At 38.0% G+C, this 144179-nt stretch overlaps 5 non-coding genes across 5 annotated transcripts; 1 reads left to right on the top strand and 4 right to left on the bottom strand.

Annotated features, from left to right (window-relative positions):
* Positions 1–38681: 38681 nt before the first annotated feature.
* Positions 38682–38755, bottom strand: TRNAW-CCA (transfer RNA tryptophan (anticodon CCA)). Its single transcript has one exon. It is a non-coding gene; the product is annotated as a tRNA-Trp (tRNA).
* Positions 38756–38913: 158 nt separating this feature from the next.
* TRNAP-UGG (transfer RNA proline (anticodon UGG)) lies at positions 38914–38987 on the bottom strand. Its single transcript has one exon. It is a non-coding gene; the product is annotated as a tRNA-Pro (tRNA).
* Positions 38988–47180: 8193 nt separating this feature from the next.
* TRNAS-GGA (transfer RNA serine (anticodon GGA)) lies at positions 47181–47267 on the top strand. Its single transcript has one exon. It is a non-coding gene; the product is annotated as a tRNA-Ser (tRNA).
* A 1195-nt stretch (positions 47268–48462) lies between these two features.
* Positions 48463–48535, bottom strand: TRNAT-UGU (transfer RNA threonine (anticodon UGU)). The gene has a single exon. It is a non-coding gene; the product is annotated as a tRNA-Thr (tRNA).
* A 32862-nt stretch (positions 48536–81397) lies between these two features.
* TRNAQ-CUG (transfer RNA glutamine (anticodon CUG)) lies at positions 81398–81471 on the bottom strand. Its single transcript has one exon. It is a non-coding gene; the product is annotated as a tRNA-Gln (tRNA).
* Between the last annotated feature and the right edge of the window lie 62708 nt (positions 81472–144179).

Here is a 144179-nt window from a genome sequence, read left to right as displayed (position 1 = left end):
ACAACCACTCTAGGTACCCAAACCCTGAGCTAAATTTCCTTTTTAGTGATATAGGCCTCGAGTCGCATGCATGTCAAGGCCTCCATGCAACTGTAGGCCTCCATTCACATGCATAAGCCCAGAAGGTAGCGATTGTAGCGCAAAATTGCCAATTCTGAGCATGCGACCTTGGAATCAATGCCACATTTTCATGGCCTGACTCCCAACCACTACCCAGATCTTAATGAGACTTTATAGAATTATATACAACATCAATACAAATCCATTCATACAAAACGTATTCAAGAACTTGACCTAACCAATCCTAACCATGATAGTCATTTCGTCAAACATATGGTGAACATGAAATCTACAGGTCATGAATGCATATATCAACATAGGGGCCTAAAAGTTATCTGAGATTCACCAAGAAGTTATAACTCCCTCTCTTAATAGTTGCAATAACATTTTTTATCTCATGTATTCATCAAACAACCAAATACATATCAATTCATGAACAAGCCATAGTTAAAATATATAACATATACATGCTTATAACCAACAAATAATCATCATATTAACCATGACATAACAACCATTAAATCATCATATTAATCAGTATAAATTCTTCATATATGGAAATATCTCGCATTAAATGATGCAAAAGCCAACTCAGGGACTTCCATATTCCAAGCATGAATGTGGGATCTCATGGGATAAACCAAGAAATAAACAACCAAGGGAATCCAAAGGTTAAATCACCTCCACCCTTATGTTATCGTGATCTCACCTAGACTAACCCTGAGATCACACCTATTGAGGGCTCCACCCCCATCCTTTGGGATTTTCTTGAGACCACCTCACCTGGATCCAAAACCTTTTGGCAATCCAAATCTCAACCAAGAATGAATCCCATCACACCATGGTTATCTAAGAAATGGAAAGGAAAATTTGAAACCATTGTCAAACCAGGAAAAACCCATGTCAGTGATAGTAAACTAACCAAATACACAAATGCATGCACCATGCATTCACACTTAAACTAGGAAATCACACATGCAACATGTTACCTACACGTCCTCCTGCTGAAGTTGATTGATCCAATCCTTCCTTGCTTGTCCTTTTCTTTCCTTGTCCTTCATTTGATTGTCCTTTCTTTCCTTTGCCTTCCTTTGATTTATTACTTTCTCTCTCCTATTGGTGCTCTTCTCCTCTCTCCAACTAACTCCAAAGCCAAACTGAAAAAAAAAAAAAAAAAAAAAAAAAAAAAAAAAAGGCCCCAAACTGATACTCAGATGCCTTTTTATTACTGATGCCTCTAATTTCTTCATTTCCCTCTATTTTCCTTCAATTTCCTCCTCATGTAAACCAATGAACTTTCAGCTCCCTTTTCTCCTATTTTCCTTTATTTTCATAAATAAATGCCAAAAATTGCCACTTTGCCTTTCCAAATCCTTTGCCAATTTTCTTAGCCATAATAAACAACAAGTGATGCTCACTAGGATGTTTCTTCCCAACATTCAGCCCTTAATACATGTCCCATGACCTTGGCCTTATTTTTTATTTCTTAACCTTTATTACATGAACTTTTAACCCAGGGTTATTACATCGAGATATCTCAATTACATTTGATTATAGCTAGAGAACTAGTATTTCCTTGTATATAAGTAATTGAATGGATAATAAATCACATAAGTCCTAAAAATTGTGTGGTTAATGCTAAATAAATACTTTGTGTGGGAGTTTTTCCACCCTACTATGTTAATCATTATTATAAGTTTCCATCATCATAAGTGCTCCTGAACAACATTCTAGTGACAAGATTTTATGAGAGGCATGATTTAGGAAAGATATTGACCAGTTCATAAAAGGAGGATAAAAACTTATTCCATGGAACTTTTGAGCGGCATAACATTATAGGCTTAGAAACAATACATGTATATCATGGTATTGTTATATCAGTTCTATGGTGAGAAGTATTATTTTTAGTTTACCAATGCATCGCTTCTACTAGCTTATATAGTGGTTACAATAGGGAAAATGTCCAATTGGGAAACTATCAAGTTAGCTCAATTCCATGATTAAAAGAGTTCACAAGGTAGAAAATAAGTGATGTGTTATTCCTTCATTTTACATGGTTTCAAATTTATTAGATTTGATTTATTCCAAATATTTTTTTGTGGGATTAAATCACAGTTAACATGTTTCAAAAGCTTCAATGCATGTATATTTCACAATGCTTTAGGAGAATAAGTATAACAAATCTTATTACTTATTTGTGATTTCTTCTTGGCTCGGTTATTTTTCATTATTTTCTATAAAGAATATCCAAGATTGATTGTTCAAGCCAAGGAGCTTATCTAATGCATGTGGAACTGGTATTTAAAATATTATTATACACATATCTATTTCTATAATGTCACTACTTCACCTTGTTTACTACCCAAAAATGTTCTAAACAAACTAATTAGGGGAAATATCTTATCAAACTATTCTTCAAAGGTTTAATACATATTTAGTTAAGGAAGAAAAGAAAAGGATTTGTATTCTTAATGGTTCCATATTAAGCTATCATTTAATAAAAGAAACAAAGAATGTGAGGCAATAAGTAGCTAGTCATTTTGAATATAAGATTGAAACTAGCTATTTAGAAGGCATGATCCTAAAGGGCTGATGTTGAAAATTTATGAGTAAGTAACTTATAATACTATGTAAAATTCCCATAATTGGGATGGGTTTTTGGTGCAGGAAAGAATTCCTCATTTGATTGTGTTTAAAACTCTTCCAGGAGATGAACAAATGTTGGAAATACATCATGGTTTAGTTGTTGAGAGGGAGTGGATGAAAGGGAAGTTTAGGAAGTCAAAATACATGAGGAAATTAGATTGAAGGAAGAAGTCGAATTCATGGCCATCCTATAAGAACAAGCCAAATTAATTCAAAAGCGGGAACTTCTGCAAGATTTACTAAAGAAATATGAAGAAGATGCTACACATAAAGAATTGGGGAAACAAAGAAAGGTTTAAAAGGTTAAACAAGAAAAAAGAAATTTAAATGAACAATGAAATAAAGAGATAGAGGGAATAAGGTTATGGGACGAAGAAAAAAATAGAATTGTTGAGGAGTTGAGGAAGAAGAGAAAAGGAAAAGAGTAACATAGTAAGATATGGAAGTTAAGTAATCACTAGATCAACAGTGGAAATTCCAAACTACATTTCCTCCTATAGAATTCACAAATATAACTAAAGCAGAGGAATATTTTTCTAGGACATGTACTCAAATAGAAGATGAATCTACTCCTAAATTAAATGATCAAACATTTGAGGGGAGACAGGAACCTAGAGAAACTCATGTAGTTGATCAAGGTAAAGGATCTGAAAAGGTTGAAGCAACAAACAAGGGTAAGGAAACTATAATGGAATGTTTTCACACTTTCGGCAATCGAGAAAACATTTTGTCATGGGGTGATCAACCTATCCCTAAGCCCTTAGATGAATTTTTTAATTGAGAATCCAATTTCTGTGACCACCCCAAACAATTTATTTTTAAAATAATGCTAGGGAAATGGAAAAAAAAGTGTGGATGATGTTGTAATATGTACTTATAAGGAACCTCTACTCGATAATAAGAAGACAAAGTTAAGTGAGTTATTATCTATTTGAGTATCGATAAGACAGAAAACAACAATAAGATTGCTTGTTTCGTTGGTTGCTACTATGGGATGGAAAATCCATCAAATGGATGTTAAGAGAGGTTTCCTGAATGAGAACATAGATGAGGAGGTTTACAATGAGAAGACTCGAGGATTTGAAATAAATCAAAGGGAGGCTCATGTCTATAGGCTAAAGAAAGCTCTATATGGCTTAAATCAAGCACCTAGAGCTTGGTATACAAGAATGTATGCATACCTATTGAGACTTGGGTTTTAAAGAGTTCTACAAATCCTAACCTATACATCAGGGTGATCGAGGGTGAACTAGTTATCATACTTTTGTATTTGGATGATCTACTTGGCATAGGAGTAAAGCAGTGAATTCAATAACGCAAGAAGAAGTTAGTAGTCGAGTTTCATATGAAGGATCTTGGGATTATGCATTATTACTTGAGACTAGAAGTTTGGAAAAAGTCAGGTGAGATATATCTTGGTCAAGGTAAATATGTGATCAAGATTCTTCAGAAGTCTGGCATGGTGGATGGCAAGCCTATGATGAATCTTATGATTACCAATTTAAATAAGTTTAGGAGTTTAGAGTCTAGTCCATTAGGTCCTACTTGCTATAGGCAATTGATTAGGTCCTTGATGTACCTAGTAAATACAAGATTGAACATTTGTTTTGTAGTGAATGTCCTAAGTCATTTTCAGATGGAGCCAAAACATGATCATTTGATTACAACCAAGCATATCCTAAGATATTTGCATGGAACCATACATCACTACCTATGGTATACTAGCAATGAAATCCAACTCATGGGATGTATAAATTCAGATTGGGTTAGCAGTGATATACATGGAAGAAGCACAATTGGTGGGTGCTTCAGCTTAGGGTCTTCCATGCTCTCATGGATTAACAGAAAGTAGGATACAGTTGCTTTGAGTAGTGTCGAAGCAAAGTATGTAGCTGAGAGTAAAGTCTATCAAGAAGTTGTTTGGCTGAGGAAGTTATTATCAAATTTGTTTGAAGGACCAATTAGCCCTACACATATACACTATGGCAATGAAAGTTGTATAAGATTGACAGAAGACTTAGTGTTTCATTCTAGGACAAAGAAATGTATAAACAACGAGTACCACTACATCAAATCCTAGTATGAGATGGATTCATAGAGCTACATTATAACCTACCGATGAAAAGGTAGTAGATATACTAACTAAATCATTACCAAATAAGAAGCTTGAGTATTTAAGATACAAGCTTAGTGATCCAGGTGGATATTGGTGGCCACCTGCCAAGTCCACCTGGACCCCCACCATTGTCTTTCTCAGCATTTTCAGTTTCCTTAATTGTAGCACAACTTACTATTTTTAGCAGTTTTTCGGGTCCTGAACTTCCGGAGCCGTTTTGAGGCCCTAAACGATGTTTTTTGGGGAATCCAGGGGCAACATGGGTCCATGGAATGGACCGATGTTGCCCGTTCCAACAATGATAGTGCTCGGATAGATCTTTCTAATGAGCTATTGTACGCGTCAAACGGAGATCATATGCCAAAGTTACGACCCCGGGAAGTTGATGTACCAATTTACCCCCAAACGGGGCCCACAGTTTGGCGTTTCATCTCCTAGGGTTAGGTTTTGGAATGTTAAGGGTTTTCCATTGTTTCTCAACAATAAATAGGCCTTCGAGCCTCATTGTAACACAGTTCAGAGGCATGTAGCCATCACATCTCTTCTCAGAGATAAGCTACCATCGCCCTAGCTGGTTTATTTCCATTTCTTGTTGTAAGCATATTTCAGTATTTTCCATTAATGAAATGAAGTATTATTTCCGCTGCATCTTTGTGTATATGGTTATCTCTGTAATTTGTTGCGTTCCTGTTTAAATCCGGATCAGTGGTATCAGAGCGGTCTGCTTTTTCTCTGTTTTTCTTTGCATGTCCCCAACAAGGTCGGGATATAAGGAGTTAGGGCTTGAACTGGTTGAACCTTTGCAAGACCAGCCTCGCAAATCCCGACGGCCTCCCATGGCGGACGAGAAGAAAGACGAGGGGGCAGGAGATCCCATCAAAATCTTGCTCGAAGAAGCCCTCGAGCGACAACGGAACGCGATGATGGACAGCTTTGCCCAGATCCTTCAGCGGCTACCCAGAAGCAACGCATCGGCTTCCAGCAGCTACTCTGGAAACGCCACACCCTTTAAGGTACAAGTTAATTTTGAAATCCCCATATTCGAGGGTCAGATAGACGCAGATGCCGTAGATAAATGGTTAAATCTGCTAGAGGGTTATTTTTCTGTTCATGAATTTTCGAGTCGGGAAAAGATTGTTTTTGCTCTTCTCAAAGCAGCCCCCCACGTCAAGGACTGGTGGGAAACCTACTGCGAGCAGAAGGATGAAAGTACTGGCTCACTATTTTCAGCCGCACCCACCTGGGATTCGTTCCGGGATGCCATCAAGGAGCAGTACTACCCTGTCGGAAGCTATGAGGATGAATACATAAAGTGGACCACGCTGCGGCAGGGAAGGGACCAAGACGTGCCGGAGTTCACCAATCTTTTCCATACCCTTCGCAAAAAGTTGGGTATCAAGGATTCGGAGCAACATTTGATACTCAAATACTGTGGCTGCCTGCACAAGTACATCCAGGAAGAAATACAATTTCTAAACATCCCCTCGCTCGGCGCAGCATACCGATATGCCGTCAAGGTCGAGCAGAAGTTTAAACAAAAGAAGCGAGACTTTGGATCTGCGAATCCAAAGCAGGGGAAAGGTGCCCCTAAACCACAGAACAAAGGACAAAGCCAAGGCGGGACAGCCCAAGACAACCAGCCGAAGCCGCAAGCAAAGAACAGCGCCGCGAAGCCGAGAAAGGACACTGGAAAATGGTGCGAGTTCCATAAGAGCTCCACTCACAACACAAGTGAGTGTCGGGCCAAGCAGTCACTGGTGGCTGAGCTAAAGGTTTCAGAATCAGATGCATGTTCCGACTCTGAGTCAGAACCCGATAAGGGGTATGAAAAAGGGAAGCAGATCATTGATGCGGATCCCAGCGCCACTGTTGCTACCGCAAAGATCCAGAAAAATGAACCCGAAGATCCAGAGGAGGAGGAGCGTCTCTTCCACTCCCAGATGTGGGTAAAGGGCTCCCCGATACAGTTCATTGTTGATAGCGGGAGTCAAAAGAACCTCATTTCGGCAGAGGTCGTGAAGCGGTTGGGCTTACCGACCACAGCACATCCACAACCATACACCATTGGGTGGCTTCACCAAGGACGAGATCTTCGCGTGAGCCAGCAGTGTCGCCTTCCATACAACATCAAGCCCTTCACGGATGAGGTATTGTGTGACATTGCTCCCCTTGAAGTTTGTGATGTATTACTAGGACAACCATACTTGTGGAAGCGACATGCTGTGTATGAATCAAGGCCCCGTGCTGTTATTATTACATTGGGAAATAAGTTGTTCAGGATACCAGAGGTAGCACCACCTGCCGCCATCTCTTTGATTACTGCAAAACAATGCAGTAAGATCATTTCCAAAACCAGGAAATTTGTTTTCCTGATGATACGCCCTCAAGGAAAGAAGAAGACAGTGGCCGCGGCCTCCAAACGGGGTCCCTCTGCACGACAACTACAGATGGACAAGGTTGTGGAGGAGTACGAGGACATCTTCACCTCCCCGGCAGGGGTTCCTCTGCACTGTCAAGTCAAGCACTCCATCGATCTGACCCCAGGTGCGCCGCTACCCAATGGACCAATTTATCGGCGCTCCGTTCTGGAGAACAATGAAATCAAGAGGCAGATTCAGGAGCTCCTGCAGAAAGGTCACATCCGTCCGAGTTCATCGCCCTGTGGGAGCCCGATCGTGTTGGTACAGAAGAAGGATGGGACGTGGAGACTCTGTATTGACTATCGGGCGCTGAACAAGATCACTGTCCGTAATAGGTACCCGATCCCGCGGATTGATGACCTCCTAGACCAACTAAAGGGGGCGAAATATTTCAGCAAGATCGATCTGAAGTCAGGATATCACCAGGTACCAATCGAACCCTCCGATGTGTGGAAGACTGCCTTCAAATCCAAGGAGGGCCTCTTCGAATGGTTGGTCATGCCTTTCGGATTGACGAATGCTCCTGCAACCTTTATGAGGCTAATGGATGACATCTTGCGGCCATTCACCAACTCCTTTGTAGTAGTATACTTGGATGACATTCTGATCTTCAGCCAGAGTTGGGAAGAGCACCTCCACCACATCCGACAGGTTCTCCAAACACTGCGGCAACACAAGCTATGTGCCAATTTGGAGAAATGCACTTTTGGCATGACCAGGTTCAGTATCTGGGATACATCATTGATGAACAGGGGGTGCATGTCGATCCAGCCAAGATCCAAGTCATTCGGGATTGGCCCTCTCCAACCACTCTAACAGAGCTCCGCAGCTTTCTAGGTCTTGCCAACTTCTACCGCAGGTTTGTGTTGGGGTTTTCTCATATTTCTTGGCCCTTGAGTCAAGTCACCAAGGGCGGGGCGAAAGCAAAATTCTTTTGGTCTGAATCTCAACAGAAGGCATTCAGGGAGTTGAAGGATCGCCTCTGCACGGCACCAGTGCTCGCGTTACCAGATTTACAACAACCATTTGAGGTCGAGACAGATGCCTCTGACTATGCTATTGGGGCAGTCCTTACTCAACATGGACATCCAGTGGCATATCACAGTGAAACACTTTCAGACACAGTCCGGAAGTACCCCACTTATGATAAAGAGATGTATTCCATTGTACAGGCCTGCCGACAATGGAAGCATTACATTTTGGGGAAGGAAACGGTCATCCACACAGACCACCGACCTCTGCAGTTCATACAGACCCAAGGAAAATTGCAGAATGATCGCCATCAGAAGTGGTCTACATACCTGCAACAGTTTCACTTGAATATCAAGTATAAAAAGGGCAGCACCAATAATGTTGCAGATTGCCTCAGTCGACCACCGATCATGGCGCTAACCACCGTGCTCAACTCTTGTGGGCACGAGACTTCTGATTGGCCACTTCTCTACAAAAGCGACCCAGAATTCGGCCACACATACCAGACACTCTTGGAGGGTCGGCATGTTGCAGATTTTCACCTCCAGGATGCCCTATTATGCCACCTCGGTCACCTTTGTGTTCCTTCAAGCGAGCGTGCCAAGATGATTTGGGAAGCACACTACAGTCGGGCTGCTGGGCATTTCGGGGTCGAGAAAACAGTGGCAGTACTGCAAAATTATTTCTATTGGCCGAATCTTCGACAGGATGTTGGGAAGTACATCCGATCATGTACTGCCTGTGCCATTGCCAAACCGACCATTAAGAAGCACGGCCTCTATACCCCGTTGCCTACCCCTAGTCGACCTTGGGAATCCATCTCCATGGATTACATGTCAGGCCTTCCTTCCACTAAGCATGGAAATGACTGTGTTTTTGTGGTCGTCGACAGGTTCTCAAAGATGGCCATTATGATGGCCTGCAAGAAGAATATCACAGCAGAAGCCACTGCTAAACTCTTCTTTGAACGAGTGTGGGTGCACTTTGGGATCCCACAGTCTATCATCTCAGATCGGGACAGTCGGTTTCTCAGCACATTTTGGTCCAGTCTCTGGTCAATGCTGGACACCAAACTCACGAAGTCCACAGCCTTCCATCCTCAAACTGATGGCCAGACAGAGGTTGTCAACAGGATGATTGTGCACATTCTGCGCATGTATAACTCAAAGCATCCACGCACATGGGACGAGAGCCTCCCCTATGTTCAGCACAGCTACAACCGAGCTCTTCACAGCTCCACTGGCCATAGCCCTTTTCAGGTGGGTTTGGGATTCCAGCCACTATGCCCCATTGATGTGGCCATGCCACTTGCAGCTACTCACATGAATTCAGCTCATGTCCAGTCCGAAACAGATAAGGCCACCAGCTTCATTGAGCGCATCCAACATATTCGCCAGCAGGTCCATGACATTCTTGAGAAATCAAATGCCAAGTACAAGCAGCGACATGATCAACACCGGGTGCCACACAAGTTTCAGGTGGGCGACAAAGTCTGGTTGCATTTGCAAAAGGAACGCCTTACTGGAGCCTATCGGAAATTGAGACCACTCCGATATGGTCCTTACACCATTACTAAGGCTATGGGAGACAATGCATTTGAGCTCAGCATTCCCCCATTCCTTGGCCTGCACCCAGTGTTCAATGTGGACCGCCTTCGGCCATACTTTCCACCATTGCTAGACACATCCGACATTGCAGAACAGCTCAAACCCACAGAATTAAATCCAGATTGCATGGAACAAGCTGCAACTGATCGGATCATGGACACACAGATCAAGAACACTCGCCAACAGAATATCCAACTGTATCGAGTTGTCAAAGCAGGCCAACTCCTTCAGCAGGGCAAGTGGCTCACCAGGGAACAAGTTCAGCAGAAGTTTCCTCATCTCATGGAGGAGCTCAACGCAATGGGGACCATTGCTTCCTAAGGGGGGAGGAATGATCCAGGTGGATATTGGTGGCCACCTGCCAAGTCCACCTGGACCCCCACCATTGTCTTTCTCAGCATTTTCAGTTTCCTTAATTGTAGCACAACTTACTATTTTTAGCAGTTTTTCGGGTCCTGAACTTCCGGAGCCGTTTTGAGGCCCTAAACGACGTTTTTTGGGGAATCCAGGGGCAACATGGGTCCATGGAATGGACCGATGTTGCCCGTTCCAACAATGATAGTGCTCGGATAGATCTTTCTAATGAGCTATTGTACGCGTCAAACGGAGATCATATGCCAAAGTTACGACCCCGGGAAGTTGATGTACCAATTTACCCCCAAACGGGGCCCACAGTTTGGCGTTTCATCTCCTAGGGTTAGGTTTTGGAATGTTAAGGGTTTTCCATTGTTTCTCAACAATAAATAGGCCTTCGAGCCTCATTGTAACACAGTTCAGAGGCATGTAGCCATCACATCTCTTCTCAGAGATAAGCTACCATCGCCCTAGCTGGTTTATTTCCATTTCTTGTTGTAAGCATATTTCAGTATTTTCCATTAATGAAATGAAGTATTATTTCCGCTGCATCTTTGTGTATATGGTTATCTCTGTAATTTGTTGCGTTCCTGTTTAAATCCGGATCAGTGGTATCAGAGCGGTCTGCTTTTTCTCTGTTTTTCTTTGCATGTCCCCAACAAGGTCGGGATATAAGGAGTTAGGGCTTGAACTGGTTGAACCTTTGCAAGACCAGCCTCGCAAATCCCGACGGCCTCCCATGGCGGACGAGAAGAAAGACGAGGGGGCAGGAGATCCCATCAAAATCTTGCTCGAAGAAGCCCTCGAGCGACAACGGAACGCGATGATGGACAGCTTTGCCCAGATCCTTCAGCGGCTACCCAGAAGCAACGCATCGGCTTCCAGCAGCTACTCTGGAAACGCCACACCCTTTAAGGTACAAGTTAATTTTGAAATCCCCATATTCGAGGGTCAGATAGACGCAGATGCCGTAGATAAATGGTTAAATCTGCTAGAGGGTTATTTTTCTGTTCATGAATTTTCGAGTCGGGAAAAGATTGTTTTTGCTCTTCTCAAAGCAGCCCCCCACGTCAAGGACTGGTGGGAAACCTACTGCGAGCAGAAGGATGAAAGTACTGGCTCACTATTTTCAGCCGCACCCACCTGGGATTCGTTCCGGGATGCCATCAAGGAGCAGTACTACCCTGTCGGAAGCTATGAGGATGAATACATAAAGTGGACCACGCTGCGGCAGGGAAGGGACCAAGACGTGCCGGAGTTCACCAATCTTTTCCATACCCTTCGCACAAAGTTGGGTATCAAGGATTCGGAGCAACATTTGATACTCAAATACCGTGGCTGCCTGCACAAGTACATCCAGGAAGAAATACAATTCCTAAACATCCCCTCGCTCGGCGCAGCATACCGATATGCCGTCAAGGTCGAGCAGAAGTTTAAACAAAAGAAGCGAGACTTTGGATCTGCGAATCCAAAGCAGGGGAAAGGTGCCCCTAAACCACAGAACAAAGGACAAAGCCAAGGCGGGACAGCCCAAGACAACCAGCCGAAGCTGCAAGCAAAGAACAGCGCCGCGAAGCCGAGAAAGGACACTGGAAAATGGTGCGAGTTCCATAAGAGCTCCACTCACAACACAAGTGAGTGTCGGGCCAAGCAGTCACTGGTGGCTGAGCTAAAGGTTTCAGAATCAGATGCATGTTCCGACTCTGAGTCAGAACCCGATAAGGGGTATGAAAAAGGGAAGCAGATCATTGATGCGGATCCCAGCGCCACTGTTGCTACCGCAAAGATCCAGAAAAATGAACCCGAAGATCCAGAGGAGGAGGAGCGTCTCTTCCACTCCCAGATGTGGGTAAAGGGCTCCCCGATACAGTTCATTGTTGATAGCGGGAGTCAAAAGAACCTCATTTCGGCAGAGGTCGTGAAGCGGTTGGGCTTACCGACCACAGCACATCCACAACCATACACCATTGGGTGGCTTCACCAAGGACGAGATCTTCGCGTGAGCCAGCAGTGTCGCCTTCCATACAACATCAAGCCCTTCACGGATGAGGTATTGTGTGACATTGCTCCCCTTGAAGTTTGTGATGTATTACTAGGACAACCATACTTGTGGAAGCGACATGCTGTGTATGAATCAAGGCCCCGTGCTGTTATTATTACATTGGGAAATAAGTTGTTCAGGATACCAGAGGTAGCACCACCAGGAAATTTGTTTTCCTGATGATACGCCCTCAAGGAAAGAAGAAGACAGTGGCCGCGGCCTCCAAACGGGGTCCCTCTGCACGACAACTACAGATGGACAAGATTGTGGAGGAGTACGAGACATCTTCACCTCCCCGGCAGGGGTTCCTCTGCACTGTCAAGTCAAGCACTCCATCGATCTGACCCCAGGTGCGCCGCTACCCAATGGACCAATTTATCGGCGCTCCGTTCTGGAGAACAATGAAATCAAGAGGCAGATTCAGGAGCTCCTGCAGAAAGGTCACATCCGTCCGAGTTCATCGCCCTGTGGGAGCCCGATCGTGTTGGTACAGAAGAAGGATGGGACGTGGAGACTCTGTATTGACTATCGGGCGCTGAACAAGATCACTGTCCGTAATAGGTACCCGATCCCGCGGATTGATGACCTCCTAGACCAACTAAAGGGGGCGAAATATTTCAGCAAGATCGATCTGAAGTCAGGATATCACCAGGTACCAATCGAACCCTCCGATGTGTGGAAGACTGCCTTCAAATCCAAGGAGGGCCTCTTCGAATGGTTGGTCATGCCTTTCGGATTGACGAATGCTCCTGCAACCTTTATGAGGCTAATGGATGACATCTTGCGGCCATTCACCAACTCCTTTGTAGTAGTATACTTGGATGACATTCTGATCTTCAGCCAGAGTTGGGAAGAGCACCTCCACCACATCCGACAGGTTCTCCAAACACTGCGGCAACACAAGCTATGTGCCAATTTGGAGAAATGCACTTTTGGCATGACCAGGTTCAGTATCTGGGATACATCATTGATGAACAGGGGGTGCATGTCGATCCAGCCAAGATCCAAGTCATTCGGGATTGGCCCTCTCCAACCACTCTAACAGAGCTCCGCAGCTTTCTAGGTCTTGCCAACTTCTACCGCAGGTTTGTGTTGGGGTTTTCTCATATTTCTTGGCCCTTGAGTCAAGTCACCAAGGGCGGGGCGAAAGCAAAATTCTTTTGGTCTGAATCTCAACAGAAGGCATTCAGGGAGTTGAAGGATCGCCTCTGCACGGCACCAGTGCTCGCGTTACCAGATTTACAACAACCATTTGAGGTCGAGACAGATGCCTCTGACTATGCTATTGGGGCAGTCCTTACTCAACATGGACATCCAGTGGCATATCACAGTGAAACACTTTCAGACACAGTCCGGAAGTACCCCACTTATGATAAAGAGATGTATTCCATTGTACAGGCCTGCCGACAATGGAAGCATTACATTTTGGGGAAGGAAACGGTCATCCACACAGACCACCGACCTCTGCAGTTCATACAGACCCAAGGGAAATTGCAGAATGATCGCCATCAGAAGTGGTCTACATACCTGCAACAGTTTCACTTGAATATCAAGTATAAAAAGGGCAGCACCAATAATGTTGCAGATTGCCTCAGTCGACCACCGATCATGGCGCTAACCACCGTGCTCAACTCTTGTGGGCACGAGACTTCTGATTGGCCACTTCTCTACAAAAGCGACCCAGAATTCGGCCACACATACCAGACACTCTTGGAGGGTCGGCATGTTGCAGATTTTCACCTCCAGGATGCCCTATTATGCCACCTCGGTCACCTTTGTGTTCCTTCAAGCGAGCGTGCCAAGATGATTTGGGAAGCACACTACAGTCGGGCTGCTGGGCATTTCGGGGTCGAGAAAACAGTGGCAGTACTGCAAAATTATTTCTATTGGCCGAATCTTCGACAGGATGTTGGGAAGTACATCCGATCATGTACTGCCTGTGCCATTGCCAAACCGACCATTAAGAAGCACGGCCTCTATACCCCGTTGCCTACCCCTAGTCGACCTTGGGAATCCATCTCCATGGATTACATGTCAGGCCTTCCTTCCACTAAGCATGGAAATGACTGTGTTTTTGTGGTCGTCGACAGGTTCTCAAAGATGGCCATTATGATGGCCTGCAAGAAGAATATCACAGCAGAAGCCACTGCTAAACTCTTCTTTGAACGAGTGTGGGTGCACTTTGGGATCCCACAGTCTATCATCTCAGATCGGGACAGTCGGTTTCTCAGCACATTTTGGTCCAGTCTCTGGTCAATGCTGGACACCAAACTCACGAAGTCCACAGCCTTCCATCCTCAAACTGATGGCCAGACAGAGGTTGTCAATAGGATGATTGTGCACATTCTGCGCATGTATAACTCAAAGCATCCACGCACATGGGACGAGAGCCTCCCCTATGTTCAGCACAGCTACAACCGAGCTCTTCACAGCTCCACTGGCCATAGCCCTTTTCAGGTGGGTTTGGGATTCCAGCCACTATGCCCCATTGATGTGGCCATGCCACTTGCAGCTACTCACATGAATTCAGCTCATGTCCAGTCCGAAACAGATAAGGCCACCAGCTTCATTGAGCGCATCCAACATATTCGCCAGCAGGTCCATGACATTCTTGAGAAATCAAATGCCAAGTACAAGCAGCGACATGATCAACACCGGGTGCCACACAAGTTTCAGGTGGGCGACAAAGTCTGGTTGCATTTGCAAAAGGAACGCCTTACTGGAGCCTATCGGAAATTGAGACCACTCCGATATGGTCCTTACACCATTACTAAGGCTATGGGAGACAATGCATTTGAGCTCAGCATTCCCCCATTCCTTGGCCTGCACCCAGTGTTCAATGTGGACCGCCTTCGGCCATACTTTCCACCATTGCTAGACACATCCGACATTGCAGAACAGCTCAAACCCACAGAATTAAATCCAGATTGCATGGAACAAGCTGCAACTGATCGGATCATGGACACACAGATCAAGAACACTCGCCAACAGAATATCCAACTGTATCGAGTTGTCAAAGCAGGCCAACTCCTTCAGCAGGGCAAGTGGCTCACCAGGGAACAAGTTCAGCAGAAGTTTCCTCATCTCATGGAGGAGCTCAACGCAATGGGGACCATTGCTTCCTAAGGGGGGAGGAATGATCCAGGTGGATATTGGTGGCCACCTGCCAAGTCCACCTGGACCCCCACCATTGTCTTTCTCAGCATTTTCAGTTTCCTTAATTGTAGCACAACTTACTATTTTTAGCAGTTTTTCGGGTCCTGAACTTCCGGAGCCGTTTTGAGGCCCTAAACGACGTTTTTTGGGGAATCCAGGGGCAACATGGGTCCAATGTTGCCCGTTCCAACAATGATAGTGCTCGGATAGATCTTTCTAATGAGCTATTGTATGCGTCAAACGGAGATCATATGCCAAAGTTACGACCCCGGGAAGTTGATGTACCAATTTACCCCCAAACGGGGCCCACAGTTTGGCGTTTCATCTCCTAGGGTTAGGTTTTGGAATGTTAAGGGTTTTCCATTGTTTCTCAACAATAAATAGGCCTTCGAGCCTCATTGTAACACAGTTCAGAGGCATGTAGCCATCACATCTCTTCTCAGAGATAAGCTACCATCGCCCTAGCTGGTTTATTTCCATTTCTTGTTGTAAGCATATTTCAGTATTTTTCCATTAATGAAATGAAGTATTATTTCCGCTGCATCTTTGTGTATATGGTTATCTCTGTAATTTGTTGCGTTCCTGTTTAAATCCGGATCACTTAGTTTGGTAGATATCTCGTCCCTAATTGAGAGGGAGTGATATTGGATAGTTCTTGTCTTTATAGGCCAGGAACTAGACTAGGACTAATAGTTGTAAGTCTTAATGACGACTATAAATAAAGAATGGAGTCTGGAGGATTGGATAAAAATCTAAGATTGGAACTTCTTATGGATTAGAGAATCTAGGAAAAATAAGTTGTTGATCAATACTCTTTGAGGATGAGGTAGGGAATCCAACATAAGAGTAGTCCAAGAGGACCGATATTATTTAAGGATTCAGGATTGGAAATGAAAGATAAGAATAGTCCTAAAAGGACATACTCAGTGAACATCTGGATGGGATATGTGCCTTAGAGGTAGTGTGGTAGCTCATGTAAAGCCTCCTAGCATAATGCTCTCAAATAAGGACGAGCTTGTCTAGTTAAGGCCTTCAAGGATGGTGTTGGTTATGATAAATATGTTTGAAATAGATGGATTATCAATCTGGATCTTCTTATATGAATGCTTCAAGATTGAGATTCCATGTACAATGTAATGGGATTATGAATACCTCCCTAGTTAAGAGAGAGTGTTGAAAATTGTAACTAGGTTTGGTCTCCATAATGACCTAATTGTAATCATGACATTGTATATTCTATATAAAGACAAAAAAATAAATTATATTTTATTTTGGAGTATGGATTCCATACTCAAGTTTCAGTCAAAATAATGTTTGTCGTACTTTTACGTTTTGTATGTCTTTTTAGGATAAAGAATAATATTGGTCATGTGTCATAGTCCCATTTGGACCCAGTGTAATAAAGAAATATATATATATTATTTTTTATCAAGAAAAATCCATTTTGTATCCCAAGCCAAGTTGTCCCAAGAGAAAATCAAGTAGGCATAAGGGAGGGTTATTTGACCCCTCAAGAAGGCTATAAATACAAGGATCTCGATCTCATTTGGATCACTCTCTCATCACAAGTTCAATATGCAGTTGCGAAGGAGAAGAAGAGCTAGAAGGACGAAGGAAGCAGGGAAGAATCAAATTTTCTTGGGTTAAATCTCTCTCTCTTTCTGTTCACATGTGTGAACTTAGGGTTTCTATGCAGCCACAGTTGGAGGAGGTTGAAATTGCAAGGCAGAAATTATGAGGAGTAGTTGCAGGGATGAAATTTTGGGATGCAGTTGCAGTAGGTTAAAGTTTGGAATCTTCCTTAGAGAATATCTTGTTGGGTTCTTGTTGCTTGGTAGGGTTGTTGGATTTTGCCTTTGGATCTTGGAAGTCTCTTTCTAAGCAGATTCTATATACGAAGAGAAGAATTTTTATAGATTTTCCCATTGGAGGGGTTTTTCCCTAGCTTGGAGCTTATATCTTGTGTACTTTGTCTTATTGTGGTCTTCATTGTTTTGGTAATTTCTTAATGAAAAATATCTAATAAAGTAATAAAATTCCCACACATATCACAAATAATTATCAAGTAAAGTGAAATCATATATAATACACAAGTCTCTTGATTTGCCAACTTGGTATCAGACCTAAGGTGTAAGGAGGATACTAAAGATCACATCCTAGTTGGCACTATGGCAAGGGTTTTGATGAAAGGTTTCAAGGTTCTTGCATCCATCAAGGATTTCATATTGAATATCATCTCCAATCTAGAAAAGAATGTAATAAATGGAAGTTTGTTCTTCACTTTATCTGGCACTTTCAAGGAAAAGAATGTATGGGTAATTGACAATTGTGCCTAGAGACATATGGCGGGAGAAAGAAATCGAATTCAAACCATATATAAAGTAAACTCCTCTCACTCGATAAAAATTGGAGATAAGAAGAGATATCCAGTTAAAGGAATTGGATCTACTTCGTTGGAGCTCTAGTTTTGTGGAAGCATTCACCTCAACAATATTTTATATGTTCCAAGTTTGAAGAAAAACTTACTTTCTATTTCTTGTCTAGAAGATAAGGGTGATAGAGTTGATTTTTTTTATGGCAAGGTTTTGGTTTTGGGTAAGGGCTCTAGTATTGATGATGCTAGGGTGATTGGGATTCATGAGGGGACATTATATATACTTCTTACACCTCTATCTCATGCCCTAGTCCACTTGGATATGAGTCATTTCTAATTATGGCATAGAAGGTATGGACACCTTCATTATAATATTTTCCCCTCTATAATTCAAATGGTCAATGCAATCCATGAATTCAAATGGTTAAGTCTCTTGGTGGGCATCGGCATTATGTAACCTTCATTGATGATTTCTCAAGGAAGACCTAGTTATACCTCCTTAAGGACAAGGATGAGGTATTAGAAAAGTTTCAGGAGTTCAAGAATGAAGTGAAGCACCTAACCAAGAGAAAGATCAAAACTTTGAGGTCAAAAAATGGTGTAGAATACACCTCCAAAGGATAGATGTCTTTCTACAAGGAAGCAGGGATCAAGAGGGAGCTTGTAGTTCCTTATAATCCTTAACAAAATGGCATGGTTGAAAGGAAGAACAAAACTATTGAATATTGTGTTAGGTACATCCTACATGATCAAGATATCGTACAATTCCTAAGGGGACATACATGCATGGCAGTTGTTTACTTGCAAAACCAAATTCCTCACAATATTCTAAGCAACGTGATGCTGGAAGAAGCATTTACAGGAAAGAATCCATGTGTGGATCATATTCGAATATTTGGGTGTCTTATGTATATGCATATACCAAAGGACAAGAGAAAGAAGTTAGATCCTACCAGTATAAAAGGCATATTTTTTAGGTATAATGCTTCATCTAAGGCATACAAAATATATATTAAGGAGGATCGTCAAATTGAAGTAAGCAGGGATGTCATCTTTGATGAAAGTATAGTTTACAAGAAATCAAAGTATGTTCCAGTTGAATTTGATGAAGAAGATATATCTATCTTTGAGGATATCTCAAGGGACAATGATGGTCAAGATCAAATATCTACTCAAGAAGATGTTGAAGGTATTAGTGAGCATGTACAACAAGTGATTGTTCTTGAAAATAGAAAGAGATTGCTTGGTTAAGAACTACTCTACAATATAGAAGGACATGCAACATCGGGTACTTTCAAGGAAAGTAAAAGACTGAAGAATTGTTTTGGGTATGTTGCATATATGACAAAGCTTATTGAAGTGAAACCTTCCTCCTATAAAGATTTAATTAAACATCAAGAGTGGAGGAATGTTATGTAGAAATAATACCAGTCCATAATGAAGAATGATGTCTAGGAGATTGTCCCTATGCCAAGTGACAGATATATAGTCACTTCAAAATGGATTTACAAGATAAAGCACGTTGTAGATGGGAGACTTGATAAATACAAAGAAAGATTTGTAGCAAGAGGCTTCTCACAGAAAGAAGGAATTGATTATGAGGAAACATTTTCTCCCATAGTTACTTGTTTTGTTGGTTGCTACTATGGGATGGAACGTCCATTAAATGGATATCAAGACATCTTTCCTGAATGGGACCATTGATGAGGTGGTTTACTTTGATAAACCTCAAGTATTTGAAATAAATAATTCGGAGACTCACGTCTATAGGTTGAAGAAAGCTCTATATGGCTTAAAAAAGCACCTAGATCCTAACCTATACATCAAGGTGGTCCAAGGTCCAGCTATCATAGTTTTATGTGGATGATCTACTTGACACAGAAGTAGAGCGTCGAATTCAAGAATGCAAGAAGTAGTTAGCAACCAAGTTTGATATGAAGAATCTTATGATTATGTATTATTACTTGGCACTAGAATTTTGGTAGAAGCCAAGTGAGATATATATTTTTCAAGGTGAATACGTAATCAAGATTCTTCAAGCCTATGATGACTCCTATGATTACCAATTTAAAAAAATTGCGGAGTTTGGATTCTAGTCTAGTGGATCCTACTTACTAAAGATAGTTGATTGGGTCCTCGATGTATCTAGTAAATACAATACCGACTTCTTTTTGCAGTGAATGTCCTCAATCAGTTTTAGATGGAACCAAAACATGATCATTGTATTTCAACCAAGCATATTCTTAGATATTTGCATGGAACCATACATCACTGCCTCTCGTATACTCGTAATGAAATCCAACTCATGAGATATATAGATTCAAATTGGGGTGGCAGTGAGATATATGGAAGAATCATAACAAGTGGATGCTTTAGCCTAGGGTATTTAATGGTCTCATGGATTAGCAGAAAGCAACATATATATGCTTTGCGTAGTTTTGAAGTAGAGTATGTTGTTGCAAGTGAATTTTGTCAGGAAGTTGTTTGGATTAGGAAGTTATTATCATATTTGTTTGAATACCAATTATCCCTACACATATACAATGTGACAATGAAAGTTGTATAAGATTGACAGAAGACCCAATGTTTCATGCAAGGACAAAGTATATAAACAACAACTACCACTAAGCCTAGTATGAGATGGGGTCGTAGAGATGCATTATATACCTACTTATTAACAGGTAGTAGATATACTGACTAAATCATTACCAAATAAGAAGCTTGATTATTTAAGAGGCAAGCTTGGTTTGATAGATATCTCTTACCTAATTGAGAGGGAGTGATATTGGATAGTTCTTGTCTTTATGGGCCAGGCACTAAACTAAGACTAACAAACATAAGTCTTATTGAAGGCCAAAAAGAAATAATGGGGTCTATAGGATTGGATAAGAATCTAATATGGGAACTTCTTATGGATTAGCAAATCCAAGAAAAATAATTTGTTGATCGATACTCTTTGAGGATGAGGTAGGGAATCCAAGATAAGAGTAGTCGAAGAGGATTGATATTATTTGAGGATCCAGGATTGGAAATCCAAGATAAGAATAGTCTTAAAAGGACATACCCGGTGAATATTCAGATGGGGTATGTGACTTAGAGGTAGTGTGGTAGCTCACGTAAAGCCTCCTAGCATGATGCTCTCGAATAAGGCTGAGCTATTATAGTTAAGGCCTTCAAGGACAATGTTGGTCATGATAAAGATGCTTGAAAAAGATGTCATATCAACTTGAATCTTCTTATGAGAATGCTTCAATATTGAGATTCCTTGTACCATGTAATGGGATTATGAATAGCTCTCTAGTTAAGAGGGAGTGTTGAAAATTATAACTAGGTTCGGTCTCCATAATGACCTAATTGTAATCATGACATTGTATATTCTTTATAAAGAAATAAAAAGGAATTATATTTTATTTCAGAGTATGGGTTTCATACTCAAGTTTAAGTAAAAAGCATGTTCTTCGTGATTTTAGGTTTTCTAGGTCTTTCTAGGATAAAGAATAATATTGGTCATGTGGCATAGTCCCATTTGGACAAACTATAATAAAGAAAGATATTTATTTTATCAAGAAGAAGCCATTTTGTATCCCAAGACCAAGTCATCCCGAGAGCAGATCAAGTTGGCCTAAGGGAGGATTATTAAACCCCTCAAAAATGCTATAAATACAAGCAGCTCAACCTCATTTGGATCAGTTACTCATCACAAATTTGATATGCAGTTGCAAAGAATAAGAAGAGCTAGAAGGACAAAGGAATCAAGTAAGAATAAAAGTTTCTTGGGCTAAATTTCTCTCTTTCTTATTCACACATGTGAAGTTAGCGTTTCTATGCATCTACAATTTTAGGAGGCCAAAATTGTAGGGCTAAAATTTTGAGGGGTCGTTGCAAGGCCGAAATTATGGGATGAAGTTGCAATAGGTCAAAGTTTGGAAGTTGCCTTAGAGAAGAGCTTGCTAGGGGCTGACTTGGTGCTTTGTAGGGTTGTTGTATTTGGTATTTGGGTCTTGGAAGTCTCTTTGAAAACATATTATATATAAGAAGAGAAACATTTTTATGGGCTTTCCCCTTGGAGGGGTTTTTTGCTTGGAGCTTATAACATTTGTACTCTGTCTTGTTGTGATCTTTATTGTTTTGGTAATTTCTTGATGAACAAGATCTAATAAAGTAATAAAATGCCAACATACAGAAAAATTAATTATAAAGTAAAGGAAAATAATCTATAATATACAAATCTCCTGATTTCCCAATAGAAAGAAGATATTCTAGAATTATTAAGAGTGATTGTACTTTGTAAATTATGGATTTTATTATATTTTATAAATGAAGGGTAACTTTGTCGATAAAATTGTGTATATGGTTTTTCTAAATGTTGTCTATAATTGTGAGTTTATATTAGTGTAAATTGAAACTGAGTTGTATTTGACCATCTCTATGAATGTAATCATATTCTAATCATGTATTTGACTCTATATGAATGTCATGTAGGATATATTAGTTTATAAATTAGTGGCATTTATCAAACCACTAAACCATATGTTGTTGAATAAATAAGTTTGTGAGTTTGAGAACATCATGCCTAGATTGCATAAAATTCCACAATACTCATTAGTTTTGTCTACATATTCCCAATAATATAATCCTGATCAATAGTGAATTATTAACTAATTTACATTTTTTCTCAATCTTATTGGTGTTCTTGTGAAGGGTATGGCACATTAAAATATAATATCAAATGCAAGAACAATATGAATGTCACTACTATTAACAACACCATAGAAGAATATTATGGAGATATTTCTTTGGTGTAGATTAGACTTTGTAGAGGTGTGGTAGAGATTGGTGTTTGTCTAGGATTTTAATATCATCTACTCTATCACTTCTTAATCATAACCATAAGGTTAAAACTTTTGACCAAAGGCAGCTAATGAGATAATTACTACATGAACTTTTAGGAGAGTAGAGAAGAGTTCAATGTAAATGGGTGTGGAAAGACAAAAAATATAACATCAAATTTTTTGAGTGGAAATGAAGATCCATTAAACATTTTATTTAATATTTTGTTGATTTGAATAATTTGGTTTGAGCAAATTTTGTTTATATGCAAGTTAATCATATTATTATCTACATGAAATTTTCTCATTCATTAACTTCATAAATCATGAATTTCATCCTTATCTATTTGGTTAGAGATTAGAACCTCAACTTTACTTTATCTTAGGACCAAAACCAAGAACAAGAGCTTAGTACATGTGCTTTTCATTAAGGCATTCCCTAATTTAGTTGAATTCAAGACCAATACCTAAGCTTAGGGTTAGGATCTAAGGTTAGGATTAGAATTTGACTTATGATTAGTATCAATCCTAACTAGGGCTTAGAACCAAGGAACTTTTTTTTATTAAATAACAATTTCACCCAATATTTCTTGGTGGATTTTCAACACTAATTTGAAACACAATAATAAAAATTATGCTACATTTTTTTACTAGTTTAACTGCCACATTTTCAACCTACATAGCCACCCATATTTCAACCTATTTTCCCACCTATTTAGTTTGGCCATATTAACCTCCTTTTACACCCAGTTTTACTCATATATTTGAACCTAAATTTCCTCATCTTTTATTACCTTGGTTTCCTCCTTGTTTACGGCCTAGCTTCCCTCCATATTTTTGGCCTAAATTATTAATTTACAACTATGAATTCAAGTTGAAAATATTAATATAAGTCCTTATTTGATCAATTGTTCAAGTGAAAAAAGTGACCTGTTTGGTCAAGTTTTAGGTTTAAAATGTGGCTTATTATTATAGTGAAAGTTTAAAAGTTATACATTTCATCATTAAGAGCTCATTGTTACCATTACAAATATGTCAAGGCCGTAGAGTTTTTAAGTACTCGTGGAAGAAGTTCATATTTTTTAGGGAAAATTAAAAAATGACTTATTTAGACAAAATTCCATGTCAAAATTCTGGTTTAGGGTTGTAGGGCAATTTTTAAAACTAGATATTTCATCATTGATGACTCATTGTTACCATTCCAAAGATGTCACGGCCACAAAATATTTAAGGGGTGGAAGAAGTTCAAAATTTTTCTTTCAAGTTGTATATACAAAATTTCAAATTCAACATAGTCATGGGTGGCATATTAAACAAAAGGGAGCCTCCATATATTGAATTACTCAAAAGAAACTTAGTACTTGTATACATATTTCAAAACATTAAGTGGTTGTCCTTCTTTGTTCAAGTTTAGATTAATACTATAGCCTTGGAATTTTTCCAAAACTTAAGGGGAAATATCTCTATGGTTAGAGGAACTGATGTGGAGGCCATTAAGGAGTTTGTCTCCTAAATTGCATGGTTGATGATAGGAGAACAATCGTTTCAAAATAGAATGTCAAGGGACCATGAAGCCAAGATGGAATTCTTGCACATTGGATAATTGGTGGAAGCTACATGTCAAGGAGTCAGTTGAACTATGTTTCCAACATGATAGGATGACGTAGAGTTACACATCATGAGGCATATCACATGCAATGGTAAGCACAACCTGTCACTTAGCTACCATTTCCAATTGTTAGTGAATTTGTGACATAATTAACTCATCACCATTCCCTCTTTCTTAATCCAAACTATAAAATGGATGTTTGGAAAAATCTAGAATAGTGAAATTTGTACTCCTCCTAGCCATGGATTGATCAAACTATTGGTGATGAAAATTGAAAATTTTAGGGCATAGATTTAGTAGATGAGCTGATTTTCCATATGTTTTTCCAAAAAAAAAATCCAATTTCAGTTTTTCCTAAAATGATTGACCTAAATTTTAAAGGATTAATTATTTTTCCTTAAAAATTATCAATATTTTATAGATACTAAAAAAAATCAATATAAATTTGAAAATTTTCACAAAAATATACCCAAAAATTTTATAGTATTCACATTAGGAACTAATAATATTTGTCACAAGGTTTCTACACTTTGTGATAAATTTGTATCCTTGTAATATTCCCTAGTGAACAATGCCCTACTATAAAAACACCATGGTTGGCATGGGAATAGATTGCAAATGGAATATGTTGAAATGTCACAAAGTGAGAAGGCTATAAAATATCCTATGGAAAAAATGCATCATACACATTTGTTGAGGAGTCCTCAAAGTCAAGAAGCCAAAATTAATGGAAAACTAGCAAATAAAAACACTAAAAAATGCAACATGTGGAGGCTCTTAGGGATGAAATGTTACATATTAATGAGGATGGACCCTTCTCTTTATCTATTTAATAATCCCATATCCAAATTAATGAGTTTCTAGAGTAGGTATATCCTAAGAAATCATCGAGTTTGATACACTTGTTCTTAATTGAAGTGGAAGAAGACTTAAGTTCCACTGCAAAGGTATCCACCCCTACTAGGTTATAATCATAGTTGTTGTGGAGGATGAAAAAGACCATTCCATAACATCAAGAGCCCATAAGGACTACAATTTCCACTATTGCAATCAAGAAAATGGAGGAATTGATTAGTCATGTCCATATAGCAACAACAAAGGCTACTAAGTGGACAACCATTGTGGAGTATAATGGAAAAGGAGTCATTACAATTGAGAAACATAATTAGGTGATCTCCTCATTAAAATAAAAATATGCAAATTCATTAGCCATGGAATTAGAACTATTAGGTAGCTTAGGGAAAATAAGCATAGTTTATATAAATTGTTACATAAACAGAAAGAAGAAATAAAAGAGAAGACTATAATGATTAGGTAATCAAAGGATTTGAATGAGAAATTTGTCGATTATTAGTTGATATATTGGCTTGTAAACCACGTACTAAGGTGTATTTCTTATACCTTATAAAGTAAAGGTATAATTAGTACTAAGGTGTATTTCTTATACCTTATAAAGTAAAGGTATAATTAGTTGCTCCATAGAATCATCTCCCACTTGCCTATTGATGTTGGGGTCCCAAAACAAAATTTGTAAAAATTACTTAACAACATCCCTAAGAGGTAGAATTTGTTTTGTTACTAAGTTCTACTTACATAATTATATAGTGTTACAATTCATACAGTGGTCCCCCAATAATTATGCAAGGGATGTGTAGTTGATGGATTTTAATCCATTTCTACATAATGAAGAGAGGAGATTTTAAGAGATGCAAATATATTGAGAAAAGAGTCTCAAAACTACATTAATAATAATGTCAAATCACAAGAGGCCAAGGGAGATATGGAAAAATCATTTTACTATAGTCAATGACCTATATGTACAACATGTGCTAGAAAAACATTGAAAGGAAGCATTGGAATACGGTCACACCAGCATCAAGACATTAAGAGATAAAGTGGTGTATTGCTCACAAATAGAGATGGTATGAAATTCTATTTATGCTAAAGAGATAAAAATCCACTCCATTCTCTTTTTACGTAACCTTAGGCTCCATGGGCTAGACACTATTAGGTAGCTTAGGGAAAATAAGCATGGTTTATAGAAATTGTTACGTATACAAAAAGAAGAAATAAAAGAGAAGGCTATAATAGTTAGGTAGTCAAAGGGTTTAAATGAGAAATTTGTAGATTACTAGTTGATATATTGGATTGAAAACTACCCACTAGGGTGTATCCTTTATACCTTAGAGAATAAAGGTATAATTAGTTACTCCATAGAATCATCTCCCACTTGACTATCGATGTTTGGGTCCCAAAAATTAATTTGTAAAACTTACTTAACAACACCTCTAAGAGGTAGAATTTGTTTTTTTACTAAGTTCTACTTACATAATTATATAGTGTTACAATTCATCAAGTGGTCCCCCAATAATTATGCAAGCGATGTGCAGTTGAAGGATTTTAATTCATTTCTACATAATGAAGAGAGTAGATTTGAGGAGATACAAATATATTGAGCTAAGAGTCTCAAAACTACACTCATAATAAGCTCAAATCACAAGAGGCCAAGGGAGATATGTACCAATCATTTTACTATAGTCAATGACCTAGATGTACAACTTGTGCTTAAAAAACATTGAAAGAAAGCATTAGAATAACGTCACACCAACATCAAGAGATCAAGAGATAAAGTGGTGTATAACTCACAAATAGAGATGGTATGAACTTCTAGTTATGATAAAGAGATCAAAATCCACTCCCTTTTGATTTTTCTCATAACCTTAGGATCCCTTCATAAAGTAATCCTTTCTAAAAACTATTTTAAAATATTAATATATTTTCCATGTAACATTTCCCCATAAACTCTAATTTGGATGTTGTTTATACCATTGGAAATATCTTCATGAGGAATATAACATTTTTTTTGTTGGCTAAGATATGTGAGTCATGAGATTAGTGTACTTTTAACCTTTGTCTTGAGAAACGACAAACAAAGGGCATCTAAGCTGTCAAAATCACCTGGGGATCGCACCTGACCTGGGCCACACCAACCCTTAACATGGTTGGATTTTTTCCCATGAAGTTTCAAATTGGTGACCTACACATTAAAGAGTGCCTTAACAGTACACCCCATCACTGTATATTCTATGCCCCATGGGCTATGAGAAATATAACTTTCACACAATACAATTTTTTTAATTCTCAACAAATTTGCATATATTTTGAATAGAATAGAAAATAGAAAATCTTTGAACATTAAAATGCATTTTTTTTCATATTTTTGGCATGATGTCTAATACAAACTTGGAATGCAGTGTTCATTATATCATTAAAAACCTCTTGATGAGGTGATCCAAATTTGAACAGGAACGCAACAAATTACATATATAACCATAAACACAGAGATGCAGTAGAAATAAAACTTCATTTCATTGATATCAAAGAACTGAAATATGCTTACATACAGAATGGAAATAAACTAGCTTGGGCGATGGTAGTTTATCTCTGAGAAGAGATGTGGCGGCTATATGCCTCTGAATTGTGTTACAATGAGGCTTAAAGGCCTATTTATTATTGAGAAATAATGGAAAATCCAAAACATCCAAAAACCTAACCCTAGGAGATGAAACACCAAACTATGGGCCCCGTTGGGGTAAATTGGTACATCAACTTCCCGGGGTTGTAACTTTGGCATACGATCTTCGTTTGATGCACACGATACCTCGTTAGAAAGATATATCTGAGTACTAAAACTACAAATAGTGAATATTGAATTACAAACTCATATATGCCACCAGTGATTTTCCAACAAAAAAAACATCGTTTAGGGCCTCAAAATGGCTCTGGAAGTTTAGGACCTAAAAACTGCCAAAAATAGTAAACTGTGCTACAATTAAGGAAACTGAAAAATGAAAGAAACAATGGTGGTGGTCCAAATGGAATAGGCGGGTGGCCACCAATATCCACCTGGATCATTTCTCCCCCCTTAGGAAACAATGGTCCCCATTGCATTGAGTTCCTCCATGAGATGAGGAAACTATTGTTGAACTTGGTCCCTGGTGAAGGAGTTGACCTACTTTGACAACTCGATATAGTTGGATCATTTGCTATCGGGAGTCCTTGATCTGTGTGTCCATTATCCAATCAGTTGTGGCTTGTTCCATGCAGTATGGGTTTAACTCTATTGGTGTGATTTGTTCTGTAATGTTGGATGTGTCCAACAATGGTGGAAAGTAGGGCCGAAGGCAGTCCACATTGAACACTGGGTGAAAACAAAGGAATGGTGGAATATTGAGCTCAAAGGTATTTTCCCCTACTACCTTGGTAATGGTATATGACCCATATCGGAGCAGGCGAAGCTTGTAGTGGGGCCCAGCGAGGCGCTCCTTCTACAAATGTAGCCAAACTTTGTTGCCCACCTAAAACTTGTGTGGCACCCGATGTCGATCATGTCGCTACTTGTACTTAGCATTGGCTCTGTCCAATATGTCATGGACCTATTGGAAAATGTGTTGAATGTGCTCAATGAAGTTGTTTGCCTTATCGGCGTCAGATTGGACATGAGCCAAATCTGCCTGAGTAGTTGCAAATGGTATGGACACATCAATGGGACATAGTGGTTGGAATCCCAAGCCCACCAAAAAGGGGATGTGGCCAGTCAAGTTGTGGAGAGCCCGGTTATAGTTGTGTTGGACATAGGGGAGGCTCCCATCCCATGTGCGTGGATGCTTTGAGTTGTACATGTGCAGAATGTGTATGATCATCATGTTGACGACCTTTGTCTGGCCATCAGTTTGGGGATGGAAAGTTGTGGACTTATTAAGCTTGGTGTCCATCATCAATTAGAGACTGGACCAAAATGTATTGAGGAACCTGTTGTCCTAATCTAAGATTATAGACTGTGGGATCCCAAAGTGTACCCACACTCATTCAAAGAAGAGTTTAGCAATGGCTTCTGTTGTGACATTCTTCTTACAGACCACCATAATGGCCATCTTCAAGAATTTTTCGATGACCACAAAAACACAGTCGTTTCCATACTTAATAGAACGAAGGCCCGACATGTAATCCATGGAGATGGATTCCCAAGGTCTACTACGGGTAGGCAGCAGAGTATAGAGGCCTTGCTTCTTGATGATCGGTTTGGCAAAGGTGTAGGCAGTGCAGGATCTAATGTACTTCTTGACATCCTATCGAAGATTTTGCCAACATAAATATTTCTATAGTACTTCCACTATTTTCTCGACCCCGAATTCCCACCAACCCGATTGTAGTGCACTTCCCAAATCATATTGGCACGCTCGCTTGAAGGAACACAAAGGTCTCCCAGGTGGCATAACAGTGCATCCCAGAGGTGAAAATCTAGAATTTGTTGACCCTCCAAGAGCGTCTAGTATGTGTTGCAGAATTCTTGGTCGCTTTTGTAGAGAAGTGGCCAATCAGAAGTCTTGTTCCCACAAGAGTTGAGAACGATGGTTAACACCATGATCTATGGTCAGTTGAGGTAGTCTACAACATTATTGGTGCTTCCCTTCTTATGCTTGATATTCAAATGGAACTGTTGTAGGTATGTGGACCATTTATGATGGTAATCATTTTGCAACTTCCCTTGTGTCTGTATGAACTACAAGGGTCGGTGGTCTATGTGGATGATTGTTTCCTTCCCCAAAATGTAATGCTTCCATTGTCGGCAGGCCTGCATAATGGAATACATCTCTTTGTCATAAGTGGGATACTTCCGAATTTTGTCTGAAAGTGTGTCATTGTGATATGCCACTGGATGCCCATGTTGAGTAAGGAATGCCCCAATAGCATAGTCAGAGGCATCTGTCTCGATCTCAAATGGTTGTTGCAATTTTGGTAATGTGAGAACTGGTACAGAGTAGAGGCAATGTTTAAACTCTGTGAACACCTTCTGTTAATATTCATACCAAAATAATTTTTCTTTTGCTCCTCCCTTGGTGATTTCACTCAAGGGCCAAGTGATATGAGAGAACCCCCACACGAACCTGTGGTAGAAACTGGAAAGACCCAGAAAGATGCGGAGCTTTGTCAAAGTGGTTTGGGTTGGCCAATCCTGAATGACTTTGATCTTGGTTGGATCCACATGCACCCCTCGTTCATCAATAATGTATCCCAGATATTGAACCTAGGTCATGCCAAAAGTGCATTTCTCCAAATTGGCACACAGCTTGTGTTGTCACAGTGTTTGGAGAACCTGTCGGATGTGGTAAATGTTCTCTTCCCAACTCTGGCTAAAGATTAGGATGTCATAAAAATATACCACTACAAATGAGTTGGTGAATGGCCGCAACATGTCATCCGTCAGCCTCATGAAGGTTGCAGGAGAATTCGTCAACCCGAAAGGCATAACTAGCCATTCAAAAAGGACCTATTGGCTTTGAAAGCAGTCTTCCACACATTTGAGGGTTTGATCAGTACTTGGTGATATTCGGACTTCAAGTCGATCTTGCTGAAATATTTCCCCCCCTTGAGTTGGTCCATAACTTCATCAATCCATGGGATTGGGTACCTATTCTAGACAGTGATCTTGTTCAGCACCCGATAGTCAATTCAGAGTCTCCAAGTCCCATCCTTCTTTTGTACCAACACAATCAGGCTCCCACGGGGTGATGAACTTGGTCGGATGTGACATTTCTGCAGCATTTCCTAAATCTGCCTCTTGATTTTGTCGTTCTCCATAACAAAGCATTGATAGATTGGTCCATTGGGCAACAATGCACCTGGGGTCAGATCAATTGAGCGTTTGACCTGATAGTGCAGAGGCACCCCTGCGGGGGAGGTGAAGGTGTCCTTCTATTCCTCCACGACATTGTCCATATGTTGTTGTCGTGTGGAGGGGCCCTGTCTAGAGGTCGTGGCCACCATCTTCTATTCCTCCACGACATTTTCCCTAAGGGTGTATCATCAGGAAAACAAATTTCCCGATTTTGGAAATGAGCTTACTACATTGTTTTGCAGTAACCAAAGAGATGGCAGTAGGTGGTGCTACCTCCAGCATCCTGTACAACTTATTTCCCAAGGTAACAATAATAGCGCGAGGCCTTGACTCATACACAACATGTCGCTTCCATAAGTATAGTTGGCCTAATAATACATCACAAACATAAAGAGGAGCAATGTCACATAATACCTCATCCTTGAAGAGCTTGCTGCTTTATGGAAGGCGACACTGTTGGCTGACGTGAAGATCTCGTCCTTGGTAAAGCCACCCGATGGTGTATGGTTGTGGGTGTGTTGTGGTCGGTACTCCCAGCCACTTCACAACCTCTGCTAAAATGAGGTTCTTTTGGCTTCCGTTGTCGACAATGAATTGTAGAGGGGAACCCTTTACCCACATCTGGGAGTGGAAGAGGTGCTCCTCCTCCTCTGGATCTTCGAGTTCCTCCTTCTGGGTCTTCGTGGTGGCAATGGTGGCATTAGGCTCCGCATCAATAAGCTACTTCCCTTTGTCATTCCCCTTGTCGGGTTCTGACTCAAAGTCAGAACATACATCTAATTCAGAAGCCTTCACCTCGGCCACTAGTGACTGCTTGGCCCGATACTCACTTTTGTTTTGAGTGGAGCTCTTATGGAACTCACACCACTTTCCCATGTCCTTCTTTGGCTTCACAATGTTTTTCTTTGCTTGCAGATTTGGTGAGTTGTCCTAGGCTGCCATGCCTTGTCTTTGTCCTTCATTTTGCGATTTGGGGGCACCTTTACCTTGCTTTAGATTCATAGATCCAAAGTCTCACTTTTCCTGTTTAAGCTTCTTCTTGATCTTAACAGTGTATCAGTACGTCATTCCGAGCAAGGAGATGTCTAGGAACTCCATCTCATCCTAGATGTACCTATGTAGGAAGTCATAGTACTTGAGTACCAAATGTTTCTCAGAATTCTTGATACCCAACTTCGTGCGAAGGGTATGAAAAACATTGGTAAAATTTGGCACGTCTTGGTCCCTTCCCTTCCGCAGCGTGGTCCACTTTATGTATTTATCCTCATAGCTACAGATAGGGTAGTACTACTCCTTAATGGCACCTGGGAACAAATTCCAAGTCGGTGAGGCTGAAAACAGTGAGGGTGTACTTTCATCCTTCTTCTCAAAATAGGTTTCCCACCAGTCCTTGATGTGAGGGGCGGCTTTGAGAAGAGAAAAAGTAACCTTTTCCCAACTGGAAAAATCATGAACAAAAACATATCCTTCTAGCATATTTAACCATTTATCTACGACGTCTGCATCTATGTGGCCCCCAAATATGGGAATGTCAAAGTTTACTTGTACCTTAAAAGGAGTGGTGCCTCCAGAGTGGTTGCTGGATGTGGATGCACTATCGGTGGGAAACCGTTGAAGGATCTGGGAAAAGTTATCCATCATCGCGTTCCTTTGTTTCTCGAGGGCCTCCTCGAGCAATATTTTGATAGGATCTCCTACTCCCTCATCTTTCTTTTCTTCCCCCATGGGCGGCCGTCGGGGTTTGCGAGGTTGATCTTGCAAAGGTTCAACCAGATCGAGCCCTAACTCCCTATACGTTGACCTTGTTGGGGACATGCAAAGAAGAATCAAGAAAGAGAAAACCCCTATGATACCACTGATCCAAATTTAAACAGGAACACAACAAATTACATATACAACCATAAACACGGAGATGCGATAGAAATAAAACTTCATTTCATTAATATCAAAGAATTGAAATATGCTTACATACATAATGGAAATAAACTAGCTTGGGCGATGGTATCTTATCTTTGAGAAGAGATGTGGTGGCTACATGCCTCTGAACTGTGTTACAATAAGGCTTGAAGGCCTATTTATTATTGAGAAACAATGGAAAACCCCAAACATCCAAAAACCTAACCCTAGGAGATGAAACACCAAACTATGGGCCTTGTTGGGGTAAATTGGTACATCAACTTCCCGGGGTCGTAACTTTGGCATACGATCTCTATTTAATGCACACGATACCTCATTAGAAATATCTATTCGAGGATTAAAATTGTTGTCAGTGAATATCGATTTGAAAAAGCACATGGGTTTCCTCGTGATTTTCCAAAAAAGATCGTTTCGGGCCTCAAAACAGCTCCGCAAGTTCAGGACCCGAAAAACTACCAAAAATAATAAACTATGCTACAATTAAGGAAACTGAAAAACTAAAAGAAACAATGGTGGGGGTCCAAGTGAAATAGGTGGGTGACCACCAATATCCACCTAGATCATGAGGCTTATGATGTTTCCATTATAAAAATTTATGATTCCTATTCAATACAGACTTTCAAAAAAAAAATGAATAACATTGTAAAAAGTTTTATTTTATTTTAAGTTTTCCTAAATACTTATTCAAACCTGTAGGGAATTTTAAAAAATGTATAACATAAAAGTTATATCCATTGTTAAGAACTTTTCAGTGATATAAGGAGAGTTTCCTTTCAAGGTTGAGTTGAAAAGTTATGCTAAAAATTATATGAAAATATTTGTTCACCCCAAAAAAAAAACTTGTGTTTTCTTTTGCAAATCATTTCTGATATAGGCATAAGCATAAAAAACTTTTAATAGAAAAGTTGTAGAGCTATGAAACATATTTATAATGGTTCGAAGAGTGTAAAATTCTAAGTTGAGTAAAATATTCTTAAATTTTTAATAAAACAAGTGTTGAAAATGAGTTTATTATGAAGGGGATCTAATGTTATGTAAGACACCCTTATAAAGGGTACAATTATTGTAGAAAGTGTTAAAAATCAATTACAATTGGATGGGGTTGAGATTCAAGTTCCCTTTATTAGTGCACTCAACTCATGACTAGAGAGGGCGAGAGGAAGTAGATGTAGCTATCAAATGGTAGAGATGGAGAGAGACTATGAAGTGCTCAAGCTATTACAATAAGGATGGAAAAAACCATTTTAAAGTGTATGCCTTTAGGAAAATTTGTTTGGAAGAGAAACCAACAATTGAACACTAAAAGGAAGACTATCAATGATCTATAAACTACTATGGGCATTCCACTTGAATAGTTTTTCATAACATATCTTACAATTTTATGCAAATTCTTTTTTATGTAGTGTTATACATAGATAAATTTTTAATATTACTAAATTAAAACATCAATATTAATAAAAGTTGAGATTTAAATAAAAGACATTAAAACAACTACCACATCATCTACACAATGAACACAAAATGTAGCTTAGGAAACCTAATATATGAAGACATGGATAGAAAGTGAGGACTTTATGTTGCTCTTTTATTCTCATAAATGAAATACAAAAAACAAAAAGGTGAACTCATTATGAAGTTGTTATTGACATCATCTCTTGTATGGTTATTACAAGGAATTCTACTTCCTCTCTATTGCTCTCATATCCCACTCCCTTGTCCTAATAAAAATTTAAGGTTATGGTTAGGAGTTCTCCAAGTCTCAACTCTACATTAGGTTTAAGGTTTTGGACCCTCTAGACTCTTTATGAAAATACACACATGACTAGCTCCACATAAAGAACGTAGGTCAACTTGTAGGAAGCCTAAATTCCTCATACAAACTCCAATTGAAGTGATATTTGTGTCGTTGGAAAATTTTAAAACTATGGAATAATTTTGAGAGGGTAGAGACCATGTCCACAAGGTTTTGACTCCAAAAATTGTTGTTTGGTGCTATAATGGGCTTTGAAAGTCTTAGAAATCAAAAGCAACAAAATATAATGTAGCCCTATAATCGACCATGCAAGCTAATAGCTCCAATTTTTTTAACCATGCAATATCAAGATTATTTTATTTTGTCACACAAAAAGCTGAAAATCTCCCTCTTTACTTATATTTTCCTCCCCATTTACCCACCATAGACCTTAAATATTCCAATTTTGCACTTTGCTCATTACCAATTTATCATAATTATAACATTCTAGTTTTTACTTGTAAATTTATGTTTTCTAGCAACAATATGAAAAACTTGTGATAAAATGTTTAGGTTGTATGTATTAATAGATTTGAATGTACTTGCAAAGTTATTTATATTTGTTGTTTCAATATGTTAATAGGAATTTATGCTATCTAGAAAGTCCCATTATTATTGGTATAGATTTATTATCAAAATAATTGCCAACATATCTTTAATCAACACATTGTCGTTTAGTCAACATATTACAAAGTTCTCAAACTCTACAACCAGAAAAAATAGTATTAAACATATAAAATTCATAACACTACATAATTAGCAACTGCTCAACAAATTTTGTATCTACTAAGAAACATTCATCTTCTCTTGAAGAAGAATTGATTCAAGGGAGTTTTGGAATTCCAAATCTTGTAACCACTAACAAACATTCATCCTCTCTGAAAGAATTAGTTAAAGGGAGTCTCAGAATTCCATGGCACTTGTTCTAAGTAATTCAAAAACTCAAGATGATATACAAGCATCTATGTAACCTTATAACTTGTTTTCATTGAGTCTAAAATAGCATTCAATCCATAAACAAAGTCTTTCAATTCCATAACACCTGCTTTGAGTTATCCAATAATTCCACATAATATCCAAATATTGATGTAACCTCATAACTTGTGTTCAGTTAATTAGTTAGTTAGTGTTCAATCCATAAACAAAAACATTATAAAATATTTTTAAAATTTTTAACCAATTTCATTTATATTAATGAAATAAATTATTATAATTTATTTAAATTATAAATAAATTATTATAATCTAAGATTAAAATTTATTAAAAAACATTTAATGTAATATAACGTTTTAATATAATAATTTATCATTTAATAATAAGATAGCTTTAAAAATTATCACACACTTTCGAAAATTTCTCCCAGAGTTGATGAATGCACTTTTATATGTTTATGTGATTGGCATTTCTAATATTATACTTCACTAAGTTAGGGTTTTTTAACCATATTAAAAATTTTAAATTATTTACAAAACATTGTTTAGTGCCCACTCAAACAAGTGACTTTAGAAATGCACTTTTGATATGTTTTTGCATTTACATAATGTGATTTGCATTTGGTTAAGGTCAATTATATCTCATTGCACTAGGATTAAATCTAAAACTATGAGTACTCAGCTTGTGTTTTATCAGCTGTGCATAATATGGATAACGAGCATTCAACAACAATTAGAATCATATACCAGAAACATTTTTTTTCCCAGTACGAATATATCAGAAACCTTATGATTACATATAACCAGATATCATGATAGATTAAGTATGAAAATAAATTTCTAGCTGTATTTATTGCATGGCACTCATAAGTTTCACTTCAACTTATAGAAATACATTTTTCATGGAGCAACCCCCAGTAGAGACTGGTACGATTCAATTCAACATTTTGGTCGTTCAAGTTCGGTCATGTCATATCTACATACTTCCTCTTCCTTTAGTATAGAGTTTATCGTTGGATGAACTGCATTGCTGATATTGATCCCAAGAAAAAAACTGTAGGGATAGCTAGCCCGTGAACGGCCAACCATCTAACTGTAAAAATTGGATAAGTTCTATCTATAGTCATTAGTGCCTCCTAAAAATATCTAGTAAATTCATCGAGTTTCTCTAACAGATCGAAACGGCCAGTTACTAATGGAACCTCTTGTCGACTTTCTGTGAAATACTCATTTGGCCGGGGGCTCCCGAACACATCATAAGCCAAACCCGTGCTTACAAATAACCAACCTGAAATGAATAGAGAAGGTATGGTAATGTTATGGATAACCCAATATCTAATACTAGTAATAATGTCAGCAAAGGAGCGTTCTCCCGTATTCCCAGACATGCTCAGCTCCATATATTATTGTAAAGTCAGTCAAGGGGGAATTGATCCCATGAAAGATAGAGATCAGGAAATGGAAAACTACTGATATCTTCTCCAATCCTTGTTCGATTGTCAATGTTATACCAAGGGTATCTTTAAAGTCTACTGGACCAGTATAGCTAGCTTTCTTCTGACACAACAATACAATTTTGATGAGTATCGAGAAGGAACGGGATAGAATGATTATGTTCCTGCCAGCAGTTATTCTATCTCTGTTTGGTCGACTAAATCCCAACAGAAAGAAGAGAATATTGCATGTTCTGAGGTCCGTCTGGGCGTAAGGAACCCCAACTCCCTCAATCGATGTTGTAACAATAGCATAGTGGAAATTTTCGATTGGAATTAGCTTCTGCATACGGGTGGCTTTAGAACCGAAAAAGAGGATGAGTGCCGCTTGCAAAGGATATCAATCACTATCAATAAAACTCATCCAGAATATTATTCTTTTATATTCTTCCTTTTTCATTCCGACATGACATTATGCCCGTGTAGATGAACCCAGTAATTCAAATTGCACGGGGATCATTGGTGCTACGCAGATGTATGTTGCTTTTCCAATAGTATCCGGCACAGATGGAGTTATGCCACAGACTTATTATATAGTACCTTGTATTAACGAGTAGGTGTTACTTATTAGATAAAACCAAGTGGATAGTGCAATAGAACCTAGTCAATTTTAGGTATGTGAAATTACAAGTTACTCTTTCCAATAGGTGGAATTTATGTAATATCGGGCTCTACTCGCTCTAATAATTAATATTGGAAAAACCTAATCCGTCTAGAGGGTCGAATGATTGGATCAATAAGATCGAGAAATGAAAGGACAAACTGGATATTCATATTATTTCTTACACCTAAACGTGAAATTCACAAAACTTTGGCTATGTCTGTGGAGAGTTTTCTTCCGGTCCAGTCTCTGGACCGATAGCTACTGGTAAAAAGATAATGCCAGGTGATCCAATCATACTGATTGAGAATTCATTCACCCTGTAAGAAGATTACATTCGACAATTTGTGAAGGGGTTTCTCGGTGCTATTCATTAGTTGCTCGATGAATTATTTCTAGGATAATGAAGAGATTTCTACTATAGATCTCCTCTCATCCATTTTCATTCATACATATCCTATAGTAGATATAGGAGAATTGGTACGAATTGGGACAATTGATCTTTTGTATTCTGATCTCGAGGTTACGAAAAGAAAAATTTAGGTAATTGTCTCATGAAGATATGTATAAACCATATTTCATTCAGTCCTTCCACGCCTACTATAACTATAATTAGTTATTTCGGTTTCTTATTGGCTTTTATCATTTTCACCCTAGTCTTATTCATTAGTTCGAGCAAGATACAACTTATTCAAAATGAAGGAAGGGGAAACCCTCTCAGTTCACTATTTCAATTTCAATAATTTTGTTTATTCCCTCTATATAAATTTCTGATCATTGAGATTCATAGAAAATTAAGGGTACTATCCAGTATAGCTATTATCCCTACTTATTCCGTTGAATAGAAATGATTGAGGCTTTGCCATCCGGAATTGTGTTAGGTCTAATTCCTATAAATTTGGCCGGATTATTCGTAACTGCATATTCACAATACCGACGTGGTGATCAATTGGATATTTGATCCTGGAATATCCTCCAATTTCATTGGCCTCCTACTTTTCCTGGGAGGTCAGATTCCATTGCTCGTTCCAGTTGGAATGAATTATCGATAATTTTGAGGGTTGGATTTGATAGGAATAGAATCACGCTCTGTAGGATTTGAACCTACGGCATCAGGTTTTGGAGACCTACGTTCTACCGAACTGAACTAAGAGCGCTTTCTTTAATATTCGGAGATGAAGGAAAAATACCTTTTGTTGATACTCTTAGAGCAAAACACTTTCGCATCTGATACGATTCAATTATTTGATGTTCCCGTCGAATCGATATCAAATGATCTTTCATTCCTTTCTTTCTATAGAAAAGAAGGGAAAGGTAGGGATGACAGGATTTGAACCTGCGACATTTTGTACCCAAAACAAACACGCTACCAAGCTGCGCTACATCCCTTCTAATCATTAGACAATGTTATTTTAATTTTATTTTATAGAATTCGAAATATGTTTCGCACATTTTTCCACCTTCATTTCTCTTCGGTCTCGTGAGTGAAAAGACTTTATACATGTAAGGTCTATTATCTAGAATATCACTATTAATTATGGTGATGAAACATATTTTTCCTTTTCTATAAATAGGACCACAGCCCGAACCACATTATATATATATATATATATATATATTCATCAGTTCCGAGTTTTCTCTAGGATTCATAACTATTGATACGGTTGAATCACTTACACATTATGATCAATAAGGAGAATTTACAATGCAAGATCTAAAGACCTATCTTTCCACAGCGCCTGTGTTAGCTATTTTATGCGTCAGTTTTTTAGCCGCCCTATTGATAGAAATCAATCGTTTTTTTCCAGATGCTCTTATTCTTTCCTTTTTTTAATTTTTTTCCTCCCCTTAAAGCCAAGGGAAAAAAGATTGTGCTAGATTGACTTCTCCTACCTCTTGGAGAAATTAGTGCATTCAGCCCCAAAAAGGATCTAAGTTTAGGACTGGAAGGGGGTAGAATTCAAGTAGAAATATCGATCTAAATATTCTTTCCACATTCAATTTTGTAAGTAAAACTGAAAACTCACTCCTGATCAATCATTTTTTTACTTTCAAATGTTTCACCATAGGATCTCCGGCTATCAACTTCTATCCCTTTTTCCCTTTTTATTTTTGAGGTCGAAAAGCAAAACCAATATTCAGAGTAAGTTTATGGCCAAGAGCGGAGATATAAGTGTAACAATCACTTTGGAGTGCACTAGTTGTACCCAATATAGTGTTTATAAAAGATTCCCAGGGATTTCTAGATATACGACTCGGAAAAATCGACGCAATACACCTATTCGATTGGAATCAAATAAATTTTGTCCCTATTGTTACAAGCATACCATTCATGGAGAGATAAAAAAAAGAGATTAAACATACTACTCCTACCCATGGATAGGAATAAATCACAGATATAAAAAGAAATGGTATTTCAACAAGATCTTTAATGGAACAATATTTTAAAAAGATTTGGAATAAATAGTATTCAAAAGGTTCATGAAACAAACTATGGATAAACCCAAGCAATCTTTTTGTAGACATTTGAAACCAATTCACAGACGTTTGAAACCAATTCGTAGATATTTGAAACCAATTCGTAGACATTTGTCACCTATTAGGTCGGGAGATCGGATCGATTATAAAAATATGAGCCTAATTGGTCGATTTATTAGTGAGCAAGGAAAAATATTATCCGGCCGAGTGAATAGATTAACTTCAAAACAACAACGTCTAATGACTAACGCTATTAAACGAGCTCATATTCTATCTTTGTTACCTTTTCTTTATAATGAAAACTAATTTGATCCATGGGAAATAAGCCTACTCCTTAATCAAATCGGAGCTGGAATATATGTTCGATAAAGATGCAGATCTTGGGTCTATTGTTGAAAAAGTCAACAGGATTTCATTTTTGGAAAAGAATTGGATTGAATTCTTTTCGTTCATTTCCAATCCAATATGAAAAAACTTTTCAATATTTCGACCTTCCCGGAGGGAATTCTCCGGGAGAATCTGTTCTATACATTCCATCTTTACCTATTTATTTCATCTATACCTAACCTATTTCATCATATGATAAGTTGTTAAAGATGGTGGAAAAGAAATTACTATCTAATACAGCTATTTGTGCAAGTGTTTTACGATTTGGAAGCAACTGCCTCTTGTACAAATATTGGATGAATCTATTATAAGAAACCCCATTGGCACGAGCTGCTGCATTGATCTGAGTAATCCACAAACGACGAAGATCTCTCTTGCATTTACCTCTATCTCGGTGGGTGGAAACTAAGGCTCTAGCTTTCCGTTGGTTAGCAGTTCGAAAAAGTTTCGAATGGGCCCCTCGAGAGCCTGATACAAATGCAAGAATTTTTTTCTGACGTTTTCGAGCTGTATATCCACGTTTCACTCTGGTCATTGAAGTTTACTCTCATGAATCGCTAATATTTTTCTCGGTTAGTCATTTGTTTTGTTTGGTCCATTGAGAATAACACTGATTCTTCTTATTTAGAAAATAAAAGTTCCAATGGCTTTTGCTACTGCAACCTTCCCAACCATAATTCCCTTTGGATAGGCATCTTCCTGGTAGGCAAGGACTGGGACCTTGTACTGAGAATGAGAAAAAATCATGGGTTTCATCGTTTCTATGGTTCTTTCTCCAACGGTAAGGTCCTCTCTATACGCCGGAGCCTTTTATTCATTTCCGAAATATGAGATGAGTATGTTATCGGTAACTTGTATGGTTTACCATCTCCAGCTCTACTCTTGAATCATTAAGTAATAAATACTCTCATTACAAGATCTATTAATACAGTAACGACATGTAATTCTGGGGTTGGCCAGGTAGTTGACCCTGTTGTTCCGTTCTCGCGGCAATATGAGCATAAACTTTATGCTTCTTCAATTTGCATGATTTCCCCGCTCAATGGATTGATGACCATTCGCTACCAATGAGGAATTGCTTTTCATCCCACATCAAGGTGATTGGATTTGCACCAATGGAAACCATAAATTTCATCCCCGGTAAGGTTAGATGATGGATCTTTACTTGATTACAGCGGGAAAATTCTTCTGTTATTCCGTTGTAAGAATTTCGCAGTCTGTTTAAGTTTCTGATCCAAACGAGTCGCACATACACCCTAGCACATACTCCTCTACGCTGAGGACATCCTCGAAGAGCAGGAGATTTTTTTCTATTCTCTATTGGTTGTCTTGCATTTCTAATAAGTTGTTGAATAGTGGGCATTCTAGCTATATTGTATGCGGAATCAACTGGTTCGGATTGATCCTAACCATACCATATCAGGTGATTATGAAATGAATCGCTTCCCCCCCTTTTTTTTTGAAAAGTAACAAAGAGATCACAGTTTACAGTTCATTATAAAAATAAATTAAAAAGAGGATCTTCCGCTATGAGATCAACCTTCCGCTATGACATCAACAATGCCATAAGCTTGGGCTTCTGTTGCTGACATAAAAACATCTTTGTTCAGGTCCCGTTGAATTACCTCTCCGGGTTGGTCCGTTCTTTCTATATAACATCTGGTTATGTAATCGTTAAGCATCGTTACGTGTTTCGATTCGTTATGAAAATCTGCAGCCGATCCGTCATAATAGGAACTAGCAGGTTGGTGGATCATAACCCTAGCGTGAGGTAATGCTATACGTTTAGGCATTTCTCCCCCGATTAGGATGAAAGATCCCATTGAAGTAGCTACCCCCATGCATATTGTATGTACATCTGGTACTATTGCTTGCATCATATCGAAAAGACCTACCCCTGGTATTACTGATCCCTGATAAATGAGAAAATATCTTTATTTGAATCTTCTGCACTCAAATATACCATGAGACCCATGAGTTGATTTGCAATCTCGTGATTGATATCTTGAGCCAAAAAAAGTAATCTCTCTCGATAAAGTCGGTTGTATAAGTCGACCCAAGTTGCATCTTCATCTCCATGGGCTCGGAAAGGCACTTTTGGAACACCAACGGGCATTTGTTTTAATGGAAAGAAGTGAAGCACTATACTCTAATATGGGAACGTAAAGTATATGAAGTTGTGTAACATATGAACTCTGGATGGATGGTATAGGGGAGGTTTTGAACCTATCTGGAAATAGAGCTTTAGATGGATCAAAGATCCATGTAAAAGATCCTTCCATTATTCGAGTTGATAATGTAACGAATCACACTTTTACCGCTAAACTATACCCGCCACGATCCGATTGTAACATACAGATCGATCTTTTGTCCAACCAACCCATTTATATTTTTTTGAGTCTTTTCCAGATAACTTCGATCAGAGAATGATAAGCCCCATTCACTATTAAAATTATTAAAATTATTAAAATTATTAAAATTATCAAGCATGAAACATTTTGTATAATTTGAGTCCATAAAGTCTTTTTTATCGGAACTGGGCCGATGGATCACAAATAGAGATTCCGTAAATTGCTTTAGAGTTGTTTTAGTTGCAATAATTAATTTCTGAAGGGACTCCATTTTATCGATAGGCAAGTTTATTGAAAAAAAAAACTTGAGGAAACCAAGAATTCTGGTAATATTATTGACAACTTCCCGATCACTTTCATATTATAAAGAATAGATTGGTGGCCCCTATTCTGATATTTTTTGTTCATCAATTACTCCTGATTCTTTCATTTCCATGTAAAGATCATTCCCTTCACGGGTACGTTCTCCTACTCCTCCAAATACAGATACCCCTCCATGAGCCTTAGCAATGTTGTTGATCAACTCCATAATGAGTACTGTTTTACCCACTCCAGCTCCTCCAAATAAACCAATTTTTCCCCCACGGCGGTAAGGAGCCAAAAGATCTACTACTTTAATGCCTGTTTCGAAGATGGATAATTTTGTATCCAACTCTGTAAAGGCGGGAGCAGGTCTATGAATAGGAGATGTTATGCCAGCATCTACAGGACCCAAATTATCGACAGGTTCTCTAAGAACATTGAAAATTCGTCCGAGAGTAGCTCCACCAACTGGAACACTTAGAGGAGCTCCCGTGTCAATCACTCTCATTCCTCTCGTCAAACCATCTGTAGCACTCATAGCTACAGCTCTAACCTTATGATTTCCTAATAATTGTTGTACCTCACAAGTAACCTGAATTTCTTGACTGGCTGTACCTTGACCCTTAACTATCAATGAATTGTAAATATTAGTCATATTACCTGGAGGAAAAGAGACATCCAGTACTGGGCCAATGATTTGAGCAATACGTCCCACATTTGTTTCTACACGTGCGGAAACCCCAAGAACAAGAGGATTTTTTCTCATACAAAAATGGAAATAATTTCCATGAAGAATATATAAATATGATTTTGCCAATATCATCAATAAAAAAAAATGTTCCATATTGGGTCGATCAGACCAGTAAATAATAAATGGAAGTTACCACCTTGGTAAAATCCAACTTTGTTGAAAAGTTTAAATTCATCCATATTTGGAATATGAAGTAGGTAGATGGATATGAATAAGGATCATGAGGAAGTCTTCGATTTATCTATAACTAGAACCAATTTATCCATAACTAAAACTGAAAATACTTCAAAATTATGTCCAGATCATCTGTGAAATATGAAACTTGATATTCATGACCTTTCTCTCATTGATCATTATCTCTTCTCTTCATACGCACATCTGTATATGTATTTTCGGACAATTCGCACCATTATGGCCAAAGGTCCATTCGGTTCCTTGATTTCATTCATGAACTAGTTTAACCACTGAAAGGTTCTCAGGTCAATCCATGGAGGAAGAACTTCAAGAGCAAAGATTGGGTTGCGTCATACATAAAGAACATTATAAAATGAGAGTGTATCTAGCACCCCAATAACAGACGAATTTTTGTAGGATATTTCTGTAAAAATTGATTGTTTACGTTCGGTCCATGTCGAGCAGACCTCGTCCTTGCGAGAAATAATTATTAATAAAGGAGGGACTGATGTCACCAAAAACATAGACTAAAGCTAGTGTCGGACTCAAAGCTGGTGTTAAAGATTATAGATTAACTTATTATACTCCTGAATATCAGACCAAAGATACAGATATCTTGGCAGCATTCCGAGTAACTCCTCAACCCGGGGTGCCACCTGAAGAAGCAGGAGCAACAGTAGCTTCTGAATCTTCCACCGGTACATGGACCACTGTTTGGACTGATGGACTTACTAGTCTCGATCGTTACAAGGGGCGATGCTATGACATCGAGCCCGTTCCTGGAGAGGAGACTCAATTTATTGCCTATGTAGCTTACCCCTTAGACCTTTTCGAAGAAGGTTCTATTACTAACTTGTTCACTTCCATTGTAGGTAATGTATTTGGATTCAAGGCCCTACGGGCTCTACGTTTGGAAGATTTTCGGATTCCCCCTTCTTATTCCAAAACTTTTCAGGGTCCACCTCATGGTATCCAAGTTGAAAGAGATAAATTGAACAAATATGGTCATCCTTTATTGGGATGTACTATCAAACCAAAATTGGGTCTATCAGCCAAAAACTATGGTAGAGCAGTTTACGAATGTCTCCGTGGTGGAATAGATTTTACTAAGGATGATGAGAACATAAATTCCCAACCATTCATGCGCTGGAGAGATCGTTTTGTCTTTTGTGCGGAAGCAATTAATAAGGCTCAGGCTGAGACGGGTGAAATTAAGGGACATTATTTGAATGCTACTGCAGGTACATGTGAAGAAATGATGAAAAGGGTAGTATTTGCAAGAGAATTGGGAGTTCCTATCGTTATGCATGACTACCTGACAGGAGGTTTTACTGCAAATACTTCTTTGGCTCATTATTGCCGAGACAACGGCCTACTTCTTCACATTCACCGCGCGATGCATGTAGTTATTGACAGACAAAGAAATCATGGTATGCATTTCCGGGTACTGGCTAAAGCATTGCATATGTCCGGTGGAGATCATATTCACGCCGGTACTGTAGTAGGTAAACTTGAAGGGGAACGAGACGTAACTTTAGGGTTTCTTGATCTACTGCGTGATGATTTTATTGAAAAAGATCGAATTCGTGGTATTTACTTCACTCAAGATTGGGTATCTATGCCAGGTGTTATGCCCGTAGCTTTAGGAGGTATTCATGTTTGGCATATGCCTGCTCTGACTGAGATCTTTGGGGATGATTCCGTACTACAGTTTGGTGGGGGAACTTTGGGACATCCTTGGGGAAATGCACCTGGTGCAGTAGCTAATCGGGTTGCTCTAGAAGCTTGTGTACAAGCTCGTAATGAAGGACGTGATCTTGCTCGTGAAGGTAATGAAGTGATCCGTGAAGCTTGTAAATGGAGTCCTGAACTAGCTGCTGCTTGTGAAGTATGGAAGGAGATCAAATTTGAATTTGATGTGATTGATCACTTGTAATCCAGTGACTTTCGTTCTACCAATCGGACTCAGCCCAATCTTTTACAAAATGGTAAATCTAATTTCTATTCGATCTGATAGAATTGATGATCCATGATCGGGCAGATTGGAAAAAAAAGACCAATTATTCCTACTCTTCTAAAATCCAAATTTTTATCCCTAAAACTCCATAGATGGTTTTAACCGAATAATAACAATAATCAATCCTAGCCCGAATTGTCTGTAGGGGAACCCTACCTCCCATGTCCCATTCGACCTGGGCAATTTCCTTTCCATCGAGACGTCCTGCAATTTGGATCTGAATACCTTCTACCTCTTCTCGTTCAACCAGTTCAATAGCTTTCTTCATTGTTTTTCTGAATGGAACTCTCTTCTCTAGTTGTAGAGCAATATACTCTGCAAGAATATTATGTTTTCTATAGGGTTTCGCAACTTTTTCTATAGCAATGTGAAGTTTTCGGTCCACAGAATCGAGCATATTTAGTACATCTTTTCTTAATTTTTCAATTCCTTGACCCCTACCTTCTATTAACAACAAGTTGGGAAATCCAATATAAATTTTGACCTTAATCAAATCGATCTTTCTGCGAATCTCTACACGTGCAATTCCTCCATAATTCGAGGAGCTCTTTATATGCGTTCGTACATAGTTTTCAATGCAAGTACGTATTTTTTGATCTTCTCGGAGATCTTTGGAATAATTCCTTTGTTGTGCGAACCAATGGGAACGCTCATTTTGAGTTACACCAAGTCTAAAACCAAGTGGATTTATTTTCTGCGCCATACATATCCTTTTTTTCGGGATTCTATTGACATAATTGGATCATTCGATCTGGAGATTTCCTCTAATACAATAGTTATATGACAAGTGGGTTTCTGTATTGGATAACCGCGTCCCTGAGCTCTAGGTTGAATCCTTTTAAAAACAGCACCCTCATTCAATTCGACTCTACCAATGAGTAAATTGGCTTTGTTCAAACCCATATTGTGATTTGCATTCGCCGCCGCAGAATGAATTAATTGTGATATGGGATAACAGGCCCCATAAGGCATCAGTTCCAATATCATAAGTGCTTGTCCATATGAACGACCACAAATTTTATTAATTACTCTACGCACTTTATGAGCAGACATACGTATATTTCTCGCCAAAGCTCGTATCTCTCGACCTGGACTATTAATTAGAACCAAGAGATCTCATAGGAAAGATGGCCGAGCGGTTCAAGGCGTAGCATTGGAACTGCTATGTAGGCTTCTGCTTACCGAGGGTTCGAATCCCTCTCTTTCCATATCTTCGCCCTACTATCTATTTTCTTCTCATCCATTGCTTTTCCAATCTATTGAATCCCAATAGGACTATTTCCTAATTGCAGGATCAATCTACCTCTATTTGTAATAGAGAAAATAGAACGAACATCGGTTCGTGGTATGGGAAAAGTAAAGACTATTTTAAGAAGCAATAAAAAAAGTATCGCGGATAACAAGTAACGTACGTAAGGATTATAAAATGTCTCCTTCAGGGAAGGGAAAAAGAAGGGAGAAGAACATAATTTCCAGATGCCCAGCAACCAACCCACCCCTCTCTTTCATTTCATTCTCGATTCAAGCTTGACGGGAATAATACTCTACGACCAGCAATTCATTAATCTTCAAATTGATCCATTTACTATCTATTATTTGATTGATGAATCCTTTATATTGTAATGAATGAAAAGTCAAATGATTTGGCAATTTATCCCTCTGGAACAGATCTATATTCTTCTTAATGATAGCTCTCAATATTTGTTGATCTCTTATAGTAATCACATCTTGAGGTTTGCAAGGGTAACTTGGTATATATACCATATGGTCATTGACTCGGATATGTCCATGATTCACTAATTGTCTAGCTCCGGGAATGGTGGGAGCCATACCCAATCGAAAAAGAATATTATCCAAACGCATTTCAAGTAATTGCAATAGGACCTGACCCGTTGAGCCTTTGGCTCTTCTAGCAATACGAACATATTTCAGCAATTGTCGCTCCGTTAGTCCGTAATGAAAACACGATTTCTGTTTTTCTTCTAGCCGGATACGATATTGAGATATTTTCCTGGAAGAAGACCAGTTCATAGAATCCTTTTTGTTTTTGGGTCTTTTACTAGTGAGACCTGTTAAAGTTTTCAGACGACGTATTATTTTTAAACGAGGTCCCCGATAACGGGACATAGAAACTCCTTATTCAATTAACAAATAGTGCTAGAAAGAAGAAAGAATAGTATAACCCGTATGAGTACTACTAGAATTATTTTATATGGAAAACGAAGATCTTTCTCCAATTTGTTATTGATCCTAATAGCTCCAATCATTTCATTCATCCTGTTCCTAGTTGGGAGTAAATGATCATGGCATGACGGACCCGACGAACGATCGTAAGAGTATTCTCCATTCCATCTTGATCCTAACAAAACTTTGTGGATTATGGAAATGAGAGGAACGGAAAAGAGCCAGCTATCGGGATTGAACCGATGACCATCGCATTACAAGTGCGATGCTCTAACCTTTGAGCTAAGTAGGCTCGATGGAATATCACTCCCCATTTCATTGGGGTGAGATCCATAGATTCCTTTGGAATCCTAACGATTATAGCGCGAATCAGATTCAATGACGCAATCCAGATTATGATTACAACGGAACATTGTTTGAATGTAGATTCTTTCAAGGGAAAGAAAGGAGAAGTAAGGGTCAATTGATATCGATCGTTTTACTCACTCTTCCAAATCGACTAGGGGAGGATAATAACATTGCATTTCAAATGGATAAATAATATAATGATTCCCAGTCATATTCGATTGGGGTAGAGATAGAGAAGGGGAGAGAAGGGGAGTAGGGGAGGATATTTCTCCCACCCAATATTGAGCAAATATCCAATGAATAATGCTGATGGATATTACATAATAGGATTAGATCAAGGTATGATCTTGTTCTTCGAGAAGGGGATATGGCGGAATTGGTAGAAGCTACAGACTTGATTGAATTGAGCCTTGGTATGGAAACCTACCAAGTGATAGCTTCCAAATCCAGGGAACCCTGGGATATTTTGAATGGGTAATCCTGAGCCAAATCCGGTTCATGAAGACAATGTTTCTTCTCCTAAGATAGGAAGGGGATAGGTGCAGAGACTCAATGGAAGCTATTCTAACGAATGAATCTCATTTGGTCCAATACTGTAGTTATAGAACGATCTATTTACACCTCAAAAATGGAGAGAGATGTTATATAACATCAGACAAAACTGGCGATCAGAACTTGAATCGTTCCAAGCATTTTATTCATAAGATAGATGCCAGATTCGAGTTGAAGTACTGATTTGACATTAAGTAATCCAATTATGAACTTATCTACTCTAGATGGAGAATTGAATTATTTTTTGGAATAAATGGTTGGACGAGGATAAAGATAGAGTCCAATTCTACATGTCAATGTAAACAACAATGCAAATTGCAGTAGGAGGAAAATCCGTTGGCTTTATAGACCGTGAGGGTTCAAGTCCCTCTATCCCCACCCAGGTTCGTTCCCGAACGGACTGATCTATCTTCTCCAATTCCATTGGTTCGAATCCATTCTAATTTCTCGATTCTTTTACCTCGCTATTTTTTTTCATGAAGAGAAGAAATTAGAACATGAATCTTTTCATCCATCTTATGACCAGTTGAGTTGATCTGTTAATAAGCTGATCATATGATCAATTGATTTTGTGATATATGATCTACATAGATTAGATCATTTTGAAATTATTCAATTGCGGTCCATTTTTATCATATTAGTGACTTCCAGATCGAAAATAATAAAGATCATTCTAAAAACTAGTAAAAATACCTTTTTACTTCTTTTTAGTTGACACAAGTTAAAACCCTGTACTAGGATGATCCACAGGGAAGAGCTGGGATAGCTCAGTTGGTAGAGCAGAGGACTGAAAATCCTCGTGCCACCAGTTCAAATCTGGTTCCTGGCAAGATGTCAATATCCATGTCTCCATATCCATCTATCTAAATCTATTCTATCTAGATGTATATCTACATACGGAGACACCCCGATCAAAATAGATAGATGGATCAATCTGTTCTCTCCCTTTTCTTTGCTCATATTGTCCCTCTCTGTCTGTTCCAATTGAATCACGATACTCTGTACATATAAAAAAGTAGGATCGAGAACTCAGAAGTCAAGATTTGATGGTGGGACTCATAATTCGGCACTAGTCGGAATCTATTCATCCTATTCCATCTGAATCGAGATGGGATAGATTATCCCAATGATAGATCTATAATTGCAGAGTTGAAGTAGATCCCAACGTTGCAGAGGGTATCTCTAAAGTAGATTCGAATTGAGGTTCATAAGATTGATGTAATAACTTTTGACCATAGTTTCTAGTATGAATACTGGATCCAATATGATGATCCCTATGATTTATAGTGAAATATTTTATTCTTTCCTTGTTGGAGTTCGGGCCTCATATATCCATCGAACTATCTTTTCTTTTCTTTCATGAAGTTTCGTTATAGCATCTATAATAGCCTCTGGTTCAGGTGGGCAATCTGGCGAATAGACATCCACAGGAATTAACTTATCTACTTTGCGAACGGTACTATAATAATCTGTACCAAACATTTCTCTGTGATAGTACATGCTCCAGGGCAACTACATATTTTGGTTCCGGCATTTGAAATCTCACTACAGAAGGAGCCTTTTTCATGGTCACAGTCCCCGCTGTTATAATGAGGTAAGCTCGTCTAGGTCCAGATCTTGGTACCGGACCGTAACGATCGGAGTCGAATCGCAAATCTATTAATGAAGCGAATTTGATGAAACCACAATTAATACTATAAAGGAGCATTCATAAACTGGAGAGTCTGGCCCAATTTGTTCGACAGATCGTTTGGGGTAGTTTAAATATCTGGATTCAAAATTGTTTGATCGAGTAAAGGTAACTTCATAGGATTCATCATTGGCTTTATGTCATTTTGTACTTCCCTCCCCCACTCGGAAATTAAGGACCATTCCAATGTTCCTCTTCGCCACGCATGGACTGAACCAACGATGAAAATAAGCACGAGAATTGAAGCTCCTATAAATGCAGATATACCCTGTATACTAGAACTCATAGCCCATAGAGAAGGGGAGACTGTTCCAACATCAAGAACAACAAGAACTGGAGCGAACATATAATGATCTTAGATCGGATCCAAGTATCTTCCCATTGGTTCGATACTTGATTCGTAACTAGTAGTCCGGTTCTTGACCAATGGGAGCCAAAGCTCTGGAAATAAAGGATGCAAGAATAGGTAGGAATGAGACTATATATTAATGAAAATATCCAGCCAGAAAGTATTATATTAGGGAAATAGGAACATGAATATACTCCTTTGAAATAGATCAAATTCTTATATTTTTACGTCAACTTCTTCATTATTATCCCACCCACCATCAGATACTATATCATTCTTTGGTCATAATCATCATAATTATGAGAGGGGATAGATCCTTCGATTTATTATAGGAAATACCTCTTTCAATTTCTTTATTGGAAGTCTGGTGACGAGGAAATGATAGGTACAAACCATAGTTCAGATCTTCCGGAACATATCTATGATAGACCTCGTGCTCTAGAGATTCAATATTCTAGAAATGAAATATCCAACGAGGTAGGACCATCTTGATGAAGATAACAGATCGGTCTTCTGTACTATAAATATGGATCGATTTCAACAAGTCGCACACCCATATTCCAAAAATCCTTAGAGAAAAGTAATTACACGATCAAACTATTGGAACAAGATAAGCTAAAAACTCAAAGCCACTATTTGGTCTGGGTTTGAATCCCTCAGTTCTTTTTTTTTCTTCAAGAGCTCACCAGGTGAATTTTGGAGTTCCTCAGCCCCAACTAACCGGAATCCCATCCAATAAAACGGAAGAATTATAAATCTCCAAGATAATAGATAGGAATACTGCAAATAGAGCCATTTCAAAACCCATAAGAGGAGTAGTTCCCCATCCAGGAGCTACTTTACCATATTCTGAATTAAGCGGTTTTAAGGTCGTTCCTACAAGGGTTTCTCTTGGCGTGGTTTTGGAAGTATCATCAATGGTATGTGTAGCCATAGAAACTATTGTATTGGTTGAGATCTGTTAAATTTGTTATTATATGGTAAACATACCATGATATTGGGATCACTTAATAATGGAAACTACAACCTTAGTCACCATCTCCATATCTTGTTTACTTGTAAGCTTTACTGGTTATGCCCTATACACCGCCTTTGGGCAACCCTCTAAACAACTTAGGGATCCTTTTGAGGATCACGAGGACTAATTGAAAGAATGACCTTCCCTATAGGGAAGGTCATTCTTTCTTTGATGGGAGAGAAAGAATGACGATTTGGAGAAGCAAAATTATTTTCCCCCTTTAGTCGGAAGTTTGGGTGGTTCTCGAAAGAAAATAGCGAAAAAGATTATCCCTAGGGTCGATACCAATAGGAATGTATAAACCAATGCTTCCATAGATTTGATTTGATCGTAATTTACAATTATGGAGATAACTTTCGTACTAATATTTATTAGAGAAGAGATAGGAGCAATATCATACCACTTGTCTTTTAGTAGTTGGATCTCCCAGTTTTTGGAATGCTCCAAATTCTATTCGAGCATCCAGATCCGAGTCGATGCCAGCAAAAACATCTCTGAATAAGGTCCTAGCACCATGCCAAATGTGTCAAAAAATGAAAAGGAGAGAAAACGTAGCATGTCCAAAAGTAAACCAACCCCTTGGACTACTACGAAAAACACCATCAGATTTTAGAGTAGCACGATCTAATTCAAAAATTTCACCTAATTGAGCACGTCTAGCATATTTTTTAACTATAGCAGAATCACCAAAACTAACCCTGTCAAGTCCACCACCATAGAACTCAACAGTTACACCTACTTGTTCAACACTATACTTTGATTCTGCCCTCCTAAAAGGAACATCGGCTTTCACAATTCCTTCTTTGTCCACCAGAACTACTGTAAATGTTTCGAAAAAGGTAGGCATACGACGTACAAAAAGCTCATTTCCCTCCTTATCTTTGAAGATAGGGTGTCCTAACCAACCAACAGCTATTCCATCTCCATTTTCCATTGCACCTACTCTGAATAACCCCCCCTTAGCTGGATTATTACCAATGTAATCATAAAAAGCGAGTTTCTCGGGAATTTTGGACCAAGCTTCTGATAGGCTTAAATTTTCAGCCAGACCGGCACGAACCTGATGATCTATTTCTTGTTGGAAGTATCCCTGATCCCACTGGTAACGAGTGGGACCGAATAATTCGACCGGAGTAGTTGCAGAGCCATACCACATGGTCCCAGCAACAATGAAAGCTGCAAAAAACACAGCAGCAATACTGCTGGATAGGACCGTTTCAATATTCCCCATGCATAATCCTACGTATAAACATTGGGGAGGACGAACAATGAGATGGAATAGACCTGCTAATATACCCAAAATACCCGCTGCTATATGATGAGAATTTATTCCTCCTGGAACAAAAGGATCAAAACCTTCAGCTCCCCATGTTGGATCCATTGGTTGTATTTTTCCAGTTAGTCCATAAGGATCAGACACCCATATCCCAGGACCATACAACCCGTTACATGAAATGCTCCAAATCCGAAACAAGCTACTCCTGAGAGGAATAAATGAATTCCAAATACTTTTGGCAAATCTAAACAACGTTTTCCCATACGTTCATCACAAAATATGTCCAGATCCCAATATACCCAATGCCAGATAGCTGCCAAAAAGCACAGGCCAGAAAACATGATATGTGCCCCGTCCACACCTTCATAACTCCAAATACCGAGATTAATTATAGTTTCTCCGGTGATGTTCCATCCACTCCATGAATCCTTTATTCCAAAACAAGTCATAAAAGGTATAACGAACATACCTTGTCTCCACATTGGATCAAGAACAGGATCGGATGGATCAAAAACTGCTAATTCGTACAGAGTCATTGAACCAGCCCAACCAGCAACTAGAGTTGTATGCATTATATGTACAGAAATTAACCGTCTAGGATCATTCAATACGACGGTATGAACGCAATACCAAGGCAAACCCATGCAAACACCCCTTTATCAAAAAAAGTAGACACTATGTAACTTTCTCACATTGGATTGGAAGAGATCATGTTATCGAGCTAGACCCGGATCATCTCGAAAGTGAACATCTATTCACTTGGACATTGCTAATGATGGAATAGGTTTGAAACAATTTTGTTCATAGATAATAGCAGGGAGAGGCAAAGATATTTTATCGTTTGTATGTACCAATACACAATGTAGGGATTGGTCCCATTTATATTGATAAAAAAAGAGGAAAGAAACGAGATATTCTAATCCTTCCATTCGTTCATGAACGATACCTTTGCAATTTATGGACTAAGTCAGATATAATTTTTGATGAAAAAATATCATTTTTCTACTAAAGAGTGGAGCTATTACTGTTCCATAAACAGTAATACTTTACTGCACTGCGGGAAAAAATAAAATACTGAGTTCAAATGCTCAGTCAAAATGATAACTTTATCATTTTGTGCTATGCAATGAAAAAAAAGGTCAAAATAGGAAGTCTCTAGGTTAATGGGCCTTTTCCATTCCATAGAAAGATTCGGGGTTATTCGTTTTCAGGATCAATAGTGGACGAACGGAGAGAGAGGGATTCGAACCCTCGGTACGGATGATCCATACTACGGATTAGCAATCCGCCGCTTTGGTCCGCTCAGCCATCTCTCCAAGATGGAAGAGTTCATGTGTAACAAAATGAATGGTGGAGTAAAGGTGTATATTATAGTATGTACAGATTATATCGGCAATATAATGAATATTGCCATTATTCAGTTGGATAAAGAACAATCCAGTCAATTGTATTGTTCATTTCGTTAAAAATAGTTCTGTATGACTGATTTTTTCTGCTTTTCTTGGCCTGGCCGATGGCCAAGCCAAGAAAAGGAGAAAAAATCAGCAGTCATACAGTGCTTGACCTAATTTGATAGCTAGAATACCTGCTGTAAAAGAATCACTAGAGAAATACCTCATTTAGATGCTCATTCACTTCGTCATTTGGACGAAAATGGTCTTGTAATGCTAGGATCTTGGATAGAAACAGGTGATGTTTTGGTAGGTAAATTAACGCCTCAAACAATAGAAGAATCATTATGTACCCCAGAAGGAAGATTATTACAAACCATATTTGGTATTGAGGTATCCATTGCGAGAGAAAATTGTCTCAGAGCACCTATAGGTGGAAGGGGTCGAGTTATCGACGTGAGATGGATCAATAGAGTAGATGATTCTGTGATAATGCGGAAACAGTACACGTATATATATCACAAAAACGTAAGATACAAGTGGGTGATAAAGTAGCTGGAAGGCATGGTAATAAAGGTATTATTTCAATAGTTTTGCCCAAACAAGATATGCCCTATTTGCAAAATGGAATACCAGTTGATATGGTATTGAATCCATTAGGGGTACCTTCACGAATGAATGTAGGACAGATCTTTGAATGTTTGCCCGGTTTAGCAGGAAACCAGATGAACAAACATTATAGAATAACACCTTTTGACGAAAAATACGAGCGAGAAGCTTCGAGAAAACTAGTGTTTCCTGAACTTTACAAAGCTAGTGAGCAAACAGCTAATCCATGGGTATTCGAACCAGATCATCCTGGAAAACATAGATTAATTGATGGAAGAACAAGAGATGTTTTTGAACAACCTGTTACAATAGGAAAAGCTTATATGTCGAAATTGATTCATCAAGTTGATGAGAAAATACATGCACGTTCGAGTGGACCTTATGCACGGGTTACACAACAACCTCTTAGAGGAAAATCCAAACGAGGGGGGAAACGAATAGGAGAAATGGAAGTTTGGGCTCTAGAAGGTTTTGGTGTTGCTTATATTTTACAAGAGATGCTTACTCTCAAATCTGACCATATTAGAACTCGTAATGAAGTACTTGGTGCCATTATCACTGGAGGGCCAATACCTAAACCTGACACTGCTCCAGAATCTTTCCGATTGCTCATTCGAGAATTACGATCTTTAGCTCTAGAATTGAATCATGCTATTATATCTGATAAAAACTTTCAGATAGATAGAGAGGAAGTTTGATCACAATAAATTGAGATCTTTTATGATTGACCAAAATAAACATCAACAACTTCGAATTGGATTAGCTTCTCCCGAACAGATTTGTGCTTGGTCCGAAAAAATTTTACCTAATGGTGAGATAGTTGGACAGGTGACTAAACCTCATACTCTACATTATGAAACTAATAAACCAGAAAGAGATGGATCGTTTTGTGAAAGAATCTTTGGACCTATCAAAAGTAGAGTTTGTTCTTGTGGAAATTCTCCAGGGATTGGAAATGAGAAGATAGATGCAAAATTTTGCACACAATGTGGAGTTGAATTCATTGGTTCTCGAATTCGAAGATATCAAATGGGATACATTAAACTGGCATGTCCGGTGGTTCACATATGGTATTTGAAACACCTTCCCAGTTATATTGCGAATCTATTAGCTAAAACTCGGAAAGAATTAGAAGGTCCAGTATACTGCGATGTGTGACTTGATCACAAGTTCTGATCATACAGATCCGTAATCAGGAACTGTCATCCTATCAAATCTCATTGGGATGCCTTTAGCTCTAACATGACCCTCCAGAGGAGTAGCATGAAGCTCAGAATTATAAGCATCTTTTCAAGATGCTGAGAAAGAGGAATTAGTCCAGGGTTTAGATATTATGTATCAAATTGCTAATTGAACTTCGTGAAAACACTTCTTTCAGATAATGGAATTTGAAATTCATTCTCTTTTATTTGGGTTAGCCCTGAATAGAGGTATTCCGGACCGAAGATATGGCTATAGGAGTCTATTCATCGCACATATGCTTCGATCAATAGTATTGTAACCATCGAAGTAAAGCAAAGCAAGTAGGAACCTAAAGGATCAAATGGAACGAGATAAAGACAAGTAAATCCCTAATTGAAGGTCTTTCAAGAAGAAAAGGATTGTTCGAAAGGGAGGAGACTGCTCAATAATTCCATATCCATGTTGTAGAATCATAACATAAAGGAATACTCAATTTCACTTGGAACTTGAGCAGAGAGTAGCGATCTCTCTTCAGAGCAAAAAAGAGTTTTTGCATCTTTTTTTTTAGTTACTTGAGCCGGATGAGAGGAAACTTTCACATCTGATCCTGAAGGGGGGGAAATCTTAGAATAACCTATCCAAATCTTTTTCTTGCTAGGCCCATAGCTAACAAACCAACTTTATTGAGATCACGGGGTACATTCGATTATGAGATTCAATCCTGGAGAGAGATTATTCCTCATTACCTCTCTGCTCGTCCTTATTACCTCTTTCCTTGGGGTTCTCGAACATTTAAAGAGAGAGAAATAGCTACTGGGGGAGATGCTATCGGGAAACAACTAATGGGTCTGGATCTGCAAATGATTATAGATCGTTCACATATGGAATGGAAGAACTTGGTGGAATTGAAATGGAATAGATTGGAAGAGAACCAAGAATCTACTGTGGATAGATGGGAGGATGAAAAAATTAGAAGAAGAAAGGATTTTCTGGTTGGACGCATGAAATTGGCTAAACATTTTCTCTGAACAAATATAGAACCAAAATGGATGGTCTTATGCCTATTACCAGTTCTTCCTCCTGAACCGAGGCCAATCGTTCAATTAGGTGAAGGTGGACTTATTACCTCGTCAGATCTAAATGAACTTTATCGAAGAGTTATCAATCAGAATAATACTCTTACAAATTTATTAGCAAGAAGTGGATCTGAGTCATTTGTTATTTATCAAACAAAATTGATCCAGGAAGCCATAGATGCACTTCTCGATAATGGTATCTGCGGACAACCAATGAGAGACAGTCATAATAGGCCTTATAAATCGTTCTCAGATGTGATCGAAGGCAAAGAGGGAAGATTTCGTGAAAATTTACTAGGCAAACGAGTTGATTATTCAGGTCATTCCGTTATTGTGGTGGGTCCCTTTCTATCATTGTACCAATGTGGATTACCCTCAGAAATAGCAATAGAGCTTTTTCAAGCATTTTTAATTCGTAGTCTCATCGGACGACATATTGCTCCCAACCTAAGAACTGCCAAAAGTATGATTCGAGATAAGGGACCCATTGTATGGGAAGTACTTCAAGAGGTTATGCAAGGACATCCCATATTGTTGAATCAAGCACCTACCTTACACAAATTGGGAATACAAGCGTTTCAACCTATTTTAGTAGAAGGACGTGCCATTCGTTTATATCCATCGGTTTGTGGGGGATTTAATGCAGACTTCGACGGAGATCAGATGGCTGTCCATGTACCTTCATCTCTGGAAGCTAGAGCAAAAGCTCGTTTACTCATGTTTTCTGAGACAAATCTTTTGTCTCCAGCTATCGGGGATCCTATTTCTATACCGACTCAGGATATGCTTCTTGGACTTTATATATCAACGGTCCAAAATAGCCAAGGTATTTATGGGAATAGGTACCATCTGTATCACTCGGAAAATAAAAGCTTTTCTTGTAAGAAACCTTCCTTTTATAGTTATGATGATGTGCTCAGAGCTTATCGACAGAAACGAATTGACTTATACAGCCCCTTATGGCTCAGGTGGGGGGAAGTGGATTTACGTATCATTACCTCAGTAAACCAAGAAACCCCTATTGAAGTTCAATACAAATCTTTGGGTACTTTCCACGAAATCCATGAACATTATCGAATAAGAAAAGGTAGAATGGGAGAAATCCTTAATATATACATTCGAACAACTGTTGGTCGTACTCGTTTCAATTGAGAAATGGAAGAAGCCATACAAGGGTTTGCCTGTTCTGAACACCCAAATAAATCACTACCAGCTCTCAGGATCTAATGTTATTGATCTTATGATTTTTTCATTAGTGCAGATATAGAGATCGAGGAAGCCTTCGAATAATCGGCTTGAACCCATTGCTTAATCCTGCTCATGAAAATATGGAGATTTTTCCTTATGAAGGAACGAACTAGATTGCCCTTTGATAATTTTCCCTTTTATGATAAAGTGATGGATAAAACTGCCATTAAAAATCTTATTAGCAGATTAATAGATCACTTCGGAATGACATATACATCACATATCTTGGATCAACTCAAGACTTCGGGTTTTCAACAAGCTATTGATACAGCTATTTCATTAGGAATTGATGATCTTTTAACAATGCCTTCGAAAGGATGGCTCGTCCAAGATGCGGAGCAACAAGGCTCTGTTTCAGAGAAACAGAATCTCTATGGGAATGTACACGCAGTGGAAAAATTACGTCAATCGATTGAGATATGGTATGCTACCAGTGAATATTTGAGAAAAGAAATGAATCCAAATTTTAGCATGACTCATCCCTTAAATCCAATACATGTGATGTCCTTCTCAGGAGCTAGGGGAAGTACATATCAGGTTCACCAATTAGTAGGTATGAGAGGATTAATGTCAGATCCTCAAGGACAAATCATCGATCTACCCATTCGACGGAATTTACGCGAAGGGCTCTCTTTAACGGAATATATTATTTCCTATTATGGGGCTCGTAAAGGAGTTGTGGATACTGTTGTACGAACAACAGATGCTAGATACCTCACACGGAGACTCGTTGAAGTATTTCAACACATTGTAGTACGTAGAACAGATTGTGGCACTATCCAAGGTATTTTCGTAAGTCCCATTCGAGTTCGAGAGAGGGACAGAAATGAAATTGTTGTACGAACACAAATACTGATTGGCCGTGTGCTAGCAGACGATGTATTAAATAGGAGATGCATTGCCACGCGCAATCAGGATATTGGAGTTTGACTTGCCAATCAATTAATAAACCTTCGAACACAACCAATATATATACGAACCCCCTTTACTTGCAAGAGTATATCTCGGATTTCTCAATTATGTTATGGTCAGAGTACTACTCAAAGTCACTTGATTGAATTAGGAGAAGCAGTAGGTATTATTGTGGGCCAATCCATTGGAGAACCAGGAACTCAACTAACACTAAGGACTTTTCATACCGGGGGGGTATTTACTGGTGATATTGAAGAACATATACGAGCCCCTTTCAATGGAAAGATTGAATTCAATGAAAATTTGGTTTATCCCACACGTACACGTAATGGACATCCTGCTTATCTATGTCATAATAACTTATCCATTACTATTGATGGTCAGGATCAAGTACAGAACTTAACCATTCCGCCACAAAGTTTGCTTTTAGTTCAGAATGATCAATATGTGGAATCGAAACAGCTTATTGCCGAGGTTCGTGCTAGAACATCTTCCTTCAAGGAAAAAGTTCGCAAAAATATATATTCTGACTTAGAAGGAGAAATGCACTGGAGTACCAATGTGTGTCATGCACCTGAATATGTACAGGGTAATGTTCATCCTATACTCAGGACGGGTTATCTATGGATATTATCGGGAGGTATATACGGATCCCGTGTAGTACCCTTTCCATTTCATAAGTATCAGGATCAAGTATATGTTCAACCTTTTGTTGCCAAACATCAATCACTTTCCGATTCTTACGTGGATAAAGTGGAACATAGATCAGGTGACTCAAATTGCTATGAGAAGGAAGAACAAATCTTCAGTTATTCAGAAACTGAAACTGATCAGACCATATCCAACAAGCATCGAGACTCTATTTATGTCTTTTACCCTAATAATTACAATATTAAGGGGAAAAAGCAAATGAATCGATTCATCGTCTCATTGCAGTGTGATAAAGAATAGGAAAAAAGAATAATACCTTGTCCTGATGCGATTTTTAGAATACCCAAAAGTGGTATTCTACAGAGAAATTCCATTTTTGGATATTCTAACGTAGAACATGGAATACCTGATGGGTCGAATATGACAACACTGTTTTCCCTAGATTTATCGAGGGAAGGGGACAACTTGCAGATTCAAATTAGCTATTCTATTTCGTATGAAGATGGTGAACGAATCCAAGTAATGAGTGATATAAGTATTCCATTGGTTCGAACTTGTATAGGATTTAATTGGGAACAAATAGATTCTATAGAATCTGAGGCTTATGTTTCTCTTATTTCAATAAGAACAAATAAGATCGTTAACAATATGGTTCAAATTAGCTTGATGAAATACCCCCCTTTTTCATGGGGAGAAGGGACAATAAAACAAGTCCAAATTTGATGTTCCATAACAATTTGGACCACACTAATCTTTTATCTTCCAATGGGGCGAGTCAATTAATTAGTAAGCATTAAGGAACTATCTGTTCATTATCTAATGGGGAAGAAGACAGTGGATCTTTTATGGTTCTATCACCATCCGACTATTTTTGAATCGTTCTATTCAATGATTCTAAATGTTATGATACGGGAAATCAATCAAATAGAAAGGATCCTATGAGAAAAATCATTGAATTTTCAGGTCTCTTGGGTAATTTACATAGTATAACCAACTGTTTTCCATCCTCCCATTTTCTAACTTATAAAAAAGTATTATCAAAGAAACATTCCATTTTCCACAATTCTTTCAATACTTTCCAAGTACCTAAATATTATTTCATGGACGAAAATATGATAATTTATCATTTCGATCCGTGCAGGAACATCATTTCCAATCTATTGGGTCCAAATTGGTGCTCTTCCTCATCCGAATCCGAATTCTGCGAAAAAACATTTCCAGTAGTTAGTCTTGGACAATTGATTCCTGAAAGTGTATGGATATCCGAGGATGAACCACTCCCCGAATCTGGTCAAATTACAGCAGTTGATGAGGAATCTTTAGTCATTAGATCATCTAAACCTTATTTGGCTACTCGAAAAGCAACTGTCCATAGTCATTATGGAGAAATTCTTGACAAAGGAGATACATTGATAACATTGATATATGAAAGGTTCAAATCCAGTGATATAATTCAAGGTCTTCCTAAAGTTGAACAATTGTCAGAAGCTTGTTTGAATAATTCAATATCGATGAATCTGAAAGAAAGTTTTGAAAATTGGACCGGAGATATGACAAGATTTCTTGGAAGTCTTTGGGGGTTATTCATAAGCGCTAGGATAACTATGGAACAAAGTCAGATTCATTTGGTCAATCAGATTCAAAAAGTTTACCGATCCCAAGGAGTACGAATTGGTGATAAGCATATAGAGGTTATTGTACGCCAAATGACATCGAAAGTCTAAATTTCAGAAGATGGAACGGCTAATGTTTTTTCACCGGGGGAACTCATTGTATTATCACGAGCACAGAGAATGGATCGTGCTCTGGAAGAGGCAATCTACTATCAAACCATGTTATTAGGAATAACAAGGGCATCTCTGAATACTCAAAGTTTTATATCTGAAGCGAGTTTCCAAGAAACTGCTCGGGTCTTAGCTAAAGCTGCTCTACAAGGTCGCATCGATTGGTTGAAAGGCTTGAAGGAAAATGTTATTCTCGGGGGGACGATACCTGCCGGTACTAGGCAACATATTCACCGTTCAGGGAAATGAAACTGAATAGATCCAAGAATAGGGAATAGGAATCTATTTAGCAACAAAGTGAAGGACATTTTATTTCATCATGACAAAGTAGATTTTTTTTCCTTTCAAGACAATTCTCAAAAATATCACAATATATTAAAACAGCAATTAAAATAGTCTTGAGAAATAGATTTCTTTTTATGTTCATGAATATCTCTTCTATAATAGGAAGAATATCAAATATTCTATGAGTGAGAACGTTTCTATCACGTACTAGACAGACAGGCAATCTTTGAGATGTAATTGATTCCGTTGGAATAATTAGATATTACGATACATTTTATTTCGCTATTTTGGGGAGGAAAGCGAACGAGAATGAGCAAAAGATATTGGAACATTGATTTGGAAGAGATGATGGAAGCAAGAGTTCATTTAGGGCATAAAACTAGGAAATGGAACCCTAAGATGGCACCTTACATTTTTACAGAGCGTAAAGATACTCATATTATAAATCTGGCTAAAACTGCTCGTTCTTTATCAGAAGCTTGTGATTTGTTGTTTGATATAGCAGGTAGAGGAAAACAATTCCTGAACGTTGGTACAAAATATCAAGCAACTGATTTAGTAGCATCATCTGCTACAGAAGCTCGATGTCATTATGTAAATAGAAAATGGCTTGGTGGTATGTTAACTAATTGGTCTACTACAGAGACGAGACTTCAGAAGTTCAAGGATTTAAAAAAATAACAAGATACGGGACGATTCAATCAACTTCCAAAAAAAGAAGCAGCTATGCTCAAGAGACAATTAGACCAATTGCAGAAATATCTAGGTGGGATTAGATATATGACAAGCTTACCCGATATTGCTATAATTACCAATCAACGAGAAGAATCTGTTGCTCTTGGGGAATGTAGAACTTTGGGTATTCCGACAATTTTCTTGGTTGATACAGATTGTGATCCAGATCTCGTGGATATCCCAATTCCAGCCAATGATGATGGTATAGCTTCAATCCAATTGATCCTGAACAGATTAACGTCAGCAATTTGCGAAGGAAGGTCATTAAGGTCATTATAGCTATATGAAGGGCTAATAGAAAGTAATAAAAAAAATAAAAAAAGGGGGGGGGAGGACCTGAGGATTTACTGAGTTGGCTGCTATTCCATCCAAGATCTCGTAAGAGGGAATTTCATTTATTGATTTGGTTGGCTGCTTCAAATTGAAAAATATTCTTAATGGAATACCCTTTTTATTATCTCGTGACATCAAAAATTCTGATGAGAGTGAAATAATTGAGGAATCTCTCATTTGACAAAAATAATTTATTTTCTTCTTTAAGTTCATCTTTACAAGGGGTATTATGGAAATGGATATCGTACAATCTCCTATTAGCACACTGAATCATATCTATGAGATATCCGGTGTGGAGGTGGGTCAACATTTTTATTGGCAAATAGGAGGGTTTCAAGTTCATGGACAGGTACTTATAACTTCTTGGGTTGTAATTGCTGTCTTATTAGGTTCAGCTACCATAGATGTTCGAGATCCACAAACCATTCCTACCGGTGGTCAAAATTTTGTTGAATATATTCTCGAATTTTTTCGGGACTTGACCAGAACTCAGATTGGGGAGGAAGAATATGGTCCCTGGGTTCCCTTTATTGGAACTATGTTTCTATTTATCTTTGTTTCTAACTGGTCAGGTGCTCTTCTTCCTTGGGGAATTCTAAAATTACCTCAGGGGGAGTTAGCCGCACCTACAAATGATATTAATACTACGGTTGCTCTAGCTTTACTTACGTCAGTAGCATATTTCTATGCAGGTCTTACAAAGAAGGGGTTAGGTTATTTTGGTAAATATATTCAACCAACCCCAATACTTTTACTAATTAACATCTTAGAAGATTTTACAAAACCTTTATCACTTAGTTTTCGACTTTTTGGAAATATATTAGCTGACGAATTGGTAGTTGTTGTTCTTGTTTCTCCGGTACCTTTAATAGTTCCTATACCTGTAATGTTCCTGGGATTATTTACGAGCGGTATTCAAGCTCTGATCTTTGCAACTCTAGCTGCAGCTTATATAGGTGAATCCATGGAGGGTCATCATTAAATCACTGTCCAATCAGACAGAATATTTTCTAAGTATCGTACCAACGCATGACTTGATATGTATGGTAGAAGCAAATCAGATTTCTTAGTAAAAAGAGCTTGGTAACAAGATTTAAGATCGGTTAACTACTTCTGTCCATTAGATCTCCAGATAGAGTGGATCCGATTGGTCCATTTGTATAGAAATATGATAATAGGATCGAACAGGTTCACTAATCGGAGTTGTTTGAGTAAAGAATGTACCGGCGTAGAACGATTAAATTTTTGTTCCCATTAAGGGGAGGATTTTTTCGAACGTGTTTACTTTGTATATAGTTCATTTCATATATTAATCCATTTATATTGGTTATAAGCCTTATAGATTATATGGATTAATATCACATCTATAGATGTGATATATAATGACTTATAGGCTCTTACGCAGTCTATTCTCTCTCCGTGATAAGAATTCATATGCCCAATAAAATGGAATCTTTATTTTGAATATTATGAAGAATAAATCTTTTTATGATGAAATATTTGCATAAGGGATACCCTATTCGTTGATATTATCACTTTGATATCATCAATAAATATTTTTGTTCTTAGTTGTTCGGAAGAAATCGTTCCATAATTTTACCATTGGTGAACACTCAATAGATGAAACTGTCGTATTATCAACTATTTCCCAACCTTAGTAAGAGGAGATTACCATGGATCCCTTAATTTCTGCTGCTTCCGTTATTGCTGCTGGATTATCTGTAGGGCTTGCTTCCATTGGACCTGGCGTTGGCCAGGGCACTGCTGCGGGCCAAGCTGTAGAAGGTATTGCGAGACAACCAGAAGTAGAAGGTAAAATACAAGGTACCTTACGCTAAGTTTAGCTTTTATGGAAGCTTTAACGATTTATGGACTAGTTGTGGCCCTAGCGCTTCTATTTGCGAATCCCTTTGTTTAATCCTGAAAAAAAAAAGATCCCTACACCTCGTCATTACATTAGTATTTCTCCAATAATTTACTTGTTAAACTGCAGGAGAGGCTGATCTGAAGACCCTGGATAATCAAATTGGAAGAGATACAAAGTTATCAATTTCTATGCAATCCATGGACCAAATCCAATTTGATTAGATTGTTAATTCAAATCCTTTCACGTCGGGAGTGCCTTATAAAGCTTTTTGATCCTAGAATTCTCAGTACGTTGCTTTTACGCGATCTAAGGAAAAGCAATCCATATTTTTTGGTCAAAGGTATAGTAGTACTTACATTATCGATCTTCATATATCGCTTCAATCATCAAAGTAGTATGATTGATAGAAAAAATTTCTATTTGATTAAACTCTTTCCTATCCATAACTTTATGGAACTTGGAAATGAAACACCGGAAGAATATTTAAAGCCTTTCACTCAAAATTGGTTGAGATTTCCGCATCTTTTACTATCTTTCCAATTGAAAAGATATTACAATCAGGATTTTGATCCCATTAGTTTAAATTCAGGATATGGCAAGAACACGAACAAGAAGGATGAGATTATCTCAAAGAATCAAGGACCGAGCGAAACTCATTCAGAAAATGATGAGAAAGATATCAATATGAAGACCGATTCAACTCTTAATTCAACCGAAAATGAGTATTGGAAACCTGAAAAATATCTTTGTGAAGATCCATTCACAAGGAATAAAACGGAGATTGAGCAACGAAGAAAAAGATCAATTCTCTAGGATCTTTGTTTTATTGAAAGAGAACAAACAAAAATAGAATCGGATTTGTCCTCAAAGTGTTTATCAAAAGATTATCCAATCTCTTGGGCGAAAGAATTATTTACAGAAGATCAAAGATATACAGAAGATAATTCCTTTCCTTTGGAGAGGAAAAGATTCATTGAAAATTTTACAAAATCAATTCGTTATTCTTTTTTTTACATATTGCCAATAGATGAACCGTGTATGGGTGGTCCTAGTGCTACTAAAAAGCCCATTGAAGATTTCAACTTATCCAAAAGGTTATTTAAAATAAAATAAAAAATGTTTTTTCCCAAGATTTAAGGGATTCAAAATCCTATTCATTAATGAATAGGATAGTTGATCTATGGAAGATCAAAACATATTTTGAAATTGAAAATCCTTCCTTGAATTGTGCTATGCGGAGTTTTACTCTGCCTTGGAATCTATTTTCTACATTCTGTGATCAAAGCAAAGGAAAATACATATTGCACAAAAATTGTCTGGAAATCACAGATCAATTCACTCTATCAATAACCAAGCCTAGTCAGGTTCATGATAAAATTTCATTTTTTATTTATTATAAAATGAATCCATTATATGAAATCAACAAGAATGGATCGTTGAGATCGAATCGGATCTTCAATCACAGAGAAAAATGGAAGAATCAATCTTTATGGGTCCTACTCAATATTATTGATAAAGCGGATGATTATTTAGATCAAATAATCGACAAACAATTGAGCCAAATCGATTCCAAAAATTGCTTGGAGATAGGAACTCCCTTTAACAATTATAGAACTGAAGCTTTGGGTTGGTATGAATCAATTAAGTATAACATTGAAAACAGGTATTCGAAAAATTTATTAAATAGATTCTATTTTATAAATAGGCTCAGTCGCAATTTAAAGGATCAAATTAGAACAAATTTTATAGAAAATGAAAATTTAAATAATGTAATGAAAGATGCAATTGACCGGCATTCATCAAGTTGGAAAAAAATTAAGAGAGAATGGTTCAACCATTCTATTATTCGAATTGATAAACATATCAATCGGAATTTGAATGTGTACAAATGGTCCAATCAAACTGAATACTTTATGAAATATTTGAAACAGGTTTTTTCTAAAAAAAACTATTTTAAAATAGTGTTCGATCCAATTGAATTATGTACTAATACTAATCGAGATTTAATTGGTTGGTTTGTGTTTTTATCCCTTTCTGAAAGTACTGTAAAGATCTTAAACTCTAAGTTCGATATCATTTCGAACTTAAATTCTAAGTTCGATATTTTAATTTCGTTTTTTGATTTTGCATTTCATGGGCTCCAAAGTATGAATTATAGACTATTAAATCAGTTGTTAGATCCAATTGGTACTCTAATCGTTCGTTTAACATATGAGATTTTAGATCGGATAATGTTGGAGCTGTATTAATGGGCGATGGCTTGATGATACAAGAAGGTAGTTCCGTGAGAGCAACAAGAAAAATTGCTCAGATACCAGTAAGTGATGCGCATTTGGGTCGTGTTGTAAATGCTCTAGCCCAACCCATTGATGGTAAGGGTAAAATTTCAGCTTCCGAATTTTGACTAATTGAATCTCTCGCTCCAGGTATTATATCAAGACGTTCCGTATATGGACCCCTTCAAAAGGGCTTATTGCTATTGATTCTATGATTCCTATAGGGCGTGGTCAGCGAGAATTAATTATTGGGGACAGACAGACCGGCAAGACAGCAGTAGCTACAGATACTATTCTTAATCAAAAGAGTCAAAATGTAATCTATGTCTATGTAGCAATTGGTCAAAGAGCTTCTTCCATGGCTCAGGTAGTTAATACATTCCGAGAACGTGGCGCAATGGCATATACCATTGTGGTAGCGGAAACTGCGGATTCTCCCGCTACATTACAATATCTCGCCCCTTATACAGGAGCAACTTTGGCTGAATACTTCATGTATAAAAAACAACACACATCAATCATTTATGATGATCTCTCCAAAAAGGCACAAGCTTATCGACAAATGTCTCTTCTATTAAGAAGACCACCTGGCCGAGAAGCTTATCCAGGAGATGTTTCCTATTTGCATTCCCGTCTCTTGGAAAGAGCAGCTAAATTAAGTTCCCAGTTAGGTGAGGGGAGTGTTACTGCTCTACCAATAGTTGAGACTCAAGCTGGAGATGTTTCAGCTTATATTCCCACTAATGCAATTTCCATTACTGATGGACAAATATTTTCATCGGCCGATCTATTCAATGCCGGGATCCGACCTGCTATTAATGTGGGTATTTCCATCTCTAGAGTAGGATCTGCGGCTCAGATAAAAGCTATGAAAAAGGTAGCTGGAAAGTTGAAATTAGAGTTAGCTCAATTTGTAGAGTTGGAAGCTTTTGCACAATTTGCTTCCGATCTTGATAAAGCTACTCAAGATCAATTGGCAAGGGGTCAACGATTACGTGAGTTTCTCAAACAATCTCAGTCGGCTCCTTTGACTGTAGAAGAACAAATAGCTACTATTTATACCGGAACAAATGGATACCTGGATATATTCGAAATAGCACAGGTGAGAAAATTTCTCCTTGGGTTATGCTTTTATTTGATAAAAAATAAACCTCAGTTCGGAGAAATTATACGTTCTACTGGTACATTTACAGAAGAAGCAAAAGCCCTTCTGGAAGAGGCTCTTAAGGAACATACTGAACTTTTTTTACTTCAAGAAAAAAGACGAATATTTGATCATTTGGTCCCATCACTTATTTGACCTTATAATTATTCTTTGTAATATGGATAAACATTTCATTGATTAAGTAAGGTACTCGTTCTATGATAATTCCTAACCTACTCCCTATCCTACCCTCTATTTTGGTGCCTTTAGTCGGCTTATTACTTCCGGCAATTACAATGGTTCTTTCTCATCTGTATATTCAGAATGACGAGATTTTATGAATCTAATCAAATCAGATTTAATAAATGGGTTTAGATCTTTCAATTGCAGAACAGATAGGATATCTATATCTATTTTAGATGATATAAGATAGAACTCTTATAGACACAAAATAGGTATAAATATCCAAATTATATATATATGAATATGGATATTTATATCTATTTTAGATGATATAAGATAGAACTCTTATAGACACAAAATAGGTATAAATATCTAAATTATATATATATGAATATGGATATTTATTCATATTCATATTCATATACATATACAGATAGGATCTACACATATGTCAATAAATAGGTATGGGTCAATATGTTAATGTGGTCGGTTTTATTTTTTCATACGGTATAGATATCTATTCCAGGAGATATTTATACTCCACTAATCCAATGTTGTTTCTAAAATTGAGAAATTAGGGAAGGACCCATTTGAAATGGATGGTAAGAATGGACTGGATCACTAGCACTGAAAACCGTCTTTACACTGGATGGTTCGGCGTCTTGATGATCCCTACCCTATTGACCGCAACCTCTTTATTCATTATTGCTTTCATCGCAGCTCCTCCAGTAGATATTGATGGTATTCGTGAACCTGTTTCCGGTTCTCTTCTTTATGGAAACAATATTATCTCTGGTGCCATTATTCCTACCTCTGCAGCTATTGGTTTGCACTTCTATCCCATATGGGAAGCAGCTTCCGTCGATGAATGGCTATACAACGGGGGTCCTTACGAGCTAATCATTCTACACTTCCTACTTGGTGCAACTTGCTATATGGGTCGTGAGTGGGAGCTTAGCTTCTGTCTAGGTATGCGTCCTTGGATTGCTGTTGAATACTCAGCTCCTGTTGCAGCTGCTACTGCCGTTTTCTTGATCTACCCTATTGGTCAAGGAAGCTTCTCTGACGGTATGCCTCTAGGAATCTCTGGTACTTCAATTTCATGATTGTATTCCAGGCTTAGCACAATATCCTTATGCATCCATTCCACATGTTGGGTGTAGCTGGCGTATTAGTCTGGGACCTGGCACATATGAGATTACTAAATGCTCGGGGGTATAAATATGGGATTCTTATCCCTTTTTTCGTTCTTGGGTATTCTATTCTTCAATATTTTAAAGTTATTTCTTTCACCTTTATCAATATAAAGAGATACTTTGAACTCATCAAGTATTTAAAGCATCCATCATACGTGATAGAGTTGCAAAAAATGATTAATCCTCCCATGCCTAATAGCTTTCTCTATTATACAATAGATAGATCCAGTTCTCTTCCACAGATTATTAATAGTTTTTTTTCTATGAAGAGGAAGACGAAGAATAGAAATATAAAATTGCTTATAACTATAATAAGAGAGTTGAACGGATTGTGCTCTAGTATGGATATCTCCGAAAAAGAGATGAACTTACTAGTTCAGTTTCTAATGACGGAAAAAACCCTTTTTAAATTTGAATCAATTTTTACTTACAGTCATAATTTATAAGTTCATAATTGGATTACTTAATGTCAAATCAGTACTTCAACTCGAATCTGGCATCTATCATATGAATAAAATGATTGGAACGATTCAAGTTCTGATCGCCAGTTTTGTTTGATGTTATATAACATCTCTCTCCATTTTTGAGGTGTAAATAGATCGTTCGATAACTACAGTATTGGACCAAATGAGATTCATTCGTTAGAATATCTTCCATTGAGAACACCATCAGATTTTAGAGTAGCACGATCTAATTCAAAAATTTCACCTAATTGAGCACGTCTAGCATATTTTTTAACTATAGCAGGATCACCAAAACTGACCCTGTCAAGTCCACCACCATAGAACTCAACAGTTACACCTACTTGTTCAACACTATACTTTGATTCTGCCCTCCTAAAAGGAACATCAGCTTTCACAATTCCTTCTTTGTCCACCAAAACTACTGGAAATGTTTCGAAAAAGGTAGGCATACGACGTACAAAAAGCTCATTTCCCTCCTTATCTTTGAAGATAGGGTGTCCTAACCAACCAACAGCTATTCCATCTCCATTGTCCATTGCACCTGATCTGAATAACCCCCCCTTAGCTGGATTATTACCAATGTAATCATAAAAAGCAAGTTTCTCAGGAATTTTGGACCAAGCTTCTGATAGGCTTAAATTTTCGGCCAGACCGGCACGAACCCGTCGATCTATTTCTTGTTGGAAGTATCCCTGATCCCACTGGTAACGAGTGGGACCGAATAATTCGACCAGAGTAGTTGCGGAGCCATACCACATGGTCCCAGCAACAATGAAAGTTGCAAAAAACACAGCAGCAATACTGCTGGATAGGACCGTTTCAATATTCCCCATGCGTAATCCTACGTATAAACGTTGGGGAGGACGAACACTGAGATGGAATAGACTTGCTACGAATACTCATATTATAGAATGAATATGTTGATGATCTTTATCCAGCATCCATGGCTGAATGGCTAAAGCGCCCAACTCATAATTGGCGAACTCGCGGGCTCAATTCCTGCTGGATGCAGGGGAACTGCACATATCCATTATTGATGGAATGGGAAGAAGTATGAAGAATAAAACCAAACAATTGAAGCATACCAAGCCTTTCAATAAAATGAATGAAAGGCTTGGTATGCTTCAATTAAGCAATACATGATAACAATCCATCAGAGTATTATCCACCTATTGAAATAGATTCAACAGCGGCTAGATCCAGAGGAAAGTTGTGAGCATTACGTTCGTGCATAACTTCCATACCTAGGTTAGCACGATTAATGATATCAGCCCAAGTGTTAATTACACGGCGTTGACTGTCAACTACAGATTGGTTGAAATTGAATCCATTTAGGTTGAAAGCTATAGTGCTTATGCCTAGAGCGGTAAACCAGATACCTGCTACGGGCCAAGCAGCTAAGAAGAAATGTAAAGAACGGGAGTTGTTGAAACTAGCATATTGGAATATCAATCGGCTGAAATACCCGTGAGCAGCCACAATATTGTAGGTTTCTTCCTCCTGACCAAATTTGTAACCTGCATTTGCGGACTGATTCTCAGTAGTTTCCCTGATCAAACTGGAAGTTACCAAAGAACCATGCATAGCACTGAATAGAGAGCCGTCGAATACGCTAGCTACACCCAACATGTGGAATGGATGCATAAGGATATTGTGCTCAGCCTGGAATACAATCATGAAATTGAAAGTACCAGAGATTCCTAGAGGCATACCGTCAGAGAAGCTTCCTTGACCAATAGGGTAGATCAAGAAAACGGCAGTAGCAGCTGCAACAGGAGCTGAGTATGCAACAACAATCCAAGGATGCATACCTAGACGGAAGCTAAGCTCCCACTCACGACCCATATAGCAAGCTACACCAAGTAGGAAGTGTAGAACGATTAGCTCGTAAGGACCCCCGTTGTATATCCATTCATCGACGGAAGCTGCCTCCCAAATGGGATAGAAGTGCAAACCGATAGTTGCAGAGGTAGGAATAATGGCAGCGGAGATAATATTGTTTCCATAAAGAAGAGAACCAGAAACAGGTTCACGAATACCATCAATATCTACTGGAGGAGCTGCGATGAAAGCAATAATTCTATCTCCAACTTGATGAATGCCGGTCAATTGTATCTTTCGTTACATTATTTAAATTTTCATTTTCTATAAAATTTGTTCTAATTTGATCCTTTAAATTGCGACTGAGCCTATTTATAAAATAGAATCTATTTAATAAATTTTTTGAATACCTATTGTCAATGTTATACTTAATTGATTCATACCAACCCAAAGCTTCAGTTCTATAATTGTTAAAGGGAGTTCCTATCTCCAAGCAATTTTTGGAATCGATTTGGCTCAACTGTTTGTCGATTATTTGATCTAAATAATCATCCGCTTTATCAATAATATTGAGTAGGACCCATAAAGATTGATTCTTCCATTTTTCTCTGTGATTGAAGATCCGACCCGATCTCACCGATCCATTCTTGTTGAGTTCATATAATGGATTCATTTTATAATAAATAAAAAATGAAATTTTATCATGAACCTGACTAGGCTTAGTTATTGATAGAGTGAATTGATCTGTGATTTCCAAATAATTTTTGTGCAATATGTATTTTCCTTTGCTTTGATCACAGAATGCAGAAAATAGATTCCAAGGCAGAGTAAAACTCCGCATAGCACAATTCAAGGAAGGATTTTCAATTTCAAAATATGTTTTGATCTTCCATAGATCAACTATCCTATTCATTAATGAATAGGATTTTGAATCCCTTAAATCTTGGGAAAAAACATTTTTTTTTATTTTAAATAACCTTTTGGATAAGTTGAAATCTTCAATGGACTTTTTAGTAGCACTAGGACCACCCATACACGGTTCATCTATTGGCAATATGTAAAAAAAAGAATAACGAATTGATTTTGTAAAATTTTCAGTGAATCTTTTCCTCTCCAAAGGAAAGGAATTCTCTTCTGTATATCTTTGATCTTCTGTAAATAATTCTTTTGCCCAAGAGATTGGATAATCTTTTGATAAACACTTTGAGGACAAATCTGATTCTATTTTTGTTTGTTCTCTTTCAATAAAAGAAAGATCCCAAAGAATTGATCTTTTTCTTCGTTGCTCAATCTCCGTTTTATTCCTTGTGAATGGATCTTCACAAAGATATTTTTCAGGTTTCCAATACTCATTTTCGGTTGAATTAAGAGTTGAATCGATCTTCAAATTGATATCTTTCTCATCATTTTCCGAATGAGTTTCGCTCAGTCCTTGATTCTTCGAGATAATCTCATCCTTCTTGTTCGTGTTCTTGCCATATCCTGAATTTAAACTAATGGGATCAAAATCCTGATTGTAATATCTTTTCAATTGGAAAGATAGTAAAAGATGCGGAAATCTCAACCAATTTTGAGTGAAAGGCTTTAAATATTCTTCCGGTGTTTCATTTCCAAGTTCCATAAAGTTATGGATAGGAAAGAGTTTAATCAAATAGAAATTTTTTCTATCAATCATACTACTTTGATGATTGAAGCGATATATGAGGATCGATAATGTAAGTACCACTATACCTTTGACCAAAAAATATGGATTGCTTTTTCGTAGATCGCGTAAAAGCAACGTATTGAGAATTCTAGGATCAAAAAGCTTTATAAGGTGCTCCCGACGTGAAAGGATTTGAATTAACAATCTAATCAAATTGGATTTGGTCCATGGATTGCATAGAAATTGATAACTTTGTATCTCTTCCAATTTTATTATCCAGGGTCTTCTTCTTTTTTTCATTTATTTGAAACCCCCCCCCCTACCTCTCCCTTTTGTTTTATCCCAATAAATAGAATATTTATAGCATATATTGATTTCATATAATTGTAAATCTCGTGTCAACCAACCGATACCATTATGTCCCATGGATATAATTTATTTCACTTAAATAGGAAGGAAAATGACAATGAATCGGATCCAGTCTGATTTTTTTATCTTCTTTTATGGACGAACGACGGGAATTGAACCCGCGCGTGGTGGATTCACAATCCACTGCCTTGGTCCACTTGGCTACATCCGCCCCGAAAAACCAATTTATCTATCTACAGTCATTTCTTCCAAGAATAAAAAATGATCTAACGTTTGTTCTTATGTGGGTCATCGGTGACCTCTGATAGGGGATCAAAGCAAGATCGATGACTAACTCTCAACTCGCGAACAAGTTGTATGGCTTATTATCAAATATGTGATAAATATGAAGTATTTTGTATTTCTCCCGGAGAAATATCCCGATCCCATCTTCCCTCCGTTCTTTTGAACGTGAAAGAAGAATCTTTCTTCTTTCGTATCGATCCTTTGTCTATTCACTCATGGGTGATAATTATTGTTTTTCCCTATTAGATTTTAGTTTTCAACTAACACAGTTTTGCAGATTGGTTCGGTAGATCCCACGTTATTCGAGTTGTAATGAACGGGCCATAACCATTAAAATGGTTCGGTGTAAATGGAATAGATCGAGATCTATCTCGATATTTATTGTATGTTTTATCTTGATACTAAGATCTTGTCCATCTGAACAACTCTGGGCAAGGTATTTGATCGGAGAGTCGTTGTTTAAAATGATCAAGGTTGTGGCTGTGTTGACAAGTTTGACCCTATTCGCTTATCATATATTCAGATTCGATGAATCTAGACCATTTGAACTTGTATCCTTCCTTCTCATATTAGAAGGTATAGGGTTTTCCAATCTGGAAAATTTTGTTATCTTACATGCACGGTTAGGATACAATCAAGTTCTTTGTTATATTATTATGCAGGTTATGGGACAAAGATACAAATTTAAAGGCTCATCTACCGACGGAGATAGTGAACATTTGATGAATCAAATATAAATTTGATTGTTGTCTTTCAGTTAATTCGTTTGAAAGTTTAGATCAAGCGAACAGAATTGGTAGGCGTCAATCGATCCGTGGAACGTATCAAATCTTTCACATATAAGTTCGTTATGAGATGAGCCCACTCATCTCACAATGATATAAAATCATTTCGGACAGATCTATTGCCGAGTAGAGATCTATTTGTAACGGGGCAAAAAGCAGCTTCTTTTGGGTCGCTGTCCACATAATTTCTGGACAAGGGGTAATAGTTTCTTTCTTTCGTCCCAACCCAACAGACTTCTTTATTCTATTGTTTGTTCCAGAACGCATTCCATGAAATATGTGTATTCTATAAAATAGTGGGGTAGATTAAAGCAAACGTTGGTCCAGATGTAGATCTAATATGCATAGCTGGTAGATTGCATTTTTGTGATATGTTACTGGAACGGAACTAGAGGCAAGGAAGAGTGTTTGTCCCAATATGAAAATCTTGGGTCTCAAAAACCATGTGATGATCTTAGGTGAAGAAAGAGAACGAACCAAAGGTTCGCCTTTTGCTAGGATGGATCAACTCCAGAGAATTTCTCTGCCCAGGTATTCGGAATATCTGTCGTACTTGCCACTTCTATGGTTCAAAAATAGGCTTGATTTACCGCACATAACTTATTGTAGAGAATCCTAGTTGATCAAGATCTTCGCCCCGATATTTAGCAAACGGATAGATACATCCGGGATTTTCGATTGAACGGAAATTTTGTTCAACCCCAATGGAATGCGTTGCGTTTGGATGGAGCTAAAAGTCACATGTCCGATCGATACTTTGACTGCTCTATGGATTGCTTGGAACATATGATATTCGAGAGAACTCTCGAATTTTTCGAAGAACTAGTGATAAAAAAAAAAAAAAATAGTTTATAGGTTTGATCATCTGGTATCGGATCAATCTCGATCGATCCAAAATACTAATATGCCTACTCTGGTCCAACGTTCCCATCCATCGATCTCGATAAGGACATGAGATTGATATGATCTAAAAGACTTTTCAAAGCCAAGTCATAGGGACGGACTATGAGGGGATATATATAAATAGTATCACTTAGTGGAATGTATAGGGCTATACGGGCTTGAACCGTAGACCTTCTCGGTAGAACAGATCAAAGTTCTTATTATCAAAATAATTTGAATTGTTCCAAGAACCCAACATGCATTTTCTCGCATTGGGCTCTTTCATTAACTGATGGAAAGATCAGTTAGTCTGCCATTCTCCTCTTTTCGGTAAGATACTAATATGGCTCTGTGTGCTCCAAATTCTTACCCTTCGGAAGCAATCCCAAAGTTATTCAAAAGGTTTTTTTGACGTAGGTCTGCCTTGCTCGGGCATAGATTGACTCAAATAGAGTCTCTTCTATCGCTCCAAAAGTAAAATATGACACTTCATACACCTAAAAGTTCATAGAGCGAAAAGAATCTATTTTGAGGTCCCCGTATTATACTCGTTATGCCTGACATTGAACAGAGCTGGGATTGACCATATCAATTAGATCCGTAATTCGAATCAGATCGAACTTAATCTTTGTCATGCTATTGTTCCCCAGAGAAACAAATTTATAAAGTAAGACTATTTCACATAGAATCTATTTCGTGGATCGGACGAATCAATAAACTCTCCCGAAAACCATTGGCGCACGTGTAAACGAGGTGCTCTACCTTGCTGAGCTATAGCCCTTCCTTGCCAGTCTTGGTGATACACTACTATACTAACCAGATGGATCACTTTATGTCAAGGTAGATATTTCATGATCCAATAAAAGGGTTGCATAGCTGAACAATATCATACTTACATGCATCATTGACCAATGAGATTGTAGTGCGGGTACTAACATTCCGGATCGTTGCATTTCCTCCGGAAGACCTAAAGTAGCAAAACCATGAGTTAACATAGCACTTGGCGCGGTTATTGCACCTAACCACCGATCATCTCGACTCCGTACTTCTAGAAGTATATGGAACACGGATGAACTCCAGGAAAGGAACATGAATGATTCATACAAATTACTCAATGGTAAATGTCCATAATAAAGCCAATGATTAATTAATACTCCCATTGTACAAAGAAAATTAACTATCATGCCCTTTCCTCCCGAACTACTTAGTCCTTCAATTCGATAAACTAAGGGTCCCCAATAAATGAGAGTGACAACCAAAATGAGAGAAAAACAGATGTGAGCCAATATATGTTCTAAAGTTATGAATATCATAATAAACTCATTTATTCGTTTTATTCCCGAATGAGATCTATGATGGAAAGATAGGATTGATCCATCACAATGAAAATAGATTGAACATATATTGTTACATAGGAAGAAGTGATTGATGAGATCTTCCTGGAAAAATACCGCCACTCAGATTTGAACCGAGATGCTCTCGCACTGCTTCCTAAGAGCAGCGTGTCTACCAATTTCACCATGGCGGCTTCGTAGGGACCATACTAGCTTATTTACACCAGATCGTCAATGTTATGGAACGTGTCTAGCAGAGGGAGTGATCTGTGAATATAATATAAGTCCAAATAAGATCTAAGTTCGGGCATTAACATTTGAATCAATTTTATGTTGGTTGATAGTTATAACGGAGCATGGCGCAGCTTGGTAGCGCACCATCTTGGGGTGATGGAGGTCGTGGGTTCATATCCCGCTGTTCCGAAAGAGAATTGGAAATAGTCACATGCGTTATCGTACAAAGAATATATGTAAATTTTCACTTATTTCGCTTACGATGGGAAGAATCGGAACAGCTAGATTCCAAACAATAAATGGTTATACCATCACTTTATAATTTTTTTGATTGGATGGTTTAATTATATACATATCTAGAACGACGAAACTATTTTTCTGATCCATGATCTCCCATATGATTATTATTTAGACTTTCCAATTTTAGGGGAGACATCCAAATATATTTATAGCTCCCAATAATATTACATACAGGCTAATATTACCATATATAAGCTGTTAATGAATGAATTGATCCTATTTTGAGCTACTAAGATGTAGAAGGGGGTTTCATCAATAGGATCAAATTGCACTAGATTAGTCAGCTCTTTTTATGTATCTCTGTCACAATGGTTTGGGAATTACACATTATAAATGGTAGAGATACGAAGAAAGATGATTACTTTTAGTTCTCCTAAAGGATTGAGCACTTCTTTTTATCCAACCATAAAGGAGGGAAAAAATGGGACCCAATAGGGGGATGAATCATTGGGAGGAGTAGAAACAGAAGAAGAATGAATCAAGATATCTGAAACTATAGTAATGTTCACCCTGATGCGATTCTTAGAATACCCAAAAGTGGTATTCTACAGAGAAATTCCATTTTTGGATATTCTAACGTAGAACATGGAATACCTGATGGGTCGAATATGACAACACCGTTTTCCCTAGATTTATCGAGGGAAGGGGACAACTTGCAGATTCAAATTAGATATTCTATTTCGTATGAAGATGGTGAACGAATTCAATTAATGAGTGATATGAGTATTCCATTGGTTCGAACTTGTATAGGATTTGATTGGGAACAAATAGATTCTATAGAATCTGAGGCTTATGTTTCTCTTATTTCGGTAAGAACAAATAAGATCGTTAACAATATGGTTCAAATTAGCTTGATGAAATACCCCCCTTTTTTCATGGGGAGAAGGGACAATAAAACAAGTCCAAATTTGATGTTCCATAACAATTTGGACCACACTAATCTTTTATCTTCCAATGGGGCGAGTCAATTAATTAGTAAGCATCAAGGAACTATCTGTTCATTATCTAATGGGGAAGAAGATAGTGGATCTTTTATGGTTCTATCACCATCCGACTATTTTCGAATCGTTCTATTCAATGATTCTAAATGTTATGATACGGGAAATCAATCAAATAGAAAGGATCCTATGAGAAAAATCATTGAATTTTCAGGTCTTTTGGGTAATTTACATAGTATAACCAACCGTTTTCCATCCTCCCATTTTCTAACTTATAAAAAAGTATTATCAAAGAAACATTCCATTTTCCACAATTCTTTCAATACTTTCCAAGTACCTAAATATTATTTCATGGACGAAAATATGAGAATTTATCATTTCGATCCATGCAGGAACATCATTTCCAATCTATTGGGTCCAAATTGGTGCTCTTCCTCATCCGAATCTGAATTCTGCGAAAAAACATTTCTAGTAGTTAGTCTTGGACAATTGATTCCTGAAAGTGTATGGATATCTGAGGATGAAGCACTCCCCAAATCTGGTCAAATTATAGCAGTTGATGAGGAATCTTTAGTCATTAGATTAGCTAAACCTTGTTTGGCTACTCGAAAAGCGACTGTCCATAGTCATTATGGAGAAATTCTTGACAAAGGAGATACATTGATAACATTGATATATGAAAGGTTCAAATCTAGTGATATAATTCAAGGTCTTCCTAAAGTTGAACAATTGTCAGAAGCCCGTTTGAATAATTCAATATCGATGAATCTGAAAGAAAGTTTTGAAAATTGGACCGGAGATATGACAAGATTTCTTGGAAGTCTTTGGGGGTTATTCATAAGCGCTAGGATAACTATGGAACAAAGTCAGATTCATTTGGTCAATCGGATTCAAAAAGTTTACCGATCCCAGGGGGTACGAATTGGTGATAAGCATATAGAGGTTATTGTATGCCAAATGACATCGAAAGTCTTAATTTTAGAAGATGGAACGGCTAATGTTTTTTCACCGAGGGAACTCATTGTATTATCACGAGCACAGAGAATGGATCGTGCTCTGGAAGAGGCAATCTACTATCAAACCATGTTATTAGGAATAACAAGGGCATCTCTGAATAGACGTGCTCCTCCGGAAGCACACACCATAATTAATGGAAGAGATTCCGCGGTAGCGCACTCGATCAGACGGATTATTTTCTCACATACTACAGAGCCCATACTACCTCCCATGAACTGAAAATCCATAACTCCGAGTGCGATAGTAAGACCATTTAATTGACCTATGCCTGTTTGAATAGCATCAGTTAAACCTGTCTCTATTTGATAGAAAGTGATATGATCCTTATAAGATTCATCCTCAGAATTAAGATTATCAGAATGAGAAGGTTCATTCTCAGAATAAAATTGAAGAACATCTAGAGTGTACATGTCTTCATCCATAGGACGCCAAGTGTCACGATCAACTGGAAGTTCTATTCTATCTGAACTATTCATTTGCAGATAATATCCACATTCTTTACAAACACTTTGATTCTCTCTCAAGAATCTGAGATATAGCAAGTTCTCGCAATTATCGCATTGAGCCCATAACTTCTTAATTTTAGCGTAATCAATACTTTTATTCTTGTTTTTCTCCATCTCATTGGCATCCTTACTATCCCTTTCGACCGAATTTTTTAGTAATGCAGTTATTTTACGCTTGTCTTCGAAACACTCCTTTATAGACATAGAGTTTTCCTTCCATATAAAGGTGAAAATTGTTACTTTTCCTATCTTATTTTGTATGAAGAGAAGTCGTATAAGTATAAATACAATGATGAAAATTATTAATCAATAGTGGAATGAATCATTGAGAAATCATTTCCATTCATTATTGATTAGGAATCTGAAGTATCGATCCAGGATTATGATAGAATACTTTATTCTATTATAAAGAAAGATTCTCTCCTATACCGCGATGGAAAGGAATTTTCATTTAAAATACAACATCTTTTGGGCTAGAAGGGATTTGAACCCTTGACTTCACGGTCCAGAACCATGAGCTCTGATCCACTGAGCTACCAACCCTATCGAATGATCTAGAAGATCATTGTAAAGGATGAATAGGATTCGTTATCGAATGCTTGACCCAAAAAACATTTCATAAATAACTCTGTTTGAGATATTTAACCTTGGAAATATCTATATATCAATATCTACATAGATATTGATATATAGATATTAATATATGGAATTTCCATATATTGATATCTGAAATCCCATATCTCCGCTCACGATTTGGACTAATATTTGGGGTAGTAGTAAAAGATTGGGCCGAGTCCGATTGGTAGAACGAAAGTCACTAGATTACAAGCGATCAATCACATCAAATTCAAATTTGATCTCCTTCCATACTTCACAAGCAGCAGCTAGTTCAGGACTCCATTTACAAGCTTCACGGATCACTTCATTACCTTCACGAGCAAGATCACATCCTTCATTACGATCTTGTACACAAGCTTCTAGAGCAACCCGATTAGCTACTGCACCAGGTGCATTTCCCCAAGGATGTCCCAAAGTTCCCCCACCAAACTGTAGTACGAAATCATCCCCAAAGATCTCGGTCAGAGCAGGTATATGCCAAACGTGAATACCTCCTGAAGCTACGGGCATAACACCTGGCATAGATACCTCAAATCTGCAATTGGCTATGCCTAGATCTCAGAGAAATGACAATTTTATTGATAAGACCTTCACAATTGTAGCAGATATATTATTGCGAATAATCCCGATGGCTCCGGGGGAGAAAGAAGCATTTACCTATTACAGAGATGGTGTGATTTGATATTTTTTCCGTTCTTCTTTTTTGGGGAAAGGAAAGGTAAGGTATTTGGGAATAAAAATTGGGTAAAATAAAACTTACGCTCAGTGAAGGTGAGTTCTGGAGATAGAACAATTCCTTCTGTCATGTATCCCCGGTCAATGCACCTTTAGATGCTTTCATCTCCTGAGGATTTTAGTACCGAGCGAAAGGTTACACATATGCAATAGGCCTTGCTTGTATATTTGAACCTATTTTATAGGCGCGCATGAGGGGAGAAAGCACTATGTATGGAAATCGACAACACAAAAGCTTCGTTATAGCCCATATGCATTACCCTTTTCTGAAGGGTAGTGAGAATGGTTGGGACAACAAACATCCATCTCGTTTGTACTTCGAATACCCTTATAATGGAACCATCGGAGATTGTGGAAGTGATTAATCCCCGGAGAATACAGGGCGTTAAGAACAAAGAAATTGTTAGAGGTTCCATTCCTAGTAGTAAGATCCTTGGTATTTGGAAAAGAATCTTTGCAAGAAGGATGGCTAGAGATTCATTGGAAATACACTAGCCCCTGTTAATTCATAATATTGGGTCAGAATCTTTTTTTTTTTTTTTCAATTCCACGATTACTCCCCATATTACCTACTGTAAAGAAAGGAGGAGCCGTATGAGGTGGGAATCTCATGTACGGTTTTGAAGCGGAGATCATTTCAATGGAATGAACGACCGTAATGAATGTCAGCTCAATCAGAAGGGGAATATGCGGAAGCTTTACAAAATTATTATGAAGCTATGCGACTGGAAACTGATCTTTATGATCGAAGTTATATACTATATAATATAGGTCTTGTGCATACAAGTAATGGGGAACATACGAAGGCTTTTGAATATTATTTCCAAGCATTAGAACGGAACCCATCCTTACCACAAGCTCTTAATAATACGGCCTTGATCTGTCATTACGTGCGACTATCTGTACCATAGAATAACTTAGTTAATAACTACTACGAGTAAGGACAAAAGAAAAGGCTTTCTACATCTGCACCGTCCCAAGTAACGGTATTTTATCAGCTGTAGCGAAAAAAACTCTCATAGGAGCCCAAATATGAATAGATAGAACCTAAATATTCCATGGATAATAAATTAAATTGATGATGGAAGCACCATAAAGATCAATTATTGAAAGAAGGTTCGGGCTGATACGATCAAATCTGCTCATTGACAAGAATCAGGAATCAAATTATGTAATAGAGTTGATCTACTAAGCTATTGAGCAGCGATGTAGCATCAGATCCTAAAGATGTGAAGTACTCCAGCCAGAGAGTACTCTCCAAAAATTCTATACGGAACTGAGATAGTTACCTTGCAAAAAGACTATTTGGACAATCAATCTGAAGTATAGAAAGAGATATACTTCATCTTTTTGAGGGTAGGAGAAAAGATAGAACCTGATCATTGAATTGATTGGAAGTTAAATCAGAAACTCATGTCATTGACTTTTTTTGGTCCTTTGGTTAATATGAACTCCCAATGAATCATCTCCAATTCTTTGGAATTTTGGTAGAGGACTAAAGAATAGTGGATTGAGCCGTATGAGGCAGGAAACTCTCAAGTACAGTTCTGAGGGAAGAAAACTTTTACAAGTTTACCTATCCCGACCGAAGAGAACAGGCCATTCGACAGGGAGATCCTGAAACTGTGGAGGCTTGGTTCGATCAAGCTGCTGAGTATTGGGAAATAGCTATAGCACTTGCTCCGGGCAATTACATCGAAGCACAAAATTGGTTAAAGATTACAGGACACTTTGGAGAATGAGAGTTTCTATTATTGGGAAATCGTTTTCATTATTGAATATCTGACTCGAAATCAATGGGATTTTTCCAGAATATTCCCAAAAATTAGATTCTATTTCGTCAACATCTTATAGGAATATATTTACAATATAAAAAGAATACCTTTTCTGATTCTGGATTGTTGATGGATCTTCTTAATAGGGGTAAAATCCATCCAGATATTTTTTTCATTAATGATCCATGAATAACGATTTATAATGGATGGCCTTTTATATGGGACATACAGAGGAGTATCAATAGATGGATATATATATATATATATATATATATATATCCATATATACAGATATATTTATTTATCCATCTAGAAACGGTGTAATAATCACCGTTGCTTTTTAAAATTACAAAAAAAAGGCTTTTTTGCATGATAAAAGCCCACAATCCATTGAGCACCTCAAAGATATGTCATAATAGAATTGAACACCTGCCTCAGATTGACTCCCGTATCATAGTCGCTCCAGTCATAAACTAGAAAATAAAGGGAGAAACGAGTTGAGATATATCTCTCGTAAGTTCACTAATTGCTATTGGCAGGTTTCTTATTATTTAAGTCCCATCTGAAAAGGGAAGAATTCAATGACCATTCGTATGAGGTAGAAGTGAATTGTCTAATGGTTATTCATATCCATGTTCACTTAAAGTAATTCTCTTTAAAATCAATTTTATTGGGTTCAATAAATTGAAGAAATCATGCCTGAACAATTCTCAAGTATATATAGTTATGCTCAGCAATAACATTGAAGAAATCATGTCTAAACAATTCTCAAGTATATATAGTTATGCTCAGCATTAGACCACGGGACTTGAATTCAATACAATAGCTTTATTGCACCATAAACTTTAATAAACATACTAAATAAGTCTCTCATGGCGAATTAATGAGACATATTGTTCATGATCTTAACGACGGGATGTAAAAATTTTGGTAGAGGAGTTGGCTTTGCAATGCACGTGAGCTCTTGGTTTGTCCAGTGATATTATATGGGTGTGAATTGTGGGCTAGCAGCGTCCATATTTCAAAATGGAAACAAATTGAGAAAATCCAAAAACTTTTGATCATGAGCATGTTTAAAATAAAAATTCTGGTTTCTTATGAGATAATGTTGAGTGAAACCGGAGCAACTTCCATTGAAGCAATTGTTGTGGTGCGTCTCATAAGGTATCTTCAAATATTTGAGCAAACAGGAGAAGGTAGATGGCCTAAAGTTATTGTCAATGAAAGAATGAGTGAAAGAAAGAAATCATGGATGAGACAAAACAACAAAAGCATGCAAAAATGGAATATTTCCCTCAATGCATGTCCCACAAATAGCAAAGATGTAAAGAGTTATGTTATGGAGAAGTTTCTTAAGCATATATGGGGAAAAGAGTTGGGTAGAAAGACGAAGTACTATGTTCAAGAATTCAACCCGATGTGTGATCTCCAACAAAAAGAATACATTGGTGCTAGCATTCCATGGAGAGCAAATATTCTTATTGCTCAATTAAGAACTAACTCGCATCAATTATGGTCCGAAATAGGTCAGTGGAAAAGACCTAAAGAAGCTTGGGAAGAGAGGGTGTGTACTTTTTGCACTTCTTCATTAGTGGAATCGAAAAAACATTTCATTTTGGAATGTGATCCTTTCAGAGACATCAGAGACAGTTACAACAATATGTTAACATCAGTTCCTTAGCATTGTCTTTTCAGTGAGGAGACTATTACAAGATTGGGTCATCTTATCATTAATTTGAATAATAAGAAGATTAAATTCCAAAAGACAAAAAGCAAAGAAACTAATAGTCTGATAGACTATATCATGTACATTAAAATTTCATTCATCACAATCTAAATTTCCACAATTATCGGCGGTGTTGTGTGGGTAATTTCAAAAATATTTTGGGTGCCTTCATCGGCCGAGTTAGCTGGGCTGACCTCTCGATAGCAGGTTTGGTACATGATGCTTGGCCTTATATGAACCTTTTACGAGAAGTTGGGCATATGCGGATACTGTATCATATGTATGAAGGAATAGGACTTCTGCAGAGCGGAAAGAGAACAGAGACCGGGGTAGAGAAATGCTTAGCATAAATAATCCTCTATTATCTGGAAGAATAATAGAAAAATTATTGAGCAGCTGGGTTTGAATTGGTTGGAGGTTTTTTTTCAACCATTGAGCAGCGTGGTGAGCAATGTGAGCAGTGTGGTCAGCAGTGTGAGCAAAGCAAAGCAGTGTGGGAACAAGTGAGAGCAGTGAGCAGTGAACAGTGAGTAGTGAGCAATGCGAGAGCAGGGAGTTTTTTATGCAGTGGAAGTATCGAGCAGCGAGCAAACAATAGCAAATGCATTCAAACATGACAAAGGAACCAGAAATTTCAGATCATGTGGAGACAAATGATTTAGGACAAGTGAAAATTGCCTTATCCGCCAAAGCTGGGAAGTGGATATGGGTCAATGCCAAACAATATCGGGGCATTTTAAAACGAAGAATAGCCCATCTAAAATGGGAGCAAGCAAGGAAGAAACCGTCTCAAAAGAACAGTAATCGAGCCCTTTGCAAAAAGCACTCAAACAAGTCTCCTCCACAAACACGTGACAACAAGAAGTCCAAAGGAAAAGTCATTGATGATTTTGTCTTATATAGTCCCACATCCATACCTCTCACTTGGTCAACTGATCTTTATGTGAAAGAATTGTTAAATGCAAAACAAAGGTTGGAGGTTTTAAAAGCTAAAGGGCAGGAAAGAGATCATAAAATTCATATAATAACGACTAAGAACAATGCGTTAGTAGAAAGCAATAAAATTTTAAAAGAACAAATGGCATTGCTATAGGAAGCTCTCTTGATAGGGAAGATAGAATGGCAACGCATGAAGGTGGATGTGAAAAACATAAAGAAATCTGTAGTGGAAAGTACAGAGGTGGTGAATGTGAAATCATCCTAGGATAAAGGAAAAATGATTGCCCAAATAAACAACCATGAAGAGAATGCAAGAGAAGAAATGAAAGGAGATTCCACCAAAGTTTCCAAAACTTGGGCTCAAGTTATTAGAAATTATGCTAATAAGGAAGGAGAAACTAATATTCAGGTTGACAACATGCAAGATAGTGAAGGCAAGGAAAGACAAAATAGGGCAGCAAACATAATTATTAAAGGGGTGAAAGACTATGGGAAAAATGAATGTACTCTTGACCTTGCAAGAGACTTCTTAAAAGACAAGTTTCTATGGCAAGGACAAATATGTCAAGCATGGAGGGTGGGTAAGTTTAACGGGGAGAGAGCCAGGCCCATAAAAGTCATTATGCATAGCCTGCGTGATAAATATATTATTCTAAGCAAGAAACATCTCTTGAGGGATTCTCGTTTTTTCCTAGAAGAAGATTTAACTGTAAAACAACAGGAGGAAAGAAGGGAGGAAATTTTAAAGGTTAGGGCAGCAAGAGACGAAGGAAAGAGAGCATGGATTTATAAAGGCAAAGCTGTGATAGTGCATTTTGGACCTCCTTCTAGAACAGAGCAGCAAGATAGTACTAAAGAAGATACAACAAACTCTTCAACAGGAAATCAAAAAGCAAGGTCGGTATGGGAAAACAGGGACAAAGACTCAAATGTGAGTCTTGCGTGTCAAAATAAATAGCAATCAAGTCATACCCAGGTTTCCTTAAGATTACTTTGTTGGAACTGCAGAGGTTACCCATGGAGACGAGGACCTGGGTTAGGGCCTATTGCAGAAAATAGAGACATAGTTTGCCTCATAGAAACACATGAGCATGAAGGGTGCAAGACACCTTTATTTTAAGGATACTGAAAGATGGCAGTGTGGAACAAGGCAGCAGGGAATGGAAAAGGGCACTAGGGTATCATGGTTTTAGTAAGGGAGAAATAAGGTCGTCTTATTCAGTTAGAAAAAGTAGACTCAAATAAGCAATTCATTTGGTTTAAAATATCAGAAAATGGAAACCACATCAGAATTGTAGCATGCTATTTTGCGCCAACAGGTTTCAAAAATCTACAAAGGTAGAGGGCTTGACCAAAAAGATCCATTTGCAGCTTTAAAAGCGGATATTGCAACATATTCGCAGCTAGGTGAAGTCCTTATAGTGGGTGATTTCAATGCTAGGACTGCAAGAGTGAAAGCTAGCATTCTTTGTTGTAAAGATGATTGTGACCCTATTTGGCTTACAGAAGAAAGTGATCATCAGTGGGAAATAATTTCAGAGGACAAGGGCTGCAATCTCTTTGGTGAACAATTGCTTACTCTATGTGGGGCCTTTGATTTAGTCATTTGTAATGGCTTGACTAGATGGGCAAAGTCCGGTAATTTCACTTGCAATACTTACAATGGAGCAAGTGTGGTAGATTATGTAATTTTCTCGCATGGCTTGTGTGAGAAAATGGGAGAAGTTTTGGTTGGAGATCAGCTGTGGATTTGAAATCAAATCACAAGCCAATTTATTTATGTTTCTCTTGGATTGGAAAAAAAAAATTAGAGTCAAAAATTCAACATGTCCAACAAAATCTCCCATAGGGCAAAATTATTTTGATGCCAGAAAATTGTAAGACCTTCAAAATGACGCTAGAGAGGCTCTTTGAGAATGAGAAAATTACAATTCACAACCTTCATAGTCATGAATTAACACATTTAATTCAATGCGCACTTGCAAAGTGCAAAAGAACAAAAACTAAGCAGTCTAAAACAAATTGCTTTCCGGTTAATGCTTGGTTTGACGAGGAATGCAAAAAGGCAAGGAGAATGTGGAAAGTGTCAAACAAGGATAACCTAAAGCTCAAATCGTACAAACAGTTATTAAGCAAGAAAAAGGTTGATTTCATGGTTTCAAGGAGGGAAGAATTAATCTTCCTTGGGAAAAATAATCCCAAATTATTTTGGAAGGAGCTCCAACCGAAAAAAGATACAAATTGGAAATAATATTACAGCTTCTAAATGGTTTGACTATGCAAGACAACTCTATGAGCAGGTTCTCAAGGTTGACCCTCCCCCCTTGGTCAACACTGACACTGAACTCTTCATGGTACAAGAGGTAGAGATGGGTATCAAGAAGTTGGGCGTTGGAAAAGCAAAAGACTTAGCTAAACTCCAAGCAGAATATCTAAAGTGGGGCTCAAAGATTCTTGCACCTCACATTACAAAAATCTTCAACAACATCCTACAACAAGGGATCCCCACGGATTGGTCAACTAGTCTAGCAATACCTCTTTTCAAGAGCGGTGACGTCAATAATCCCTCCAATTATAGGACCACCATGATAAACCCTTTGTTTGCAAAGCTATTTGGAAGCATGCTAGAAAACAAAATTAGCAAGTGGGCAGAAGAAAGATATAAGCATGCTAAAGGGCAAGCAGGTTTTAGACCTAAACATTCCACGGCTGATCATTGCATAACTTTAAGGCACATCATTGAAAAAGTTTGGGAGAAAAAGCAAGAAGTCTTTTGTTGCTTTGCTCATTTTATAAAAGCATTTGACTCGGTTCCTAGGGATAAACTTTGGTAGAGAATGGAGGAACTTGGGGTTCCTAAACATTTGAGAGCAGTTGTGCATAGGTTGTATGAAGATGTAAAATTCAAAATTAGAACCTCAGCAGGAATTTTTGAAAGTTTTAGAAGCGATATCGGGGTCAAGCAAGGTTTCCCATTGTCTCCTACCCTTTTTGGTTTGTATATCAACAAGCTTGAGGAGTGGTTAAATTCGCAAGGGGGTGATGGTATCTATTTGTGCAAGTTTTTTATAAGGCTTCTTTTGTATGCAGATGACCTTATTCTGATTGTTAAATCGACTCTTGGTTTGCAAGAGCACTTACTATCCCTTAAGCATTTTTGTAGAAGTGTGGGGATGCAAGTCAATATCAGCAAAATGAAAGTAGTGGTCTTCTCTAAGAAAAGAAAACATAACCAGCATCAGTTCTACTTTGAAGGCAACGTTCTGGAAGAAGTTGTGGATTACAAATACCTTGGATTGACTTCAACAAAAATCTAAGCTGGAATGGTTGTAGAAAGAAAAGAACTTTGGGGGGTTGGAAAGCATGTTATGTTTTTCAAAATAGGTGTAAAGAGGCAAAGTTTTGGGACTGGAAGACCACTCAAACTCTTTTTGGGCTTCTAGTGATTCTAGTGATTCTCTACGGTTGTGAACTATGGGTTAACAGTACCTCCGACATGCAGTTGAGACAAATTGAGAAAATTCAGAAGCGTTTGATTACAAACAAATTTAAGATGAAAAGTGCAGTTCCTTATGATATCTTGTTAAGTGAAACAGGGACTACTCCTATTGAATCAATTTCTATGGTGCGAGTCATAAGGTATTTAAAAAAAAATGAGCAAATGGAAGATGGTAGATGGCCTAAGGTTGTCTTTAATGATAGATTGTGCAAGAGAAAAAAAACTTGGATGCAACAAAATAACAAATGGTTTAGTAAATGGGGTATTTGCTTGAACGCGTGTCCCATAAATAGCAAAGAGATAAAAGTTTTTGTCATGGAAAAGTTCCACAAACGTACTTGGGATAAGGAGCTAAAAAGTAAGAAAATTACTATATTGAAGTGTTTAATCCCACTCATAATCATCAACCAAAAGCATACATAGAGGTCAATATCTCTTGGAGAGCCAAAATTCTTATTGCTCAGTTAAGGACTAATTCTCATCAACTCTGTTGTGAAACATGGCGCTGGAAGAGGCCAAAGGAAGTGTGGGAGGAAAGGGTATGCATTTTTTGTTCTTCCGGAAAAGTGGAAACAGAAAAACATTTCATTTTAGAAGGTGAGGCCTTCAAAGACAACAAGGAAAGTTTTGCAGATATGCTGATAGCGAGCTCTTGGGATAATCTATTTAGCGAGGGGTTTGTCGAGAAGTTGGGAGCATTTATTGTGAAGCTTCATAGAAAAAGCGTCGAATACATCAAGCAGATGAAGAAGCAATCTATCCCATAGGCTATCTTTAGCCTCGTGGACGTTAAAATAATTTCTTTCTTTCTTTCTTCAGCACCAACACCGAATACTCTTTTGCAGATATTTCAGCTTCAGAGTTGAGTGAACTCTGTGGAGGTGCAGCGGGTATTGCCATTCGTCTCGACTTTTCATATCATCTCCTCTTTGACTTCCCAGGCATAACCAGGGAATTCATATTTTTGGACAAAATCTGAGCTATTAGAGAAAAACTAAGTTATTTTAGCAAAGAAGAGTTTGATGTCACTTGTTCAAACCATAGTTACCAAATTCAGTCGAATTGACCAAAAAAATTTGGTCGAATTTTGTGGGCATAACTTGGTAACTATGGTTCAAACAATGCAACGAATTTTGTGGGCATAACTGAAGAGCTGTGGGATACTTTATTTGGTATTTGGTCAAATGCACCAGCGCGTCTTTCTTTGGTACCTTCTTAGTGAAGAATTCGAGTTTTTCTTTTTAAAAGAAAGTCCTTTGTTTGTTTTCTCAACTTCCTCTTTAGTTTTGTTTCAATGGGCCATGATATCAATATATTAGTCAAAGGCATCTGATATGATGGGACTGATCTTCAAAAAGAGGGCAAAGGAATGTGATCACAAGCCAATGCAGCAGGTTGATAAGGAGGGTGAAAGGATTACAATTTAGAAAGGGGGAGTTCAAAGGTGTAAAATTTTATGTTTCCAAAAAATTAAATATGTAATTTAAATAGAAAATATATATAAATAATAGAATGAAATTTTATATTAAATGATTGTTGAAGGTGTAAAATTTTATGTTTCCAAAAAATTGAATTTACAGGAATGTGATCACAAGCCAGTGCAGCAGGTTGATAAGGAGGGTGAAAGGATTACAATTTAGAAAGGGGTAGTTCAAAGGTGTAAAATTTTATGTTTCCAAAAATTTGAAATATGTAATTTAAGTAGAAAATATATACAAATAATAGAATGAAATTTTATATTAAATGATTGTTGAAGGTGTAAAATTTTATGTTTCCAAAAAATTGAAATATGTAATTTAAGTAGAAAATAGATATACAAATAATAGAATGAAATTTTATGTTAAATGATTGTTGAATGTGGATAGGCTTGGTGAAGTTAATTTGGATCAGCATTACACATTATAAACACCACATCTCTAAACTGTTGAGATATATATATATATATATATATATATATATATATATATATATATAGTGAAAAAGGGTATAATTATGTTTTAGGTTAATTTTATTTTTTTATTTTAATTATTATTAAAAATATTTCATGAATATTTTATGAGAGTTACATTTTTACTATCCATTTATTAATTATTGATAATTAAATTTGATGAAACATATGTAGTTAATTTTGTTAAATAATTTAATTTATAATTAATTTTTTTTTGTAGGCTTGGTAGTTTCTTTTTCTATTGATATTTCATGAAAATAAGTATGTCCTTAACAAAAATTGCAGGTGGCCTCAACCTGCCCATAGGAAACCAGGTCTGTTGGCCACTTGTCTGCATCGAACACTGTCCAGAATTTAAGAACAGTTTTCCTTACCATCCAAGCTACATTGGCAACTTTGTCTACTATATAATTCTTATTAAAACAGTAAATGCTAATCAACATATAGACAAAATTCTACTGAAAGTGTTGCTTCAATCATTTGATGAGTCCACCGAGTTGGGGCTTTCATGCTTGAACACGAGATATCACTTCTCTTCATATCCTAAAGGCTTTGTTCAATCTTGTTCACCATGAGGTTGTTGTGATACAGCTGCAATTGGAGAAATTGGATCTCCCTTTGCAGATCCTTCATGCTTGGCTCAGTTGGTCTATCTTTCTCTGGTTCTTCTCTTTCTTTATAGGTTGTCATTGCACAAGCCAAGATATTTTTCATGACTTAGTATTGTTGAATTGTTTGGCAGAACAACGTTTGGTGTCCTCTGGTATTCCTGGGGTGTTTAACCATTGTTTCCCAATCCTCTACCTCGATCTCTTGATTTGCTATGTTATTGTTTAGATCTCTTTCCCATTCGGATATTATTGCTTTCACCTCCAGCGGTTTTCTTACCAAGTATGCATTGATTAGGTTCTACATACTCTCCTTCCCAGTTTTCCTGCCTCTTTTACTCGGTCCTCTGCTAGAAGTTGGTTCCAATCTTTTCATCTTTTTTCTGGCCTTTTTGTTAAATTGGCAACTAGGGCCAAACTCCATGTGGGTCAGCTTATTTATGGCAGCTGATATTTTTATTGGATCCCTCTCGTTGAGAGGTGTAGGATTGATCCAAAGATCATCCGATTCCGATAAGTATTTATGGAGATATGAATTTATTTTGTTTATATAATTATTATCAAGCCGACCAACACTTATGTAGGCTCTAGAAGCTCAACCGACGTGTCTATTCATCATCCTCATTTTTAGTATAAATAAGAGAAGACTTTAAGTCATTTGATACACATTCATTATGGGATCTCCTCTCCACGTCTTGGGTTTTTGGAGAAGAAGATGCACTAATGAAGGATGCCCTAAAATGATGCCCTAATCCAACATAGATCAAGGAGACTTATACGTTGTTCATAATAGAGACATATGAGAATTATGAGCGCTGGCCCGACAGTTAACGTGTAACACAAGTTATTAGTAACGTGCTTTGCGTACAGAGTTGGAAAACCGAGTCATAACATTTATCATCCTGTTGTAAAGTGAAACTTTAATAAATGAAGTAATGAGGACGAGGAAGCTCCACGCGTTCGGAACTAAAGGCTTGGATCCTCGGTATTTGAAGGGCAGATCGGCACTACAGCAGAGATACAGAGAGATACAGAGGTCGATTCGATGGAGCTCTCAGTGTTCACGGTGCTAGTAGGAGTAGGGTATTGGATTCAGGGTTTTCGATGTTTCCCATGGCTAGCCAGGATTCTCAGATGGAGGCAGTCATCACTGAAGCTGTGCGCTCCCGGTCATCATACTTCAAGAAACAATCCGAGTAAGTGCATTTTCTCATTGTTATTTTCGAGAAGAAATGCCCGCAACCCTCAACATGTTTTCATAATCGTACGCAGTGAATTCTTCTCACTTATGTACTACAAATTTTTACCTAGCCCAATTTGGTCTTTGACCAAGTTGAATTGAGAGGTAGTTCAGCTATCCGGCTGAGGGAAAATGGTGGTTTATTAATTTAAATCTGGAGAACGTAAGAGAAGTATCAATGGCTGGAATATCATCAATGTTCGGAAATCGAGATCGAGATTGATATGTTTGAATTTACGGCATAATCTATGATGCGGTCTACATTGCCAGAGCACATCGCCTACCCTATATTATCATTAGAGAAATCCTAGATGGAGAAATCTACACACACGCAAAGGCAATATATATATACACAGGTGGACTTCAGGAATGTATAGATTCATATACATGCAGGTAACCGCACAGCTTTCACACTCAGGTATACACGCAGTCACTCAGGCAATTTATATATATATACGCAAGTGGAATTCAGGAATGTATAGATTCATATACATGCAGGAGTACGGAGAGTACCGTAACACAGTCTCGACATAACCGCAATTGACCTCGGTGCAATGAGATATTAGTTACAGTCTCAGTTAAAGATCAGATGCTGCCCTAATTTCTTATCAAAGGATATCAATGATTATCACAGTCTCAGATTGATGAGAAGGAATAGTATCACAACCTCTGCATACTTCCTAAACTCTGCCACAGTCTCAGCATACTAATGGTGAAGAAGATCCACGTGATATCTTTGTATTAGTCTTTGTATCAGTCTTGGCTATAAATGATGATCTCTGAGGTGCTGCAAGGATGATGATCCCAACAGCATGATGATGGACATGTTGATAAGGAAGCAATAGTGAGGGTCTCAATGATGATGAAATAATGGTGCAGCAATAAGGACAACCTCAGTCTCAGCGTTGGAAGTCTGGGCATAATTACATTCATAGCAAGGTCAAGATCTCAATGAAGCTATGATGAATGATGATGAAAAATGCGACACTGTGGTGAAGTAATCATGAGCAGCATGATGATTATGGGCAGCATGATGGTGCTACACAGTAAGGTGTAGCAAATGGACGAGATGCAGCACGATGATAAGTGAAGGAGTCACCTTGAGAATCAGTTGAAGTAGAATGTCTTCAACTGATTTCATCATGATATGAAATGATCTATGCTAGATCTAGATAAGTCAAAGTATTGACTTCTGTTGTAAATGTACTCTCTCTCTCTCTCCTTCTCTGCTGAACTTTGAAGATAAAAGAAGATTTGATCAAAGGGTTTCCCCACACATTGTGGGGTTTGTCCCTGGCTCGCACCATATCTTGTGTCCTCTTGCATTGGCTTGTCTTCTGCGTGTTATATTTATGTTCTATCTGCAGTTTATCGTAATGCTGATGTGATTGCTAACTATGAAAATTTTATAAATTGCTCTAGCATAGAACATACCCAAAACTTAACATGGTATCAGAGCTGAGGTGAAGACAATGCCCAAGCAAGAGTGAAAGAGCAATCACCGAAGACAGTTGGGACAAGACAGAAGGATCAATGGGTTCCTCATAATTCACCTAGGGTGAAGTCAAAGCAGAGAATGTTATCATAATGGCGCAGCGGAAGATTATGATGGTCCATCTTAAGATCACTTCATTGGGAAGTTCGGATCTAAGGGTGGAAGGAAAGGCGGATGCCTTGTTGAAATAAGTTCGGCCGTTATGCGAAGGAGTGTTCGAATGGCAGAGACACATCTCTTGATGAAGATGGCAATCATTCTTGGGACATATTCTATGATCAAAAGAATGACTGGTAATGCAAGTCATCAAGGAAATGGTTGACTCTTCCACAAAAGCAAGGAACCCCTGAATCTCTTTTATGTACCTGATCGAACCTGATGTCCATCTCGAAAATGGAAGTCAAAGGTTTCAGGGTGGCACTTATCGATGGAAAGGTACGTTTTTGAAAATAGATCTTTTAAAGATGTTTTTGAGTTCAGGGTTGTATCAAGTTGCAGGAAGTCCACTAGGGACCATGTCCATTGACTCAGCACCAGAGGTCTGTGAGTTAGATGGTGACTACGATGCCTGAATTCAAAAAGAAGCATGAAGGTACATGTCTGAAATGTACCGAAGGAAAATATAATAAGGGGACCATTCCCCTCATGCAGCAGGTTCACAAGTTTGGAACAACTCGAGGAGTTTGAGAATCATGATCAATGAATCTCATGTATACAGGTGGAAGAAAGCCCTCTATGGCTTGAAGAAAAACCTCGGGCATAATATGAGAGGATCGATAGCTGTCTAATGCAGCTGAGATTCACTAGGAGCGTCCAAACTCGAAGATTGTGGATGATAAACCTCTCATATCGGCACCTATGTCTGACAGGTGCAGACCCTCTCATTTATAGGAGATAGAGGGAGTTGGATTCTGAATGTAGGAAGATAAGATGCAAGCTTGTGACTGCCTCGAGGATCTTAACTTTCAGAAGTTATATAGTAATGATGTCAGACCAGATTTGGGAAATGCCTCTGAGTTTCATAAACTCATTCACGTTGATGTTCTTGGAGAACCTCTGTCTGAATATCTGTGTTGCAGTTAGCATGGTGAGCTCATATTTGGTTGAGCCCCACTAGATTGGTGCCAAGAATCTTCTAAGATATCTTCAGGGCACAATCTCTCATGAATAGAGATACACTGCCGAAAATATGAAACCTCATGATTATTCGAATGATGAGTGGGCAGGAAGTATGGAGGATCACTAGAGCACTTCTCAGTGCTGTTTGGAATCTGCCTTGATATCCTGGATGAGCAGGAAGCAGAAGTCGGTGACTCTGAGCACCACCAAGGCAGAATACATTACTGATAGTATGGCCTTCTGTGAGGCACTCTGGTTGCTGAAGCTCTTCAGTGAGTTGTTTGTACACATGATGAATACCACTGTGAATCTCTGTGACAACCAGAGATGGGATTATATTATTGAGGAATCCCGTATTTGACAATTGCTCCAGCAGATAGACATCAATTACTGCCTTATCTGGGATATGGTAAGTCAATGATCAAGGAGGCTCCATCACACTGAGATGATGTACAAGACAGAGCCCTGAGGAAAGATCAAATTTGTGATTTTCCCGAACAACTTGGAGTCGTCGAGAGACCTTTGTAAAAGGGTCCTGCATGCTGCATACATTGAGCTCTAGGAGCTTTGGGGGGCTTGCAGTTCTATTGGAGCAACATACGACCACAGGGTGACTCACCCTCCCCTGGTGGTGCGCACTGAAACAAGATGATTCACTCTCTTGTGGGACAATATGATTCGCTCTCTTGTGTAGCAGGATTGATGTGTTCTCCTGTGAGGCCTGGATTGATGTGTTCTCCATGGCGATTGTAGCAGGATTGATGTGTTCTCCTATGAGGCCTGGATTGATGTGTTCTCCATGGCAGCCTGGATTGATGTGTTCTCCATGGTGATTGTAGCAGGATTGATGTGTTCTCCTGTGAGGACAGGATTGATTAAGTTCTCCTGTCAAGGCATCCTACCCATGCAGTCTGGGACTCATGGGAAGTACCTCTCATCTGATCAATGAGCAGGGAAATGAAGTTAGGGACCATAGTAGTACCGATGGACGCATCATTGTATCTACCGTACTCCCTACGCTAGGATGTCCTCCATTGATCTGGGATCAATGATACTGGTCTGGGACCGGTGGTAGGAGTTGTACATACTATGACGCTGACTTTGGGTCGGCTGAGACTGGTCTGGACCAGTGGTACATACTCCGAGACTGACTTCGTGTCAGTGCAGGACTGGTCTGGGACCAGTAAGAGTCGTACATACTATGACGCTGACTTCGGGTCGGTTGAGACTGGTCTGGGACCAGTGGCACGCACTCTGAGTCTGACTTCGAGTCAGTGGAGAATGATATGACTCATTCTTGATCAATTCTTCTTCTTCATAGTTCAACGGAGATGAGCAGAGCCAGCAGAGCAAAGCTAGCAGAACTGAGCTCAGCAGAGCAGAGCCAGCAGCGCTGAGCAGAGCAGAGCAAAGCCAGCAGAGCTGAGCAGAGTAGAGCAGAGCCAGCAGCGTTGAGCAGAGCAGAGCAAAGCCAGTAGAGCTGAGCAGAGCCAGCAGAGCCAGCAGCGCTGAGCAGAGCAGAGCAAAGCCAGCAGAGCTGAGCAGAGTAGAGCAGAGCCAGCAGAGCTGAGCAAAGATGGGCAGAGCAGTGCAGGGCACTGATGGCAGAGATAGTACAGTCGGACATATGGAACAACATATGGAGTTCCCCCCTAGTTGAGAGGGAGTGTTAAATTGGCAACTAGGGCCAAAATCCATGTGGGTAAGCTTATTTATGGCAGCTGATATTTTTATTGGATCCCTCTCGTCGAGAGGTGTAGGATTGATCCAAAGATCATCCGATTCCGATAAGTATTTATGGAGATATGAATTTATTTTGTTTATATAATTATTATCAAGCCGACCAACACTTATGTAGGCTCTAGAAGCCCAACCGACGTGTCTATTCATCATCCTCATTTTTAGTATAAATAAGAGAAGACTTTAAGTCATTTGATACACATTCATTATGGGATCTCCTCTCCACGTCTTTGGTTTTTGGAGAAGGAGATGAACTAATGAAGGATGCCCTAAAATGATGCCCTAATCCAACATAGATCAAGGAGACTTATACGCTGTTCATAATAGAGACATACGAGAATTATGTGCGCTGGCCCGACAGTTAACGTGTAACACAAGTTATTAGTAACGTGCTTTGCGTACAGAGTTGGAAAACCGAGTCATAACATTTATCATCCTGTTGTAAAGTGAAACTTTAATAAATGAAGTAATGAGGACGAGGAAGCTCCACGCTTTCGGAACTAAAGGCTTGGATCCTCGGTATTTGAAGGGAAGATCGGCACTACAGCAGAGATACCAAGAGATACATAGGTCGATTCGATGGAGCTCTCAGTGTTCACGGTGCTGGTAGGAGTAGGGTATTGGATTCAGGGTTTTCGATGTTTCCCATGGCTAGCCAGGATTCTTAGATGGAGGCGGTCATCACTGAAGCTGTGCACTCTCGGTCATCCTACTTCAAGAAACAATCCGAGTAAGTGCGTTTTCTCATTGTTATTTTCGAGAAGAAATGCCCGCAACTCTCAACATGTTTTCATAATCGTACGCAGTGAATTCTTCTCACTTATGTACTGCAAATTTTTACCTAGCCCAATTTGGTCTTTGACCGAGTTGAATTGAGAGGTAGTTCAGCTATCCGGCTGAGGGAAAATGGTGGTTTATTAATTTAAATCTGGAGAACGTAAGAGAAGTATCAATGGCTAGAATATCGTCAATGTTCAGAAATCAAGATCGAGATTGATATGTTTGAATTTACGGCATAATCTCTGATGCGATCTACATTGCCGGAGCACATCGCCTACCCTATATTATCATTGGAGAAATCCTAGATGGAGAAATCTACATGCACGCAAAGGCAATATATATATACAAAGGTGGACTTTAGGAATGTATAGATTCATATACATGCAGGTAACCACACAGCTTTCACACTCAGGTATACACGCAGTCACTCAGGCAATTTATATATATATACGCAGGTGGACTTTAGGAATGTATAGATTCATATACATGCAGGAGTACGGAGAGTACCGTAACGCAGTCTTGACATAAACACAATTGACCTCGGTGCAATGAGATATTAGTTACAGTCTCAGTTAAAGATCATATGCTGCCCTCATTTCTTATCAAAGGATATCAATGATTATCACAGTCTCAGATTGATGAGAAGGAATAGTATCACAACCTTTGCATACTTCCTAAACTCTGCCACAGTCTCAGCATACTAATGGTGAAGAAGATCCACGTGATATCTTTGTATTAGTCTTGGCTATAAATGATGATCTCTGAGGTGCTGCAAGGATGATGATCCCAACGGCATGATGATGGACATGTTGATAAGGAAGCAACAGTGAGGGTCTCAATGATGATGAAATAATGGTGCAACAATAAGGACAACCTCAGTCTCAACGCTGGAAGTCTGGGCATAATTACATTCATAGCAAGGTCAAGATCTCAATGAAGCTGTGATGAATGATGATGAAAAATGCGACACTGTGGGCGAAGTAATCATGAGCAACATGATGATCATGGGCAGCATGATGGTGCTACACAGTAAGGTGTAGCAAATGGACGAGATGCAGCACGATGATAAGTGAAGGAGTCACCTTGAGAATCAGTTGAAGCAGAATGTCTTCAACTGATTTCATCATGATATGAAATGATCTATGCTAGATCTAGATAAGTCAAAGTATTGACTTTTGTTGTAAATGTACTCTCTCTCTCTCCTTCTCTGTTGAACTTTGAAGATAAAAGAATATTTGATCAAAGGGTTTCCCCACACATTGTGGGGTTTGTCCCTAGCTCGCGCCATATCTTGTGTCCTCTTGCATTGGCTTGTCTTCTGCGTGTTATATTTATGTTCTATCTGTAGTTTATCGTAATGCTGATGTGATTGCTAACTATGAAAATTTTATAAATTGCTCTAGCATAGAACATACCCAAAACTTAACACTTTTCCATTCCTTTTGTTTACTTTCTTTCCTGATTGGTTATCTTCCTTTGCCATCCTAACCTCCTTTTGTCTTTCTTCCTCCTTTTCCGAGCGGTGTACCTATTCCTTTGTTGGAGCACGAATTGAGTTCTGAGACTCCAAAATTCTCTACACTCTACTTGTTATATTACCTAAAACAGAAACTAGGAAAATAACCTTGTAAGTCAACATAATTTTAAACAGAGTAACCTCATGCTTCCCCCCTTCCGAGTGGGGCTTCTCTGGCACGAGCTTTTTTAGTCACTCCCTGCCTGGAGAACTATGATAACCCCCATTAACACCCAGATTCCCCCCTCCCTCCTCAGAGAATTGGGGGCTTCTAACCTCCTCATCATTCCAGTGGTTCCCCATTGATATTTGAAGAACCCAGTTACCCAGCGCCCACGAGGCTTCTCTGCTTCTCCACCCGACTATAAATGTTGCCCTACCCTGAGTGTCGCCACCCCAGCGGCCAAGGGAATACTTCTCAGGATGGATGAATGTAATTGCAACCCTACCCTGAGTCCCGACAAAGGAGATGGACAGGGATTTTCTCAGAGCTATATACCTACCCCGATTACTACCACAATTACTGCCTTTGTTCCCGCGGCCCTTGTCCGAGTCCAGGCTCGACTCAGGATGGAAGATTATCAGCCTTGTCACAAAATCAAGGGATGCTTTTATCCCTCTGCACTTAACTAGGACACCTTCCTTCCCATGCCGCATACTCAACCAAAACAACTTGATAGGTTCCTGCCGTCATTGTGGAACCCCTAAAGGATGTCCCAGTAGGCCGCAATACCCTCGGACCTATCTACCCTGAGACCAATATTAGTGTTCTTGAACCCCATTCCCCAGATGACAAACCTGACAAATTCTCTCTAGCGTAACAAGCCAGAACCCCAAGAGAAACAGAAGGTCTCAACAGTGGCCTCATGCGGGGGTATCATTTCCATTAACCAACATTCCTCTTCTAAAAACATGTTTTCCAAATAGTCGTGAGTGAGAGCCGAGAGAACATACCAGTTCTTGCAGACGAAAAATGGTCAATGCTGGACATCCTCCAGCCCTCCACTTCCACCACCTTCAGTTGCACGTCCTGACTTATATCTCTACATGAAAATGCATCTTAGCTTAACTATCTTACCTTTTTGTTTTCTTGGCCGCCTACCTCGCCTGTCGCCCGAAGGACTCACCACGTGCCTTTGTCCTCCGTCTGCCTTCCATTCTCCTGCTTGATTTTGTCGGGATGACGTTTCTCTAACATCTCCATTATTTCCCTTCATTAATCCTCTCCTACCGCCGGTTGTTCCTACCGCAAGATTACTCCATCTACATTGCCACTTGCCAACTACCATTGCCTTCCTCCCTCTGCCACACTTGACACACGTCCTTCTTCTCTCCCCTCTGCCCTCATGCACATCTGTCTCAGCCCTGTACTGCTTTTTGCCCCACTTCCCTTTACCTTCTCTCATGGCCTCATGCCTACCTATTCTCCCTCTACCCTCCGAGCCAACTGGGTGACTGATCCCCCCTCGACCCACCATGTCTTATGGCCCACCTCTCATTCGTTTACTTCATCATGCCTTTCACACCCAAATTGGGGGTTTTCTCCCTTCTCCTTGTCGGTTCTTAGGATTTCCTCTAAACTTCTCATGCCTTCCATTTGGTTTAACTCCTCTCCTTATGTCAAGGTTATTTCTTGCCTTCCCACACCCCTAATTGGCTAGTTTATATGTTGCCACATTACCCGATCTGCGGATATGCGTCCGAACAATGTAATCTATCCTTCGAATTAGATTTCCTATTTCTTGGACTAGCCGTGTCGTCCTCCAACTTTGGCTTATTTTCTCCCATTTAGTTCCTTGTTGTAGTTTTTTCACCATTTCTATTGCCAGCTTCGAGTCTCCCTCCACCTCAATTCTCTGAAAGCTTTCCCTCTTTGCGATTTCTAACCCCCGCTTCAATGCATAGAGCTCAGATTCATTATTGCTCGCAATGCCACAATCCATAGCAAACATACAGATGGTATTGCCCTTGTCATCTCTTTACACTCCTCTAGATCCAGCCGCCCCCGGGGTACCTTTCGCAGCTCCGTCAAATTTGAGTTTAATGAAGTCCTTTTGAGGCCACACAAAAATGGTTGGAGACTCGCAGGGAGGGGATTTTTGTCTCCACGAGTTAAGATCTAGCATGCTACGTTTTAGTCTTAATCCTTCCATTATTCGACCTTCCTGGGGATTAGTTTCCCAGTCCTATGGGTACTAGTTATTAGCTAGGATCGTTTCTCTTATATTCTGGGCAATCATTCCCAATAATTCTACTGTTGTTGTCTTTTCCCCTTTGAAGATTCTTTTGTTTCTTTCCTTCCACACCGCCCAAGGTAGGAATCCTAATGATATCTTCCAAGCGTGGTTCAGAATGGGGTTCTAGTAAGGCTTCCTTCTCCATTTATCCATTATTTCTTTCATGATTGTTTGATCCCTATCACTAAAACAGAAAAATTGTTCATGGTTTTTCCAGAGGATTTCGCTATAGCTACAGGCGTTTGTTAGATGTTTCATTGATTCTGAGTGTCCTCCATAGGTGTTATAGGGCCTAGGCCGATGGTCCCTACAGACCTTTTATCTAGAATTGATCCCTAGTGAGTGCTCTACCATGCCGATTTATCCACAAGAAGATTGCAATTTTCGGCCATAATTTGTCTTTCCGGATTCTTTCCCATATAGGTGGCTCTTGTTGCTGGTGGCATGCTGCTTGTAGGTGGTAGCCTTCTTGAATGGTGAACATCCCTTTGATTTTGTACCCCCATCTTATTATATCTGGACCTTCTGAGATTGCAATTTTCTAGGTTTCCATCTCTTTCTCATATGTTTCCCACTGAATAGATTTAGGAGCATCCGGCCAATCTTGTTTCTGCTTCCATTTTCTCCAATGTTCTCCCGTGTCCGAGCTCCAAAAAAAATTCACTATCTATTTTGCGGGGTTATTGGTGAGTTGACATATTGCCCCCAAATCAGGTCTATTATGTAATTTTTCTCTCTGTTTCCATGCCTCATTCCAGAAATTGGCTTTGTCTCCCTTATTTCTTAGAAGCTATGAGTTATTATCAGTTCCCTATTTTCTGATGCTAAATTCCATATGGTTGATCCCTTGGTGTTCTCCTAGACTCTTAGCCTTCCTTCAATCGATTTTGGCATTCCATATTTCCTCCCGCATTTTTCCTTCCATAGATCTACTCCTCCCTGAACCCATGTCCACCATAGCTTGGCCCCCATGACCTGGTTTAGAGCATACGGGTCTCTGAGACCCAACCCTCCTGCTTTTAATGGCTTACTGAGCCAATTCCATGATAGCAAGGCCCATTTTTTTCTATTTTTGGCCATTTCCAAAGAAATTTCTTGAAGATGTTGATCATCCCTTGACACACCTTTTTGGGACATCTTGACTACATAGTTGGTAGATTGAAATTGACTGAAGCACAGCTTTCAGCAATATAACGCAACATGCCATATTCAATGATCTTAAGGTCCAGTTCTACATTCTCCCTTGGATTTTCTCCAGCAGAGTCTTCTAGTTTGCCACTCTGATTTGGTGTACACTTAGCGGAATTCCTAAATATTTCGATGGGAGATTGCCAATGTGGAATCCTATAATTATTGCTGAAAGGCTTGAGATGGGGTTGTAGTATTGAAGAAAAAGATGTTTGACTTATCCTTATTGATCTTCGTCCCAAAGGCGCTCGTGAAATCATTCAAGATTTCCATCAGGCCTCTAGCTTCCTTGAGGGTTGCTTGTCCAAATATCATTATGTCATCAACAAATTGTTGATGTGTTAATAGAAAATCATTACCCCACATTCTGAGACCTGTAAATTGATCGCCTTGCACTTTTTCTTTTACGTATCTTCCTAATCCTTCAATAGCCAATATAAACAGGAATGGGGACATTGGGTTGCCTTGTCTAAGCCCCCTGGTTGCATTGAACACCTCTGTGGGAGATCCATTGAGGAGAATTGAGAACACCGAGATCGAGATCATCGATGATATCCAGCTTATCCATCTAGAATCAAAGCCAAACGCCTTTAGGATACCTTGTAGGTACTTCCAGCTCAGGCAGTCATAAGCTTTCGATAAGTCTAGTTTTATCATCATCCCTTTTGTTTTTTGGCTCTTCAAGGAGTGTATTTCCTCTTGAGCCATAACAATTCCATTCACATTTGTCTCCCTCTGGCAAAGCCTGTCTATTCTTGGGAGATTAATCCAGGCAGGATAGGTTTGAGATGATTCACCATGATTGTGGCCATGATTTTATAAATTACATTGCAAAGGGCTATTGGTCTGAATCCTTGCAGTTCTTCCGAGTGGTCGTTTTTGGGGATAAGAGAAAGGAAAGTGCAATTTAGGGCCGGATGCATTCTTTTATTGCGTCGGGACTCCTCCATGATTTCCACTATATCATCTCCCATGAACGGCCACGTTGCCTGAAAGAACTCGGCTGTGAACCCATCTAGGCCTGGTGCTTTGTTTTTCGCAAGGCCTTTGATTACTTCTTCCACCTCAGACTTGGTGATTTCCCTTAGTAGGGCCAGGTTCTGATTCCTGCTCACTAATTGGGGTATATGCCGAGTTAATATCGATATATTCTCTATCATATCTATGTTGGGTTCTATCAGCAAGTTTTGAAAGTGGTGGACTAGCAAGTTCTCCATATCTTCCTTTTAGATAAGATGATTTCCTTCCTGGTCCACTAGGGAGAAGATCATGTTATGTTGCCGGTGTTGAATCATCGTTTTGTGAAAAAATCTGTTATTCCTTTCACCTTCCTTCAGCCACTGAATTCTTGATTTTTGTTTCCACATGATCTCTTCCTGCTGCCTTCTTTCCTCTAATTTATTTAGCAGTTGTCCTTTTGCCTCCACTAGGGTTTCAGTTCTTCCATCATTTATTATCTATTGTTGCACCTTCCTCATCTTTGCCTGAATCAATTCCTGATCCTGTTGTATGTTACCAAACTCTTCCTTGTTCCATTTTTTAATTTTACCTTTAAGATATTTGAGGCAGAGTTGGAAAGTATGCATTAGGTTTCTTCCTTCTTTCTCACATTCTTTCCACCATTCCTTCGGTTTTCCAAGGAAGGTCGGGTCTCTTAAACAAAAAGATTCAAACTTGAAGGGTCTCTTCATTTGCCCTTGTTTCATATCCACTTCTAATCTAATCGGCCAATGATCCGAGCCCGAGCATGGTAGGATGGATGCCTCATAGTAAACATCTTTGCTGATGAGGCTTTATGTTGCCAAAAATCTTTCAAGGCGGGACACAATTTTGATATTTCCCCCTCGTCTATTTTTCCACGTATATCTTCCATTAATTGTTGGGATGTCCACCAAGTGTAGCTCTTCTTGGATATCCCTAAATTATTCCATTTCTAGATTCTCCCTTCTAATTCCTCCTTTTTTCTCCTCTAACGATTTTATCAGGTTGAAGTCACCTGCTATCAGCCATAGCTTTTTGTCATGCATTTGGTTTAGGGTCTTTATAATTTTTAGGAAGTTTTCCTTTTCAATTGGTATGTGTGGTCCATAGACTATTGAGAGCATGAACCATTCTTTAGTTCCTATGTTGCGGAACCGACCTGTGAGGATGTGTTGCATCCCTATCCAATATTTTTCTTTTACTTATGTTGGGTTCCACAATATTTCTATCCCTCCTGCACTTCCTTTTGCATCTGTTGCTACTACCTCATACCTTGGTTTCATCATCCTGAGAATCTCTTCTAGTTTTTCTCTTGTTATGTTAGTTTCTTAGAGAAGCATAATTTGTGGCTTTTCTTTTTTCAATTGCTCCATTAAGTATCTACATTTTCCTCGGCTGTTTAGGCCTATTATGTTCTAGGATATTACTATCATTGGGAGACTTTGTTAAGTTGTCAGTATACCGTTGATAGTGGTACCACCCTGCCTGTGTTCACCAACATTTCTCCCATTATCTGTATCGGTTCCTGTAAATTTCTCTGGCCTCTTTTCTTCCCGCATTTTGCTTTGTTTTGATAATCCTGGGGGTTTTCCTAGTGCATTCCCATTTTTTCTGCTATCTCAACCCATCCCTGTCCTTGTTTGGCTTGGTATTGTTGAAAAGACTCTTTGTACAGTTTCTTTTGGTCCTCCAGAATAAATCTTTCATCTAAGTTCCTCCATTCATTTAGAAATTTCTTAAGGACTTCCTCTTCAATGCTAAGCTCCTCCCCCTTGCTTGGGTTGATTTCCATTATAGTGGTTTCCATCCCTACCTATTCATATTTATCTGTGAGATCTCTTTGAGCTTTCCACTTAGGTGTTGTTTTTGCTTGACTAGAACTACTCTCTTTTCCTTTTTCCTAGCAATCCATGGGTTGGATTTCATTTTCTGCTTCTTCTTCCACCTATAGTACTTCATATCTGTTTTTACTACTCGACTGAGCTTGGTTTTCTTTTTTTGGGTTATGGAGTCCCTTTTGTGGCCTTCTCTTGTTCTTAACCTCTTGGAACCCCTCATTTCCTTCCTGTGGGGTCTTCAGTTGTTTTTCCTTTAGCTCTGGACCTTCCTGGTTCAGTGGGCATTCTTTGAATAAATGGCCATATTCATGGCACCTTCGGCATCTGAACGGAATATGCTCATAGTCTAGGGTCTGCTGCCATACGTCTTCATGGTATTCTAGCTCTACTGATTCGGGTATGGGTTTTGCTATGTTCATATACACACAGATTCTCGCATAGGATGTATATCGACCTCTTTTTGTGGTTTCAACTATTTTGACAAATTTTCCTATTGTGTTCCCGATTCCCTCTAATATTTCTGGATCCCAGAAGTCCATTGGGAGTCCAAAAATTCTTAACCATACCAGGGTTGTCAGGAATTTCTCTTTATCAAGGTCATAAAATTACTCCCAATATCGCATCAACAGACCAGCATTATAATGGAAATAGGGGCCATTTTGAAATACTCTTTCTTTATCTTGTAGGTTTGAGAAGATTACCGTAAAGAAGCCTCTGGCTCCCAGCTTGAGTTTGATTTGGCCTTATGGTTGCCATTTCTGTTGTATCCACTTAATGAGGTCTTTCTCCATCGACCACACTCCTATGAACTTTCAGATCATCGTGTGGTACTTCATGAAGCTTCGATATCTTTCCAATTTGTTCATCGGGATAACAAATCTCGGTTTCTCTATTGCACAGGGCAAGCACTTCCCCCTACTTCGAGCCTTCCATTGCACCCCGAGGACGGGGCCATTTGTCGGATTCGTTTCTTGGGCTTGCAGCTGAGTGTTTGATTTGTGGCATGAGTCTCCCGCCGCAGCATCCTGGTAGGAGGGGATCTCTCCCCCCCCCCCCCCACCTTCGTCTGTCATCTCGGCCTGTATAACGACCCACAAGCTGGCGAAGCTGATGGAGATGTCAAGAATGCAGGTTCTTGTTTTAGGTTTAGGGCATGGCAATGGTTCAGGTCTACTAGGGTTGCAGAGCAAATTCCCGAATTATTTTAGCTACGGTTATCCTAGTTTAGAATTTATAATTAATTTTGAAAATAACTATAATTTTAAAAATAAACAAAAAACAATTATAAATAATTAGATGGTTTTATCTCAATCCTATGCAGTGACATGCTAATGTATGTGCTTATTTTTGTGTACACATGTGCTTGCAAAAATAGATGATATCAAATGTAAATGTTAAAAAATTTGACAGAGTAGATATTCTCATTTAAAGGTGAACACAATTTTTGTAGCATAATATGTTGTTTTTATCTTAACAATAATTTAAAATAGAGTACTTGTGACCTTTCCTTATTGATTAAAACTTTGAATTAATAAATAAACAAATAAACAAAAAAAAATATAAACAAATTTAAATAATAGTTAATTTAATTAGATGATAATATTGAGAAAAAATATTCAAAATTTAAATTATAATTTATTTTTAAATAAGTGCAAGTTTCAAATAAGTTTTGGATGGGGTGACAACACATAGTTTGAATAAATGGTAAGGGAGGGTAAGTTGGCAAAGACGGATCAATGCATGGCGGAGTTGATCAATGTGGTGAAGGCTCATTGTAACTCTGCAGAGAATTCCCTATACAAGCTCCCTCACATATCTCTTCCTTTGTGTTTGTAGTATAACACCACCTCCATTCATAAGCATGGGACTAATAACCACTAACGACCCAAGCAAAGGAGGTGGTTTGTCTATTTCATGCCTTAAGCAGGCACATGTCTCCAAGGCCTCCCATAGGATAGAAGCCTAGATTTGATTCATGACAAGGACTATCACCATGAATGTAGTGTCATATTCAAGGAAGATCGCAGTAGACTGGCATAATGGTATGTGGGTACTCTTCCCAATTCATTGAATGATGAGGTATCGTTGTTGGTGGGACATTATTCAAACTTTACTAGTAACAAGTTTTTTTTCACTCTGCTTCATTCATTTCCACGTCAGCATCCACAAGAATTGCAAGTTGTGTATAAAGAGATTACAGGTGATGGAAGACAAGTCTAAGCACACTGTAAGTTCAAAGGGATTCAGAATCATGGCACCAACCCATCGTAGGAATAACAAAGGGAAGAAGTTGATGTCTAAATCTGGGTGTGTTTTAATTAGAGAGATAAGGTTGAGGCATGTAATGTGAATGGAAAAGGATATAGAATGAGCTCGTTGTTAGTTTCTTTATGGGTCTCACATCAAGGGAAATGTGTCCATTTATATGATAAACATTAAGGTGAAATGGTTATGACAAAACATGGACTTAGAGATGCTTCTAGAAAAGACACAAGGCTAGGTGTAAGACCCTAGCAACACTCAAACCAAGGAAACAAGGTACTTTAGACTATTATAAATGTATTGGACCATGAAATCCATGGTCGTGTAGGCCATTACACCAAAGAGCTTTGAAATAACAGAGTTGAAGAAGCAACTTTCAATATTTAAATGAAATTTTAACGCCTTCATCAAAGTAGTCTTTAAGCTCACCATATCAGTTAAAGTTTCGACATGAAGGGGTGAATGCCTAGAAGATGGGGATTGATCATGGAGCTTAGAAGGCTCCAAGGAAAATCATACTCTAGTCCCAAAGAACCCTCGCCTAACCTCGTCCAATATTATTGATGCTCTAGATTAACAAATTCCAAGTTTTGTTAAGGTGAAGGTAATCCCATCCCTCCCTTAGAGTATTACCCCTCCTCTGATGAATTTTAATTTTGTCTTTGTTTTAGTTCTTATAAGTTATAGCATCAATCATTAAGACATAGGATGAGATTTGTTGTAAAATACAACTTGAGTACTCATAGAAAACTTTTGATGTTTAGAGATTTCTAGTATTTTATTATGCTTATGACATTTATGCTTTTTTCTTCGCCAATGTGGACTTATTATAAAGGTTGACTTCCCATATATGCAATCTATTTCGAACACTAAGGAGGGGTTGGTTTCCAGACTAAGCAGTATAAAGAGATCTAATTTCAGCCAATGATTGAGTAACTACCGCAATCTCTTTTAAACATTTGACTTATTAATATTGTCCCAAGATAGTTTTTTTATGTACAAAGCCTTTATTTATGTAGAGAGGCTTTTAGTGAAACTGAGAGTAAATGCATAAGGAAACAAGAGGAAATTAAAGTGTGACACGAAATAAAATGCATGAAATAAAGATGACATGAAAGTAATATGTACACAAACGAGATCAGCTACAAGGGCTACTAATAGAAATAGAACTTCAGGTCTTGGTCATTCATGGGAAGGGACTCAGTCTTCCCATCTAAGGTTTGCAAACGATAAGTATGTTGGCTAAGTTTTCTTTGATTTTATATGGACCAATCCAGAGGGATTAGAACTTGGTGTGATTACCCTTGCCTTCATGGGCTTTATCCCACTTCAATACAAGGTCTCCCACACTAAATTCCATATTTCCTGCATATTTCTTGTCGAGCCATATTTTTAACCGATTCTAGTGAGAGGAAAAAATTTCTTGGGATTTTTGCCTTTCTTCCTCAAGTTTTAACAAGGTGTTAATCCTACCTTGCATAATTGGGCATGACCTACCACAGGATTCTTGGGATAATTGTAAAGCAAGTAGGTATAGGTTGGGTGGAAGGATTGCTTCCTTTCCATATACAAGGAAGTAAGGAGAAGTTCAAAGAGAAGGTTTAGGGGTAACTCGATCAGCCTAGTGAGAATTTGTTAAAGAATTATGTCAATTTTCCTATTGAGTGAACAAAAATTTCTTAATGATAAAGATCATTTTTTTATTTTTGGATTCATCTAGTCCATTTCCTTGGGGGTAATAATTACTATCATGCTTCAATAATATCCCATTTTCCAAAGCAAAATCATACAACCTTAATTATGAGAAATATGTTACATTATCAAAGACAACTGAGGTTGGGACATTGAACTTGGTAATGATATTTTGATTGAGAAATTGGATTACCTCCTTACTGTTCACTTGTTTGACGAGAATAGCTTCAACCCACCTTGTAAAATAATATGTAGGTGTGAGAATATACTTGTGTTGTTTTGATGAAAGCGGAGTGATTTCTACAATGACCTCTAAGACCCACTGTTGAAATGGTTCTTTGATTGTGATAGGTTATAGTGGAGAAATTGACCATCTTTATCTTCCAGCACACTATTGTCATACCAGTAATTTATGTGCATATTCATGAGCATCCTTGAACAATGTAGACCAATAATAACATGCCCTCATAATCTTGTGTTGTCATAGCACCAGCATAGTGTCCTCTTGTCGTTCCTTCATGAAGTTCCTTTAATACATTCTCAGCATCAGAAGATTCTAAAAATTTCAATGAAATCCCATTATGGTGTTTACGAAATATATCTTCATGGACCAATTCATAAGAAGAGGCTTTTAATCTGATGGCATTTTATTGTTTTGTTGATAAATGAGAAGGAAAAGTTCCTTGTTCTAGATATTGCCTTAATTATGCATACCAAGATGATGACATACTAGGTGTGGGTGCAAAATCTTATTATACATCTCAATCTATTTCTCCCATCCTAACATTCTTCATCATGTGGGCTTGTGGCTTCAGCAACAATCTTACATAAGCTGTGACCTCTTACTATATGAGTCAACTTAAACTCAAGATCATATTCTTGTAATAAATTCATCCAGTTGGCTCTTTGTTCCCCTAATTCCTGCGACACAAACAAAGATCTAACTGTGAGATGAGGAACGAACATTATAACATGAATTTTAAGAATATAATGCCTAAAGTGTTTAACATCCTTGTACACATTGTAAGCTTTCTTGTCCATACCTATATAATTGGTCATCCTTCTAAGTAAAAAAGGTTGTCAATGAAGAATTTGAAGAAAAAGTATAGAGCATGAAATCCTTGTTGAAATTGGGACTATATAGAGCAGAAGCTTTAGTTATAGCTTGCTTGATTTGCGTAAAATCTTCCTTGTCCTTTTGTTTCCATTTAAAATCTGCATCCTTCTTAATCATATCTTGCATTGGCTTCCCAATTTGGGCATAATTTGAAAAAAACTTTCAAAGAAAATTCAAATTTTACCCAAAAATGATTGCATGGATTTCTTACCGTATTTGGATACGGAATTTGAGTGATGGATTTCACACGTTCAGGATCAACCGTAATACCACTCTTCAAAATGATATGTGCTAAAAGATTCCCTTTGGACACGACAAAAATTATTTACTTAAGATTGAGTGATATACCATATTTTTTGCAACACTCAAAAATATGTCTCAAATGACGTAAATGATCTAATATTTTCTTCAAGATCATTGTGACATCATCGAGATACACCACCACACTATGACCAATCAGTCCTCTAAATGCAATATCCATTGTTCTTTGAAAAGTAGCTCTAACATTAATAAGTCCAAAGGGCATATGCCTAAAAGAAAAGTTTCCCCATTTGGTTCTGAAAGGTGTATTTAATCTATCTAGCTTAGCTATCAATACCCAGTTATAGCCAAAAATTCCATCTAATAGTGAGAACATCTCAGAACCTAAAATTGATCAGAATATTTTTTCCATGGAAGGCGCTGGATAGTTGTCTTTATATAAATCTCATTTGATATTTCGAATATTGACACATAAGCGGATCTCTCCAAATCTCTTCCTTATAGGGACTAGATTTTAGACCCACTTTGAATGCTTGACTTTAAAATAATTTGTGCATCCAACAACTTCTTTAATTCTTTTTGTATCAATGGCTTAAGTGTTGGATGTACATTTCTAAATTTTTGCTAAAAAGGCTAGACCCCATCATTAATCAGAATGACACGTTGAATAATCCTTGTGTCATATGCCTTTAGGTCTTTGTAAGTCTGGGAAAAAACATCTTGATATTGTTTGAATAGCTTAATGAAAGCTCATCTTTCCTCCCGGGAACAACAGGTACCAAGATTGATGAACTTAGGGTCTTCTTTTGCCTTGAGATTGATTTGTTCATGGAATATCAGTGAACTCAGAGTCTTCACGTTAGGATGTCCTTTAAATCGATTATGCAAGTTGAATAACTTCTCAAGTGACACAACACATTTGGGCATTGGATTTCCCTCTCGTGCATTAGTTCTTTCCTACAAGGCTCTATCGTGTTCGTCTTCATCTATGGTCGTGTCTTGTAATATATTTGTGTTGGCAAGAAAGTCCAAAATCCGTTGAACATCATTGAAAACGCATATGTTAGTTACATTATTTGGGACAGTAGGTTTATAAACTATTTCTATATAGAAACCATCCTTAAGCGGTGTAAACCTAGCAACAACATTAGCTAATGTATTAGTTGTGACATTATTAATTCTTGGCACTGACTTAATATCAAAAGCTTTAAATGTAGAAATCAATCATCATACCTCTTTTTCGTAGTTTTCCAAATGAGGTGAAAGGCAATGAATAGAATTACATACATGTCTAGTGATAATCTCAAAGTCACCAATTACCTTTAGACACTCCACCTTCAGTTCAATGGATTTCTTTAGTCCAAGAATCAACACCTCATATTCGGTAGTGTTGTAAGTAGATTGAAATTATAAACAACAAGAAATCAGAAAATTCCTCTTTTTGGGATCCATTAGGATGTAGCCTACACTGGCTCCATCTTGCATCTTTGACCCATCATAATACAAAGTCCGCAATTCTATATTTACTTGATTTATATCTAAACTAAAATTATTTACATCTATAATACATGATTCATTTCCATCAGTTGGAGGACAAGGAATGAGTTCCAATTGTGTATCTGACAGGAGGGGTGATCGCATGGCTTGGTAGCAACCAATATCAGATTCTAAGAAACAATTTCCCAATTCTTCCTCAGCAATACTAATAGTTTCATCGGTTGCCTCTAGTTTAGTAATTGTATACTTCATGTGTGGCGCACTATTGACCCTAATTTGATTGTTCTTTCCCTTATATGGGAGCCAAAAATGGGACTAGTCTATGGAAAAATATCCTTGGAGTTTATTAGACCAGTGTCTACTGAATAGAATACCATATGCCTCAGGAATATCAACAACCACAATATTGATGAATTGATGAACCCTTGAGTTGAAAGACAATCTAATCAACACATTGTTGATTTCCCCCATGACTTGTACCTGAGATATGTCAAGTTGAATGATCTTTGCCTATATTTTCTCTATTTTAGCATTAATCCTTTTGCAAACATAAAAAGGCATGACATTTGTTAATGCATCGAAGTCAACTAGATTTTTTATGCACATTGCAATTGAAGGTATCAAGTGTCAATAAAAAGGGAGGTACTAAAGATCATGAATTAACATTCATCACGTTAACAATATATTCAAGGCTTACCAAGGCTTTAGATTGACCAGAAGAAGAATTCTTGTAAGAATAAGTGGCTTTGCAGGCTAAAGGCAAGGATTCGAAAGTTTTGATAGTCAATTCCCTCTTCTAGGGCAGCAAAGCTAGATCAAGAGTGATATATTTGCTCAAACTTTCTTTGGATCGATGTTATAATCCATACCGTAAGATACACTCTCATATTTTTATGGTTTAGTCAAGGTTGTTGGCTGAAAAGGCTTTCTAGCTTATTTAGTCATATTAGAATTACTTTTAGCACTCCCTGATGTACTCTTTGAAGCTTACCAGTTGAAGATTTTGGATTTGAATTTTGAGCAAGGTATTTCGGGGGAAATATCCTTCTCAAAAGCATCTTCTTCTTATCATCCAAATTAGGTTCATCCACTAGTCCTTTACTCTTATTGTAAGTCTTAGGAGCATTAGCAAGAGGATTCTCTCCAACCAAAGCTTCACTAACTAATTGAGACACATCATCTCTAACAATATCTGGAACCATTACATATGAGACAACATTATCTTCAGGCGAACAGGACTCTTCTTCCTCTTTTGATTGATTGGCTTGGTCTTCAATTCTTTGATCTTCAAGCACTTTATTTACAATTATAGTCATGTTGTGGAGCCACTATGAGCACGTTTTCTCAGAATGAGTAGCTTGATGGAAAGTGATGAGGCCCATCAATAGGTATATTATATGGGTCACAATGCCATTCTCCAGCTTATTAAATTCTCTTTTTCTCACATTTATCTACAAATTTTGTTATATTATGCTTAGCGTGAGGAGTAAATATGTGTTACTATGTCATGTCGCCTAATGTGTGTTAAATGCAAGAATTGGAGCAATTTTGAGCTGATTTGAGTGTAGGAACTCAAGACAAGAAAGAGAGATTCTAGGAGTTGGTCCACCTCCTTAACTCCTCAAATCAGTTGAATATCCCCCAATCTATCTCATCAACTCGGTGTCATTGGAAACCAAGCAGGTCGAGTTCATTAGAATTCGAGCCAGTGCAAGTCAAGGAAGAGTTAGAATCACCTATTCTCGAGTTAGGGAGTCAAATGTCCATATTTTATAGGGATTTGTTGGTAGCTCTGGTTTTGTATAAATAAACAAGCTAAGGGACTCATTAGGATTCGAATTTAAGCCGAAGCACATTTGGTTGTTATTTCTATGATGTATTTGACACTTTTTGAATGATAATGAGAAGTTATGTTTTGATCTAGCACTGAGTTGACTCAGAGGGCTGAAGCTCTTGGGTTAGGGCCCAACCCTAGCAGCATAAGTTCCTCTCTTGTATCTATATTCTTAGTCTAGAATGTTGATTAATTGCTGAAGTTTATTCATGTTTCTTTTAGCTTAGAAGATTGATTAAGTTGTTGCTTATTTATGTTTCCATTATCTTAGAGGGTAGATTAGTTGTTGCAGTTCAGTAGAGTAAAATCCATCAAAAAGCCTGTGACAGTGACCCCTATCTCATCTCCCTCATGGGATCATGATTAGAGGACCCCACTCTCACAACCCAAAAACAGAGTTTGATTTCTTATTCATTGCATAGATCAAGTTTTAGTATTAGTTAGATAGTTGTTTATGATTTCTTGGAAATTGTCATTTTTCTTGTCATGATTTTTATAGCTTATAAGGTAGTCCATCTCATAAATCAAGTTCTTAGTAGTATTTAAATAAGCTTTTCCAAATTCAATTCATCTTTTCCACATTGACATGTAATAATTTGCAAATGAAAAGAGAAACAGGTACAGGTGTTATTGCAGGGTTGTTGATCTACATGAAAGGACCCCTTCCACCAACTCCATTTAGGTCTTCTCCACCTTTTGTTGATGCATGCCAACCCATGTTCTAAACCTCTATTTTCCAGTCACCGTGAGCAAGCCATATTAGCCCAAATCCCCCTTCTCAAAGTACTAGGCTTGGCTAAGGGTGATGATCACCTTCCCCACACTTTCCGCAACTTTCATACACCCTCCAAACACTTCATCTCACCCTTCTTATCCTCCAAATCCTCTCAGCCAACTTCCTGTAGCATTTCAGGACATCCTATAGTTGTACAGGAATCATGTAGCAACATCATGTAGCAGTACATGAATCATGTAGCAACATCTTGTAGCTCACTTGTAGCAGCGTGTTTTGACCATGTTTTGACCTGCAATGATAGTCTAGCTTAGCTTAGGAGTAGTTTAACCCTTCAGCTTAGACTCCAAGACCAGAAGAGCCACCTAGACCATTCCCTACACTCCTTTTCCTTCCTACAAGATTAGATAGCATTATTTCTTTCATTTCCGAATTTAACAATTAGAACTTTATTTACTCCGCAAGTGTGAATTAGATTGTCAATGCATGCATTCTTGAACTATGAAATGGTAGAATAATATTTTGTTTTCAAGAAACCCTGATAGCTAGATGATTGAGTGCAAGTTAACATAGTTCCCTTTCTGCAAATTAGCATAAGATTTGTGTCCTTTCATAACATTTACAAGTTGGAATTTGTCATTTTATGAGTTGAAAAGCATTTACTTTCTCTGCACTAGGACTAGCCTTTACATTATGCTTTCAGTAGTTAGACTCCATTAAGTTCAGTAGAGGAATGGTCTAGAAAACTAATGATCAAGTCACCTAGTTGAGGGTGGCATGAGTAGAAACATGCATCTACTATGTATATAACATTGTCACCTCTAATTTTGTAGAAAATCCTGTGTTGATAAAGTAAAGTTGAAGAACCTCTGGAAGTTGCAGCACTCTTAGTGCAATACCAGGGCTCACCAAAAAGTGCAATAATTGTCCATACCTAATTATTCCACATTAATATTCACATTCGATCTTTATGCTGACTTAGCCAATGATCATTACTCTTCTAAAGAAAGGGCTAAAATATTTACTGCCAGAAGAGATTTTACATGTCTTTCTTTTCAAATCAGACACCTTGTCAGTTAATTGTTTAAGAGATTTTACGATACATTCAAAATAAAATGTGTCTTTTTTACTAGACTTACTAGAGAAAGGTTGAGATTTCTTACCAGTAGTCTTTTTTTCATATTGTACCTCATGTTATCCTATATCAATAATGTCCTTCTCAACAGAAATGGCTTCAGAAAAATTCTCATCCATAGTAGTCTTCATTGCCCTCTCAACGAACATAGCAATGTTATATGGAAACATTGAAGTGTAGTATTCAATCAAGATAGAATCCCGGGAGGCGCATCATTCGAAAACTTGTTGAGTATGGTCATGAAATGTATTTAACATCTATTTTTCTAGGAAATATTTTCTGAACTCATCCCAAGTCCTAATATACGCCACGACAAGAGTATGATACCATACAACAACTTTATTCTAGAATATGTATGGATACAATATGAAATCAATATCCTCATGTTACACATTCATAATGCTTAGTGACGGATAAAAATTATTGATGTGGTATTCCATAGAAATCCCTTTGTCTGGGTCATACTTAGTGAGATGTTTTTCGAGATGGCAAGGTAAATCATGAAGAATTCCTTGAAGAGTCAAGAGCAGATTGTGTCATCCACGATCGGGGTTATGGTTAATTGTTGGCCATGTTGTTTTTGCCTTTGTCACTTACTGAATTTGAGCCGGAGCCTTCGTTATCGTTCAACAAATTCCCTTCATTCTGTAAATTATTGCCATTCTCATGTCCTTCAACATGTTCAGCGTTCTCAAGGGATCCCTAGTTTTCACCTTCTAGATTCTCCCCTTCAAGATTCTCCCCTTTAAAATTCCCCCCTTCAAGATTCTCAAAGTCAACTTGACTTTTGATACCCTCTTCTGAGTTTGTTTCTATAGAATCCATTAAATCATCCAAAGAAATGTTAACCAACTCTTGAACTATACTAATTAATACTCCTTAGCGAGTTGTATGGGGATGGGTCATGCATTTATGTGGAAAGATAGATGTAAAGAGAAGAATTCCAATCCTTCTTTTGTATTTACGGTTAATAAGGAAAAGGGCTCTCAACTAATCGTAAGTGACTTTGTATACTAGTTCAGGACTGTGTGAAGGGGATTCAATTTCAGGTGTTTCCCAGGTAGAAGGAGTCGATGAATGGGAACAAGGTTGGTTGGTTGTTCAAAGGTGTCAGGGAAAAAATGAGGAGTTATACCATCCATACAACAATGGCCCTCCTTTTAGCGCCAAATCTATTGATGGGCCAAATTTTATCGCCAACAGTTAGGGAATCTCCCTGGTGCAAAATCCAAACTAGACTCTACACCATTTGGGATGGGAGGCCCATCTAGTATGTGGACTCAACTGCCACCATGTTGTTTTATGATTCATTTTGGATGGAATGAACAACAAACATTAGAAAACAAATAAAGATTTTGATAAATACAAGTTAAAACATATTTATGGAAACTTTAGATATGATATGTTTCATACATAACAACAACCAAATAACATGGAATGAATCTTAAAGAAGCATGTTAGCAAACTTCAATTAGAATGCAAGTATAAAAATAAATATTCATTTATTGATTATGAATTAGGTCCTAATCGACAACAAACATGAAATCATTAAAATCATGCAATATGAAATGTAATATGTGCTTAAATCAACAAAATAGTTTGTTAACCAAACACGTGATAACATAAACATATGCCATCGAACCACCAAGAGAGGAGTCTCATGATGCCCAACAACACATGCACAGAATTGTTTTCTGGGGCTCAAAGAGCTTCTTAAAATTAATTAGAAATATCCATAACACCATCACATGAAATGTCCATGGAATCCATTAGTTGAGACATAATGCTACCACTTGAATTGTCAAAAAGATCTATAAGCTCTCAAAATAATATGCACAAATCGAGTCCAAAACTGAAGGTCCTTTGACATCTGGCCATGAGGGTATATTTATATAAAGTAGGGTGAATTTTCACCTACCATGACATTTCACCTACCATCGTGACTCTTCAACTTCTACATGACTTTTCAAATTCCATGTGACTCTCTAATCTAAATTTTATTTTACTTTTAATAAAATAAAAATTACATCAAAATTAAAGAAATAAAACATCCTCATTCAGTTATTCTAGTGATGGAAAGATCTGGAGCCTCCACCTGTAGATCTTTGACAAAATATGCTTTCCAAACTTTGTATTCACCATCTTTTCAAGATCTTATGTTGTAGTTCATCTCCATACCTCATGAGGCATTCTAATGCATCTGGTTTTAAGGTTAGGTTTTTAGCTTACATCTAATTCAACAACACTGTGAGGTTTATGTGCAGCTTCACGAGCTGAACAACACATTACATAATCAACTTTTTCTAGCCTTTATATTGTCTCTTGTAGCAGCTTGTTTCATCTGATATAAAATTACTTGAATATCTTGCTTGACCTCTTATTTTGATCATGTTTCACCTAGTGCACCAATGGGAGGTATTATGTGTACCTAGACAAGAGATTCAATCTCACTATGAAACACCCTATAAGTGGCCATTTTAAAGCGTCATCAATATCATCCCCAAGGAAAAACATTATATAGGGGCCTTAATGCTCTGCTAAGTAAGCTCTTTCAAAGAATGGATACAACCTCTTGCTTCTTCGCTAAAGCTCAGGGACTGGACATGGATGAATATACCAATTAGTAGTGATTGGATTCCTCCCATGCTCTGGGACTGGTCTCAAGCTGGCTGGGACTACTCCATGGTACTCTTACTTACCCCCTCCATGTCTCTACTCAATTTCTCATGTGATTGCATTTTGATCACAACATCAACTTTATCATTTTCAGCTATTGTCCATTTTTTCCTCTATAGTTCTTCAGGCACATTAGGGTATTTCATGCTCCATTCATATATGAGATCAACTACTGAGGTTGCTAGTTTAATTAACATTTCTCTTTCTTTTATCTCACTGAGCATGTTGGTAAATGGAGCCATCCCTTGATGTAAAGAAAGCATTTCATTATATACTATACCCATATCTTCCTCTAACACCTTGACTTATTCAAGGATAGATGCCTGCAAATATTCACTCTGAGAGTGCGTGATTAGCAAATTGTGGTTATCATTTTCTAGTTGTAGTTTGTTCTGCTCAAAAATTTCCAACTTTTCTTTCAAGTCCTCAACTTATTTTGATAATATGTTTGTGTTTCTTTCAGTGGTAGTTGCAAAAATGGCTTGAAGATGTTATCACTCTAGGGTTCATTGTAGTGTCCACCATTATCTCCCTTTCTGTAATGAACGATATGGGTTTTCCTGGATTCTTGGCCAAGCATTTGTGCCTCTCCTACATGATTTTACACTTGACCTGATTAAAAGTAAGCTTGGAGAGATCAAATACTTCCTCTTCTTCTTCTATTGTTATTCCTAATTCCTGAGATGTGGAAATGTCCACCATTGATAGGAGTAGGTGGTGGTACATTCAAGGTAGGTAACTCCAACTGCATTTATGGACCCTTTAACCTAGTATCTTATGATAACTTATCTTCATGCTCCTAATCAATCAAATATTGCTCAAGTTAAGTTGGTTGGATAGTGCTTCTTACTACATTTTGGCTTCTTCTTCTTCCTTTATTTTCCATTCTTCCTCTTCTTTCCTCTGTTCTTATTCTACTTTCTTCTTTAGTTATTCTTCTTCTGTATTTTTCTTTGTTTCTTCCTCTTTCCTTTTCATTGTTTCCTCTATGTTCTTCTTCCTTATGGACTCTTTCCTTTACTTTTCCTCTTCTAGCTTCTTCATTTTCTCTTCTTCTTCTTGTTTCTTTCTTATCTCCTCCTCTTGCTTTCGTTGAGCTTATTTTTCTTCCTACTTCTTTTGAGCTTCTTCCTTATCAACCCTTTGCTTCTTTTGCTTTCCCTTGTTGTTTTCTTTCCCTTGTTTTGTTTTAGGAATAGCTTGTCTTACTTCCAAGCTCGTGCTCTCTTGAGTGTCATGCTCTGACTACTCTCCCTCTTCAGCTTGCAAAGTTTATTTCAGTGCCTCGGAAGAGTTGTTAAATTTTTAACCTTTTCCTCCTCCTTTTCAGTGGTTGAAGTATAAATCCAACTATACCTAATCACTTTGCATTGTCCCATGGAAATGCCTCTCAAATCATATCTATGGAAACTTAATTCTCCAAATCTAAACCTAAAAATTCTTCATCTTTTTCTTTTGCGTCTTTGAAATTATTAAGGGAGTAAGCTCCAATACCTAGTGGGAAGATAGGCCGTGGAGCTTTCTTGTATTTGACCAAGGTCTTGGAAAATCTTGTGCTAAGTTGTTAATCCACCTCCTACAATACTACTTTGTCTATAATAGATGTAGGCATAGCATGTGGAGGCTTGTAGGCACTGAATACTGATATAAGTAGAATCACCAATGGGAAACCAAACTGCAATATAATGTAGAGAAGATTTGGCTTTGTCATACATGCATGAAGGTTCTATGTCGAGGAGTACATGATATAGAGGAGATATGAAGTATTTTACAATCTTCTCATACATTCCTTTGTACCTTGTGTTCCAAAAAACCTTGGAATAGATGTGCACAGGTAATTCTTGATCAGGACTCCATTCAAACCTATCCCTTCAAAGTCACATTTTCCACACAAAAAATCCAATAAGTAAGATGCCATATAGAATTCTCACTTCTCCCCCTATGTTTGATTCTTCGTTGCATGGGTGTTAGATTTAATGGAGGATGTCAACATACTTTTGCAATTGAAGATTGTCCCTTTAGTGTTATATGCATGCATCAAGGGAACCTAGGTTTCCTTAAAGGTCTTCATGCTTGATTTTCCATAAATCCTATTTAACATAGCAGCTAGTATTTGATAAACTTTCAAGTGATTTATTCTTGTAAATATCATCCTCTCTATTCCTAAACCTACTTGGATCTTGCCACCAAGACTTAAATACATCTTTAGGTGATCCATCAAATCTAGTGAACCATCTTTAGGTGATTATGGCAGCTTGGAATAATTTGCAATGTTTTCTATTGTAAATGTTACCACGATTTCTCCCTTATCACTTATGATTATACACTTCTCCTCATTTGTATGTTGAAGAATCCATTATATAGTCTATACACGGGGGAAGAATAGGGGGTGTGCAACAATATTTTGTAGCTAGGATTTCTTCACATTAATGTATACTTGAAAATATTATTCATCCTATGGGATGTCCTTCCAAGAAAACTTTAAATAAATATCACCCCATGTAGGCTTTGTTGTCTTTTCAATATAGCAAGCAGAATCACCATATATGGGAAATTTAGGAGGGTTGTCCACAACTCCCTCTATGTTTCTTTCCACTCTGCCAAAACTTCTATCGGATCCGCTTATGATGGTTGGAACCATTTCTCTATAATAAGAGGATATGTTGAGGCAATCTAAATCAATTTTACATGACATCTTGAAAATATTCATTAATGAAACATGAAGTTAGATTATTTCAAATCTAACCACTAATTGCAAACAAAAAACAATGGTTTAGGTCATATTTTGAGATGTTAGGGTTAGGTTGCATAGTGCATCAATAGTGGCCTAAACAAACTTGTCACAAATGAGGATTCTTGTGCAAAACATGTATTTCATTAAGTTTGGAAATTAATAGTGAATTTGGAATTTCAAAATAACCTAAAAACTCAATTGTAGTGATGTCATTATTGTTAATTTTGGAATCTTAGGGACAAATATGCAAATTCATTAGCCATGGAATTAGAACTATTAGGTAGCTTAGGGAAAATAAGCATAGTTTATATAAATTGTTACATAAACAGAAAGAAGAAATAAAAGAGAAGACTATAATGGTTAGGTAATCAAAGGATTTGAATGAGAAATTTGTCGATTATTAGTTGATATATTGGCTTGTAAACCACGTACTAAGGTGTATTTCTTATACCTTATAGAGTAAAGGTATAATTAGTACTAAGGTGTATTTCTTATACCTTATAGAGTAAAGGTATAATTAGTTGCTCCATAGAATCATCTCCCACTTGCCTATTGATGTTGGGGTCCCAAAACAAAATTTGTAAAAATTACTTAACAACATCCCTAAGAGGTAGAATTTGTTTTGTTACTAAGTTCTACTTACATAATTATATAGTGTTACAATTCATAAAGTGGTCCCCCAATAATTATGCAAGGGATGTGTAGTTGATGGATTTTAATCTATTTCTACATAATGAAGAGAGGAGATTTGAAGAGATGCAAATATATTGAGAAAAGAGTCTCAAAACTACATTAATAATAATGTCAAATCACAAGAGGCCAAGGGAGATATGGACAAATCATTTTACTATAGTCAATGACCTAGATGTACAACATGTGCTAGAAAAACATTGAAAGGAAGCATTGGAATACTGTCACACCAGCATCAAGACATTAAGAGATAAAGTGGTGTATTGATCACAAATAGAGATGGTATGAAATTCTATTTATGCTAAAGAGATAAAAATCCACTCCATTCTCTTTTTACGTAACCTTAGGCTCCATGGGCTAGACACTATTAGGTAGCTTAGGGAAAATAAGCATGGTTTATAGAAATTGTTACCTATACAAAAAGAAGAAATAAAAGAGAAGGCTATAATAGTTAGGTAGTTAAAGGATTTGAATGAGAAATTTGTAGATTACTAGTTGATATATTGGATTGAAAACTACCTACTAGGGTGTATCCTTTATACCTTAGAGAGTAAAGGTATACTTAGTTACTCCATAGAATCATCTCCCACTTGACTATCGATGTTTGGGTCCCAAAAATTAATTTGTAAAACTTACTTAACAACACCTCTAAGAGGTAGAATTTGTTTTGTTACTAAGTTCTACTTACATAATTATATAGTGTTACAATTCATCAAGTGGTCCCCCAATAATTATGCAAGCGATGTGCAGTTGAAGGATTTTAATTCATTTCTACATAATGAAGAGAGTAGATTTGAGGAGATACAAATATATTGAGCTAAGAGTCTCAAAACTACACTAATAATAAGCTCAAATCACAAGAGGCCAAGGGAGATATGGACCAATCATTTTACTATAGTCAATGACCTAGATGTACAACGTGTGCTTAAAAAACATTGAAAGAAAGCATTAGAATAATGTCACACCAACATCAAGAGATCAAGAGAAAAAGTGGTGTATAACTCACAAATAGAGATGGTATGAACTTCTAGTTATGATAAAGAGATCAAAATCCACTCCCTTTTGATTTTTCACATAACCTTAGGATCCCTTCATAAAGTAATCCTTTCTAAAAACTATTTTAAAATATTAATATATTTTCCATGTAACGTTTCCCCATAAACTCTAATTTGGATGTTGTTTATACCATTGGAAATATCTTCATGAGGAATATAACATTTTTTTTGTTGGCTAAGTTATGTGAGTCATGAGATTAGTGTACGTTTAACCTTTGGCTTGAGAAACGACAAACAAAGGGCATCTAAGCTGTCAAAATCACCTGGGGATTGCACCCGACCTGGGCCACACCAACCCTTAACATGGTTGGATTTTTTCCCATGAAGTTTCAAACTGGTGACCTTCACATTACAGAGTGCCTTAACAGTACACCCCATCACTGTATATTCTATGCCCCATGGGCTATGAGAAATATAACTTTCACACAATATAATTTTTTAATTCTCAACAAATTTGCATATATTTTGCATAGAATAGAAAATACAAAATCTTTGAACATAAAAATGTATTTTTTTCATATTTTTGGCATGATGTCTAATACAAAATTGGAATGGAATGTTCATTATATCATTAAAAACCTCTTGATGAGGTGATCCAAATTTGAATAGGAACACAACAAATTACAAATATAACCATAAACACAGAGATGCAGTAGAAATAAAACTTCATTTCATTAATATCAAAGAATTGAAATATGCTTACATACAGAATGGAAATAAACTAGCTTGGGCGATGGTAGTTTATCTCTGAGAAGAGATGTGGCGTTTATATGCCTCTGAGTTGTGTTACAATGAGGCTTGAAGGCTTATTTATTATTGAGAAATAATGGAAAATCCCAAACATCCAAAAACCTAACCCTAGGAGATGAAACACCAAACTATGGGCCCCGTTGGGGTAAATTGGTACATCAACTTCCCGGGGTTGTAACTTTGGCATACGATCTTCGTTTGATGCACACGATACCTCGTTAGAAAGATCTATCTGAGGACTAAAACTACAAATAGTGAATATTGAGTTGTGAACTCATATATGCCACCAGTGATTTTCCAAAAAAAAAAAAACATCATTTAGGGCCTCAAAACGGCTCTGGAAGTTCAGGACCTGAAAAACTGCCAAAAATAGTACACTGTGCTACAATTAAGGAAACTGAAAAGTGAAAGAAACAATGGTGGGGGTCCAAATGGAATAGGCGGGTGGCCACCAATATCCACCTGGATCATTTCTCCCCCCTTAGGAAGCAATGGTCCCCATTGCATTGAGTTCCTCCATGATATGAGGAAACTTATGTTGAACTTGGTCCCTAGTGAAGGAGTTGACCTACTTTGACAACTCAATATAGTTGGATCATTTGTTATCGGGAGTCCTTGATATGTGTGTCCATTATCCGATCAGTTGTGGCTTGTTCCATTCAGTATGGGTTTAACTCTATTAGTGTGATTTGTTCTGTAATGTCGGATGTGTCCAACAATGGTGGAAAGTAGGGCCGAAGGCGGTCCACATTGAACACTGGGTGCAGACAAAGGAATGATGGAATATTGAGCTTGAAGGTATTTTCCCCTACTACCTTGGTAATGGTATATGGCCCATATCGGAGCAGGCGAAGCTTGCAGTGGGGTCCAGTGAGGCGCTCCTTCTGCAAATGTAGCCAAACTTTGTTTCCCACCTAGAACGTGTGTGGCACCCGATGTCGGTCATGTGGCTGCTTGTACTTAGCATTGGCTCTGTCCAATATGTCATGGACCTATTGGAAAATGTGTTGAATGTGCTCAATGAAGTTGTTTGCCTTATCAACGTCAGATTGGACATGAGCCAAATTTGCCTGAGTAGTTGCAAATGGTATGGACACATCAATGGGACATAGTGGTTGGAATCCCAAGCCCACCAAAAAGGGGATGTGGCCAGTCAAGTTGTGGAGAGCCGAGTTATAGTTGTGTTGGACATAGGGGAGGCTCCCATCCCATGTGCGTGGATGTTTTGAGTTGTACATGTGCAGAATGTGTATGATCATCATGTTGACAACCTTTGTCTGGCCATCAGTTTGGGATGGAAAGTTGTGGACTTATTAAGCTTGGTGTCCATCATCAACTAGAGACTGGACCAAAATGTATTGAGGAACCTGTTGTCCTAATCTAAGATTATAGACTTTGGGATCCCAAAGTGTACCCACACTCATTCAAAGAAGAGTTTAGCAATGGCTTCTATTGTGACATTCTTCTTGCAGACCGCCATAATGGCCATCTTCAAGAATTTTCCAATGACCACAAAAACACATTCGTTTCCATACTTAATAGAAGGAAGGCCCGACATGTAATCCATGGAGATGGATTCGCAAGGTCGACTAGGGTAGGCAGCGGAGTATAGAGGCCTTGCTTCTTGATGGTCGGTTTGGCAAAGGCGTAGGTAGTGTGGGATCTAATGTAATTCCTGACATCTTGTCGAAGATTTGGCCAACATAGATATTTCTATAGTACTTCGACTATTTTCTCAACCTAGAATTCCGACCAACCCGACTATAGTGCACTTCCCAAATCATATTGGCACGCTCGCTTGAAGGAACACAAAGGTGTCCCAGGTGGCATAACAGTGCATCCTAGAGGTGAAAATTAGGAACTTGTTGACCCTCCAAGAGTGTCTGGTATGTGTTGCCGAATTCTTGGTTGCTTTTTTAGAGAAGTGGCCAATCAGAAGTCTCGTGCCCACAAGAGATGAGAACGGTGGTTAACACCATGATCTGTGGTCAGCTGAGGTAGTCTGCAACATTATTGGTGCTTCCCTTCTTGTACTTGATATTCAAATGTAACTATTGTAGGTATGTGGACCATTTATGATGGAAATAATTTTGCAACTTCCCTTGCGTCTGTATGAACTACAAGGGTCGGTGGTCTATGTGGATGATTGTTTCCTTCCCCAAAATGTAATGCTTCCATTGTCGGCGGGCCTGCATAATGGAATACATCTCTTTGTCATAAGTGGGATACTTCCGGATTATGTCTGAAAGTATCTCATTGTGATATGCCACTGGATGCCCATGTTGAGTAAGGAATGCCCCAATAGCATAGTCAGAGGCATCTGTCTCGATCTCAAATGGTTGTTTCAATTCTGGTAATGTGAGAACTGGGGCAGAGTAGAGGCGATGTTTAAACTCTGTGAACACCTTCTGTTAAGATTCATACCAAAAGAATTTTTCTTTTGCTCCTCCCTTGGTGATTTCACTCAAGGGCCAAGTGATATGAGAGAAACCAAACATGAACCTGTGGTAGAAACTGGAAAGACCCAGAAAGATGCAGAGCTTTGTCAGAGTGGTTTGGGTTGGCCAATCCTGAATGACTTTGATATTGGTTAGATCCACATGCACCCCTCGTTCATCAATAATGTATCCCAGATATTGAACCTAGGTCATGCCAAAAGTGCATTTCTCCAAATTGGCACACAGCTTGTGTTGTCGCAGTGTTTGGAGAACCTGTCGAATGTGGTGGATATGCTCTTCCCAACTCTGGCTAAAGATTAGGATGTCATAAAAATATACCACTACAAATGAGTTGGTGAATGGCGGCAACATGTCATCCATCAGCCTCATGAAGGTTGCAGGAGCATTCGTCAACCCGAAAGGCATAACTAGCCATTCAAAAATGACCTATTGGCTTTGAAGGCAGTCTTCCACACATTGGACAGTTCGATCGGTACTTGGTGATATCCGGAATTCAAGTCGATCTTGCTGAAATATTTTCCCCCCTTGATTTGGTCCATAACTTCATCAATCCATGGGATCGGGTACCTATTCCAGACAGTGATCTTGTTCAGCACCCGATAGTCAATGCAGAGTCTCCAAGTCCCATCCTTCTTTTGAACCAACACAATCAGGTTCCCACAGGGTGATGAACTCGGTTGGATGTGACATTTCTGCAGCATTTCCTAAATCTGCCTCTTGATTTCGTCGTTCTCCATAACAAAGCATCAATAGATTGGTCCATTGGGCAACAACGCACCTAGGGTCAGATTGATTAAGCGTTTAACCTGACAGTGCAGAGGCACCCCTGCGGGGGAGGTGAAGATGTCCTTCTATTCCTCCACGACATTTTCCATCTGTTGTTGGCATGTGGAGGGGCCCTGTCTAGAGGTCGTGGCCACCATCTTCTTCTTTCCCTAAGGGTGTATCATCAGGAAAACAATTTTCTCAATTTTGGAAATGAGTTTACTACATTGTTTTGCAATAACCAAAGAGATGGCAGTAGGTGGTGCTACCTCCAGCATCCTATACAACTTATTTCCCAAGGTAACAATAACAGCGCAAGGCCTTGACTCATACACAACATGTCACTTCCATAAGTATAGTTGGCCTAATAATACATCAGAAACATAAAGAGGAGCAACGTCACATAATACCTCATCCCTGAAGAGCTTGCTGCTTTATGGAAGGCGACACTGCTGGCTAACGTGAAGATCTCGTCCTTGGTAAAGCCACCCGATGGTGTATGGTTGTGGGTGTGTTGTGGTCGGTACTCCCAGCTACTTCACAACCTCTGCTAAAATCAGGTTCTTTTGGCTTCCGTTGTCGACAATGAATTGTAGAGGGGAACCCTTTACCCACATCTGGGAGTGGAAGAGGTGCTCCTCCTCCTCTGGATCTTCGAGTTCCTCCTTCTGGATCTTCGTGGTGGCAATGGTGGCATTAGGCTCCGCATAAATAATCTACTTCCCTTTATCATTCCCCTTGTCGGGTTCTGAATCAAAGTCAGAACATACATCTAATTCAGAAGCCTTCACCTCGGCCACTAGTGACTACTTGGCCCGATACTCACTTATGTTTTGAGTGGAGATCTTATGGAACTCACACCACTTTCCCATGTCCTTCTTTGGATTCACAATGTTTTTCTTTGCTTGCAGATTTGGCGAGTTGTCCTAGGCCGCCATGCCTTGTCTTTGTCCTTTGTTCTGTGGTTTGGGGGCACCTTTACCTTGCTTCAGATTCGCAGATCCAAAGTCTCACTTTTCTTGTTTAAGCTTCTGCTTGATCTTAATAGTGTATCAGTACGTCGTTCCAAGCAAGGAGATGTCCAAGAACTCCATCTCATCCTGGATGTACCTGTGTAGGCAGACGTAGTACTTGAGTACCAAATGTTTCTCGAAATCCTTGATACCCAACTTCGTGCGAAGGGTATGAAAAACATTGGTAAAATTCGGCACGTCTTGGTCCCTTCCCTTCTGCAACGTGGTCCACTTTATGTATTTATCCTCATAGCTACCGACAGGGTAGTACTACTCCTTGATGGCACCCGGGAACATATTCCAAGTGGGTGAGGCTGAAAACAGTGAGGGTGTACTTTCATCCTTCTTCTCAAAGTAGGTTTCCCGCCAGTCCTTGATGTGAGGGGCGGCTTTGAGAAGAGAAAAAGTAACCTTTTCCCAGCTGGAAAAATCATGAACAAAAACATATCCTTCTAGCATATTTAACCATTTATCTACGGCTTCTGCATCTATTTGGCCCTCAAATATGGGAATGTCAAAGTTTACTTGTACCTTAAAAGGAGTGGCACCTCCAGAGTGGCTGCTGGATGTGGATGCACTATCGATGGGAAACCGTTGAAGGATCTAGGAAAAGTTATCCATCATCACGTTCCTTTGTTTCACGAGTGCCTCCTCGAGCAATATTTTGATAGGATCTCCTACTCCTTCGTCTTTCTTTTCTTCCCCCATGGGCGGCCGTCAGGGTTTGGGAGGTTGATCTTGCAAAGGTTCAACCAAATCGAGCCCTAACTCCTTATACGTCGACCTCGTTGGGGACATGCAAAGAAGGATCGAGAAAGAGAAAACCCCTATGGTACCACTGATCCGAATTTAAACAAGAACACAACAAATTACATATACAACCATAAACACGGAGATGCGACAGAAATAAAACTTCATTTCATTAATATCAAAGAATTGAAATATGCTTACATACATAATGGAAATAAACTATCTTGGGCGATGGTATCTTATCTTTGAGAAGAGATGTGGTGGCTACAGGCCTCTTAACTATATTACAATAAGTCTTGAAGACCTATTTATTATTGAGAAACAATGGAAAACTCCAAACATCCAAAAACCTAACCCTAGGAGATGAAACACCAAACTATGGGCCTCGTTGGGGTAAATTGGTACATCAACTTCCCAGGGTCGTAACTTTGGCATACGATCTCTGTTTAATGCACAAGATACCTCATTAGAAATATCTATCCGAGGACTAAAACTATTGTCAGTGAATATCGAGTTGAAAAAGCATATGGGTTTCCCGATGATTTTCCAAAAAAAATCGATTAGGGCCTCAAAACAGCTCCGCAAGTTCAGGACCCGAAAAACTGCCAAAAATAATAAACTATGCTACAATTAAGGAAACTGAAAAACTAAAAGAAACAATGGTGGGGGTCCAAGTGAGATAGGTGGGTGACCACCAATATCCACCTAGATCATGAGGCTTATGATGTTTCCATTATAAAAATTTATGATTCCTATTCGATACAGACTTTCAAAATTTAAAAAAAAATGAATAACATTGTAAAAAGTTTTATTTTATTTTATGTTTTCCTAAATACTTATGCAAACCTGTAGGGAATTTTAAAAAATGTATAACATAAAATTATATCCATCATTAAGAACTTTCCAGTGATATAAGGAGAGGTTCCTTTCAAGGTTGGGTTGAAAAGTTATGTTAAAAATTATATGAAAATATTTGTTCACCCAAAAAAAAAACTTGTGTTTTCTTTTGCAAATCATTTCTAATATACATAAAAAAACTTTTAATAGAAACGTTGTAGAGCTATGAAACATATTTATAATGGTTCGAAGAGTGTAAAATTCTAAGTTGAGTAAAATATTCTTAAATTTTTACTAAAACAAGTGTTGAAAATGAGTTTATTATGAAGGGGATCTGATGTTATGTAAGACACCCTTATATAGGGTACAATTATTGTACAAAGTGTTAAAAATCAATTACAATTGGATGGGGTTGAGATTCAAGTTCCCTTTATTATTGCACTCAACTCATGACTAGAGAGGGCAAGAGGAAGTAGATGTAGCTATAAAATGGGAGAGATGGAGAGAGACTATGAAGTGCCCAAGCTATTACAATAAGGATGGAAAAAACCATTTTAAAGTGTATGCCTTTAGGAAAATTTGTTTGGAAGAGAAACCAACAATTGAACACTAAAAGGAAGACTATCAATGATCTATAAACTACTATGGGCATTCCACTTGAATAGTTTTTCATAACATATCTTACAATTTTATGCAAATTCTTTGTTATGTAGTGTTTTACATAGATAAATTTTTAATATTACTAAATTAAAACATCAATATTAATAAAAGTTGAGATTTAAATAAAAGACACCAAAACAACTACCACATCATCTACACAATGAACACAAAATGTAGCTTAGGAAACCTAATATATGAAGACATGGCTAGAAAGTGAGGACTTTATGTTGCTCTTTTATTCTCATAAATGAAATGCAAAAAACAAAAAGGTGAACTCATTATGAAGTTGTTATTGACATCGTCTCTTGTATGGTTATTACAAGGAATTTTACTTCCTCTCTATTGCTCTCATATCCCACTCCCTTGTCCTAATAACAATTTAAGGTTATGGTTAGGATTTCTCCAAGTCTCAACTCTAAATTAGGTTTAAGGTTTTGGACCCTCTAGACTCTTTATGAAAATACACATGACTAGCTCCACATAAAGAACGTAGGTCAACTTGTAGGAAGCCTAAATTCCTCATACAAACTCTAATTGAAGTGATATTTGTGTCATTGGAAAATTTTAAAACTATGGAATAATTTTGAGAGGGTAGAGACCATGTCCACAAGGTTTTGACTCCAAAAATTGTTGTTTGGTGCTATAATGGGCTTCGAAAGTCTTAGAAATCAAAAGCAACAAAATATAATGTAGCCCTATAATCGACCATGCAAGCTAATAGCTCCAATTTTTTTAACCAGGCAATATCAAGATTATTTTATTTTGTCACACAAAAAGCTGAAAATCTCCCTCTTTACTTATATTTTCCTCCCCATTTACCCACCATAGACCTTAAATATTCCAATTTTGCACTTTGCTCATTACCAATTTATCATAATTATAACATTCTAGTTTTACTTGTAAATTTATGTTTTCTAGCAACAATATGAAAAAATTGTGATAAAATGTTTAGGTTGTATGTATTAATAGATTTGAATGTACTTGCAAAGTTATTTATATTTGTTGTTTCAATATGTTAATAGGAATTTATGCTATCTAGAAAGTCCCATTATTATTGGTATACATTGATTATCAACATAATTGCCAACGTATCTTTAATCAACACATTGTCGTTTAGTCAACATATTACAAAGTTCTCAAACTCTACAACCAGAAAAAATAGTATTAAACATATAAACTTCATAACACTACATAATTAGCAACTGCTCAACAAATTTTGTAACTACTAAGAAACATTCATCTTCTCTTGAAGAAGAATTGGTTAAAGGGAGTTTTGGAATTCCAATCTTGTAACCACTAACAAACATTCATCCTCTCTGAAAGAATTAGTTAAAGGGAGTCTCAGAATTCCATAGCATTTGTTCTAAGTAATCCAAAAACTCAAGATGATATACAAGCATCTATGTAACCTTATAACTTGTTTTCAATGAGTCTAAAATAGCATTCAATCCATAAACAAAGTCTTTCAATTTCATAACACATGCTTTGAGTTATCCAATAATTCCACATAACATCCGAATATTGATGTAACCTCATACCTTGTGTCTAGTTAGTTAGTTAGTGTAAAATAACATTCAATCCATAAACAAAAACATTATAAAATCTAAAACTAATGAGTACTCAGCTTGTGTTTATCAGCTGTGCATAATATAGATAACAAGCATTCAACAACAATTAGAATCATATATCAAAAACCTTTTTTTTCCCAGTATGAATATATCAGAAACCTTATGATTACATATAACCAGATATCGCAGCTGGAATTGACGAATCATGATAGATTAAGTATGTAAATAAATTTCTAACAATAAATTTCTAACTGTATTTATTGCATGGCAATCATAAGTTTCACTTCAAATTATAGAAAAAAATTTTTCATGGAGCAGAAATATTATAGAGGATAGACTAACATTTTTATGGAGCAGAAATATTATAGAGGATAGACTAAATTTTATTCACCGCTGAATATTATTGATTCTGAAAATATTGTAAAATTTCATTATAAAAATTTAAAGTGAATTGTGTGATGGTTATTCATATCCATGTTCACTTTCGAATAAACTCTTTTAACTGAGCACTTCAATCTAGTCAAGATCTGTGGATATAGATCCTCGGTCCCTTAAAGTAATTCTCTTTAAAATCAATTTTATTGGGTGTCTAGCCTCAGTTCAATAACATTGAAGAAATCGTGTCTGAACAATTCTCAAGTATATATAATTATGCTCTTCAATAACATTGAAGAAATCATGTCTGAACAATTCTCAAGAATATATAGTTATGCTCAGCATTAGACCACGGGACTTGAATTCAATACAATAGCTTTATTGCACCATAAACTTTAATAAACATACAAAATAAGTCTCTCATGGTGAATTAATGAGACATATTGTTCATGATCTTGAGGATGGGATGTATGAATTTTGGTAGAGGAGTTGGCTTTGCAATGCACGAGGGCTCTTAGTTTGTCCAGTAATATTATATGGGTGTGAATTGTGGGCTAGCAGCGTCTATATTTCAAAATGGAAACAAATTGAGAAAATCCAAAAAAATTTGATCATGAGCATGTTTAAAATAAAAATTCTGGTTTCTTATGAGATAATGTTGAGTGAAACCGGAGCAACTTCCATAGAAGCAATTGCTGTGGTGCGTCTCATAAGGTATCTTCAAATAATTGAGCAAACAGGAGAAGGTAGATGGCTTAAAGTTATTGTCAATGAAAGAATGAGTGAAAGAAAGAAATCATGGATGAGACAAAACAACAAAAGGATGCAAAAATGGAATATTTCCCTCAAAGCATGTCCCACAAATAGCAAAGATGTAAAGAGTTATGTTATGGAGAAGTTTCTTAAGCATATATGGGGAAAGGAATTGGGTAGAAAGACGAAGTACTATGTTCAAGAATTCAACCCGATGTGTGATCTCCAACAAAAAGAATACATTGGTGCTAGCATTCCATGGACAGCAAAGATTCTTATTTCTCAATTAATAACTAGATCGCATCAATTATGGTCCAAAATAGGTCAGTGGAAAAGACCTAAAGAAGCTTGGGAAGAGAGGGTGTGTACTTTTTGCACTTCTGCATTAGTGGAATCGAAAAAACATTTCATTTTGGAATGTGATCCTTTCAGAGACATCAGAGACAGTTACAACAATAAGTTAACATTAGTTCCTTGGCATTGTCTTTTCAGTGAGGAGACTGTTACAAGATTGGGTCAGCTCATCATTAATTTGAATAATAAGAAGATTAAATTGCAAAAGACAAAAAGCAGAGAAACTAATAGTCTGATAGACTATATCATGTACATTAAAATTTCATTCATCACAATCTAAATTTCCACAATTATCGGCGACGTTGTGTGGGTAATTTCAATAATATTTTGGGTGCCTTCATCGGTCGAGTTAGCTGCGCTGACCTCCCGATGGCAAGTTTGGTACATGATGCTTGGCCTTATATGAACCTTTTACGAGAAGTTGAGCCTATGTGGATACCGTATCATACGTATGAAGGAATACGACTTCTGCAACGCAGAAAGAGAACAGAGACCGGGGCAGAGAAATGCTTAGCATAAATAATCCTCTATTATCTAGAAGAATTATAGAAAAATTATTGAGCAGCTAGGTTTGAATTGGCTAGAGGTTTTTGTTCAACCATTGAGCAGCGTGGTGAGCAATGTGAGCAGTGTGGTCAGCAGTGTGAGCAAAGCAAAGCAGTGTGGGCAGCAGTGAGAGCAGCGAGCAGTGAACAGTGAGCAGTGAGCAGTGCGAGACTAGGAGATTTTTATGCAATGGAAGTATCGAGCAGTGAGCAAACAATAGCAAATGCATTCAAACATGACAAAGGAACCAGAAATTTCAGAACATGTGGAGACAAATGATTTAGGACAAGTGAAAATTGCATCATCTGCCAAAGCTGGGAAGTGGGTATGGGTCAATGCCAAACAATATCGGGGCATTTTAAAATGAAGAATAGCCCGTCTAAAATGGGAGCAAGCAAGGAAGAAATGGTCTCAAAATAAAAGTAATTGAGTCCTTCGCAAAAAGCACTCAAACAAGTCTCCTCCACAAGCACGTGACAACAAGAAGTCCAAAGGAAAAGTCATTGATGATTTTGTCTTATATAGTCCCACATCCATACCTCTCACTTGGTCATCTGATCTTTATGTGAAAGAATTGTTAAATGTAAAACAAAGGTTGGAGATTTTAAAAGTTAAAGGGCAGGAAAGAGATCATAAAATTCATATAATAACGACTAAGAATAATGCGTTAGTAGAAAGCAATAAAATTTTAAAAGAACAAATGGCATTGCTACAGGAAGCTCTCTTGATAGGGAAGACAGAATGGCAACGCATGAAGGCGGATGTGAAAAACATAAAGAAATCTGTAGTGGAAAGTACAGAGGTGGTGAATGTGAAATCATCCTATGATAAAGGGAAAATGATTGCCCAAATAAACAACCATGAAGAGAATGCAAGAGAAGAAATGAAATGAGATTCCACCAAAGTTTCCAAAACCTGGACTCAAGTTATTAGAAATTTTGCTAATAAGGAAGGAGAAACTAATATTCAGGTTGACAACATGCAAGATAGTGAAGGCAAGGAAAGACAAAATAGGGCAGCAAACATAATTATTAAAGGGGTGAAAGACTATGGGAAAAATGAATGTACTCTTGACCTTGCAAGAGGCTTCTTAAAAGACAAGTTGCTATGGCAAGGAATATGTCAAGCATGGAGGGTGGGTAAGTTTAACAGAGAGACAGCTAGGCCCATAAAAGTCATTATGCATAGCTTGCATGATAAATATATTATTCTAAGCAAGAAACATCTCTTGAGGGATTCTCGTTTTTTCCTAGAAGAATATTTAACTGTAGAACAACAAGAGGAAAGAAGGGAGGAAATTTTAAAGGTTAGGGCAGCAAGAGATGAAGGAAAGAGAGCATGGATTTATAAAGGCAAAGTTGTGATAGCGCAATTTGGACCTCCTTCTAGAACAGAGCAGCAAGATAGTAATAAAGAAGAGACAACAAACTCTTCAATAGGAAATCAAAAAGCAAGGTTGGTATGGGAAAACAGGGACAAAGACTCAAATGTGAGTCTTGCATGTCAAAATAAATAGCAATCAAGTCATACCCAGGTTTCCTTAAGATTAGTTTTTCGGAACTGCAGAGGTTACCCATGGAGACGAGGACCTGGGTTAGGGCCTATTGCGGAAAATAGAGACATAATTTTCCTCATAGAAACACATGAGCATGAAGGGTGCAAGACACCTTTGTTTGAAGGATACTGGAAGATGGCAGTGTGGAACAAGGTAGCAGGGAATGGCAAAGGGCACGGGGGTATCATGGTTTTATTAAGGGAGAAATAAGGTCGTCTTATTGAGTTAGAAAAAGAAGACTCAAATAAGCAATTCATTTGGTTTAAAATATCAGAAAATGGAAACCACATCAGAATTGCAGCATGCTATTTTGCGCCAACAGGTATCAAAAATCTACAAAGGTAGAGGGCTTGACCACAAAGATCCATTTGCAGCTTTAAAAGCAGATATTGCAACATATTCGCAGCTAGGTGCAGTCCTTATAGTGGGTGATTTCAATGCTAGGACTGCAAGTGAGAAAGCTAGCATTCTTTGTTGTAAAGATGATTGTGACCCTATTTGGCGTACAGAAGAAAGTGATCATCAGTGGGAAAGATTTTTAGAGGACAAGGGCTGCAATCTCTTTGGTGAACAATTGCTTGTCTATGTGGGGCCTTTGATTTAGTCATTTGTAATGGCTTGACTAGATGGGCAAAGTCCGGTAATTTCACTTGCAATACTTACAATGGAGCAAATGTGGTAGATTATGTAATTTTCTCGCATGTTTGTGTGAGAAAATGGGAGAAGTTTTGGTTGGAGATCAGCTATGGGATTTGAAATCAGATCACAAGCCAATTTATTTATGTTTCTCTTAGACTGGAAAAAAACAATTAGAGTCAAAAATTCAGCATGTCCAACAAAATCTCCCACAGGGCAAAATTATTTTGACGCAAGAAAATTGTAAGACCTTCAAAATGACGCTAGAGAGGCTCTTTGAGAATGAGAAAATTACAATTCACAGCCTTCATAGTCATGAATTAACACATTTAATTCAATGCGCACTTGCAAAGTGCAAAAGACCAAAAACTAAGCAGTCTAAAACAAATTTCTTTCCGGTTAATGCTTGGTTTGACGAGGAATGCAAAAAGGCAAGGAGAATGTGGAAAGTGTCAAACAAGGATAACCTAAAGCTCAAATTGTACAAACAGTTATTAAGCAAGAAAAAGGTTGATTTCATGGTTTCAAGGAGGGAAGAACTAATATTCCTTGGGAAAAATAATCCCAAATTATTTTGGAAGGAGCTCCAACCGAAAAAAGATACAAATTGGAAATAATATTACAGCTTCTAAATGGTTTGACTATGCAAGACAACTCTATGAGAAGGTTCCCAAGGTTGACCCTCCCCCCTTGGTCAACACTGACACTGAACTCTTCACGGTACAAGAGGTAGAGATGGGTATCAAGAAGTTGGGCGTTGGAAAAGCAAAAGACTTAGCTGAACTCCAAGAAGAATATCTAAAGTGGGGCTCAAAGATTCTTGCACCTCACATTACAAAAATCTTCAACAACATCATACAACAAGGGCTCCCCACGGATTGGTCAACTAGTCTAGCAATACCTCTTTTCAAGAGCAGTGACGTCAACAATCCCTCCAATTATAGGACCATCATGATAAACCCTTTGTTTGCAAAGCTATTTGGAAGCATGCTAGAAAACAAAATTAGCAAGTGGGCAGAAGAAAGATATAAGCATGCTAAAGGGCAAGCAGGTTTTAGACCTAAACATTCCACAGTTGATCATTGCATAACTTTAAGGCACATCATTCAAAAAGTTTGGGAGAAAAAGGAAGAAGTCTTTTGTTGCTTTGTTCATTTCAGAAAAGCATTTGACTTGGTTCCTAGGGATAAACTTTGGCAGAGAATGGAGGAACTTGGGGTTCCTAAACATTTGAGAGCAGCTGTGCATAGGTTGTATGAAGATGTAAAAGTCAAAATTAGAAATTCAGCAGGAATTTCTGAAAGTTTTAGAAGCGATCGGGGTCAAGCAAGGTTGCCCATTGTCTCCTACCCTTTTTGGTTTATATATCAACAAGCTTGAGGAGTGGTTAAATTCGCAAGGGGGTGATGGTATCTATTTGTGCAAGTTTGTTATAAGGCTTCTTTTGTATGCAGATGACCTTATTCTGATTGCTAAATCGACTCTTGGTTTGCAAGAGCACTTACTATCCCTTAAGCATTTTTGTAGAAGTGTGGGGATGCAAGTCAATATCAGCAAAATGAAAGTAGTGGTCTTCTCTAAGAAAAGAAAACATAACCAGCATCAGTTCTACTTTGAAGGCAACATTCTGGAAGAAGTTGTGGATTACAAATACCTCGGGATTGACTTCAACAAAAATCTACGCTGGAATGGTTGTAGAAAGAAAAGAACTTTGAGGGGTTGGAAAGCATTTTATGTTTTTCAAAATAGGTGTAAAGAGGCAGAGTTTTGGGACTGGAAGACCACTCAAACTCTTTTTGGGCTTCTAGTGATTCTGGTGATTCTCTACAGTTGTGAACTGTGGGCTAACAATACCTCCGACATGCAGTTGAGACAAATTGAGAAAATTCAGAAGCGTTTGATTACAAACAAATTTAAGATGAAAAGTGCAGTTCCTTATGATATCTTGTTAAGTGAAACAGGGACTGCTCCTATTGAATCAATTGCTATGGTGCGAGTCATAAGGTATTTAAAAAAAATTAAGCAAATAGAAGATGGTAGATGGCCTAAGGTTGTCTTTAATGATAGATTGTGCAAGAGCAAAAAAACTTGGATGCAACAAAATAACAAATAGTTTAGTAAATGGGGTATTTGCTTGAACGCGTGTCCCATAAATAGCAAAGAGATAAAAGCTTTTGTTATGGAAAAGTTCCACAAACGTACTTGGGATAAGGAACTAAAAAGAAAGAAAAATTACTATATTGAAGTGTTTAATCCCACTCATAATCATCAACCAAAAGCATACATAGAGGTCAATATCTCTTGGAGAGCCAAAATTCTTATTGCTCAGTTAAGGACTAATTCTCATCAACTCTGTTGTGAAACATGGCACTGGAAGAGGCCAAAGAAAGTGTGGGAGGAAAGGGTATGCATTTTTTGTTCTTCCGGAAAAGTGGAAACAGAAAAACATTTCATTTTAGAATGTGAGGCCTTCAAAGACAACAGGGAAAGTTTTGCAGATATGCTAGCAGCGAGCTCTTGGGATAATCTATTTAGCAAGGGGTTTGTCGAGAAGTTGGGAGCATTTATTGTGAAGCTTCATAGAAAAAGCGTTGAATACATCAAGCAGATGAAGAAGCAATATGTCCCATAGGCTATCTTTAGCCTCGTGGACGTTAAAATAATTTTTTTCTTTCTTTCTTCAACACCACCACTGAATACGCTTTTGCAGATATTTCAGCTTCGGAGTTGAGTGAACTCTGTGGAGGTGCAGCGGGTATTGCCATTCGTCTCGGCTTTTCATATCATCTCCTCTTTGACTTCCCAGGCATAACCAGGGAATTCATATTTTTGGACAAAATCTGAGCTATTAGAGAAAAACTAAGTTATTTTAGCAAAGAAGAGTTTGATGTCACTTGTTCAAACCATAGTTACCAAATTCGGTCGAATTTACCAAAAAAAATTGGTCGAATTTTGTGGGCATAACTTGGTAACTATGGTTCAAACAATGCAACGAATTTTGTGGGCATAACTGAAGAGCTGTGGGATATTTTATTTGGTATTTGGTCGAATGCACCAGCGCATCTTTCTTTGGTACCTTCTTAGTGAAGAAATTCGAGTTTTTCTTTTTAAAAGAAAGTCCTTAGTTTGTTTTCTCAACTTCCTCTTTAGTTTTGTTTCAATGGGCCATGATATCAATATATTAGTCAAAGGCATCTGATATGATGGGACTGATCTTCAAAAAGAGGGCAAAGGAATGTGATCACAAGCCAATGCAGCGGGTTGATAAGGAGGGTGAAAGGATTACAATTTAGAAAGGGGTAGTTCAAAGGTGTAAAATTTTATGTTTCCAAAAAATTAAATATGTAATTTAAATAGAAAATATATATAAATAATAGAATGAAATTTTATATTAAATGATTGTTGAAGGTGTAAAATTTTATGTTTCCAAAAAATTGAATTTACAAGAATGTGATCACAAGCCAGTGCAGCAGGTTGATAAGGAGGGTGAAAGAATGACAATTTAGAAAGGGGTAGTTCAAAGGTGTAAAATTTTATGTTTCCAAAAAATTGAAATATGTAATTTAAGTAGAAAATATATACAAATAATAGAATGAAATTTTATATTAAATGATTGTTGAAGGTGTAAAATTTTATGTTTCCAAAAAATTGAAATATGTAATTTAAGTAGAAAATAAATATACAAATAATAGAATGAAATTTTATGTTAAATGATTGCTGAATGTGGATAGGCTTTGTGAAGTTAATTTGGATCAGCATTACACATTATAAACACCACATCTCTAAACCGTTGATATATATATATATATATATATATATATAAAGTGAAAAAGGGTATAATTATGTTTTAGGTTAATTTTATTTTTTTTATTTTAATTATTATTAAAAATATTTCATGAATATTTTATGAGAGTTACATTTTTACTATCCCTTTATTAATTATTGATAATTAAATTTGATGAAACATATGTAGTTAATTTTGTTAAATACTTTAATTTATAATTAAATTTTCTTTTTGTAGGCTTGGTAGTTTCTTTTTCTATTGATATTTCATGAAAATAAGTATGTCCTTAACAAAAATTGCAGGTGGCCTCAACCTGCCCATAGGAAACCAGGTCTGTTGGCCACTTGTCTGCATCGAATGTTGTCCAGAATTTAAGAACAGTTTTCCTTACCATCCAAGCTACATTGGCAACTTTATCTACTATATAATTCTTATTAAAACAGTAAATGCTAATCATCATATAGACAAAATTCTACTGAAAGGGTTGCTTCAATCATTTGATGAGTCCACCGAGGCTGGGGCTTTCACACTTGAACCCGAGATTTCACTTCTCTTCATATCCTAAAGGCTTTGTTCAATCTTGTTCACCATGAGGTTGTTGTGATACAGCTGCAATTGGAGAAATTGGATCTCCCTTTGCAAATCCTTCATGCTTGGCTTAGTTGGTCTATCTTTCTTTGGTTCTTCTCTTTCTTTATAGGTTGTCATTGCGCAGGCCAAGATGTTTTTCATGACTTAGTATTGTTGAATTGTTTGGCAGAACAGCGTTTGGTGTCCTCTGGTATTCCTGGGGTCTTTAACCATTGTTTCCCAATCCTCTACCTCGATCTCTTAATTTGCTATGTTATTATTTAGCTCTCTTTCCCATTCGGATATTATTGCTTTCACCTCCAGCGGTGTTCTTACGACGTATGCATTGATTAGGTTCTGCATACTCTCCTTCCCAGTTTTCCTGCCTCTTTTACTCGGACCTCTGCTAGAAGTCGGTTCCAATCTTTTCATCTTTTTTCTAGCCTTTTCCATTCCTTTTGTTTACTTTCTTTCCAGATTGGTTACCTTCCTTTGCCATCCTAACCTCCTTCTGGCTTTCTTCCTCCTTTTCCGAGCGGCGTACCTGTTCATTTGTTGGAGCACGGATTGAGTTCTGAGACTCCAAAATTCTCTACACTCTGCTTGTTATATTACCTAAAACAGAAACTAGGAAAATAACCTTGTAAGTCAACATCATTTTAAACAGAGTAACCTCACGCTTCCCCCCTTCCGAGTGGGGCTTATCTGGCACGAGCTTTTTTAGTCTCTCCCTGCCTGGAGAACTATGATAACCCCCATTAATACCCGGATTCCCCCCTCCCTCCTCAGAGAATTGGGGGCTTCTGACCTCCTCATCATTCCAATGGTTCCCCATTGAGATTTGAAGAAACCAGTTACCCAGCGCCCACGAGGCTTCTCTGCTTCTCCACCCGACTATAAATGTTTCCCTACCCTGAGTGTTGCCACCCCAGCAGCCAAGGGAATACTTCTCAGGATGGATGAATGTAATTGCAACCCTACCCTGAGTCCCGACAAAGGAGATGGACAGGGATTTTCTCAGAGCTATATCCCTACCCCGATTGCTACCCCAATTACTGCCTTTCTTCCCACGGCCCTTTTCTGGGTCCAGGCTCAACTCAGGATGGGAGATTATCAGCCTTGTCACAAAATCAAGGGATGCTTTTATCCCTCTGCACTTAACTAGGACACCTTCCTTCCCATGCCGCATACTCAACCAAAACAACTTGATAGGTTTGTTCCTACCGTCATTGTGGAACCCCCAAAGGATGTCCCAGTAGGCCGCAATACCCTTGGACCTATCTACCCTGAGACCAATATTAGTGTTCTTGAACCCCCTTCCCCAGATGACAAACCTGACAAATTCTCTCTAGCGTAACAAGCCAGAACCCCAAGAGAAACAGAAGGTCTCAATAGTGACCTCATCCGGGGGTATCATTTCCATTAACCAACATTCCTCTTCTAAAAACATGTTTTCCAAATAGTCGTGAGTGAGAGCCGAGAGAACATACCAGTTCATGCAGACGAAAACCGGTTAATGCTCGACGTCCTCCAGCCCTCCACTTCCACCACCTTCAGCTGCACATTCTGACTTATCTCTCTGCATGAAAATGCCTCTTAGCTTAACTATCTTACCTTTTTGTTTTCTTGGCCACCTGCCTCGCCTGCCGCCTGAAGGACTCACCACGTGCCTTTGTCCTTCGTCTGCCGCCCATTCTCCTGCTTGATTTTGTCAGGACGGAATTTCTCTAACATCTCCATTATTTCCCTTCATTAATCCTCTCCTACCGTCGGCTGCTCCTACCGCCGGCTGCTCCTACCGCAAGCTTACTCCATCTACATTGCCACTTGCCAACTACCATTGCCTTCCTCCCTCTGCCACACTTGACACATGTCCTTCTTCTCTCCCCTCTGCCCTCATGCACATCTGTCTCTGCCCTGTACTGCTTTTTGCCCCACTTCCCTTTACCTTCTTTCATGGCCTCATGCCTACCTATTCTCCCTTTGCCCTCCGAGCCAACTGGGTGACTGATCCCCCCTTGACCCACCATGTCTTATGGCCCACCTCTCATTCGTTTACTTCATCATGCCTTTCGCACCCCAATCGGGGGTTTTCTCCCTTCTCCTTGTTGGTTCTTAGGATTTCCTCTACACTTCTCATGCCTTCCATTTGGTTTAACTCCTCTCCTTATGTCAAGGTTGTTTCTTGCCTTCCCACACCCCTAATTG

The sequence above is a fragment of the Pinus tabuliformis genome, chromosome J (genome assembly GCF_031772625.1).
Source record: "Pinus tabuliformis cultivar Carrire ecotype Pingquan chromosome J, CPIR1, whole genome shotgun sequence".
Lineage (NCBI taxonomy): Eukaryota > Viridiplantae > Streptophyta > Pinopsida > Pinales > Pinaceae > Pinus > Pinus tabuliformis.
This window is presented reverse-complemented; position numbering and strand designations above follow the sequence as displayed.